General features: G+C 36.7%; 4 protein-coding genes and 1 long non-coding RNA gene across 6 annotated transcripts in view; 1 reads left to right on the plus strand and 4 right to left on the minus strand.

Annotated features, from left to right (window-relative positions):
* Positions 1 to 26,515, minus strand: part of tgfb2 (transforming growth factor, beta 2) — a 63,814-nt gene extending 37,299 nt beyond the window's left edge. The window contains exon 1 of the mRNA XM_056474740.1: positions 25,554 to 26,515. Within this exon, the coding sequence (XP_056330715.1) occupies positions 25,554 to 25,899 (346 nt within the window). The 5' untranslated portion in view covers positions 25,900 to 26,515. The remainder of the gene's footprint in view (positions 1 to 25,553) is intronic.
* Positions 26,516 to 34,695: 8,180 nt separating this feature from the next.
* LOC130243952 (acyl-coenzyme A thioesterase 5-like) lies at positions 34,696 to 42,804 on the minus strand. 2 transcript variants are annotated; one of them, XM_056476267.1, is made up of 5 exons: positions 42,621 to 42,804; positions 40,573 to 40,913; positions 39,163 to 39,250; positions 36,193 to 36,395; positions 34,696 to 36,087 (listed from the first exon to the last, which is right to left on the minus strand). In XM_056476267.1, exons 2-5 carry the CDS (start codon positions 40,768 to 40,770, stop codon positions 35,509 to 35,511), a joined length of 1,068 nt encoding a protein of 355 aa, XP_056332242.1. In that variant the 5' UTR covers positions 40,771 to 40,913; positions 42,621 to 42,804; the 3' UTR covers positions 34,696 to 35,508. The 2 variants fall into 2 exon arrangements, with proteins under 2 accessions (XP_056332242.1, XP_056332241.1); XM_056476266.1 differs by lacking the exons at positions 39,163 to 39,250; positions 40,573 to 40,913; positions 42,621 to 42,804 and adding an exon at positions 37,948 to 39,145.
* Positions 42,805 to 44,876: 2,072 nt separating this feature from the next.
* LOC130243897 (uncharacterized) lies at positions 44,877 to 45,859 on the minus strand. The gene is made up of 3 exons (XR_008839174.1): positions 45,815 to 45,859; positions 45,639 to 45,740; positions 44,877 to 45,552 (listed from the first exon to the last, which is right to left on the minus strand). It is a non-coding gene; the product is annotated as an uncharacterized LOC130243897 (long non-coding RNA).
* A 4,083-nt stretch (positions 45,860 to 49,942) lies between these two features.
* LOC130243308 (acyl-coenzyme A thioesterase 5-like) lies at positions 49,943 to 53,460 on the minus strand. Its single transcript, XM_056475434.1, has 3 exons — positions 52,789 to 53,460; positions 51,109 to 51,311; positions 49,943 to 51,003 (listed from the first exon to the last, which is right to left on the minus strand). Exons 1-3 carry the CDS (start codon positions 53,297 to 53,299, stop codon positions 50,425 to 50,427), a joined length of 1,293 nt encoding a protein of 430 aa, XP_056331409.1. The 5' UTR covers positions 53,300 to 53,460; the 3' UTR covers positions 49,943 to 50,424.
* Positions 53,461 to 58,594: 5,134 nt separating this feature from the next.
* hace1 (HECT domain and ankyrin repeat containing E3 ubiquitin protein ligase 1) lies at positions 58,595 to 100,232 on the plus strand. The gene is made up of 24 exons (XM_056475983.1): positions 58,595 to 58,860; positions 61,496 to 61,550; positions 61,728 to 61,817; positions 63,411 to 63,515; positions 63,712 to 63,787; positions 64,344 to 64,475; positions 64,556 to 64,638; positions 69,520 to 69,616; positions 69,691 to 69,792; positions 69,983 to 70,089; positions 70,168 to 70,318; positions 71,785 to 72,092; positions 74,531 to 74,599; positions 75,401 to 75,488; positions 76,818 to 76,929; positions 79,282 to 79,379; positions 81,653 to 81,740; positions 88,014 to 88,163; positions 88,992 to 89,188; positions 90,818 to 90,949; positions 92,648 to 92,746; positions 92,959 to 93,029; positions 95,194 to 95,307; positions 99,664 to 100,232. The coding sequence occupies exons 1-24, from the start codon at positions 58,770 to 58,772 to the stop codon at positions 99,764 to 99,766; spliced, it is 2,718 nt and encodes a 905-aa protein (XP_056331958.1). The 5' UTR covers positions 58,595 to 58,769; the 3' UTR covers positions 99,767 to 100,232.
* The last annotated feature ends 22,803 nt before the right edge of the window (positions 100,233 to 123,035 follow it).

A 123,035-nucleotide genomic window follows, 5' to 3' on the forward strand; every position in this document is an offset into this window, starting at 1 on the left:
ATGTTGGAAGAAATATAATATTGCGATACTTTGCTATTCTGAGATTATACAAGTTTGTAATAACAACTTTTTTGATGATGGCAACTTAAAAACTCCTCTTTCTTTTCATTTTATTTAGTAAATTTTATTACACATAACTTCATTTGTAAACTGTTTTCGTTGTATATATGGATTCTATGGTGGTTATCAACGTTCGGTGAAAATTTCAAGTCAAGGGCACCTTTAGAAATATAGTTCTTTGATAAAAATGGTGACATGTTCAATACTTAATTCCCTCATAGTATATTGCAATATGAATACAACTTCCCCAATTGACTTGAATAGCTCTATTTAGAAATAATTATTCATAATAATAATAATAATTATATTTATATATATATATATATATATATATATATATATATATATATATATATATATATATATATATATATATATACACACACACACACACACACACAGTTTCTGTTTACCGGAGAGCAGATTTTTTCAACACATTTCTAATCATAATAGTTTTAATAACTCATCTCTAATAACTGATTTATTTTATCTTTGCCATGATGACAGTAAATAATATTCCTCAAGACACTTCTATACAGTTTAAAGTGACATTTAAAGGCTTAACTAGGTTAAATAGGTTAACTAGGCAGGTTAGGGTAATTAAGTTATTGTATAACAGTGTTCTGTAGATAACCCAAAACAAACATTGCTTAAAGGGGGCTAATATTATTGACCTTAAAATGGTTTTTAAAAATGTAAAACTGCTTTTAACAACTTTTTTGATGATGGCAACTTAAAAACTCCTCTTTCTTTTCATTTTATTTAGTTTAATTTTATTACACAGAACTTCATTTGTAAACTAATATTGTTTTTGTTGTATATATGGATTCTATGGTGGTTATCAACACCTGGTGAAATTTTCAAGTCGACGGCACCTTTAGAAATATAGTTTTCTGAGAAAAATGGTGACGTGTTCAATACTTAATTTCCACACTGTATAGTTCAGTATGAATACAATTTCGCCAAATGACTTGAATATCTCTATTTGGAAAAATTAATAATTAATAATTATTAATAATAATAATAATAATAATAATAATAATAATAATATATATATATATATATATATATATATATATATATATATATATATATATATATATATATATATATATATATATATATATATATATATATACATATACACAGTTGACGTCAGAATTATTAGCCCCCGTTTATTTGTTTCCCAATTTCTGTTTACCGGAGAGAAGATATTTTCTACACATATCTAATCATAATAGTTTTAATAACTCATCTCTAATAACTGATTTATTTGATCTTTGTCATGATGACAGTAAATAATATTAGACTAGATATTTTTAAAGACACTTCTATACAGCTTAAAGTGACATTCAAAGCCTTAACTTGGTTAATTAGGCTAACTAGGCAGGTTAGGGTAATTAAGTTATTGTATAACGATGGTTTGTTCTGTAGATAACCCAAAATAAACATTGCTTAAGGGGGCTAATAATATTGACCTTAAAATTGTTTTAAAAAATTAAAAACTGCTTTTATTCTAGCTGAAATAAAAACAAACAAGACTTTCTCCAGAAGAAAAAATATTACAGGAAATACTGTGAAAATTTGAAAAATCTTTGGTAAATATTTGATATATATAAATATATATATATATATATATATATAAAGATTTGTCTTGGGGAGATCAGTATGGAGATGTAACTGTTTCTAACCTCCCCAAGCATCTTGATCTTTCTTTTCTGGCTCGTACGGAGGCTCTGGACACATCGATGGGCTCCAGATTTCATTCCCACACTACGCTGTGCTCGTGTTAGAGTATTGTATTACATGAGACCTGCACTCTGCCTGTAAACAGTATAAAAGTGCTGGAAGAGCAGTTGTTATTCTTTCACAATCTCGCTCTCTCTCATCCTTTACTCAAACTCTTTCTGCCTCTCTCCCTTACACTCTTTCCCTGTTACGCAATGCAGTTTGGCTGTCGCTAACTCCCTAGCAGAAGCAGAAGAACGTCCAGGTCTTGCGTAAGTACAGAGTCCCCTTCTTTTTTTTTTTTTTTGACAATAACCCCACTAGAGAATCTCACCGAGAGTTGTTTGGTGGACCAAAACCAAATCTCTCAGGGCGGCTGTGAGGAGCGTTTTGTGATCAGGATGTTGTTCTATATAAACACACAAGCGGTAAATCTGCACTCAGTTCCACTCCTAATGCTCGGTTCCAACTCTTTCATTATATCAACAGCTCACACTCACGGACCTGTAGAAATGTGCAAAAAGAGTCAACCTTAGAAATAAACAGCCAGCGGATAATCTCACGCAGCCAGGACTCTGACTAAACTGCAAATGTTTGGTCCATCTAGCAGCTCATTCTGCTAAAGAATCGCCTGCTAAGGAATATGACCATCATGTTTTTAGAGATATGGAGTGATTGTAAGAAAATACAAGATTTGGTTAAAGTGTCAGCGAGATGAAAGAGTGTGTTTTCTACAGGTGGTTTGTCAAGCCCACTCACCTATGTGAGGCACACTTCAGAAATGCACAATGTTTTTGTTTGTTTGCTTTTTTGCAGTACAGTGGTCCCTCGCTTTAATGCAGTTAATCTTTTACAGGCTCACAGTTTTGTGGACTTTTTTTGTGCATTTTGACTTTAGCGCCATTACGGAATACACTCTCTGGCCACTATTACACCTGTCTAACTGCTCATTAATGCAAATTTCTAATCAGCCAATCACATGGCAGCAACTCAATGCATTTAGGCATGTAGACATGGTCAAGACGATCTGCTGCAGTTCAAACTGAGCATCAGAATGGGGAAGAAAGGGGATTCAAGTGACTTTGAAAGTGGCATGGTTGTTGGTGCCAGACAGGCTGGTCTGAGTATTTCAGAAACTGCTGATCTACTGGGATTTTCACGCACAACCATCTCTAGGGTTTACAGAGAATGGTCTGAAGAAGAGGAAATATCCAGTGAGCGGCAGTTCTGTGGGCGCAAATGCCTTGTATCAATAGTTCAGGCTGGTGGTGGTGGTGTAATGGTGTGGGGGATATTTTCTTGGCACACTTTGAGCCCATTAGTACCAATTTAGCATCGTGTCAACGCCACAAACTACCTGAGTATTGTTGCTGACCATGTCCATCCCTTTATGAGCACAGTGTCTCCATCTACTGATGGCTACTTCCAGCAGGATAACGCAGCATGTCATAAAGCACGAATCTCAGGTTTCTTGAACATGACAATGAGTTCACTGTACTCAAATGGCCTCCACAGTCACAAGATCTCAATCCAATAGAGCACCTTTGGGATGTGGTGGAATGGGAGATTCACATCATGTATGTGTAGCCGACAAATCTGCAGCAACTGCGTGATGCTATCATGTCAATATGGAGCAAAATCTCTGAGGAATATTTCCAGTATCTCATTGAATCCACGCCACGAAGGATTAAGGTAAAGAGTTCCAACCAAGGTGTACCTAATAAAGTGGCCGGTGAGTGTAAATGAACATTCGGTTCGTTACAAAAAGAAAATAATATAAAGACGACAGCAGTAATAAGGTTCAACAAGGATGCAAAAAGGGTTGAAACTGCAATAAGACTGCAATATGTCTGCAATAAAACTATCATAAGGATTCAAGGATTTTTTCCAGGCCATCGACGAGTGCTTTTCACGCAGAACCAAACCCATTTAATGCCAGCAAGGTCTGGTTAGGCACATTTTTCAGTCTTTAACACTGGACTTATTTCTTTACAAACGTTTAAACTTTGAGAGAGTTTAAACAAGAGAGAAAAGTGAGTAAATGTTAATGCATGTCTGAGAAAAGTGTATAAAGTGTGTAGTAAGGGGGTTTTACAGCCTTAAATCTGTAATAATGGTAAAAAAATAATGCTAAACTTAACGGATTTCACCTATTGTGGGTTATTTTTAGAGCGTAACTCCCGCGATTAACGAGTGACCACTGTATAGCATGACTGTTAGAAAGTGTCTGGTGCAAAACTGGTCAGATTGATACAAGAGAGGTTTCTACAGGTGGTTTGTCAAGCCCACTAACCTGTGTGAGGCACATTTCATAAATGTGACATGGAGGAATTGTTGAAAGTGTCTGGTGTAAATGTACAAAACTGGTGCATCAGAGAGATCAAAGAGTGTGTTATCTACAGGTGGTTTATCAAGCCCACTCACCTAGGTGAGGCACACTCAGAATTATATAATGAGGTTGTCATGTAATGTGGTGGGGGGAGAGGAAGAGCGTGTCCTGGTTTTGTATCCCCAATATCACCCAAATGGGCTAGAAAAACAACCTTATACACAGCACAGGAGAGGGGATGGTGGTGGAGGTTGAAGCGCCGCCCTTGACCCACACGCTCTGGGTTGTTTTTCGGGATGGCCTGTGTTTATTTACAGAGGGAGAGGCGCTGGGAGATCTCTCAGAGCCACCAAACATAATTCGTCATGCACACACCGGCCTCTTCTGGAACACACACAAATGCTGACACACTTCTTACACCCCAAACACACTCAAGAACAGCTTCAGCTTTCTAAACACACACACACAAACACTTAAAGAGCCACAGTTATGCTAAGTCAGTAGTGTGAGATATATAAGCACACTGCTAATGTGAACACATACAGTTCAAGTCAGAATTATTAGCTCTCCTGAATTATTAATAATTAGCTGATTTATTTTATCTCTGCCATGATGACGGCACATAATATTTGACTAGATATTTTTCAAGACACTAGTAAGTGACATTTAAAGGTTTAACTAGGTTAATTAGGTTAACTAGGCCTTTCCAAGTGATGGGTTGCAGCTGAAAGGGCATCCGCTGCGTAAAATATATGCTGGATAAGTTGGCGGTTCATTCCGCTGTGCCGACTTCAGATTAACAAAAGGACTGAGCCAAAAAGAAAATGAATGAATGAATGATAGGTTAACTAGGCCAGGGGTTACCAAACTTTTCAGCCCATGACCCCTAAAATAACAATGCCAGTGACTTACGACTCCCAAATTCCTCAGAGCTGGTTATCAATATCAAAACATTGCACACAACAATAGGACTACATAAACACAAGCATATAGACAACACAAAAACCAGTCTAACCACCATATAATCTTTATAGTCATTTATTAATTTGTTTAATTTAATATTAATCTCACCTAAAAAGACTGTTGGACACAATGTTTTGAGCACAAGTCTGTTTTTGGTTTAATTTTGGAGACGACCAAGCAGAGGTCACCCTCAATGTTCAGTTGTGGCCTGTATTATAATTTGTAATGTATTTGATTGCTATAAAAGTGTCAGAAAGTTTAACCTGGTGCTATAAAATCAATCTGCAGCTCACACTATTGCTGTGTTGTTAATCTAACGTAAACACACCAATCCTATGAACAAGAATTATTTAAAGGCTGATGGCATTTCATTTGCATATCGTTGTTTTTACTATTATCTTTCTATTATCTTGTGTGGGTTGTGGTCAAAATATGGTAATTATAATAGTTTAATAAAATTTATTTAACTTTTGAAAATCACAGAGCAGCCCCCTGTCATTGTTCCATGACCCACAGGGGGGTCTCGACCCCCACTTTGGGAACCACTGAATTAGACAAGTTATGGCCCGTTTCTACTGAGTCGTACGGTACAGATCGGTACGGGACATCTTTATCAAGCTAGCGTTTTCACTGACAAAAGGGTACCAAGGGCTCCCTTTTGATGTGCGTGGTGTACGATAGAAAGTTTAAGTCGACGTCATTCTCGCTCGAGGAAATGTCTACAGTAAAGCTGTACGTGTCGTTCACATTTCATATGAGAAGGACTTCTCACAAAACAAATGCTTTATACACATAAACACTTGTGTATAAATGTTCATTACTAACCTTTCTTCAAACATGAGTTGATTATAACTGCAGATCAATGATAATGTGAAATAGCCTACTGTAACGCCTGCAGTTATATATAAATATATAAAATAAATAAATATATGAACATATATGAACACATACAGACCCTTACAGTCTCCGATATGTTACCAATTACAGATAAACTACACACAGCAGACATTTAGTCCTTATTTGGGTTAAAAAACAACACGAAATATAGCCCACAGTCAGTGAAAACCTCTCATCTGAGTCTGTAATCTTCACCAGCACATGTAACCTCTGTTAGAGACAGTGGTGTAGTCCTAAAAAAAAAGGTGGTGTACTATTACACCCGACCCAAATTTTTAATGAAAGTAGGCAAAGAAATGATGAAAGTCAATGTTTCTTTGATTAATTACATATATATATATATATACATAGTTGTATATGTGTATATGTATATATATATATTATATTTATTTACATAAATTTATTTATTTTTTTCCTTTTTTTTTACATCAGTTACCTGTAACTATTAACTTCCATGAAAGGAAAGGAAAAGCAAATACTTTGTCAATGTAAGTCAATGGTTACAGGTTTTCAGCTTTCTTCAAAATATCTTCTTTTGTGTTCAACAGAAGGAAAAAGAGACAAACCGGTTTGGAACAAGTAAAGGTTGAGTAAATGATGACAATTTAAATTTTTTGGCAAAACTATCCGCTTAAAAATAAAAGAATAAAAAATTTGTTCATTTTAAAAGGAGATGCTAATAGTCTGATCCAATTTAATGATTTTTGTTTAGCTAATAGTGCCCTCACAGCTGCTGTGGTGGTCAGGGGGTGGGGAATGGCTCAAGTTAAACAAAACTAAAATTACCAGTTGCAACAAATTAATATGCGAATTAAAAAAAAACAGGAACATTTGGTATACAGTCAAAGGGGACGTGAATAAACGTAAATTAGGGAAGTTTAATCAGAAAAACAAGGTATACGCAATTATTGACCCTCAGAAGTGGTAATACCCAAACAGCTCTTGGAAAAAAGTATGCATACTGAGTATACGTGCGTATAGCAAGGACTACACCACGTCCACAACTTCATGCATTGTGTTAAATTAGGCTGTTTAGTCTTCGTGTTCAGTCCTTTACTTCCACTTTATCTGTTCAGTTGAGGGAACAGAACCAATCCTGTGATGTCAGACACAGCGATATTCCAAGATGGCGGCATTCTAGGTCTAAAATCGATAGTAAAACATGCTGCTTTCTAAATGGTTACATTAATCCAGTTTGTTTAATATATTTTCATTAAAGTGGAATCCAATGTTCAACATAATGTAAACTTGACTGCTTCACTCCCCCTTTAAAAATAACATGAAACAAGGAGAAAACAACGAAGCGCTCGCGACAAACAAAACATTTTTGGGAGGTCAAATTCGTTCCTCACACACACACACACACACATTCACTGCGAAAACGACCTTGATTTCATGACATGAACAGCTACTAGCCACTTACGAAGGCCGATATTTACATGTGTTTGTAACCTAGCAGGCCGTTTAGCATGCTGGAAGTCTATGGGTCACGGGATTTTAATGCGTCTTCGTAAATATCCGTCTCCAGAAGAAAGAATAACAATCGATCAAATCTTTGCCAGTACCAACTTAGAGAGTAGTTCTGTTATTTTGAGAAAAGGTGATGATAATGTTTTTTCCAGCTTCTCTTTTGTTTTTTCGAGCGTCACCCTCGCGCTTGTCAGTTTCTGAAAGGATCGGATGTCAGAAGCACTTCAATAATCATGTGCACGTTATTATCATCAGCTCAAGAAGTTCGTTATTTCAAATATAGACGCGCGACGAGTGTGAGCGAGAAAGCGAAACCACTTGTGCGTTAGACGGCCTTGTAAACAACTACGGGGCACACGGCAGATTCTGCTCTTCTTCTTGGATGTTCATCAAGATAACAACAAGGTTTGAGCTCGGGTCGACCATGGCTCGCTATTATATGTATATATTATTACGATGTAACGTCCCGGCTGTGTATTTAAAAACGCCGCTTCCTTTGTTTTTATTCTCCTGGTTTGTTGCACGAGCGAGTGACGCATCTCTGTAAACCAATAGCGTTCAGTTGCGCGTCGAGCTCCGCCTTTTGGTACCCTTTTGTTTGCAAAGGATACGCAAAAAGTGGTACGGTACGGTTTGCTTTTAGGTATCTTTTGACAGTGGAAACAGCCATAAAAGCGTACCAAACCGTATCGTACCGTACCACTCAGTGGAAACAGGCCATTAGGGTAATAAGGCAAGTCATTATATAACAGTGGTTTGCTCTGTAGACAATCAGGAAAAATATTGGTTAAGGGGGCTAATAATATTGACCTTAAACCATTAAAAACTGCTTTTATTCTAGCCGAAATAAACCAAATCAGACTTTCTCCAGAAGAAAAAATAGTATTGGAAATACTGCGAATCCTGTTTTGAATCTGCCACTATGCTGACACACAGGCATTTGTAGCTCCGCCCTCTTCTGAAAATCTCATTTGAATTTAAAGCGACAGTCACCAAATGGCCACAGTTAGGATCAAAGCCGAAAAGAAGCAGTTTCAAGGGGTTTTAAACACTACTTGTGTGGTATTTGGAGCTGAAACTTCACACACACACACACACACATTAGAGACATCAGAGACTTATTGTACATCTTGTAAAAAGGGCTATAACAGGTCCCCTTTAAAACAAAACAATTATCAGTGCATTACATCAAAAAATAAGGTGATTTCAATGAACGTTTTAGGTCTACGTGTGATCCATTGAGCATAAACTCACGCATGTGTTTATACAGCAGGACAGATGCTCTCTGGGATATTTAGCTATTTGGGTAAAATTAGCTCAGCTCCATTTGACACATGTAACAAATTAGTCCGTACACCCTGTAATTTTCTCAGAGATAAAAGAGCGACTTCTGTCTACAAGTGTGTTAAAAGGCACAAATTATTTGGCTCTTAAACTAACAAAACGGCTGACCTCAGACGAGCCGAAATAGCAACCAAAGCAATACTGCAGAAATTGAGGGTGCTTTGCGAAGCGTTTCATGACGGCCCGTTTGCTTCTAGACAAAACCTCAGTGTCACGGAGCTCTGGGTAACACTTCATAATAACTTCATCAAAGCGCATTACGCCACCATATAACTCTTCCCAAATCACCGCTTAATCTATATCCTGATGAAAACGCGATTCATAGATTTTCAAGAACATTCTTTCATTCGGTTGTTTAAGAGAGACTGATATGTTCAGCATAAAGCTTGGTAATGATATATTAGAGTTACTGAGTTTATATGAGCTGGATACTTTGGTATTTTAAGCAATTTTTATCCCCGCAGGGCATCTGAGATTACTATGTTGAACATACAGAAGGCTAAGAAGCAAAGCATTAGTAATGTAAGTTTTTTTTTTGAGAGAGAGAGAGAGAGAGAGAGAGAGTACAGTTAGTGGTATAGCCAGAGAGGCAGTTGCAGATTAGGAAGGAAAGTGGAGACTAAATAGTTGAGTTTTTAGTTGTTTCTTGAAGACAGCAAGTGACTCTGCTGTTCTGATGTAGTTAGGGAGTTCATTCCACCAACTGGGCAGATTGAATGCGAGAGTTCGGGAAAGTGATTTCTTCACTCTTAGGGATGGAACAACGAGGCGACGTTCATTCACAGAACGCAAGTTTCTGGAGGGCACATAAATCTGCAGAAGCGAGAGCAGATAAGAAGGAGCAAAGCCAGAGGTCGCTTTGTAAGCAAACATCAGAGCTTTGAATTTGATGCGAGCAGCAACTGGCAGCCAGTGCAAACGGGTGAGTAGCGGAGCGACATGTGCTCTTTTGGGTTCATCAAACTAACAGGAACAAACATTTATGACTGTATTTATTCATCTTCGTTAATGTTAGGTAATGTAATTTAAGTTAAATAGCGTTCATGTTAACTCATGGTGCATTAGCTAAGGTTAACTAACAGTAGCGCTGCACAATATATATCGTTTCTGCATCGATATCGCAATGTGATCGTTCGCAATAGTCTAATCACAGGATATGCAATGCTGAGTTTGTATCTAGGCCTGTCACGATATCTATTTTTTGTGGTACGATATATAGCACCAAAATTTATTGTGATAAATGATATTATTGTCATTTTAAGACCATTTTAACACTATAATATCATCATAATATAAGTACCCTCCTTCCAAAGAACACATAATATTTCATACGTAAGAATATTTCATTTAATTGTAGTCATTTTAACAATTTAATAATTAGACATTGGAATCAGAATGTGAAAATGCAAATCCTAAACAAATAAATAATAATAATGAATGTTAACAAAAGGGTGCAAGGTCAAAAGAACTAACAGATCTATTTTCAGTAAAGTCTGGGTATACCAAGGCATTAGAGGTGTGAACATATGCTGGTCTCATGGTTCGGTTCGGTTAGGATTATAATTATCATGCCATCGATTCGGTTCAATTCGATATTTCGGAGCATCACGGTGCATTGACGATGCTTTCCATAAACAGTGTTGTATTTTGGGGGGGTGGCTATAACAAGCTGTCTCTATAAACACACACACGCACACACATGGACACACAGCACCACTCCTGTTAAAATTACACCAGAGTTACTGACTGCTGCCGCGCTTTTATTCGGAAATTTATTCCCACGTCGCATGAAATCTGGTCGGGTCCCACGACAATGCACAGGTACAGCCGCGGGAATGCATACAGCCGAGAGCAAAAGAGAGCGGAGGAAGAGTCACGCCAGCAGCCGAGAGGAAAAGTCACGCCAGCAGGTGAAATGGGCCACAGTGAGAGAGAGAGAGAGAAATGGAGTACTTTCATTCCCTCAATAGGGGCTTCTGCTGTAAGTGTATTCATGTATTCTTTCTTTCTTTCGTTCATATATTCTTTCTTTCATTCTTCATTTGTTCATTCATTCGTTCATTCAGGTATTCTTTCTTTCTTTCTTTCTTTCTTTCTTTCTTTCTTTCTTTCTTTCTTTCTGTCTGTCTTTCTTTCTTTCCCAGACCCAGGATTGTATGGAGTAGGTGCATTTTTTCTTTCTTTCTTTTGTTCATTCGTTTTCTTTCTTTCTTTCTTTCTTTCTTTCTTTCTTTCTTTCTTTCTTTCTTCTTTCTTTCTTTCTTTCTTTCTTTCTTTCTTTCTTTCTTTCTTTCTTTCTTTCTTTCTTTCTTTCTTTCTTTCTTTCTTTCTTTCTTTCTTTCTTTCTTTCTTTCTTTCTTTCTTTCTTTCTTTCTTTCTTTCCCAGACCCAGGATTGTATGGAGTAGGTGCAATTTCTCTATCATTCTTTTGTTCATTCATTTGTTCGTTCGTTCTCTTTCTTTCTTTCTTTCTTTCTTTCTTTCTTTCTTTCTTTCTTTCTTTCTTTCTTTCTTTCTTTCTTTCTTTCTTTCTTTCTTTCTTTCTTTCTTTCTTTCATTCCTAGACCCAGGATTGTATGGAGTATGTGCAGTTTTCTTTTTTTCTTTTGTTCATTCGTTCTCTTTCTTTCTTTCCTTCTATCTTTCTTTCTTTCTTTTTGTTAAATGATCTAATTATCACTATTTTGTATTAGTGTCACAAAAGGTTTATAAAACAATATATATTCCCCTTTTCCTCATTTTGCACACATTATGTGCACCATGAAACATTATGACAGTGTATGAAAGTTAAATATTTTAACATATTATTTTACTAGGCATTTTTTAATAATACTATTCAGCTTAAAGTGACATTTAAAGGCTTAAATAGGTTAATTAGGCAAGTCATTGTATTACAGTGGTTTGTTCTGTAGACAATCCAAAACAAATATTGCTTAGGGGGCTAATAATATTGATGTTAAACATATAAGACTTTCTCCAGAAGAAAAAATATTATAGGAAATACTTTGATAAAAATGCCCTTATTCCATTAAATATCACTTGAGAAATATTTGATAAAGAACAAATATGGCATTGAAGGGTGAATAAGTTTGCCCTTAACTGTATATTAAGAAAGACTTACTGTTTAACATGTTTTACCGCAGCATTTTTACAGTGTTTTACCATTAAAGTGCAGTGAACAGTCTGAATGGCCCTTCACAGCAAACACACGAGTGTTATTTTAGGAGATAACGATAAGAAGTTTAACAGCCACGTCCAGCTGTTTCTGCTCAATGACTCACTGTTATTTCTCTAACAGGTTAGGTGTGTTAGCGGCACAAAAAACACAGCGTTGATATCCAGCGCAAACAGAGAGCATACTTCAGCGAGCACTCAAAGCGCATATATACTCAAGTCATATACTCTTGAACAGCATAAACCACACAAAGTCATAAAACGGCTGCAACATAAACCATTTCCTACAGCCACAGAGACGGCCTTGTGTTGCTGCGTTTTTCGGTCACAAGAGAGCTCTGTGCTGGACTCCAAAAGAGCTGCATTCACAAACACACCGCTGGGGTTAACATTTATGCATGCACGGACATTTAATACCACAGTGACTTGCTGTATGGGACATTAGATTTAATGGAGGATTTTCCTGTAGGAGGGATGATATTTAAACTGGGCTGGTTTGTTTCCTAAATAAGAGGGAAGAGCGATCCATATATCACCAGAGCTGCTGTAAATAATGGGTGCCGTATATGTGTGTGTGTTTACTGTTGGGAATGATGTACGAGCAAGATTCCTGCTAATAATAAAGCTGTAAAGGAGAAAATGGATGTTGTTTGGTGTTTGTTAGGTTTGTAGTTTTAAACTCTTAAAAATAAAGACTCCAATTAGGAGCTTTTATACGTTATGCCCAAATTGAATCCAAGAAGTACTCTGTAAAATGTTAGGGTGTAAAAATATTTACTATAAAGTCAAAGTGTCCAAATCCTCTTTTGCTATTTTAAGGATGGAAAAATATGCTCTGCGTCCCGGCGAATGGTCTAACAGGGTTGTGCGTATTCTTTTAATGAGTTCTGGGTGTGTTTTGAGCATAACGTGCATTAAACCAATTAGAGTCTCATCTCCCATTCTCTTTAAGAGTCAATTGCGTCACACCATGGCACATTTGCTATTTACAGGTTGGACTTTGTAAGTGTAAAAACTGAACGCGAGAAAACAGTTAAACAGAGCATCTGCAGCGCGAGGATAAAGAACGAGCCTCCTCCATTCACCCTCTTTACTTTCTCTTTACTTTACTCTTAATCTTTACTTTACTCCTTTACTTTGGTGGAGTAATGCTGTGTTCACACCAGACGCGGAAGACATGTAAAGCACGAGTTATTTACATGTTACGTCAATGCAAAGAAGCGAATAGGCATCGTGCGGTGCGAAAGACGCAAATTGCGCGAATGGCATGGCGTGAATGGCGCGAATTGAGCGTTTTGCGTGTGAAACGCTCGAGTTTGAAAATCTGGACTTCAACAGACATTCGCGCCGCGTTAAAAAATTAGGATCTTGCTCTTGTGGGGGCGTGATTATGACGTAGCACCTGTTGTTGGTGTCCCGGGGGAAAATCCTCCAGCTGACACCGACAACAGTTCATCAAACTGGGCTCGGCTCAGTCTGAAGCACTGCTGAAAGCATCCATCATCCAGATTGGATGGAGGAGTTTATGAGCTCCTTTGAAAGGATCTAGTGGACTCAGACACGGCCTCAAACGAATTGACGCTGTTTTTTAGCCTTCATAAAGCACGCAAACACAGTTACTTTCTCAATAAAATCCATCTTAGCCATTTAGCAACGAAGCTACAGTCACCGGGCAGACAGAAGCCCTGCGCATGACGTGTCTATTCTGAAGTGAATTTGACGCGCGAATGGAGCGGATTTACATGCGCAAATGAAGCATATTTTGATGCACGAATGAAGCAGATTTTGACGTACAAACATCTGAGTTAACTCGCTTCATTTGCGCGTCAAAAACACACGTCCTGTTCTTATGCCCCATATGGTGATGCAGACGTCTCCAAAATCCCACAGGTGGACAAATCTAAACTTGTTTTTATTAAAACAAATATAAATCTGCATTTAATAAATAATATTGCTAATAATAATAATAACAACATTATACTAATGCAGATTGTCATGAATGAACTGAAAAAAAAGGCATGGAGGCAGTGGTTTGTGCCTCAGTGGTCTCTCAGGGATCAATCCTAGGACCTTTACTTTTTAGTTTGTAAACAAATGACTTTCCAGATGCTTTGTCTTGAACTATAACAATCAGACGACGTCTCGAATGATCTGGCGAGAGCGAATCTCCAGTAACTGACTCACTGATTCAGATGAAACAATCAGAGTACGTCTCAAATGATCTGGCGAGAGTGATTCTCCAGTAACTGACTCACTGATTCAGATTATACAATCAGACGACGTCTCGAATGATCTGGCGAGAGTGATTCTCCAGTAACTGACTCACTGATTCAGATTATACAATCAGAGTATGTCTCAAATGATCTGGCGAGAGCGATTCTCCAGTAACTGACTCACTGATTCAGATTATACAATCAGAGTATGTGTCAAATGATCTGGTGAGAGTGATTCTCCAGTAACTAACTCACTGATTCAGATTATACAGTCAGAGTATGTCTCAAATGATCTGGCGAGAGCGATTCTCCAGTAACTGACTCAATGATTCAGATGAAACAATCAGAGTATGTCTAAAATGATCTGGCAAGAGCGATTCTCCAGTAACTGACTCACTGATTCAGATTATACAATCAGAGTACGTCTCAAATGATCTGGCGAAAGCGATTCTCCAGTAACTGACTCACTGATTCAGACGATACAATCAGAGTACGTCTCAAATGATCTAGCTAAAGCGATTCTCCAGTAACTGACTCACTGATTCAGATGAAACAATCAGAGTACGTCTCAAATGATCTGGCAAGAGCGATTCTCCAGTAACTGACTCACTGATTCAGATTATATAATCAGAGTATGTCTCAAATGATCTGGCGAAAGCGATTCTCCAGTAACTGACTCACTGATTCAGACGATACAATTAGAGTACGTCTCAAATGATCTGGCGAGAGCGATTCTCCAGTAACTGACTCACTGATTCAGATGAAACAATCAGAGTACGTCTCAAATGATCTGGCGAGAGCGATTCTCCAGTAACTGACTCACTGATTCAGATTACACAATCAGAGTACGTCTCTATTTAACCGCTTACTGTTTCAAATGATCTGGTCAGTGTGAGTCTCATTTAACAACATTAAGCTACCATTATTTGTTCGCAGTGTAGTAATGAGTAGAATAATCACTCATCACTAAGTTATTTTGACTTATTTAAAGAACATTCTTTTTTGAAAAGCATTACCCTGACTCCAGTAAAACTGAACATTAATATTCAGGAATACTGCTTTATTAGTGTGTCTGTATGATTTGCGCACTTGGTTCAGTGTTGATCATGCTGAACTGAAGAAGCTTTCTTTTTAAGAGTGTATGAGCTGGAGGTGGGGGTGACTGCAGCTCCACACCCCAGCAACAGCGGGTCTCGGGCTGGAATTTTCCATGGAGCATGTGGCACGGTGCGCAGTATCCTCTCTAGTTTAAATAGTGCTGTGTGGGCTCTGCCAGCGCTCTATCTCTCTCTCTCTCTCTCTCTTTTTCTCTCTCACATATTTGTGTGGCTTCCAGTGCCGCTGTGCCCTGCAGTGCCGCCTGGCGCACAACCAAATAAGGCTGCGTATTATTATTCTGACACATTGCACTGTATTCCGAGCCCAGGAAGATCTTAAAGGGAAAGGCTACCCCAAAAATAATCGACTTTACTTCTGTTGCACAGACCCATTGACCTCTATTGTAATTGCTCTGCTTTTCTTACTTAAAGGGCACCTATGATGAAAATCCTCTTTTGTAAGCTGTTTGGACAGAACTGTGTGTAAGTATAGTGGAGACTGGGGGCCCTTTTCAGATTCGTCACTTTTTCACAGCAACAAAACATGCCCATACCAAATAAAAATCTAATAAATAAATAAATACCTATCATAAGACAAAATTACATAGGAAAAACCATTTTACCAAGGACGAAACAAATTTACATTTATAAAAAGATTAACAAGACGCAAAACACTTTTACAAGTCGCGAAACAAATTTACAATGACAGATTCCTACCGGAAAGGGAATGTACCACACACCGGAAGTGACGTGGAATGTACCACACATCGGAAGTGACGTGGAATGTACCACACACCGGAAGTGATGTGGAATGTACCACACACCGGAAGTGACGTGGAATGTACCACACATCGGAAGTTACGTGGAATGTACCACACACCGGAAGTGACGTGGAATGTACCACACACCGGAAGTGACATGGAATGTACCACACACTGGAAGTGACATGGAATGTACCAAACACCGGAAGTGACATGAAATGTACCAAACACTGGAAGTGACGTGGCATGTACCACACACCGAGAGTGACGCGGAATGTACCACACACCTGAAGTGAAGTGGAATGTACCACACACCTGAAGTGACGTGGAATGTACCACACCTGAAGTGACGTGGAATGTACCACACACTGGAAGTGACGTGGCATGTACCACACACCGAGAGTGACGTGGAATGTACCACACACCTGAAGTGATGTGGAATGTACCACACACCAGAAGTGACGTGTAATGTACCACACATCGGAAGTGACGTGGAATGTACCACACACCTGAAGTGACGTGGAATGTACCACACCTGAAGTGACGTGGAATGTACCACACACCGGAAGTGACCAGAAGTAAAAAAAATTGCGATTCTCATTTTAGCCAGAATCGTGCAGCTCTACTGTAAGGGGCTGTATGTGTTCATATATGTTGCATTTATTTATTTATTTTATATAACTGCAGACGTTACAGTAGGCTATTTCACCCTATCATTGATCTGCAGTTATAATCAAATCCTGTTCATAAAAAGGTTAGTAATGAACATTTATACACATGTATTTACTGTGGAGACACAAGCCTGATAAAGATGACCCGTACTGAACCCTTCTTGCTGTGAGGTGACAGTGCTAACCACTAAGCCACCGTGCCACCATTTACTGACTTTTTAAAAGTAAAATCAACTTGTGGCTTTTAAGGTAACAGGTTTACTCAATATTTTAAAGTAACTAATTGCATTTTACAGTGCAGCATTCTTCAAACTATCCTCTTTTGTGAAGAAAATAACTCATAAACCACATGAGGGAGAGTAAATGATTTGTATTGTCAGGTGAAATATCTTGTCTTACAGTTATTAATCTGTTCTTCTTTGCTGTTTCTGTTTGCTGTTCTCTTGCCACGCGTTTGGCTCTGTTCCAAAATCTGCACGGTCTACACAGGCAGCTGCCTTCTAAGGATTCTAACTGAAATGGAATCTCATAAGTGACCGATTTGGAACGCTCTACTTAGGCGACGACTACAAATAGCACTGCTCACAGGAAGCGCACAAGATATTTGAGTCACCATTGATTATAATAGTGTTTGATGTTAGTTAAAATCATGTAGCAAGACCTTCAGACTCAAGGCTGGGCATGGGATGGTAACCGGTTTCAAGGTTTACTATGGTTTGGAAAACTCCACATCAAAAGCTAGTAAGCTACTATGACTCAGGAGACATTTGAGAAACAAATCTCTTATACACCAACATCCAAGCATGCTGTAGAGCTGAACAGTGCAGTGGCTTTACTTTATATCCAGAAGTAAAAGATAGATGCCTTTTCATGAGGTAAAGAAATCTGTGTGTTTGAAATTAATGAAGTATTAGTATTAGTTAAAATATTTTAAATGTTTCTTAAAATCTAATTTATAGCGTTCAATGGGAAAATAGTTGCTGTTTTTTACCCAGACATTAAAAAAATCCTTGTCAGAAATTAACAACAGTTTTGCAAGCACCGCCCACAGGCTGTCTGACTGACATGTAAATCTATACATATATATATACATATACATATACACACACACATATATATATATATATATATATATATATATATATATATATATATATATATATATATATACACATATGCACATATATATATATATATATATGCACATATATATATATATATATATATATATATACACATATATATATATATATATATATATACACATATATATATATATATATATATATATATATATATATATATATATATATATATATATATATATATATATATATATATATATATATTATCAACGTTAATTTGAAAGGTGAAATTTGATGACCTATTCTGAGCTGGATTTTACCTCAAGCTATATATTTTTTATTTTATATTATAATAGTTGTTTGTTTATTTTTAAACAAAATGGTTTTCTGATTTATTATCTCCATAATAATATCATATTTCTTCAGCAGTCAACAATATGGCAGTCATAGAGAGCCCATTTTCCTTAAGGTGTGCCTTTAGCCTTTTGTCCCCTAATCAACATTTCTGCTTCACTTCGCTGGAGCTCATCACAGTGCATTCTGGGATTTCAGTATCCGATAGGGCCACATGTGATACTGCTTTAAACCTGTCACACAGCGAACCGCAGACAACTCGCAGGTATCACAAACCGCACGGATCATTCTCGACTCGCATACTCAAGTCCAGGGCAGGCGTCCAATACAGTGAATCTAATCACCATACAGGCAAAAAGTTCACAGAACAATGAACAAAGTAACTTTAATGAGAAAAAAAGAGAGAGCGGATGAATGATTTATACTGTATGCAGGCCTATATGCAGGTTTTTCAAAGATAATGTGCCTTTGATGAACTTGAATGAACACTTTTAGTTTGGAAATAGGCTCAATTTAAAGTTAGAGTTGAATTTTAACATGTTTTCAACCCATTCAGCCAATCTCTGGGTCTGTCGGAAGCACTTTTAGCTTAGCTTAGCATAGATCATTGAATCAGATTAGACCATTAGCATCTCAAATAATTAAAATAAAAAAAAAGTTTGGATGGTTTTCCTACTTAAAGCTTGGCTATTATGTAGATACACAGTGTGTACTATGATTGGGGTAAACTGAAAAGGTTCTATCTTCTGACAGAAAATGAAAAGTCGATATTTTCTACGTCGATATGTCTAGGAGCTATACTATACTAGCTATACTGCTAGCCATAGTGGTATAGAAAATACCAACTTTTCATTTTCTGTCAGTCTTAGTACACAATGTAACCGAGTTAAGCTTTAAATAGGAAAATCATCAAATCTTTTCATGTTGTCATGTTGGAGTGAGATGCTAATGGTCTAATCCGATTCAATAATGTATGCTAAGCTAAAAGTGATTGACTAAATAGACTCAACTCCATGTGACTTGTAAAATGAGCCTATTTGCAAAAAAAAGTGCTTTAAGATGCTATGTAGGCGACTCAGTAGGATTTAGAGCAGAGTCGTTGTGACCTAATGCCACAATCTGCTTTCATCCCTAAAATAATCTGTGATGTTTCTCTGAATGTCCACAAAGGATTATTTATAACCCATAAATGCCTTGCTGACTGGGTCTGGCACTATGCCATGTCTATTCATATTTGGAGTATTTATACAGCAGGCCGAGCCAAGAATAACATTTAATGCAAAATAACACCTCTGGGTATGAAAAGATCTCCTAAATTATTTTTCTTTCATTCTGTAAACTCACATTTGATCCGGGAACTGAAAGTGATTATATAATTAATAAAGAGCTTTAATGCATTGATTCGCTTACGGTATATAGGCCTGACTTTTAAAGGGGTAGTTCACCCAAAACTGAACATTCTGTCATCGTTTGCTTTACCTTCACTTGTAACGAACCTGTTGAGTTTCTTTTTTTAATCGAACACACTCATTCATTCATTCACTCATTTTCCTTTGGCTTAGTCTCGATTTTACAGTTCACCACAGTAGAATGAATCGCCAACTATTCCAGCATATGTTTTACGCAGCGGATGCCCTTCCAGCCGCAACCCATCACTGGGAAACACCCATACACTCATAATTACACACACACTATTCAATTCCCTAATACATTCCTTAATACATTCAATACACTAATATATTCAATTTCCTTATAGCGCATGTGTTTGGACTGTGGGGGAAACCGGAGCACCCAGAGGAAACCCAAACCAACACAGGCAGAACATGCAAACTCCACACAGAAAAGCCAACTGGGACTCGAACCAGCGATCTTCTTGCTGTGATGCCACAATGCTGACCACTGAGCCACTTTGCCACCCTTTATCGAACACAACCCTGCTAAAAAATCCAGCTTAAACCAGCCTAGGCTGGTTGGCTGGTTTTAACTGGTTGACCAGCCTGGTTTTAGAGGGGTTTTGGCCATTTTCAGGCTGGTTTCCAGCCATTTCCTAGCTGGAAAAGGACCAGCTAAATCCAACTAAAACCAGGTTGACCAGCCTGGTTTAAGCTGGGCATAGCTGGTTTTGGTTGGTCAAGCTGGTTTTAGCTGGTCATTTTGGAAACCAGCCTGGAAATGGTCAAAACCCCTCTAAAACCAGGCTGGTCAACCAGCTAAAACCAGCCAACCTGCCTAGGCTGGTTTAAGCTGTTTTTTTCAGTAGGGAAAAGAAGTTATTTTGAACAATATTGAACACGTGTAACCACTGACATCCATAGCATTTGGATTTTACCCGTTTATATCTTTTCTCATGTATGGAATAATGTTGTCGCGATTGCCGGTTTCACCCCGGCAGATATTCTGATGGTTAGTTTTACCATCTCAAATTGTCATTATCATTGATTATCACGATTTCGATATCTGACCCAGACAGAACATTCTAAATATTGAGCAGACTGCCTTAAAAGATGTCTAAATTAAGTGATAAGCAATGCACACTACTAATCAAAATAGTTTTGATATATTTACAGTAAGAAACTGACTAAATATCCTCATGGAAGATGATCTTGACTTAATATTCTAATAAATATTCATCACAATTCATGCTATTTTTAAATATTGGCTAATTACCTGATGATTATTACAATATTAACAGTTTTTCTAGTATTTATAAAGTATGATTTTATTCTACATCCCTTATCCTACCCAACTTCCACCATACTATTAATTATCATAACTCTTTGATATCCGTAACATTGTGATTAGCTGATCACGAAAGGCTGCAATGCAAATGCATATTTATATAGAAAGAAAATTCTAAATATTGAAAATATTGCCTTAAAAGATGTGATGAAGTGATAAACAATGCACATTACTATAGTTTTGACATATTTACAGTAAGAAATTGACTAAATATCTTCATGGAGGACGATCCTTACTTAATATTCTAATGAATATTCGGTAACACGTTAGTTTTAGTCGCAATTCATGCTATTATTAAATACTAGCTCATCATCACCTACTGATTATTACAATATTTACTGTTTTTTTAATATTTATATAGTATGATTTTTTTCTACATCACTAATCCTACCCAATTTCCACCTTACTAACTATTAATTATCATGACTCTATTATTATCACGATTTTGATAACTGTAACATTGTGATTAGCCAATCATGACAGGATCCTAATGCATATTTATATAGACAGTTATTAAATATCTATTTAACCTTAATATACAGTTGATTTATGCTGTATTTCTTCATTTAAAGTGTATGCTGCTTACTATTGAAAATAACGAACATTATATTGCAAATCACAATTTAATATTAACGTCAAATCACACCCTCTTTTGGCTTTTATAAATGAAGTATATTCATAAGCTAATTTCGAGAGGATCGCATGCTTATGATTGCTTGCAGCCGGTCCCACATTATCTAATTTGTGATTCACCAATCAGACGATTCCTAAGCCACAGTAAACACCTTAAGTTTCATATAACAGCCATCTTAGTTTTGAAGAATCCCCCCTTCCACCCCTACTCCTCTTCCTTTCCTAGATGGGTGGCACGGTGGCCCAGTGGTTAGCACTGTTGCCTCACAGTAAACGTCACTGGATCTAGTCCTTACCAAGTCAGCCGACGTTTCTGTGTGGAGTTTACACGTTCTCACCTGCGGGTTCCCCGGTTTCCTCCCACCGTCCAAAAACATGCAACTTAAGTTAATTGACTAATCCAAATCAGCACCATAGACATGCTCCTAGTAAGTAGTTATCTCTTAAGAGCGATCACTATCTGTTCATTAGCTACTACAGCAGGGGAGTTCTCCAGATCTACCTGAGCTCAAACTCCCCTCTCGCCTTGCAAACAGGAGGGAGCCCCGGGCTCGAGGATCTTATGAGCTCAGGGCTCTCTCTCATCAGCTAAGTGTGAACTCTTGAAAGCATCTTTATGCAATTTTTGTGAAAAACAACTTAATATAGATCCATGTAAGGTAGTTTTCCGAGTGCAAATTTAACAAATATACCTTAAATAAGAAAATAAAATGCACCAGACACATTGTATATGGAATATAAACATAAATAAACCAATAAAACGTATTGATGCACACTTATGTTCTTTTGTTACAAAACTGCATAAAGCTTCACATTTTATCTGTTGTTTCTTCATTCTCAGATTGATTTATTCTTTATTTCTTTGTTTATGAACATTTAATTTAACATTTATAACTTTTTATTCCTTTATTCATGAACATTTTCAGATCATTTGAATAAAACCGTGATACTTTTGACAACCTTGATCATTTTGGTCACTATAATTTCGATATATGGCCATCACAGTGGCTCAGCCGTTAGCACTGTCGCCTCACATCAGTAAGGTCGCTGGTTCGAGCCCCATCTAGGCCAGTTGGCGTTTCTGTGTGGAGTTCGCATGTTCTCCCACAGTCTAAACACATGCGCTATAGGGGAATTGAGTGAGCTAAACTGGCCGTAGTGTATGAGCGTGTGTCTGTGCGAATGAATGTGTATGGGTGTTTCCCAGTACTGGGTTGCAGCTGGAGCATCCGCTGCATAAAACATATGTTGGAATAGTTGGTGGTTCATTCCGCTGTGATGACCCCTGATAAATAAGGGACTAATCCGAAGGAAAATGAATGAATGAATGATAATGGTGATATTAAATCTTTATATCGTCACCGTCTCTACTGTGGAGGTCAATGATTACAGGTATCTAACATTTTTCAAATTATCAGCTTTTGTGTTCAATATAAAAAATAAACTCGTAAACACTTGAGGGTAAGTAAGAAATGGTTATATTTTAATTTTTGGTTGAGCTATCCCTTTAAGTTGCAGTGGGGTAGCCATACTGCAACGCATTATTCAAACATGACGTTTGCATATGTGTGTGTGTGTGTGTGTGTGTGTGTGAGGTAAAAGCAATGAGAATCACATTCTAGAATCATCCGTATCATAATATTGACCTGTTGGGTTGCTAAAAAGCATTTGAAGTATCTTCTCGAATCGCTGCCCGACCAAGCTAATTTGCGTAAATAGTGTAAAGATGGTGCACGCGGCTCGCTGCAGACAGCTGCACAAATATTGATCAGAGGAGACCACACTATAGCCTATGATGTGGCGACTGCGGCTCAGTGGTTAAATCTGCGCTGTAACAGAAAGATTGTGTGCTCAAATCCCTCCAAGCAGCGACAGGCTGCCAGTGCTCCTTTAAAAAGAGACCGATCTTGGGTTTCTGAACATTTAATGCGCATCAAATAAACTAACTAGTCCGTTAGAATGTGCTCGGGAGTCTGGCAATAGCAATGAGAAATAATCCCGGCTCACATCTGACATGAGGTTCATATTAGACAACGACTGGAGATGGCAACTTGTATTTTGTAATATGTGGATCACAACACCAGTCATAAGTGTCAAATTAAACCAAACAAAAGGAATCAGGATCAGTTTGAAAGCTGAATAAATAATGTGAGGACAGAACCATATTTAGCCAAAATATAACTATCTAAAAATGTGGAATATGAAAAAATTCTAAGTATCGCCCTGAAACATAAACGAAGTGATAAGCAACACAGTGAAAAATGCTGAGTTCCACATAATTAAGTTGTCTCAGCATAAATCGATTATTCATTCATTCATTCTTTTTTGTTTCCGGCTTAATCCCTTTATTAATCAGAGATCACCACAGTGGAATGAACCGCCAATTTATGAACCGCCGGCATATGTTTTACGCAGCGGATGCCCTTCCAGCTGCAACCCATCATTGGGAAACACCTATACACTCTCATTCACACTCATACACTACGTGTTCGGACTGTGGGGGAAACCGGAGCACTCGGAGGAAACCCACATCAACATGGGGAGAACATGCAAACTCCACACAGAAATGCCAACTGAAGTAACAACACGCTGCTACATTGAAAACATAGGATTCGACTCACGCCTTCTGATTGGTTCTCGGGATATTCACTGTAGTGAATATTCAACAGTAGTTATCTCTTAAGAGCAATCACTATCTGTTCATTAGCTACTACAGCAGGGGAGTTCTCCAGATCTACCTGAGACCAAACTCCCCTCTCGCCTTGCAAATTAGAGGGAGCCCCAGGCTCGAGGATCTTATGAGCTCAGGCCTCTCTCCGGGACAGCATGCCAAACAAGCTTTATAATCAATCATCAGCTAAGTGTGAACTCTTCAAATTTATTTTAATGATCAGATTTTTGCAAAGCTATTAGAGGCTACATTAAATTGAACCCAAAGCTTCCAATTGGTGGCGCCGAATCTCTATCTTGTCACTGAATCGTTCATTCAGATTAGTTCAAAACGACTCATTTATAAATGAATTGACTCATTAGGAATGACTCCCTTAAAGATTTCTAGTTAACCTCAATTGTTAAGTGCTTCTTCAATGGTAATGATTTAAATAGTAACATAAAATGTGTAAATAAAGTCTATATTGTTATTGATATGTACAGGGAAAGCCACTTTAGTTTTACATTAGGCTACTGTATCTGTAGTATGGCAGCTGTTGTTCTTAACAGCTGTACAGTTCAGTTTTGTGTCCAGGTGATGATACACGGGGGCAACTTTTTGAGCAGTGTTGTTGGAGAATATTGTGGAGTGATGTTGTTTGTAGCTGAAAATTTCCAACAAAATTAGTACCAAAAAATTAGAAATGTAAGTTATTATGTGTAGATGTGTACATGATGTGCAGTGTAGTTACCACGGTGAAACTAAAACAGCTAGTAGAAATGAATCCTTTTTACTTAAGTAAATATTTCAGGCCATACTTCTTTACTTTTACTTGAGTACAAGAGTATAGTCAGTACTTTAACTTTTAATAGAGTCGTTATAAACATGAGTATCTGTACTTCTACTTGAGTAAAGAGTGTGTGTGCTTTTGCCATCTCTGTTTTTTAGCAGTAACAACATGTGCTACGCTACTTTAAATATTGAGTCTGAAATCTCATGCAAGTATGACTCCAAAACAACATTAGCACTACTATTTAACAGACCTATTGAATTAATGTTGTATTTTGACAGTCATTGGCTGCTAATATGATGTCCCTAGGTGCAAAGAATACGTTTCTGAAATGATATTATTAAGGAGAAAGTCTTAATGGGCGAATTTAAAACCTCATTTAAGATCAAGTTGGTTTTATATTCACACATTTGTTTATTTTTGTGCCACGCTACTTTGAATATTAGTTCTGAAATCTCATGCAAGTATGACTTCAAAGCAACATTAGCACTATTTATTGGACTAATTGCCAGTCATTCGCTGCTAATAGGATTTACCCATTTAGAATATGCAAAGAAAACTTTTCATGAATGATATTATTAGGGAAAAACTCACTCTCTGAAGGGTAAAAGGGCTGCATGTCTATCTTGTGCACTTCTTTGGCGTAATACTCCTCCTCGCTGCGCTGCCTCTCGCATGTGGCCGCGCGCTCGTTGGCTTTCTCCTGCAGCAGGTCCCGTGTGCTGTTATAGATGGCGATGATGTCCCGGGACACCTCCTCGGGCTCGGGGTAGATCTCAGGAGGACTGCTCAGCTTCAGTTTACTCAGTATCTGCCCGCGGATGGCCTCGATGCGCTTCTTCTTGAACTGGTCCATGTCCAGAGTGCTGCAAGTGGATAGACTGACGGCCACCGCGGCTAAATCCAAAAGCAGAAGGAGGCTCAAGACGTACAAGTTCATTTTTGTGTTTAGTTTTTTTTTTAAGCAGATGAAATGCTGTTATAATAGCTTTCTTAAAGTATGTTTATTATTATTATTGTTGTACCTCCGAATCTAGTCGATGCGCGCGTCAGATCCGTTATGTGCTGGAGAAAGGCTGAGATCTTCATTCCAGATCGGTTTTCTGTAAACGCACGCAACTCCAGAGAGCTAAAACAGCCATTGGTTTGACTCTCGAACGTGTCTCCTTCTCAAAGCTCTTCTGGTGCGCTTGTTGATGACAGACGCGTCGCCTGCGGGGTTTTTGCGCGCACCTCCACCGCATCAGAGCGCCGCAAACTCTCACCAAAAAAAGCGCCGCGCAATTTCCCCCTAAAATATGTCCTGGAAGAGTCTTGCGTTTACTCCGCAAACCGCATCTCCAATTGATGTCTAAATAAAGCGTGTACCTGTTTTACGCACTGAAAAAGTAAGTAAGTGATGAGTTAAAGTGAGCAGAGCACGCAAACGCAGTGTCCTTTTCAGTTTACGCACTCCTCGGTTCGTTCGGTCCCCTGTGCCAGCACACACACACACACATGCACATCTGATTCTGAATGCAGCCGGCTGGAGAGGGAGATTTATAAAGGACTGACTTCACCACGTGGTTGTGGTCATCACGGTGAGACCGGGAGATTCGTCAGTTTACCGAGCCCTTCAGTGTAAATAACTCCGCGTGGCGCTGCGCTTCAGCCGGCGCACAGGTCCTAACGCCCACTGTCTACTAAAATGGATTTACTAATTTTTTTCTTGTGTAACACTTTATAATAAGGTTGTATGTTAATTAATGCATTTACTAACATGAACAATACAGTATTTATTCATGTTAGTTAATGAAAATACAGTTGTATATTCATAGTTTATGTTAACTCACAGTGCATTGACTTGTTAATAAGCACATATTTAGATGTTAATAATGCATTAGTAAATGATGAACCAGGATTGATAAATTAGCAAGTATTCTTCATAACTAGTTCACGTTAGTAAATAAAAGAACTAATGAAACCTTATTGTAAAGTGTGACCATTTTTATTAAGATAAGTAGTTGCAAACTGCTTATATGAGCTCTATTTAAACAAAGGAATTGGGTTGAACCAGGGGCTTGGGATTTTCATTTTAGGGGGACTCAGCTCCTTATAAGGTAAAAAACAAACAAATAAATAAATAAATAAATAATATATATATATATATATATATATATATATATATATATATATATATATATATATATATATATATATATATATATATATATATGTATTACATAGACAGGCACAGCCATTTGAGTTCTGAGTAAGCCAAATAGGCTAACCCACCTGTTTACTGTAGTAAAAACCACTTTCTGTATTCAAGTGCAGTTTTTATTTCCATGTATTAAATAAATAAACTGCCACTTCTCTAATTAAATGACATACATATTAATATATATATTTTTAAACGTACAGGCTAATGCGCATATTTCACGATCTAAATAATAATAATAATAACAACACTTGATGTTTCTATCTCTTTCAGTGACAGTTAAAATGAGTACATTCTCTAAGTGCTTCTGTCACTGTGTTTAATCCGTTCTGTGCAAGACTGTATTGTATAGTTAATACCACACGAACTGTGAAGTGTTTAATATTTACTATTAAACACTTCACTAGGCAAGTTATTATATAACGATGGTTTGTTCTGTAGACTATCGAAAACAAATATTTCTTAAAGGGGCTAATAATATTGACCTTAAAATGGTGTTTAAAAAATTCAAAACTGCTTTTATTCTAGCCGAAATAAAACAAATAAGACTTTCTCCAGAAGAAAAAATATTATCAGACATACTGTGAAAATTTCCTGAATCTGTTAAACATCATTTGGGAAATATAAAAAAAAAAAAAAGAAAAAAAAATTACAGGGAGGCGAATAATTCTGACTTCAACTGTTTGTATATATATATATAAAAAAACTCAAAACATAAATTCACATAATTTACCATTACCAATAAACATAAGTTAACATTATATTAAAGCATCTGTTTATATTTTCCAAAGCAACTAACTACAGAGTTATGGGAGCAGAAATTATCAATCTGTAAACATTTATTATACTTTAAATGAGGAAAATAAGCATGCGTTATGGATGTGACAAAAAAGTCTGAGAGTTTCAGTTTACAACATACTTTGTAGAAATTCTGTTAATTAAACTTCACAACCCAAAAAAAATTATAATAATGCTAATCAAAAGAATAAGAATTGGCTCTCTATAGAACAACAATTATAGATTTTATTTTATTTGGACCTTTTTGCGTTCATGAGGAAAAAGCTTTGTTATGGATGTGACGTCTCTCTCTGTTATGGATGTGACAGATGTGAAATAGCCACTTGTGTGACTTTAGTAAATCAAATTAATATAATAGGTTGAAAACACTGACAGAGACATTTTTGAGTATTTTTAAAGTACTGTAAAATACTTGCTAACACCAAAAAAAAAAAAAAAAAAAAACTAGAAACGGCGTCTCTATTTTGGTGAAAACCTTTTTTTTATGGCAAGGTTGACATTTGCATGGAATTGCTCATATATACACACAGTTGAAGTCAGAATTATTCACCCCCCTTTGATTTTTTTTTTTTTCTTTCTTGTTTAAATATTTCCCAAATGATGTTTAACAGAGCAAGGAAATTTTCACAGTATGTCTGATAATATTTTTTCTTCTGGAGAAAGTCTTATTTGTTTTATTTCGGCTAGAATAAAAGCAGTTTTTAATTTTTTATAAGCCATTTTCAGGTCAAAATTATTAGCCCCTTTAAGCTATACTATTTTTCGATAGTCTACAGAACAAACCATCATTATACAATGACTTGCCTAATTACCCAAACCTGCCTAGTTATCCTAATTAACCTAGTTAAGCCTTCAATGTCCATTTAAGCTGTATTGAAGTGTCTTGTAGAATATCTAGTCTAATATTATTTAGATAAAATAAATTTAATAAAATCTGCTCTCCGTTAAACAGAAATTAGGGGGAAAAAATAAAGAGGGGGGCTAATAATTGAGGGGGGGGGGTCTAATAATTCTGACTTCAATTGTAAGCAGATATAGACTTTCTTCAGACTTTGCTGTGTGTAAAAAGTCTGTGTCTGTGTGTTTTTATTTCTTCATTTTCACAGTCAATTTTTCTCAGAGGGCCAAAAAGAAACTATTAACAAATATGAAATCAACATTAACATATCTGACATTTTTTACAAGCATCTGCAACAATCATCTGTTCATAAAATAAAAATAAAGGCAATTTTCAGATCTCCATGTACATTCATAATTAAGCAAGCAGAAATCAGACATGGAAATGTTGACTGACTCTTCAGCGTGGCGCCCCCCCCCCCCATATAATCTCAACTTTTATCTCATGCCACTTGACAAACCACATAAAAAATAAAAAAAGATTATTACTGCTGTTTCGACACTGACGAGTAATGATAAAGCATTCCAGCTGATGCATCAGAACATACAAATCTAGATTCTCAGTATTCAACATGTAACCGCAGGCATTTTCCACTTATCTGCATCTCTCTCAAAGCACCTGCTTGATTTACTCCTCCATCCCTTGAGATTCTGCTTTACAAAAAATAATCTTCATTTGCCAAAGCCTTTTGTACCCGGCCCACACTCCTGTAATCTATCATGAGTGACAGGCCTTCAGAAGCCACTGCTGTAAACCAGATGTTACCCCTAAATCAGTACCAACAAACCCTGCATGGGAGGAAAAAAATCTTTAAAGTACGCATGAAATCAAAACTAACCATATTGGTTTTGTTAGCTCTCGTTGCTAGTTTTGTGGTGAACAACACATCTGTTCATTATTTTAATATTTGTTTGTTAAGCAATAAACAATAGTTTGCGCTTGTAATCTTTAAATGCAATCTGAAAATGCACATCGGTTTGTTTTCAGTTCAATTCTCAGATTAGGTCTTTCTGGAGTATTGGGCGGGGCTAACATACTTAACCACACCCCCTCCAGCTGCCAGTTTTGAGATAGAAATGATGAGGAGTCTGTTAGGTTGTAATAGCATCGCAATCCAAAAGCCACGCCCCCTGAACATGCACTAGACAACAGCACAATCCAAAAGCCACGCCCCCTGAATATGCACTAGACAACATCACAATACAAAAGCCACACCCCCTGAGCATGCACTAGACAACATCATAATACAAAAGCCACGCCCCTGAACATGCACTGGACAACATCACAATACAAAAGCCACGCCCCCTAAACATGCAGTAGACAACATCATAATACAAAAGCCACGCCCCCTGAACATGCACTAGACAACATCACAATACAAAAGCCACGCCCCTGAACATGCACTGGACAACATCACAATACAAAAGCCACGCCCCCTGAACATGCACTGGATAACATCACAATACAAGAGCCACGCCCCCTGAACATGCACTAGACAACATTATAATCCAAAGCCACGCCCCCTGAGCATGCACTAGACAACATCACAATACAAAAGCCACGCCCCCTGAGCATGCACTAGACAACATTACAATCCTAAAGCTACGCCCCCTGAACATGCACTAGACAACATCACAATCCACAAGCCACACCCCTGAGCATGCACTGAACATGACAATCCAAAAGCCACACCCACTGAACATGCACTAGACAACATCACAATCCAAGCCACACCCCCTGAGCATGCACTAGACAACATCACAATCCAAAAGACACACCCCCTGAGCATGCACTAGACAACATCACAATACAAAAGCCACGCCCCCTGAACATGCACTAGACAACATCACAATACAAAAGCCACACCCCTGAGCATGCACTAGACAACATCACAATACAAAAGCCACACCCCCGAGCATGCACTAGACAACATCACAATCCAAAAGCCACGCCCCCTGAACATGCACTATCATCACATATCAACATCACAATCCAGTAGCTACGCCCCTGAGCATGCACTAGACAACATCACAATCACTGGGTCACAATGCAATGACCTTCCTTAAAATGTTTTAAAGAAGATTTTTTTTTTGTGCAAAATCAGTGCACTTAATTTTGCTCTGACTCAAGCACATGATAAAATAATGTGCAGATATGACAGGATGACCAGTACGGGAGCACCAATGGCCTCAGACCCATTCTTGTGCACTGTGTCAACATGCCCTCGAGTGGACATTCCAATGGTGGTTTTACAGCCGCCAAAATGAAGACTTGTACCCTCTGAGGATGATAGCGTACCCTCTCAGACACTGGGTAAACATATCTTCGCTGGGTGTGTACACATAGCTCTACTGAGAGTGATAAAGGAAAAGTCTAGAATCAGCACAATTCAACAAATTCTGGCAATTGTCCAATCAGAGAGGGGTCTGTCATATTACCAACTACAATATTAACGAGCACAAGAGAATCACATACACCATATGGGCCATATCATGATGGAAGACCTACGCTTCATTTTTCAATTACAGATCAGGCTTTTCCTCAGTAAGTGAACTCGATTCTCTGTGCACTACTTTGACAGCAGCGCCGCCTTGTGGTCATGACAAATATTACTGAAACCAAGAGCGTCCAGCTCTGCTCCTAAAAGTTTTTCTTCTCCATTACTCTGTTTTATTCTGTTTTTAAACTCTCTCGAAACAGCTCTTCAGTACAGTGGTTATGGTTATTTGGGATAATGACAAACAAAAACAAGGGAATAGTGTGATCAGGATGTTAAAATAAACTCTCCTTTAATCACCTCAGCCGGGTCCGTCACATTTTAGGGTCCCTTTGAAACATTTGGTTCAGGAGAATAACATCAGCAAGTAAAGAAAACATACCCGGTTTGACAGCAAACGTGTTGCAAATCCTCACAACACAAACACATTAAGAAAACATCTGCATTTTCTCACACAAACACATGTAAATAGCAGGGACACGATGGAAACATGATGGGACACTAAAATGTGACGGACCCGGCTATTTAGGTTACACGCGGTTGTTACTAGATAGATCGGATACGTTTGCGGCCGTAAGTTAATGAGAATTATTTATATTACTTATAAAATTTCCCATTTATTGTATTTTATTAACGTCTAGCCCCACCCCAACCCTAAACCCAACCATCACAGTATTGTAAAAACAGCAGTTGTACCGAGTATTATTTATGTTATCTATTAAATGACCCAATAAATTCTATTTTAACGCCTATCCCCACCCCAACCCTAAACCCAACCGTCACAATACTGTAAAAACATTAATTATTGTTATATAGTGTCATAAAAAATGCTGCTTTATTAATGTGCAAATTGCACTTCCGGCCTGCCGCAAATCCGACCTAGACTTCACCTTTATACGCTTATTTCACGCGGCCGCCATTTTAAAGAACCAAAGTGAGGCTGTGGTGGGAAGAAACCCGAAAGTATAGGACCTGTAAACATCACTTTAATATCATTCAGTAAGTTTAAATTAAACAATTAAAAAGCAATTTAGCATCAAACAACATCACAATCTCTGTAAGAGTAATATGCTAAAGTGTCCTCTTACGCTTCAGATCATGGCACCAGTTAAACACTGTGGGGACGCTTTCCTGTTTCAGCCTATGTAACCCGGTGAGTGATAAGACACTACAGTACAGTCATCTGTAGCACACCCTCGTGTTGTCTGTAATAGTGTTGTCCCTGTACTGAAGTTTTAAAACTGGCTAACATTGAAGCGCCGCTGAGCGCGGATGACTCGACTGTTCACGGCTGCTTAGCGCTCCAGTCTCCGTGTATCTGTGTTTGCACTCAAGTTTACCGCTCTTTACCCAGTGCAAACACAGATACACGGAGACTGGAGTGCAAAGCAGCCGTGAAGATCAGTCGAGTCATCAGCGGATCACTCGTCTGTGTTTGTGCTCGGTAAACAGCGGAGGGTGAACTGATGACCTTCTCGGCCAATCACAAGCATTTCTGTTGAGCATGTGAACACAATGGCAAATCAGCGCTGCTTTAAGAAAACCATCAACAGTGTCTTAAATGTTAACGGGAAATTGACGGTTTTTCTTTCAATTCAGTATCGTGACAAGTCTAATATAGTGAAAGAATCAGTATATTAACTCGAGTTTGATAAATGGCATCTAAAACGTGTGTTTGGGAAAGAAAACGTTAGCTAACTAGTGCCGTTTTCCTTAACTTAGCTGAAAATGAGCTCTGATATCCCTTTATATTTTCACCATTCATTCAGAACGGACCTTCAGGTCACTCACTCATACAGCCAAGTACACAACATTCATATGTAACTCCCAACGATACTCCCGGGTTCCTTCCCACCGCAGCCTCAATTTCACTTTTAAAAATGGCGGCCGTGTGAAACCAGTCGATGGGCTGCGTGCGAAACCTCCTTCTACTCAGTATGTGCTGATTTGAGTTTAAGTTTACTACTCGGCTGTTAGTACACTCTACAGTATGAATGTGAGCAGTATAGTGGAATTCAGACGTACTATATCCGCCATTTTGTCATGGTAACGTGACCCACTTGCGTCAGATGTGTTCTTGATCTTGATATCGAGGACGCATCGATGCAGACTTGAGCGCAAAACTTGCTTGAGAAGTCCCAGAAGTCATTGCAACTGAATAAAGTAAGTGTGAAGCGCAGCATTTTCTATAAATTTATTATTAAAATTCGGACTCAGAGATATAACGTATTTGTCTCAGGAGTTTCCCTAAATGAAACAATGTAAGTAAACATCACCATGAAAATCTTAATAAAGGCATAAACACATTAAGAGTGTTTATTGGCTAAAATTCATATAAAAATTAGTTTTAATGCCCCATGGGTCACACCAATCACTCGATGCAGAAGTATAAATCAGCCTTGAGAGGTGCGCGTAAGCGTCAGCCACGGCGAGGGCTATGCGATCACGTGAAAGCTCCCGCAGCATACACATGCGCTTGAAGCAGAAGTATAAATCAGCCTTAAATGCACAGCACAATGACGCATAGCGCAAGCTCTGTGATTGGTCAGCTTGGTAATGCTGATGAGTTTGGGCGGGACCGAGAGCCTCGTGAACCCATTGAAGCTAGTGTTTACAATAGTGGAGTCCCGTAAAGGAGCTCCAGATGGAAACTCTTGTTTTGTGTTTACCTTGTGATTAACGTTTTTGCACGGTCAGCTGGTTACCGTCTCAGAATGAGCGAGTTTTAGCTACTTCTACATTAAGGTAGCAATCAGAAAAAATAAAACACTAGTGAAGAAACTCGACACAGAGGAACATAACATAACCTACTGCCAGCTAGCATTTCAGAAGTGTTATTGCAGAGCAACACAAACAACGCGCAGAAGTATAAATGCACAAGGCATGCGCAGTGGGGCACGCTGATCACTCCACATGGAAGTATAAACCAGTCTTAACTCTTTAACTGTACACTAAAAAAATTATTCATTTTAAATTATTTATTTATTATTCATTAATAAGGACTAGTGTCTAATGAATACGCACTAGTATCTAATAACTAAGCACTAGAACTTAATGGAAAAGATACTGGTATCTATAAAATAAGCACTAGTAACATGAAAATAGATACTAGTATGGGTTATAGATTAATTGTTAAAATGGCTTGCCATACCACAACCCTGTAAAACACTGTATTGATGTCAGTGGCTTACAAATAAAGTATGGGGTTATGTCTCCTGGAGAAAAAAAAGGTGACTATATATTAGTGGTGTAACAGATCACAGATCGGATCACATTATGGTTTTTTTTTTGTCAGAGATCGGACCATTTTTCCGGATCAGCCAAAAAGGAGAGGAGACAAATGTCATTTGCTTTCTGTTTATTACAGAAACAGCACTGCGAGACACTTTTGGTTTTAGCAAACAGAACTGAAGCTGTAATTTAATTAAAAATACAATGAAGAAATAATCAGCTGAATAAAAATAAACTGTAAAATATTCAGTAAAAATTCACTGTTACTACTACTGATGCTGATAACGCTAATCTAGAAATCTGACATTATCATGTGTACAGCCCAGTCTCATTTACAATAAATGATTCAGTTATTCACTCATAAACTTCATGTTTCATTGCTAGATGATCATTTTTGAAGAATAATTCAGTAGGATATTTTATTGCTGGTCGCCTCACAGCAAGAAGGTCGCTGGTTTGAGTCCCGAGTGGGTCAGTGTGCATTTCTGTGTGGAGTTTACATGTTTTCACTGCTCCAGTTTCCCCAACAGTCCAAACACATGCGTTATAGGTGAATTGAATCAGCTAAATTGTCAGTAGTGTATGAGTGTGAATGAGAGTGTATGGGTGTTTTCCAGTGATGGGTTGCAGAAAGAAGGGCATCCCCTGTGTAAAACATATGCTGGATAAGTTGGAGGTTCATTCCGCTGTGGCGACACCAGATTAATAAAGGGACTAAGCTGAAAATAAAATGAATGAATGAATGTTTAAATTCAGCCCATATCAATTTTGCAGAAATCATTTCAATATTTAAGCATCAGTAACCTTGAAAGCATAAGATTACTGGTGTGATGATATATTTAGCACTGCAATCTAAAGGGATGTTCAGGCCAACACTCTGATTGGATGTCATGGCTATGATGTTTGCTGTATATTCCCTTACAGCTCAGCTGCTCAGTGTTTTTTTAAAGAATCTGATAACCCTCTGCCAGGCGTCCACCTGTGCTTCTGAATGAGCTTTGGGTTCCCCGCCAAATAAAACCGCTTGCTCAAGAACAACATGAAAAGTGGCCAGACAAAATGGCATGTAGGGCACCTCAATAAAGTGACCAGCTTTTTCATACTTCACCAGCTCATAGTTATTTTTCCCATGAGCTTTGAGCCTGTCGCATGCTAACTTTGCATGATAGACGCTCCTCCAGTTCATGTCATCTTCTGAAGCGATGAACATGAAACTAGCAGGGGCACGCTCGATGGGAATAACAGTAGGAAGACCTTCTTTAGACATCGGGTCATTCATAACATCTAGCATATCCACGAGGCCTGATGCTGTTGGTTTTTTTTTTTTTAAGTCAAACATCAGAGGTGGAATACACATGTGTTTATAGTACAGCGGGACAACGCTGTTGGCATTGCATCCGTTGATCCAAACAGTAGCTGTTATATCAGGCAGAAATGTTGACATGGACAAAGCGAGATCTCCACTCTTTGATATGGACAGAAGGCCGATTTTTTGACCTTTCACCTAAATAATAAATACAAATAAATAATTAAATCAACTTTGTGATGAGGTCCCGTTAATAATTAATTTATAATTTGATTAGGATTTTAAATGCTCATACATACTAACCTCTGGCTGTCGCCGTAGGAAATCTAGACCTTCTTCAAAGTACTCAAGGTGAAATTTGTCAGCTTTTTTGGGTAAATCCTGGTAATTTTGGTAGGCCAAGGCTAAAACTGCAAAGCCTTTCTTTGCCAGCAGAGCTGCTCTCAACTCAAAAGGACCTCCTTTAAGTATGTATGTATCCAAAATCCCAGGAAATGGTCCTTTACCTGAAAAAGAAAGTGTAATACCTGCATTAAAAACTCAGGCTGTGGTATAGCTTGGCGATGTAAACTACACATCCCCATTTTCAGCAAGGCAATGCCATAAACACTCATATCTGTTACCTGACTAGTATAAGATAGTTATTAAAAAGAGACTGTAATAAGTTTTGGGGCAGCACGGTGGTGCAGTGGGTAGCACAATCGCCTCACAGTAAGATCACTGGTTCGAGCCTCGGCTGGGTCAGTTGGCGTTTCTGTATTTCGAGGAGCTTTTTCAGTTTATTCGTGACAATCTGCATTAGTATAAGGTTATTATTATTATTAGCAATATTATTTATTATATGCAGATTTATTAAATTTAATAAAATCAATTTATTGATTTAATAAAAACAAGTTTGTCCACCTGTGGGGTTTTGGAGACGTCTGCATCACCATATGGGGCATAAGAACAGAACGTGTGTTTGGATATAACTGTTTTATGACCACACTTCATTATTATTGTTCGTTTATTCGTTTGCTGGAGATTAGAACTGAATTTAGAAATAGTTTTAACACAAATCTTTGTGCTTAACAAACTTAATTAAATATGTGGGCTAATGGATGTCTTCAGTTGAGTGAGTTTCCACCGTTTCCTCAGTCCACCAAAGTAAAGGAGTAAAGAGTAAAAGTAAAGTAAAGAGAAAGTAAGATGCTGAATGGAGGAGGCTCGTTCTTTATCTTCGCGCTGCAGATGCTCTGTTCAACTGTTTTCTCGCTAGTGAAGTGTTCAGTTTTACACTTACAAAGTCGCCATGTAAATTGCAAATGTGCCATGGTGCAACGCAACTGACTCTGAATGGGATTGTGAGATGAGACTCTAATTGGTTTAATGCACGTTATGCTCAAAACACACCCAGAACTCATTAAGAGAATAAGCACAACCCTGTTAGGACATGCGCCGGGGCGCAGAGTGTAATTTTCCATCCTTAAAATAGCAAAAGTGGATTCAGACATGCCCTTAATGCTTTTGCGCCATGAGCTTTAGACTATGTGCCTAGATTGTTAAAATAAAGCCCAGAGTGTTTGTTAAGCCCACTCATTTTTTTGGATTGATTGTAAAAGGGACAGCATGGTGGCTCAATGGTTAGCACTATCCCCTCACAGCAACAAGGTTGCCGGATCTAGTCCTGGCTGGGTCAGTTGGCATTTCTATGTGGAGTTTGCATGTTCTCCTCGTGTTGGTGTGGGTTTCTTCCAGGTGCTCCAATTTCCCCCACAATCCAAACACATGCGGTATAAGGGCAATGGATGTCTAAATTGGTTGTTGTGTATGAGTGTGTGTGTGAATGAGTGTATATGGGTGTTTCCCCAATACTGGGTTGTGGCTGGAAGGGCATCCGCTGCGTAAAACATATGCTGAAATAGTTGGTGGTTTATTCCACTGTGGCAACCTCTGAAATAGAGACTAAGCCGAAGGAAAATGAATGAATGAATGATTTTAAAATTGTGTCTGCTGCATATATGTTGTTGAAAGTGTCAGAGAGATGAAAGAGACAGCAAAATAACTCAAATAACTGACCAGCTGGCATGAAAAGAGTCCCTCTGATCCTTCCTTCGGTGACAGGACTTCTCCGGACGCCCTCGCTCAGGCAGTGTCTCTCGTTGGTTACTTTGGCCAGGACTTTATCATCATCACTGATAACCTCAATGTCAACTAGAGCTGGACGCGTCACATCTTTCAGCCTGAACTTGCAGCTTAATAAATCTGCTTTCAGAGCCCAGAATAAACCCATCGGTTCCACTCCAGAAAAGCTCCCGCCAGCAGAAGAGTCGCGCTTGAGGTCAATTTGGCCATTGTCATCTGCTTGATAGATCGCTGAAGCTTTGAAATCACGTCCACCTTCATCCGTGATTTTGGAGCGCAGATCCACACGTTGATGAGGATTTAAGCCGCTCACCGTCACATGCACCGGGTCTTCAAATGAGCACTTATAACTGGGCAGAAGCTTGATGCTGACTCCAGAACTGTAGTGCAGCTTTGCAAGGGTTCTTGCAAAAGGCAAAAAAGCCCATTTCAGTGCTGCATACATGTTATCTCTGTGATCACTGCAGGATACTGAAGTAATGGGGGATTTCAATGAGCTTCTTGAAGCATTACAAATCTTTGGACTCGAATCTGTCACGAGATCAGTCTTATATATATATGCTGACTTTGAACTCTCTGATCTTAAATTACATTTCTGCGAGCCATTAAAAAATAGCATGTGATTGATACAGATGAAGAAACCTGACAACTGAAGCTCGAATTGTTGGCCCTCCTGTATATCCCCCACCCCTCAATTTCTGTTTAACGGAAGATTATTTCAACACATTTCTAAACATGATAGTTTTAATACCTTATTTCTAATAATAACTGATTTCTTTTATCTTTGCCATGATGACAGCACATAATATTTGACTAGATATTCTTCAAGACTCTAGTATTCAGCCTAAAGTAACATTGAAAGGCTTAACTAGGGTAATCAGGGTAATTAGGCAGGTCATTGTATAGCAGTGGCTTGTTCTGTAGACAATCTAAAGCAAATATTGCTCTAAGGGCACCTATTTTAACCCTTTTCCCGGATTTAAGATCAGTCTTTTGTGACTCCAGAATGTGTCTGTAAAGTTTCAGCTCAAAACACCCATCAGATTATTTATTATAGCTTTCAGAATAGCCCTGATAGAATAGCTCTGAACACACTGTTGCTGTTTATGTTGCCTGTGCCTTTAATGCTGGTTCTCCCGCCCACCGTACCCACGTGGCTGTCAGAGTGTGCCCCCCTCTCCAGCTGCGTCAGATAAACAGCACAGTGGCAGACATGAAGGAAGCAGATCTCACGTAACTGTAAAATAACGGACACTAAATTACATACATTTACTGTAAAATAACTGCCACTAAATTACAGAAATTTACTGTAAAATAACGGACAAAATTACAGAAATTTACTGTAAAATAACGGCCGCTAAATTACAGAAATTTACTGTAAAATAACGGACAAAATTACAGAAATTTATTGTAAAATAACGGCTGTTAAATTACAGAAATTTACTGTAAAATAACGGCCACTAAATTACATACATTTACTGTAAAATAACGGCCGCTAAATTACAGAAATTTACTGTAAAATAACGGCCGCTAAATTACATACATTTACTGTAAAATAACGGCCGCTAAATTACAGAAATTTATTGTAAAATAACGGCTGTTAAATTACAGAAATTTACTGTAAAATAACGGCCACTAAATTACATACATTTACTGTAAAATAACGGCCGCTAAATTACAGAAATTTACTGTAAAATAACGGCCGCTAAATTACAGAAATTTACTGTAAAATAACGGCCGCTAAATTACAGAAATTTACTGTAAAATAACGGCCACTAAATTACAGAAATTTACTGTAAAATAACGGCCACTAAATTACATACATTTACTGTAAAATAACGGCCACTAAATTACATACATTTACTGTAAAATAACGGCCACTAAATTACATACATTTACTGTAAAATAACGGCCGCTAAATTACATACATTTACTGTAAAATAACGGCCGCTAAATTACATACATTTACTGTAAAATAACAGCCGCTAAATTACATACATTTACTGTAAAATAACAGCCGCTAAATTACAGAAATTTACTGTAAAATAACGGCCGCTAAATTACAGAAATTTACTGTAAAATAACGGCCGCTAAATTACATACATTTACTGTAAAATAACAGCCGCTAAATTACAGAAATTTACTGTAAAATAACGGCCGCTAAATTACAGAAATTTACTGTAAAATAACGGCCGCTAAATTACATACATTTACTGTAAAATAACGGACAAAATTACAGAAATTTACTGTAAAATAACGGCCGCTAAATTACAGAAATTTACTGTAAAATAACAGCCGCTAAATTACAGAAATTTACTGTAAAATAACGGCCGCTAAATTACAGAAATTTACTGTAAAATAACGGCCACTAAATTACAGAAATTTACTGTAAAATAACAGCCGCTAAATTACAGAAATTTACTGTAAAATAACAGAGGGTGTGAACAAGTCTGTCGTCTTAGCTGTGGCTTATCTGGGGAGCTACCATAAGAAAACGCTGCTCGATGCCCTCGCTTATGTGAAAGAGAGACAGATCAGGCTCACAAGAGACCTACTGACTTGTGGTGCTGGATTTTCACCTCCGACAGCAGCAGGATCCGAGCGTGAAGACAGGGTCCATTTTACAACATCCACTTCCCGAAAGAAATGACTTGCCTGTATAAGCGTTGCCTCAGACAAGAACACTACTCGATGCCAGTCACAGAGGTCTGCCCCCGTGTCTTCATAGGAGACGAGTAACGCATAGCACCAAACCATACAGAGTAAAAGCGCTTGACTGATCTTAGGCCATGTCCACACTAATGCGCTTTTATTTCAAAAGACATATTTTCCTCTCCGTTTCAGCCCTCCGTCCACGCCGAGACGCCTTTTTAGGAAAGGAAAACGCTGTCCAAAGTGCTCTGTAAAATCAATCAGTTTTGAGTTCTTTTGATCGACATTTTTAAATGAAAGTTGATTGAAATGAATAGAAACAAGTTGTGTGAACTCAAAATTTGAACTTAAACTGAACGAGTTCACGTAAGCATGCAGATTTCTAGCATTACTGTAAAAACCCTGCGTTGTACACAATCGATTTGTGTTGGGGCAGCATGAAGGAATGAAGTTATCTGAATTGTTTTTACAAATTGACGTGGATTGAACATAAAGCAAACAGGTTTTCCCAGTGAAACAGCAAGATTTCTGTTGTTTCAGCTCATTTGAAATGAGTAGTTTGAACAAGAAGCAAAAGTGAGGCTTTGTGTCCGACTAGACAATAAATGTAAAAGTGAAGTTGTTGTTTTTAACACGATTAACATAAAGAGACATGATTTAGACTTTAATGTTGTGTTCTGTTGAGATTTACTGTCAAAATAAAATAATTAATCTCCGCTTAACAAAACGTAAATGACACTCAATATAAGTTAGGAGCATTTTGAATATATTTCAAGAGTTCCCACTTAGATATGCTCGGCGTATAAAGCAGGTTTGGCATGCTGTCCCGGGAGAGAACCCTGAGCTCGGAGATATTTGAGCCCAAGGCTCCCGCCCGGTCGATAAGCATATCAGGAGATCCGAGATCAGGTAGGTCCCGAGAGCGCCCCCTTTAGAAAAGGGAGGAAAAGGAGGAGATGGGGTGGAAGGGGGGATTCTTCCAAACGAAGATAGAAACAGTAGGGAGAAAATGATCCATTTATAGTAAACTAGGATCACTCTGATTGGATTATTACTGATTACAGATGAGTGGCCAGACGTGCTCAATCATATCACGTGCTCCTCTCCAAATTAGTTGATGAAACTTCACTAGTCAGAACTAAATACTTCATGCATTAAAGCTGAAATGACTTTGAATTGAATTAAGGCAACAAGTTTGCACAACTTAATGAAGGAAACTGAACATATCCATATTTACAGTGTGAATAAACCGCTGCATAAAACATGCTGGAATAGTTGGTGGTTCACTCCTCTGTGGTGATAAAGAAGGAACTAAGCCGAAAAAAAATGAATGAATGAATGAATGAAATATCTTTTTACAGGTATTTCTATAACACAACTACCTTTTATACACTGCAAAAAATGTTATGACAAAAAATATTTTTAAGTTGGTTGAACTTAATTTGTTAATCAGGTTTACAACTTTTTTTAAGTTATACAAAGTTTAACTACTAATATTTTAGTCAGATTGATGAATGTAAGTTGAGACGACTAGAAAAGTTCATTTGATTCCACTAAAAATGCAAGAATTATTAATATTTTTTTACATTCAACAGTTCCTTCAACAAAGATGCCAATCTTTCTGATCAATGTTCATGCAAGTTGGTCTTTAATCATAAAAATGGTTAGAAAAATTGCAGAATAAATGCAGGGTGTCAGTGGCGTGTGAAAATGTTGATATGTCAATTTTAAGAAGATGAAGGCCCTTAAAAGGTATTAAAAAGTCTTAATGGTGTTTTTACGAGGTCTTAAATTTAGTTCAAGTATTGTCCAAAGTGTTTGTCTTCAAAAAAGTATATATATTAATATGAAAATATATTGATTTTCCTCCTAATATTAACAACGGCGTGCTCGATCCTCGCATGTGTGTGTGTGTGTGTGTTAGAGTGTGTGTATATGTGTGTGTCAGTTCTTACACTTTGGGTTCCTCCGAATCTTGTAGATGAGTGCTGTCACTGGGAGGATATGGCTGCTCAAGTCATGCGGGTCCTCGTCTCTTGTAAACACTCTGTGGTAGGAGATGTCCATCGTTTTGTACAGCTTTGCCTGTTCCTTGTTCAATGCTCTTTGTTTTGGCGTACTGGGTAAAGTGTTCAGGACGTGTGATTCCTGCCATCCCCAGTGCAATTGGAGGGGATAAAATCACTTACAAAACAGGGTTCTTGCACCATTTTAAAAGTAAAATGTAATGCTTTTTAAGACCTCAACAAACATCATTTAAGACCCAAAAATTTCAGAATTTCTTTGGAAAAGGCTACTCAATTTGATGTCCTCGTTACATTTAAATGAATTGTGTCTCATCACAGTATGGATAACCCACAGTACCTGCCTTTTAGGTGTCTGTCGATGAAATGAAACTGTTAAAGCAGACTGTGAGGTGGCGTCTGAACTAGAGCTGTAATCGGGCCATAAAAGTTAGGCCCGATAGGGCCCGAGCCAGACAAGTACATACTGACTGACAGCTTTTAAAAAGCCTGAACCGGTTTACAGCCCGACATTATTCAAATGTGCACATGCACACAGCTCATTTGCCTTTTTTCATGAACGAGTTGTTTATATGTGTGTTAACATTACTTATTCAGAACACAGGCTATAGGCCACTTGGAAGTTGGAACAAAAAAAAAAAAAAAGTCCTCTGTAAAATCGTAACATCTCAGCACTCTAAATAGGCCTGGGTGCATACACTTGGCCTTTAAATTGGCCAACACAGCAATAAAAATAAGCCTTTCTTAAATTAAATTAAAATAAATGATGACAAATATTTATGGAATAAAATCACTGTCATAAATATTTTGTGCGTAAACAAAATTCACGCATCCGTAATTATAAAATTGTAAAGGAAAACGGAACGTACTCCTAATTTTACGAGGCTACAATTCCAAAATCTGCGATTAGAACAGACACAGATACAACATTTTCTTTGTCTGTTTGTATATGACTGATAAATTTACGATGGGGTGTACTTTACAATCACGAAATACAGTTTCACCACGGACACGAAGTCCTGATTACGAGTACGAATCAAACAGCGACACTCAACTGTACAAATTACATCACCGCTGTCACAGGCATTAATAAACAAGCGAGAGTCTCAGGTAAGATGTTTGTTATTTCCTCTTTGAGAAATGTCCGTCATGAGCTGTAATAAAGGTTGAGACTAAATGAGGTCCATTTTTGCTGTGTTTCTTGGACATTTTACAGAATCAAAATTAAGAATGGACCAAGGATAGTGAGAATATTGCAAGTTAACGTTAAGGGCAGCGAGCACAGAGTTTCTCAGTGAATCACTTAACTGTGTTTAACTATATCATGACATCTGTTGATTAAGTTACTCTTTTTTAAAGCCATTCATTTATTATGTAATGAGGATAACAGCAAAAGGAAATGTAGATATTTGAGGGTTTGTGCTCACCAGAAGTGTGTAAGATTAAACATTTTTATGAGACTATGAATCAAAATAAATATTAAATATGTTAAATATGTGACCCCGGACCACAAAACCAGACATGAGGGGCAATCATCTGAAACAGACCTGTATGTCATCTCAAAGCTGAATAATTAAGCACCTCATTGCTGTATGGATAGGATATGATATGTTCACACACACATATATATTATCTTTAAATTTGTAGAAAGTAAGGTATTAGTAACTAATAATATAAATGTTTGTTTTATTATTTGTTTGTTATATTACTTGAATAAACTATTAGTTGCATTATATTGTATCATTATAATGAATAAACTATTACCATAAACATGTATATTACCATTTAGCCTTAAACTATTCTGTGTGTTTTTCTCTTTCCGTGTGTGTTTGTTCTATATTGGTGATTGTTTAATTACCACATTATATTTTGCTTATTCTGGTTTATTTAAAGTTTCAATTAATTAATAAGAGTAAAACTTTTCTTTGTTTTGTCTACCTGTACTGAATAAACCTGTCTCATATTCAGGGCTTTAAGCAAAACGTTGTGTCTGCGCACTGCCACTTCCAACCCCTCCTCATCCAATTTCCCACTAGACTTGCTGGAAGTCTCTCTGGCAGCAGCCCAAATGGATTTTCCACATGTGCCTTTTCCTTGTACCAGTATTAAAGAAAACATTTCAATAGTATTCAGTGAATTATCTATACTTGTTAAATAACCAATGTAATCATAATATTATAGAAGCATACTGAGCTGGTCTTTTGTTGAACGAAATTGACAAAATTGGTCACATTCTCATCCTTGGCAATGAAAACACCATTGAAAAAAGGCTGTTCTTCCACTCTATTAATAACAGAGGAAAAATATATAGTCAGCATAAACTAATATGCATAATCCATTTGCAATTACTACTGTGAGTAGTATGCTCTTCCTCTCTGGCTTTGTTAAACCGATATAGTTTGCGGTTTCCATCTGCAGACAGCATTTGGGATACATGCAGGACACGAGAAGTGATCAATTGCACTGAGCTTTTCTTTCTCATGATGACAATATGTCCACTCCAAAAATGCCTTCTGGAATGTTCTGCCGCATATAGTGTCATTCAAAAAGTTGGGAGGAAAAAAAAAAACATCAGTGGAGCTAAAGAGCTGTTTTTTACTTAACATTTGAGTTATTTGAAGCATTTTTACCCGTCCAAAGTTCTGTGACTTTTGCTCTAACATCTTTATAAATGATTGTCGTGATAGGCCTGGTGCAGCGACTTTAAACAGCTCAAAAGAAGTGAACAGGTCAACCTGACATATTGTTTGAAATGTTACAGAGCCTGGCAAGTAACCACTTCGGGCAAGGTCCAGCGGCTCAGGTGTCCATGATTTGTGGCAAGTGTTGAAGCACCACATGGGCAAAGGGAGGTCATAGCGACCTACAATCAAATCAAATTACAGACACTTCAAATATATAAACATACATCCAAAAAAAGGTTCAAATTTCAATTTAAGCAGTACAAACCATTTATGTTGATGAGCTGCACTTATCGACCAGCGCTAACAGACATGTTTTGGTTCTCGCAATCACAAATACTTTGTGGCTCTTGTATGGGTAACAAACATGCTAAAGAAATATAAAAAACATATTAATATTAATGCATGACTGAAAACATATTCTCAAACAAAAGTGTTGCTTACCTTGCTCACATAATGTTTGCTTCCCATGGATTTCTATCACAACGGAGGAATAGGGTTAAAAAAGTTTTCTAAAAAGCACTCTCTGTTATGCAGAGTATAGAGTTGGCGAGCTGACACATCACAGCTGCTGCAGTAATGTGGCTTTGGCAAACAAGATACTATTTACAGTATGTGTGCACAGATTATATAAAATATTAGTCTTGATATATCCTATTTTTCAGTTCTAAGTCATAAATTATTGAATATACTTTCACAGTGAAAAACTGGCTCATGTTATCACAGACAGACTATAGTGAAATTAGACTCTTTGTCACATCGATATTACACTGGGTTATAACTACACAGACAACAGAATGTTTCGAAAAGCAAACTGTATTTCCTTCAGACACCCTACAGTGGCATAATAAACTTTTTTGTAGAAAAATAACTAACACGTGTAATTATTTTGCATATCTCTACAGTATGTAACTGCAATAAAATCAATACTATGATTTACTGCATATTATATTTGCTTGATATGCATGGATGTCTTGAAAAGTCCTTGGTTGTCTTTGATAGTGCACATCAAATGATTTCTATACATCACTTACAATATAACTACGCTAATAAAACCTAGCTAACACAGAGGCATGCATAATAATATATTCTAAAGCAGTGTAACGTTATACAATACATGATGGTTACCTGTATGATCACGCTGTTTCTGCAATATCCAGCTGTTCGACGCACGATATGTACGTCATCGTCTAAACAGATCACCGCTGTCCTTAAATAAATTCAAAGTGCTAAACAAAATGAAACAAGCGAACAAATATATATATATAAATAAAACATATATATATATATATATAAAACAAACAAGCGTGTTATGGAGTACCTGTCTAGAAAATAGGGTATTTCATATAGGTTACTCTCACAATTTAACTTTTTTTTTTCAAATATAAGACAGAATAGATATAAAGTCAGAATAAAACACTAGTTATTAATTTGTTACTCAAAACGTTATGCTTTTAATCGCTCAAAATAATCTTGAATTGTCATTCCAAATGAAAGAACAAATGAAACGTGGAAAAAAAATGAGCGTGTCAATTTTATGATCGTATAAATCATATCTTGTTCACCATTTGAAGCTAGTATCTGCTAGAAATCCTGTACGTTTCAGGAGTACATTAAAACCACCTGACTTTGCTACGTTTTATCTATATTATTTCTTCGTGCTTTCCTCATATTATTTTAAATACAGTGGACTTACATTTACGTTGTCATTCCCGTTAATGTGAGAAAACAACAAAAGATGCACATACAAAGTAATATTTTATCGCTGTAGCAAGTTAATATAGGCAATAATACATTTTACATGTAATAAATGTATAACATTACATTAATATTTTACTCAAGCGATTTAATAGTGTGTATTTGCTTAATTTTCTAATAACTTTTTAATTAATGATTTCCCACATTAAATACTGTAGTAGGCCTAATTTATAGTAAGCAATATATTGTTTTTAAACCAAAATTTAGCAATAGAAACAAATTAACTATTAATAATTAATCAAATAATAATAATAATAATAAGTAAATATATATATAACTAACAGTTGTGACAGTTTAGTAAAATAAATTGGTTTATAATCAGATAATCAGTTAAGATAATCCGTTTATAACTATATTTTGTTTAAATGATTAACTATAGTAATTCATTTTAATGTGACACATTATTGTTTGCTTTTTATATTTTTCAACAAAGTGATTTTAACCAAGTATGATAATATTAAGGTCCAGAATTAGTTTATTACACTTAATCCTACAATTAGACGGTCTGACGGTTTTCTTTGTGTATGTGGACACGTGAATGAATTCATAAGTGTCTTTAACCAATTATTTTTATTTACATAATTTGGGTTCAGAAACTGCAGAGATGTTAAAATGATCGTTACGATATAATAATAATGACTGAAATGGGAAGCCATATTTGTGAAATTCAATAGGTGGCGATAATGCTAAGGAGTTAAGTTACCATATATGGTTTGCCTAAATCGTGTGTGCTGGATTGTGTGTGCCTGAAACGTGTGTGGTTCTGCGGATCTGCAGCTGGATATATCTCGCTTCACCAGCTGCTGCCTGTCCGTTAGGAAGCTGATGATCCACTGACAGACAGAGGTGGGCACAGAGAGCTGAATTAATTTGGGCAGGAGAAGTTCTGGTATGATAGCATGGAGCTGAAATCAACAAACAAAATCCTCACATAGGTGCCTGGTCTGTCTAGGTGTTGCAGAACATAATGCAGTATTTGTATTGTTTTTATTTTTTATATATATCAAAATCTGCTTCAATTCTGTAAAACAGCTCATTTAGAAATATTATTAGCAAAAAAACATGACATTTTCAATACTTATTTTCCCCTGCTGTGTGTCAGTGATTGTTGCATCGACTCGTACCTTTCTCTTTCCTGATTGGATGACACTTTGGATCAGTTGGTAGTTGTATGGGCTAAAGAAAGAAAGTCTCTTTATTCAAGTCTCTTCATAAAGATGTTTCCAGTAAAAGTATTGTTTCACAAATACACTTCAAAGTTTATTATTTTGTTGGTCTTATTAAATATTGTTTTTCTCCTGTGTAGTTGTGGATCAGTAGAGTGTCTCGTCCTGCTGTTAAAGCGTGGAGCGAATCCGAACTATCGGGACATTTCCGGCTGCACACCTCTGCATCTGGCTGCCAGAAACGGGTAAACTGAAGCTTCATAAACTCTGTGCAGTACTGCCACCTGCTGGAGTCATTCACTAATACATTATATTGTAAATCTATACAAGCTTTTTCATTAGAGTGTATTGCATGCTTAAATAATGTATTTTCTTCAGACTTAGACTTGCAGTAATGCATTTGTGTTTTGATTCTCATGATAATTTTCGTTCTTATGTTGTCGTATGTTTTCACAGGCAGAAGAAATGTATGGGCAGACTGTTAGAGTACAATGCTGATGTTAATATCTGCAATAATGAAGGCCTCACTGCTGCGAGTATCAGTAACCAGCCTAGGGTGGTTGGCTGGTTTTAGCTGGTCGACCAGCCTGGTTTTAGAAGGGTTTTGGCCATTTCCAGGCTGGTTTCCAGCCATTTCCAGCCTGGTCTTAGCTAAATCCAGCTAAAACCAGCTTGAACTCCGCCTGTCTAGGCCCGCCTGTCTAGGCTGGTCAAGCTGGTTTTAGCTGGTCATTTTCCAGCCTGACCAGCTAAGACTGGAAATGGCCAAAACCCCTCTAAAACCAGGCTGGTCGACCAGCTAAAACCAGCCAACCAGCCTAGGCTGGTTTAAGCTGGTTTTTCAGTAGGGTAGAGTTGGAGCTAAACTGTGCAGGACACCGGCCCTACAGGACCGAGTTTGCCTACCCCTGATCTATATGCAGGTGTGTTTGATTAGAGTTGGAGCTAAACTGTGCAGGACACCGGCCCTACAGGACTGAGTTTGCCTACCCCTGATCTATACGCAGGTGTGTTTGATTAGAGTTGGAGCTAAACTGTGCAGGACACCGGCCCTACAGGACTGAGTTTGCCCTCCCCTGATCTATACGCAGGTGTGTTTGATTAGAGTTGGAGCTAAACATTAAACACACATTGGCCCTCCAGGACGGAGTTTGCTCACTCCTGGTGTTAAGAGTTTAGAAAACTTGTTAAATGTATTGAAAAAACTGTCATAGCCATGGTAAAAAACTATTGATGTCAGTGGCTTACAAATAAGGTATGGGGGATTGGACAATTTTCTGGATCAGCCAAAAAGGAGAGGAGACAAATGTCATTTGCTTTCTGTTTATTGCAGAAACAGCACTGCAAGACACTTTTGGTTTTAGCAAACAGAACTGAAGCTGTAATTTAATTAAAAATACAATGAAGAAATAATCAGCTGAATAAAAATAAACTGTAAAATATTCAGTAAAATATTCACTGTTACTACTACTGTTGCTGATAACGCTAATCTAGAAATCTGACATTATCATGTGTACAGCCCAGTCTCATTTACAATAAATGACTCAGTTCTTCACTCATAAACTTCATGTTTCATTGCTAGATGATCATTTTTGAAGAATAATTCAGTAGGATATTTTATGGCTGGTCGCCTCACAGCAAGAAGGTCGCTGGTTCAAGCTCAGGCTGGGTCAGTTGTCATTTCTGTGTGGAGTTTACATGTTTTCACCTCCGGGTGCTCCAATTTCCCCCACAGTCCAAACACATGTGGTATAGGTGAATTGAATCAGCTAAATTGTCCGTAGTGGATGTGTGTGAATGAGTGTGTATGGGTGTTTTCCAGTGATAGGTTGCAGATAGAAGGGCATCCGCTGTGTAAAACATATGCTGGATAAGTTGGAGGTTCATTCCGCTGTGGCGACACCAGATTAATAAAGGGACTAAGCTGAAAATAAAATGAATGAATGAATGTTTAAATTCAGCCCATATGAATTTTGCAGAAATCATTTCAATATTTACGCATCAGTAACCTTGAAAGCATAAGATTACTGGTGTGATGATATATTTAGCACTGCAATCTAAAGGGATGTTCAGGCCAACACTATGATTGGATGTCATGGCTATGATGTTTGCTGTATATTCCCTTACAGCTCAGCTGCTCAGAGTTTTTTTAAAGAATCTGATAACCCTCTGCCAGGCGTCCACCTGTGCTTCTGAATGAGCTTTGGGTTCCCCGCCAAATATAACCGGTTGCTCAAGAACAACATGAAAAGTGGCCAGACAAAATGGCATGTAGGGCACCTCAATAAAGTGACCAGCTTTTTCATACTTCACCAGCTCATAGTTATTTTTCCCATGAGCTTTGAGCCTGTCGCATGCTAACTTCGCATGATAGACGCTCCGCCAGTTCATGTCAGCTTCTGAAGCGATGAACATGAAACTAGCAGAGGCACGCTCGATGGGAATAACAGTAGGAAGACCTTCTTTAGACATCGGGTCATTCACAACATCTAGCATATCCACGAGGCCTGATGCTGTCATTTTTTTTTTCTTAAAGTCAAGCGTCAGAGGTGGAATACACATGTGTTTATAGTAGAGCGGGACCACGCTGTTGGCATTGCACCCGTTGATCCAAACAGTAGCTGTTATATCAGGCAGAAATGTTGACATGGACAAAGCGAGATCTCCACTCTTTGATATGGACAGAAGGCCGATTTTTTGACCTTTCACCTAAATAATAAATAAAAATAAATAATTAAATCAACTTTGTGATGAGGTCCCGTTAATAATTAATTTATAATTTGATTAGGATTTTAAATGCTCATACATACTAACCTCTGGCTGTCGCCGTAGGAAATCTAGACCTTCTTCAAAATACTCAAGGTGAAATTTGTCAGCTTTTTTGGGTAAATCCTGGTAATTTTGGTAGGCCAAGGCTAAAACTGCAAAGCCTCTCTTTGCCAGCAGAGCTGCCCTCAACTCAAAAGGACCTCCTTTAAGTATGTATGTATCCAAAATCCCAGGAAATGGTCCTTTACCTGAAAAAGAAAGTGTAATACCTGCATTAAAAACTCTGCATTTAGATAACCTCAGGCTGTGGCAAAGCTTGGCGATGTAAGGAAACGGTGGAAACTCACTCCGCTGAAGACATCCATTAGCCCACATATTTAATTAAGTTTGTTAAGCACAAAGATTTGTGTCAAAACTATTTCTAAATTCAGTGCTTAAACAAAATTAATTATGTCGGCTAATGGATGTCTTCAGTGGAGTGAGTTTCCACTGTTTCCTTACTCCACCAAAGTAAAGGAGTAAAGTAAAGTGTTAAAGTAAAGAGGCTGAATGGAGGAGGCTCTGTCTTTATCCTCGCGCTGCAGATGCTCTGTTTAACTGTTTTCTCGCTAGTGAAGCGTTCAGTTTTTACACTTACAAAGTCATCATGTTAAATAGAAAATGTGCCAAACGTAGTCCCGCAGACGTTTCTGGAGACTGCGAATAATGTAGCTGTAGGTACGTATGGCTGCGTTGAATTTTTTTTAAGTGAACACTACGGGGCGGTGTGATGCCGTTCCTTTTCGTGCTTACCGGCTAACAGCTTACCCCGTGTGGAGGGCTTTCCCGCCGCAACCAGTTTGTCCAGTTAGCTCATCGTGTATGTCGGCGGACTTGAGATGCAGAGAGGAGATGACCACGACAACAACGGGGTTCGAGTCCAGGGAAGAGCGGGTCCAGAAATCAGGTAAGGCAGAATCCAAAAACAGATTAAAAAAATAAAAGGAACGAGTGAATAACAGGCTGAGAATGTGGCGAAATCTGAAAACGTGGTAAAAGAACAGACGAAGGCTTTTCTTTTTCTGGACGGCTTGTGTAAATCGTTGGTTGGGCTTTAGGGAAGTAAGTGGGTGGGCAGGTCAATTGATAAAATTGGTTTGGTTTAGAGAAGGAGGAGGGTGGGTCTGTCGATCGGTCGGCCGGTCTGTCAGTCATCCAGTCATTCAGTCAGTCAGACATATGTCCGGTTAACAGCGTCCTCTGGTGGGTTTACGCAAGAACAGTGCGGGAGCGAACAGCACTCGCGAGAGAAACTTGAGATACAAAAAAGCGCATGCAGCGGCCTCTCATGGATTTGCGAAAACAAAAATACGTACCTCCCAGGACGTATTTCGCGGTCTCCAGAAACGTCCATGGGACTACGTTTTCAGAATGAGCCTGGGTTGTTCCAAACACATGCGCTATAGGTGAATTGGCTGATTAACTAAGGTGATTAACTAAATTGGCTGTAGTGTGTGTGTGAATGAGTGTTTATGGGTGTTTGCCAATACTGATTTGTGGCTGGAAGGGAATTTGCTGTGTAAAACATGCTGGAATAGTTGGCAGTTCATTACGCTGTGGTGACCATTAAAATTGAGTTCAAGGAAAATGAATGAATTAATTAATTTTTAAAAATGTGTGTGGTGCTAATGTTGTTTAAAGTGTCAGAGAGATGAAAGAGACAGCAAAATAACTCGAATAACTGACCAGCTGGCATGAAAAGAGTCCCTCTGATCCTTCCTTCGCTGACAGGACTTCTCCGGACGCCCTCGCTCAGGCAGTGTCTCTCGTTGGTTACTTTGGCCAGGACTTTATCATCATCACCGACAACCTCAATGTCAACTAGAGCTGGACGCGTCACATCTTTCAGCCTGAACTTGCAGCTTAATAAATCTGCTTTCAGAGCCCAGAATAAACCCATCGGTTCCACTCCAGAAAAGCTCCCGCCAGCAGAAGAGTCGCGCTTGAGGTCAATTTGGCCATTGTCATCTGCTTGATAGATCGCTGAAGCTTTGAAATCACGTCCACCTTCATCTGTGATTTTGGAGCGCAGATCCACACGTTGATAAGGGTTTAAGCCGCTCACCGTCACATGCACAGGGTCTTCAAATGAGCACTTATAACTGGGCAGAAGCTTGATGCTGACTCCAGAACTGTAGTGCAGCTTTGCAAGGGTTCTTGCAAAAGGCAAAAAAGCCCATTTCAGTGCTGCATACATGTTATCTCTGTGATCACTGCAGGATACTGCTTAGAAGTAATGGGGGATTTCAATGAGCTTCTTGAAGCATTACAAATCTTTGGACTCGAATCTGTCACAAGATCAGTCTTATATATATGCTGACTTTGAACTCTCTGATCTTAAATTACATTTCTGCGAGCCATTAAAAAATAGCATGTGATTAATACAGATGAAGAAACCTGACTACAGCTGCAGTCAAAATTGTTAGCCCTCCTGTATATTTACAATTTCTGTTCAATTTTTTTTCAACACATTTCTAATCATAATAGTTTTAATAACTCATCTCTAATAACTGATTTATTTTCTCTTTGCTATGAAGACAGCACATAATATTTGACTTAATATTCTTCAAGACACTAGTATTCAGCCTAAAGTGACATTTAAAGGCTTAACTAGGTTAATTGGGGTAACAGGGTTCTTGCACCATTTTAAAAGTCAAATTTAATGCTTTTTAAGACCTCAACAAATATAATTTAAGACCCAAAAATTTCAGAATTTCTTTGGAATAGGCTACTCAATTTGATGTCCTCGTTACATTTAAATGAATTGTGTCTCATCACAGTATGGATAACCCACAGTACCTGCCTTTTGGGTTTCTGGCGGTGAAATTAAACTGTTATAGCGGACTGTGAGGTGGACAGGTAGACAGCCTGGAAGTCAAGAACCCTAACCACTCCACTATATCCCTTGAGGACTCGATTTTACAAAGTGGGGTTTAATACCTCAATTTTCTCAACTGTTATTTGCTGAAACTGTTCCAGTGCAATACATAAAAAATGACCACTAGGTGTCACTGTAGAGGCGGGTTTCGAAACGTTTCGAAGCTTCGACACATTTGCTTCAACTGTTTCAGTGTTTCACGAAGCCTCGCTTTGCCCACCACTACTAAAAATGTAATACCAAACAGCCACTTTACGGTAAGTTTATGACAGTTTAAGACCTTAATTTCCCGGATTTAAATTCAAGACATTTTAAGACTTTTTAAGGACCCGCGGGAACCCTTGGTAAAGTTAGGGTAATTAGGCAAGTCATTGTATAGCAGTGGTTTGTTCTGTAGACTATCTAAAACAAATATTGCTTAAAGGGCACCTATTTTAACCCTTTTTCAGGATTTAAGATGAGTCTTTTGTGACTCCAGAATGTGTCTGGAAAGTTTTATCCCAAAACACCCATCAGATTATTTATTATAGCTTTCAGAATAGCCCTGATAGAATAGCTCTGAACACAATGGAGCTGTTTATGTTGCCTGTGCCTTTAATGCTGGTTCTCCCGCCCACCGTACCCACGTGGCTGTCAGAGTGTGCAGCCTCTCCGGCTGCATCAGATAAACAGCACAGCGACAGACATGAAGGAATCAGATCTCACATAACGTTTGTGAGAAATACTACAGTAAGAACTTTCACAATGATTATTTGATGTATTTGTTGTGGAGTTAAATCAAGCCTTTCTGCAATGATGTGTCATAAACAATGTTGTTACAAAGTTCACACATACACACACACACACACACACACACACACACACACACACACACACACACACACAGATCACGTTTAACTTTGCACTGTTTTTGCATGGCAAATGTGACAGGATACATATTAAAGGGCACCTATGGTAAAAAATCTACTGTTCAAGCTGTTTGGACAGACATATGTGCATGTATGGTGTATAGACTGTCATATTGGGGTGATATAAACACCCCCAGTGCTTTTTTTCAATTGAACAACATAAAAACGGTGGACCAATTGGAGCTGTTTTCAAATCGACCGCAACTTGACGTAGGAGTGCGGTCCCCCGCCCACCAATATTGATTGACAGGCGCGTCATCATATCCTCAGTTTGTTGATTCGCTTCCGCCATTTTCAGCTCTATTTTTAGATGCAAGACTCATTGGGCTCAACACAAGATCAATATTCTCCACATTATCGCTCTAATCAGAATTATTGGTTGTATCTTTAGGTAGGTTTGCAAACATGTGTACTTCTCATTGAGTCTACCTTATACTTCAGTCGTTTGCATTTCTCGCGATCCCAGAAGCTCCCTGTGATCTTAACTAGCATGCGTTTTAGAATTCTAAACATCGGTTTCTATCAGGGTCCACTCAAGTCGACGGCTGGGCGCCGCGGACCGCTGCAGAAACCTATGTTTACAATTCAAAAATGCGTGGCGCGACGATTCGGGACACTTCATGCTTCTGGTGCGCTACAGAGAGTGTCTGGTGTGCTGTGTCGCGGCTTCGAGCAGCGCATCCGGTGCCTCAGTCAAAGTTAATTCAGTGTGCGTGGTTATTAGTCTCGGTGTACAAGCTCGGCACTTGAAACTAGCACACAGTTGGCTGTAAAACTGTACAAAGACACAAATGATTTTGTACTCTCTGCTTGGTCTGTGTCAGAGTCGTACATGTATGACTGAATGCTGATCCTCTCACTCCTGCTCCTTCTCTCAGTCTGCCTGTCAGACTCTGTTGCAAACACAAAGCGGGTGAGCTCATGGCCCTGCCCCCTTGTTACGTTGGGCGGGAAGCCGAAACTAATCTACATGTGAAGCAACACACCCCTAAATCAGCGAGCTGTGGACACGCCCCCAACATGACACTTGTTAACACATTATAATCAACAAATCTGAATTGTGTTTTAAACTGAACCTAAACTGGCACACTCAGAAGAACCATAATATTATTATTAAATCATAAAAAACAGGTAAACTATGTGCCCTTTAATATCCACTGCTGTGGATATCTGTTATGATAGTGTACAGAATAAACCTCATTCAACGTTGACAAACGTGGAGAGAGATTCATTATTCCGCCAAAACTTCAAAAAGTTTATGTTGCCCAGCTACATCAGGGTCATCCTGGCTTCGCAGCAACAAAGCGTAGGGCTAAGGAAACAATGAACTGGCCATCCATGTAGACTGACATTGACACTGAAATTTCTCGTTGTGCACCATGTAATGCGCTTAAACCTCATGAGCCAAAAGAACTACTACAACTGCATAATGTCCCTGATCTTCCCTGGTCCTTCACTGCTTGAGCTGCATGGAAAAACACATTTAGTCCTTGTGGATTCCTTCTCTGGCTAGTTTGATCTAAACCTACATGACATGAGAAGCAGCACAGTCAGTGAAAAGTTGTAAAGGCACTTTTCTGGTCATGGTGTTCCACACAGTCTGATGACAGATAACGCGACTCGATTTATATGTGCAAGGAATTTGAAGAAGTAGTCCACACTATCCCCAGTCCAATGGACTGGCTGAACGTGCTGTCAGATCTGCCAAGCATCTTCTGTAAAAATGCTACCGTGACCGCACTGATATCCGTGCTGCTCTTCTCCATGTTCGTAATATACCCAGAGATGGACCATCCCCTGCACAACGTCTTCTTTCTAGGCAAACAAGGACTTTCATTCCAGTGACTAAAGCACAGCTTCAGCCTGTTGTTCACACTAATGTGAAGGAAACTATCACTGAGAAGGAGGGGAAAAGACTTTTATGGCAGAAATGCTCATCAGCTTCCTGCACTCAAGCCAGGGCAAGATGACAGGATGCAGACGGCACGTGGTTTTGACAGGTTGGCAATGGTGATTGCACCTACAAAGCAACCAAACAGCTATGTTGTCACATCACATGGTACCAAGTATACCAGGAACAGGCGACATCTTCTCCAGAGGCCTCATGTACAAAGACTTGCGTTGAATTCATACTAAAACAGTGCGTACGGACAAAGCTGTAAATGTGCATACGCAGTAAAATATTCAGTTGAATGAAACACTGCGTACGCTGAATCCCATGCATATTCTCTTTGTACATCTGCAAAACCCCTCTCTGCCTCCTCCCCCTTATAAATATGGTATTGACTCCACTTTGCCAAACTAAACAAAAGCTACGGACAATTTAGCTTACCAAATTCACCTGTACCGCATGTCATTGGACTGTGGGGGAAACCAGAGCACCCGGAGGAAACCCATGCGAACGCAGGGAGAACATGCAAACTCCAGACAGAAACGCTAACTGATCTAGCCGAGGCTCAAACCAGCGACCTTCTTGCTGTGAGGCGACAGCACTACATACTGCGCTACTGCGCCGCCCCTAGATGTTAATCAAATAGTTTAATGGGTAATTTAATACATAATATCAATAATCCTCTGTATAATTACTGTTTTAACATTAGTGTGAGGGTTGGGGTAAACTGTAGATGTTTATAAAATACAGTTTAATAGGTTATTTAATAAATAATAGCTATAATAATCTGTATAATTCATATTTTACATTACTGTGAGGGTGTGGGGTAGTTGTAGGCGTTAATAAAATACAGTTTAATGGGTCATTTAATACATAATATCAATAATACTCTGTATAATTAATATTTCACATTACTGTGAGGGTTGGGGTAGCTGTATATGTTAAACAAATACAGTTTAATGGGTAATTTAATCAATAATATCAATAATACTCGGTTTAAATAATATTTTCACATTACTGTGAGCGTTGGGGTAGCTGTAGATGTTAATAAAATACAGTTTTATGGGTTATTTAATACATAATATCAATAATACTCAGTGTAATTAATATTTTCACATTACAGTGAGGGTGAGGGGTAGCTGTAGACGTTATAAAATACAGCTTTAAGGGGTAATTTAATAAATAATATCAATAATAACTGGTATAATTAATATTTTCACGTTACTGTGAGGGTTGGGATCGCTATAGATGTTAATAAAATACAGTTTAATAGGTCGTTTAATAAATAATATCAATAATACTCAGTGTAATTAATATTTTCACATTACAGTGAGGGTGAGGGATAGCTGTAGATGTTAATAAAATGCAATTAAATGTATAGTTTAATAAGTAATATCAATAGTACCTAATTTCTAAGTATATAATTAATATTTTAACATTACTGTGAGGGTGTGGGGTAGCTGTACATTAATAAAATACAGTTCAATGGGTAATTTAATTATAAATATAAATAATAGATGGTATAATTATATTTTCACATTACTGTGAGGGTTAGTACGGGGAAGTTATAGATGCTAATAAAATACAGTTTAATGTGTCATTTAATGAATAATATCAATAATACTCGGTATAATTAATATTTTTACATTACTCTGAGGGTTAGGTTTAGAGTTGGGGTAGGGGTAGACGTTAATAAAATACAGTTTAATGGGTAACTTGCATCCCTTCACTAGCACCGGATTGGTGTCGCGTCATTGACTGCCCCATTTAACTACATTTCCCATGCTGCATTGCAATAAAAACAGGAAGAAAGACACCATGAGGAAATATTGTACCAAAATGAATCATAGAGCGGCGGAGGGATGTTCTGCGGCGGAATGAGTCGTGAACGCAAGCAGCAGCTGATGGATGAGGTCGAGGGTTTGCCATTTCACAGAGAAAGAGAGCAGATGAGCGTTGAATGAGCTGAATTCACTGCTGGATATCTCGTATGATGGAACGGGCGATGGAGCATCTGAACGTGCAGCTGAATAGATTGACGCGCTCTTTGCGTCGCGCCAGGACTGTGGAGCTCCCCGAAGGTGAGACGTCAAACGTTACATTCAATATACGAACATTTGTTGCTTGTAATGTACATTTCTGAAGTTGACATCGCCACTTCCGGGAAGCATTCTTGACATTCATCAGACTTTGACCTTATATGGTCAGTTTACTACCATATACGTACCGGTGATTCTCATGACAACACACACGTACATGTTTACATGAGAAATACACGCAATAAATAAGCAAGAAAATCTACAACTGAAATTTTAAAAATTACTATAGTAATTTATAGTGAATACTATGGTGTTTGAACTATGCTATAGTAGTGTATGATACTGTAGTATTTACAACACTTGGTTAAAGAATGCTCCAGCATACTGTAGAACTGATAAACTGCTGCACTGTACATTAGTGTGTACTACAGTAAAATGTGGTGTATTTTAGTGTGAGATACCCTATAGTTGTCGAAAACTACAGTATTTTTTAGTTTCTATTAACTTACTATAGTTGTTGAGCTACCATAGCAACTATTATATCAACACAACAGATTCAAGTGTCTCAATAATATAGTTAAAACAGCGCTAGTGTTTACTATGAATGACTACTGAGGTAAAGTTGGTTTTATATTCGCACATTCAGTCTTTCTTATTAATAATATAATCTCAGAAAAGTATTAATTGGAAATTCTAAATTATAAAATCATATTAGCAGCCAACAACCATCAAAGTAAAGCATTGTTTTCAGTCAATTAAATAGTGCTAATGTTGTTTTGAAGTCATACTTACATGTGATTTCAGTCCGAATATTCAAAGTACCATGGTAAACAATGTATGGAGCCATCACTGAACGAATGTGTGAATATAAAACCAGCTTTACCTCAATTAAATACTGTAGTATTTATGTCATGTAGGAAGGTATAGGCAAAAACAATTCTAGTATTTTAAAATATAAATAACGTACGGAACAATAAATACAGCTTACAAATAACATGACACATTCTTAGCTAGTTATATACAGGGTTTCCGAAGGGTCTTAAAATGTCTTAAATCTTTATTTTAGGCCTTAAAAAGTCTTGAATTTATGGAAATATTGTGTTGTTGGTCTTAAATCTTTTTAAACAGGTATTAATTTTCCTTTGTTCATGTATTGCTACCAATTCTGGCCAAACCTATAAAATCGCCAACAATCATCTCAATAAAACTTTAAACCTTTTAATGAAAAAGGTCATTTTTAACTGTTAATCATAATAGTTTCATTATTTTCTTTACATAACATACATTCTTCATGTATTTACTGCTGGACCTGGACAGAATGTTGTGCATAGATTTAGTTTATTATACTTTTTAAAACTTAACATTTGCTCATTTTTTATTTTAAAGAAAGTTTATGGAGGAAAAAAAAGTGTATTGATACAACTAGAGCTCGCTTGTTATTACAGAATATTTATAATATTTAGCTAAGAAATAAAATCTAAAATGTTTAAATTTTTTTATTATTGCGTTATTGTATTGTTAAATGTATTAAATTATAATCATTTTTTTGGAAAGGGCAATTAAAAATCTTTTCCATCTGGGCCCTTTGAAAAATTCCTTAGCCTTTAGTTCTTTAAGGGTCTAAAATGTCATATATATAATGGTTTTAAAAAAAATTAACTCAGAAAACCTTTATATATATATATATATATATATATATATATATATATATATATATATATATATATATATATATATAGAGCAATTACATGCAAATGTCAACCTTGCCATGAAAAACAATAAGTTCTCACCAAAATAGAGAATCTGTTTCTACATTTTTTGTGTAAGCAAGTATTTTACAGTACTTTAAAAATACTCAAATGTCTCTGTCAGTGTTTTCAAACTCTTATATTGTATTCATCAAAGTCACATAAGTGGCAAATTCACATCTGTCACGTCCATAACGGAAAAGTGTCTCATGCATAACGCAGCTTTTCCCTCATAAATGCAAAAATGTCAAATAAAATACAATCAACCATTTCTATTCTATAGTGAGCCGACTCTTCTCCTTTTGATTAGCTTTATGTCTTTTGGGTTGTGCAGTTTAATTCACAGAATCTCTACAAAGCATGTCGTATACTGTAAACTCACAAACTTTTTTTTTGTCACATCCATAACGCATGCTTATGTTCCTCATTTAAAATCTAAAACATGTTTACAGATTGACATTTTTCTGCTCCCATCACTCTGTGGTTGGTTGTTCTGGAAAATATGAACAGATGTTTCAATATAATGCTAACAAATACTTTCTATGTGGATTTTAGTTTTGAGTTTTAACCGCAAATGTCACATCCATAACGCTGGAATTGCTCATATATATATATATACTGATATTTTTTGACTATCACTTGTAAAATAAAGTATTTTCTTAGGTTAAATAATCTATCAGATATATCTATTAATATTATTCTGTAACTGCCATAATGATGACAAATCGCATAAAATAAGATTCTTATGAGATGTTGTGTGTGCGCTCTACTAATCACGTACACCATACATTGTAAACAAACTAGAGTTAATTTGATTGTTTTGTTTTACATTAAGAATTAAACATAACCTTTTTAAAGCTGTTTGCTAGTGCTCAGTCCTGCTTGACATGCAATACATTTATTTTAAAGATCTATTTTTCCTGTTGTAGACAGTGAAACCGCAGTGTACACCCTCATGCCCATGGTCATGGCTGACCAGCACAGGTAAGTAATTCCAATTTTATTAATCTTATTAATATGCAAATTTTCTATTTTATAATACTTAGGTGCAGCAGAAACTCCAACACATTAAATAAACGAGATAATAAAGGATCATTTGTGCTGCAGTCTTCATCAACAGCAGTTTGTAAATAATTATAAATCTTTCATTTTTGCTCGTAGGTCAGTTTCTGAATTGCTTTTAAACTCTAAGTTTGATGTCAACTACGCCTTTGGACGTGTTAAAAGAAGCCTTCTACACATCGCTGCCAAGTAAGTTGTCGCTGTAGACTTTCCTGTTTTCCTAAAGTCAGCACGAAACTTAAATTTGTAGTTTTTTTTTCTCTATAACGTGACATACAGGTGGGCAAAACTGAGAAATGGGGAACTTTTGTGCGTGGGGATTTATTTGGATGTTTGTGGTTTGCTATTGGTGGATCTCATATGATTGACAGGTTGATCCTGCCCTCATAGCAGTGGACACATAATCAGTGAATTGCTGAAGGGGAGGATTATTATTGTGGCTTGAGAAAGCCAACATACTGTAAAAGTACATAAACTTCTTCTTCTTCTAAAGAGAGTCGCACACTAGAAGAGCCGCTTGACGATATGCCAAGCCGTGCCACACAGCGCCATGCATTTTAGAATTCTAAACATAGGTTTCTATAAGGGAACACACACCGGCGCCCCAAGTTGGCGCCCAGCCACGACTCAGGACACTGTTCATATTTCTGCCGTGCTACAGAATGCCATCTGAAGGGTTTCATTTTAAATGCATGCGAATGTGCGCGTCTGGTGTGTGATACTTTCAACTGTTGAGTGTGTGCCATGTCACGGCGCATCCGGTGTGCGACCTGCTTTAGACTATTTTAATAACCCACTTCCTTCTAGATCAGGGATGGGCAAACTCGATCCTGGAGGGCCGGTGTCCTGCATAGTTTTGCACCAACCCTAATCAAACACACCTGCTTGTAGCTTTCTAGTGATCTTGAAGACACTAGGGTGACACTAAGACAATTAGGGTGTTCAGGTGTGTTTGATTAGTGTTGGAGCAAAACTCTGCAGGGACACCGGCCCTCGAGGTTCGAGTTTGCCCATGCCCGTTCTAGACCATCCTAAAACTTACTCCAAACCTCCAAACTATACTCAATTAAGTTGCTATGTCTTTTTCAACTGATCCGGTTTTCCTAAAACTGACCTGGAAAATTCAGAAAAGTCCCATTGACTTAACATTGGACCAAACTTTGTGACCTCATAACTTTCCACCAGACTGTCATACAGACTTAAGGTTGGGAGAGTACAGAATAAAGATCATATTTAATAGACGAGATCCACAGAAGCATCAAGATTTTGACACTCTATGAGAAACTTCTACAGTCTGTTCCTTTACCAGCCTTTTATATAAAGTATTAAACACATATCAGTAGTTGAGCACTTTCTCCTTGTGTCATTCCACTGTTATTACACATAACTCATTTTTCAGATACATTTGGTTTGTTTTATTTTCATGTTTGTATTATTTTTATTTATTTTTTATATCAAAATCTGCTTCAATTCCATGTCAACAGCTCATTTAGAAATATTAGCAAAAAACATGACGTGCTCAACTCTTATTTTCCCCTGCTGTATGTCAGTGACTGTTGCATTGACTCCTATACCTCTCTCTTTCCTGATTGGATGACACTTTGGATCAATTGGTAGTTGTATGGGCTAAAGAAAGAAAAAAGAAACTCCTTTATTCTGTTAAAAAGGCTCAAGTCTTATTCAAGTCTCTGTTTCCAGTAAAAGTATTGTTTCACTAATACACTTCGAAGTTTTTTTATTATTTTGTTGGTCTTATTAAATATTGTTTTTCTCCTGTTTTAGTTGTGGATCAGTAGAGTGTCTTGTCCTGCTGTTAAAGCGTGGAGCGAATCCGAACTATCAGGACATTTCCGGCTGCACACCTCTGCATCTGGCTGCCAGAAACGGGTAAACTGAAGCTTTATAAACTCTGTGCAGTACTGCCACCTGCTGGAGTCATTCACTAATACATTATATAGGACATCTATACAAGTTTTTTCATTAGAGTATTGCATGCTAAGTGTATTTTCTTCAGACTTAGACTTGCAGTAATGCATTTGTATTTTGATTCATTTCGTTCTTATGTTGTCGTATGCTTTCACAGGCAGAAGAAATGTATGGGCAGACTGTTAGAGTACAATGCTGATGTTAATATCTGCAATAATGAAGGCCTCACTGCTGTGAGTATCATTAAAACAGCTACAAAAATCTCATACCATGGCTAAATATTAAGCAGCGCCTGAAAATCATCTATGTATTCTTGTTCAAATAGAATATGTATAGTATAAGGACTCTTTTCAGCCAATTTTCAAGTGCTGCGTAATAATTATTGTGCCTGCTGCAGCCATGGTACAGCAGCAAAGTTTCTTGATCATTACGCCAGAATGAGAGTATAGTTCCTAGCCATGTTGGCCTAGAAAATGTCAACTTTTCATTCTCATTCAGTCATTGTAGACATTGTAACTACAGAAGAGTCGAGATTTAAATAGGAAATTACAAAACTCTTTTTGAGCAAGATGCTAACGGTCTAATCCGATTCAATGATCTATGCTAAGCTAAGCTAAAAGTGGTCCCTCCAGACCAAGAGATCAGCTGAAGGGATTTTAAAATGCTAAAACTCTACTGTTGGAGAGTTGTAAAATATCAGATGAGCAAATATTGCGCAGATCTGTCACTTTTTTCCACTAAGCGTACTTTATTCGCTGATGTAATGTTATTTTTTTTGATTGCGATTAGATTCATTGGCTTGCAGTGAACGGACGGACAGAATTACTTCATGACCTGGTGCAGCACGTGACTAATGTTGACGTGGAGGATGCCATGGGACAGACAGCCTTACATGTGGCCTGCCAAAACGGACACAAGACTGTAGGGAAACTCTTCAGTGCAGTGTTTGAATTCAGGTTTTTAAAATAATAACTCACGTCATTTTGTGATGTTTCTCACAGACAGTGCAGTGTCTTCTGGACAGTGGAGCAGACATCAACAGGCCCAATGTGTCTGGAGCTACACCACTCTATTTCGCCTGCAGGTGAGCTAATGATCAGTAGAAAGCAAAATTACCCATTATGCTTTATGTGCATGTGTAAGGAGGATGCTACGAACTTGCGATCAGCAGCTTGATGCATATAAAGGGTCACCTTGGACAGCTAGACATCTATTTTACTTGATTTTAATGTCTTTTGACTAATACTGCACCTGATCAGCGCCACCTCCTGGACTGATCATTTAGAAAATACAATCAAATTGTAATGAAAAGCAACTGCTGCAAGTGCTTTTACCCTCATCATCAGATGGCTTATTTAATGTTGAAAATGTTCTATTTACAGACTTTATAGGGTAAAATAATTGCAGAGCAGTTTTGGGTGCATGATTGCAGAGATCGGTTGAAGTAAAAAAAAATACAATTATGGCTGGTTGATTGGTGCATCTGTAATGATTTTTTTATATCATCATATGGAATTTGGTGTGATTATATTCCAAAGTGAATTATATAGTGCAATAAAAGCAAGCAAAACATGCATGTTTGAGAAGCTCTGGTAGATTAAGTGACAGTGAACTAGCCTATATATATATATATATATATATATATATATATATATATATATATATATATAAATAAATAAATAAATGTTTTATCCTTTTTATGTTCTGAGTAATGTTAAATGAAGGATTTGTTTTGAAATGTGAAAAAAAATGCTATTTTAATTTTATTTAGGACCACCAGCAGCTTATTTAACATAATTTGTGACCCTGGATCACAAAACCAAATCATAAGTGTCAATCTGAATAGATAAACTTTTCATCAATGTAAAGTTTAAGATATTTGTTAAGAATATGAGGATTTAAAAATCTAAATAATGTTAAATTTGTTTAAAGCAATGCATAATACTAAATCAAAAATGTAAAACGTGCTGGATAAGTTGGCGGTTCATTCTGTTGTGGCGACCCCAGATTAATTAAGAAACTAAGCAGAAAAGAAAATGAATGACTAAAATAACTGTTTTTTGATCAAGGATCCCATTTCTTAATAAATACTTATACACCAAAGCGGTTATGGTATGTTTTTCCTCTCTCAAACAATGGAATTTTACCTTAGCGTGACTTGCATTCATTTAGCGTATTATTTTCCAGAAGATTTGATGCTATGGCTTCCAAAGTACACTGTGAAAATGCTGGGTTCAACACAATTCCTTTATGCTGTCCTAACATTAATTAAGTTGACATAAATGTTGTGGATTGTACATAAACAATTAAGTTGTCCCCCAAAAAACTCAAGAATTGTGTTGGTTCAGCTCATTACAAAAAAAAAGTAGTTTAAACAAATGTTTGTCATGATTGCAGCTTATTTAACTTGTTTCACATCTAGAAAAATGGCACACGTGGTCAACAATTAGCTTTCATTTAGTGGCAGAATCTACACATCATCTGTGACAACACAATAAAGATAACTAGCATATTTAGAGGTTTGTACAGACTGAAGATAACAGCTTTCTTGCGAGTTCGATGAAAGTTAACAAGGGAATTCAGTCTTCTTTTCTGCAGGGTCGGGCTAATAAGAATATGGCCTGATGAGCTTGTGTTCATATTCTGATGGTGCAGCTTTTGGATGCGCTCTGTTGAGTTTGGTTGCTGAGCAACAGCACACCATCAGTCTCTTGTTTTGATTACATTTTGCCACTGATATCAGTCCACTCAAAGCTGATGAGGATGTGATCAACACTAACTTGCCTCAGAACACATAATTAAATCCAGTAATTAAACACAATTGCTAGTAGGACTGCGCAGTATATGGTTTTCAACATCGATATATCGCTATGTGTGCTATATTAATGATAATAGGTCCGACAGATCTCACTATTGTGTATTATTTTTATGATAAAATAGATATCATGACAGGCCTAGTTACATCTGTACTTGATTTTTGTAATTACTTGTATAAGTATACTGTTGACCATTCCTTACACCTGAACCCACCCTTAAACCTACCCATACCACCCATGACCCGTATCCCACCTCAATAGTGTTCTGCAATACCAGTCTGTACCAATACCTATAGTGTTCTGCAGTCTTCAACGTACCAAATGTCCTCACTAAACTACTCTAGTTAATAAGCAAAACATAACCAAAACAGCACACTCTCCTGAATCTAATGGAATAATACAAAAAGGATCCTGAGTGTTTGTATATGTATATCGCGTGACTTGCTCACTTCTACAACCTCTCCGAGGTATCGCTCAAACAGGTATCAGTTAAAGAGCCCCTATTATGCATTAAAAAGGATCGTATTTTGTTTTTGGGGGTCTCCAACAACAGGCTGATCTGCATGCAAGGTCAAAAAACACTTTCATTGTCTTATAATATGCATTTATTTTTGCCTAATTATCCTAAAGACTCGTATGATTAGTTCAGCGATCCATTTGTTCCCAAACCCCTCCTTAGCGTGATGCTAAACTGCGCTGATTGGCCCGATGACAGTCTGTTGCGATTGGTCGACAAAAATGCCCAGCATGACTTATCAACAATATTGAAGTAGTCAGAGTGTTTGTGTGAGCATACCTGCCAACACTCCCATTTTTCCTGGAAGTCTCCCGTATTTCAGACGCGTCTCCCACCACCCTCCCGTTTTGTTATTATCCCGGAAAACCCGCGTAATTTTAAAAAGAGTCAACTCTTTTATAGATGAATCAATAGTTTAAACATGGCACATTTTTAGATTTAAGCCTTAAGGCTCGTACACACCGGGACGCTTTTTGTTTGCGTTTATTGTCGACGTTTTACGAGACATTTTTCCGCATCCAAACCCAAGCGATTTTCACTGGCGTCAAGCAGAAGAGTATGCAAAAACAATACTTGCTGTTAGATGGTGATACACAACTTTAATTTTCTGACACCCGGCTTATAACACAGAAGAAGAGGAAGAGAGGAAGTTCACACGCTTGTTGTTAAAGTTACTGGTGACTCGAACAAGCATGGATGGTTCAAGCAGCAGCTCCAGCTCTAGCGATGAAGAAATGATTATTGTCCACTAGTGCAATAAGCAGCTCCACGTTCATGTCGCCTCTGGCCATCTTCCTCAATGTGCGCTGGCATTGATAGTTTTGCGCTTGAGCGCCTCTAAGTGCTGTTTACGCCTGCCGTTTTGCACGTTGGTGTGCACAATCGCATTGGCGCCCTTCATTTAGTCACGAGGCGTTAAACATCGACGGAAAACGCAAGCAAAAAATGTCTCTGTGTGCACGGGCCTTTAGCTGGATATTTCATTCACTTAGAGCTGTGTTACACACTGCATGAAGATCATTTTCAAAAACCCATAATGGGGGCTCTTTAACTGGACGAGTTCACAAGCAAACACGTTGCAATTTCAAATCTCAAAAGACTTTAGACAAGAGCATTAAACACAAGCAAAAAGGAAACACATTCTCTAGTCCTCGCAAGAGAGACTGTCCTCACAGAGACCTACAGAAAGAGTGAGAGCGAAAGCGTGAGAGAGAAAAGGAATGAGGGAGAGAGAGAGAGAGATCGCCATTGCACTTTGGGCTCGGCTTTTAAATGCTATGCCGACCAGCGATTGGTGATGCAAACCCAGCATCATCAAGCAACGTCATCAGCACGAAATGCGTATCCTCCAATGCCATTCGTACCTGTAACGCGCGTAAAATGAGACACCCACCCACATACAAACAAACGCACACACATATACTCAAAGTACTGTACATTCGGCAAGCGGACATAACAACTATGAACACAGTAAGTACACTACCTGACAAAAGTCTTGTCGCCAAGTTTTAGGAACAGTAAATAATAACGTGACTTCTAGTTGATTATTTGGTATCAGAAGTGGCTTGAAATGAAAGGCAAAAAGGCCTCTAGATGACGCTTATTTGACTAAAATAAAATCTGATCATGCCTTGATTATTAATGATTTCATTAGGACAGTAAGCTCTGACTCTGCTTAGACTAAAGTCTTGTCACTGAACCTTCAATAATGTCCAGTATAGAATATGTGCTCATGCTGCAGTGGAAACAGAATGAATATTGTGTCTGACTCCATCATGAGCTTGGAGGACTGCATCCATACATCTCTGACATGACTCAAATCACTGATTAATAAAGTCATCTGGAATGGCAAAGAAAGGGTTCTTGCAGGACTCCCAGAGTTCATCAAGATCCTTCGGATTCATCTTCAACGCCTCCTCCTTCATCTTACCCCAGACATGCTCAATAATGTTCATGTCTGGTGACTGGGCTGGCCAATCCTGGAGCATCTTGACCTTCTTTGCTTTCAGGAGCTTTGATGTGGAGGCTGAAGTATGAGAAGGAGCGCTATCCTGCTGAAGAATTTGCCCTCTCCTGTGGTTTGTAATGTAATGGGCAGCACAAATGTCTTGATACCTCAGGCTGTTGATGTTGCCATCCACTCTGCAGATCTCTCGCACGGCCCCATACTGAGTGTAACCCCAAACCATGAGGTTTCCTTCACCAAACTTGACTGATTTCTCTGAGAATCTTGGCTCCTTGTGGGTTCCAGTAGGTCTTCTGCAGTATTTGTGATTGGGATGCAGTTCAACAGATGATTCATGACCTTCTGCCACTTGATCAACTAGAAGTCAAGTTATTATTTGTTGCTTTTACAACTGGGATTGATTACAAGACTTTTGTCAGGTAGTGTACACTGCATTTATTTTTTACACAGTAGTTAGAGCCATCCAAATATAAAGCGGGACTTAAAAAAAGTATTAAAAAGTGAAGCGTTCCTTTACATCACACTTTTCTTCTTGTCGTTTGAACTCCAGCAGGTGATCCTGACCATGTCTTCATGCATAAATGCAAAGGGAGATCCAAACTTGTTCACATTGAAGGAAATGTTAATAATCGTTTAATTATTGACCTTTTTTCAATTGATTTGCAGTCACGGTCAGAGGGACACGGCACAGATTCTCCTCCTCAGGGGAGCCAAGTATCTTCCGGACAGGAATGGGGTTACACCACTCGACTTGTGTGTTCAGGTGAATATTCATAACATTCACTCGCTCTCAAGGACTCACATGCATGTTAAACCTCATGTATAACTACATTCTAGGGCGGCTATGGCGAGACGTGTGAAATTCTCATTCAGCATCATGGCCGACTGTTTCAGACGTTGATACAGATGACCCAGAATGATGACATTAAAGAGAACATGGTACCCCTCTTTCATTACATCTGACTTTCTGGGTTATTTTAAACACAGTTGAAGCTAAAAAAGATAAACGAAATCAGTTATTAAAACTATTATAATTAGAAATGTGTTCCCGTTTAACAGAATTACTAATAATTCAGGAGGGATAATAATTTAACTCTATCTAAATGTCATTTTTACACCTTTTTATAAGCTGAGGCAGGTTCTAGAACATGTTTCGCAGCAGAATGACTCCAACTACCAAAGGATCTTGACCAGCTTGGCGGAAGTGGCCACCACAAATGGACACAAACTGCTGAGGTGCGTCTGAAATCCACAATTCTTGATGACCGATGGCTTCTCTTACATCAGATTAATTCTGGTTTTGCTTGCTTTCAGTTTGTCCAGTAACTTTGATGTCCAAACTAAGAGTTTACTGCGGATCATTCGGATCTTCTGCCACGTGTTCTGTCTTGGACCGTCTTCCCCAAACAATGGGAATGACATGGGCTACAATGGAAATAAGACGCCCCGTAGCCAAGTGTTTAAGGTGAGTGTTTGATTCTTTTCGTATATAGTGATAGGCGGATTTTCCTTTATTAGTGGCGCAGTAGGTAGTGCTGTCGCCTCACAGCAAGAAGGTCGCTGGTTCGAGCCTCGGCTGGGTCAGTTGGTGTTTCTGTGTGGAGTTTCTCCCTGCGTTCGCGTGGGTTTCCTCCGGGTGCTCCGGTTTCCCCACAGTCCAAAGATACAGGTGCAGGTGAATTGGGTAAGCTAAGTTGTTCGTAGTGTATGTGTGTGTGAATGTGTTTCCCAGTGATGGGTTGCAGCTGGAAGGGCATCCGCTGCATAAAACAAATGTTGGATAAGTTGGCGGTTCATTCCGCTGTGGCGACCCCAGATCAATAAAGGGATTAAGCCGAAAAGAAAATGAATGAATGAATGAATGAATGAATGAAATAAACAAGTAAATAAGTAAATGAATAAATAAACAAATGAATAAAAGGATGGATGGATGGATGGATGGATGGATAAAGGGACTAAGCCGAAAAGAAAATGAATGAATGAAGTAAATAAACAAGTAAATAAATAAACTAATAAGTAAATGAATAAATAAACAAATGAATAAAAGGATGGATGGATGAATGTATGAATGAATACAGTAATAAGTAAATTAATAAATAAAGTAAATAAATGAATAAATAAATGAGTAAATGATTGAATGAATAAATAAGTGAATGAATGAATGAATGAATGAATGAATAAGTAAATAAATAAAGGAATAAATGAATAAATAAATAAATGACAAAATAAATAAGTAAATAAATGAATAAAAAACGAGTAAATGATTGAATGAATGAATAAGTGAATAAATGAATGATTGGATAAATAAATAAATAAAAGAATAAATAAATAAATGAGCAAATAAGTAAATAAATAAATAAATGAATAAATAAATAAGTAAACAAATGAATAAATAAATTAAGAAAATAAGTAAATGAATAAATGAATATGTAAATAAGTAAATAAATAATTGAATGAATAAATAAATAAATGAATAAATAAATAATTAAGTAAATAAATGAGTAAATGAACAAATAAATGAATAAATTAATTAATATGTAAATGAATAAATAAATAAAGGAATATATGAATAAATAAGTAAATGAATAAATAAATAAACAAGTAAATAATTGATTGAATAAATAAATAAATGAATAAATACTTAAAGTAAACTAACAAATAAAGGAAAAATAAAAGAATACATAAAAGGATAATTTAAATAATAAATAAATTTATGTATAAATGAATAAATAAATTAAAAATAATAATAAATAAAAGAATAAATAAAAATAAAAAGGTAAAGTAAATAAAACAACAACAGCATCATATTGTAAAATAAGAAAGGTTTAGGGCAATAAAAAGGCAAAGTAAACAAATGACCCAACAACATCAACCCTGATATCTTGTGTGGCACAGCTGTGTTGCAGTAATGTTGTCTTGTGATTATTTCAGCCTCTGGAGCTGTTATGGCACTCTCTGGATGAATGGTTGGTGCTCATCTCCACCGAGCTGGAGAAGGAGATCACAGACGCCACACGCTCGTCCTCAGGAAATGACATCGCCTCTCTCTTCCTGAAAAAGCAGGAAGTTGACCCCTCAGTTTCCAGTGAAAACCCTCCGCTTCTGCTGGATGCCAGTTCTGTGATGAAGACGCCCGAGGTTTACGCTGACGGTCAGGATGTCATCTCAATGATCGCCAATCGCCTGAGCGCTGTCATCCAGGCCTTCTACATGTGCTGCTCCTGTCAGATGCCACACGGGTGAGTCTGAGCTCTGAGTAACTATCATTTCTATAGTTCAGCAGTAAACAGGTGCGTCCCAAATCACATCCTTATGCAAATACTATACTGCGCCATTTTATAGTACAAGTGTAAGTCTAAAGAGTGCTCTTTAAATACCCGAATGATGCACTTATTCAACCGTTAAAAACAAGTGTGTAATGTTGGACACTTCACACACTCAACTATTCATTTATTCATTAATTTATTTATTAATTAATTAATTTATTTATTTATTCATTCATTTATTTATCCATCTATTCAATTATTCATTCATTCACTTATTCATTCATTTATTAGATAATTTATTCATTTATCCATCCATCCATCTATCTGTGTCCATCCGTCCGTCCATCCTTCCGTCCGTCCATCCATCTATCCGTCCATCCGTCGTTCCGTCTATCCATCTTTTTATTGTTAATATCCATCCATCCATCTTTTTATTGTTAATATCCATCCATCCATCCATCCATCTTTTTGTTGATTACATCAATCTCTCCATCAATCTTTTTGTTGTATCCATCCATCCATCCATCCATCCATCCATCCATCCATCCATCAATCCATCCATCCATCCATCTATCTTTTTGTTGATTACATCCATCTCTCCATCAATCTTTTTGTTGTATCCATCCATCCATCCATCCATCTTTTTGTTGTCTGGGCTTCCATCCATTCGTTTTGCTCATGTAGCAGAAGGGGCGGAGCTAATGAGCATGAATAAATATGACTGAATGAATCAATAAATGACAATGAAAGAATGAATGAATTAATTAATAAAAATGAATAAATGAATAAATAATTAAATAAGTAAATTCATTTACTGAATGAATGGGTTAATTAATTTATGGATGGATGGATGAATGAATGATTGAATACATAAATAAATTAACTAATAAATAAATGAATGACTAAAAGAATAAATGAATGAATAAGTACATTAATTTAATGAATAAATAAACGAATTGATGAATAAATTATGAATAAATTAATAAAAACATCAATTTAATTAGATTTTTCTTAATGATTAATTAATTAAATTAATACATGAATGTATGGATAGTTGAATTAATGGATAAAGAAGTGAATAAATAGTAAATAAATAAATAAACAAATAAAATGATCAAGAAATAAAATGATAAATAAATAAAAAGGTAAATAAATAAATAAAATGATAGATAAATAAATAAAATGACAAACAAACAAATCAATAAATAAATAAAATGATAAATAAACTAATAAAATGATCAAGAAATAAAATGATAATACATAAATAAATAAATAAATAAATAAATAAATAAATAAATAAAATGATAGATAAATAAATAAAAGGACAAACAAACCAACAAATAAATAAAAAAATGATAAATTAATAAAATGATAAATAAATAAAATGATAAGTAAATAAATGAATAAATAAATAAAGTGACAAACAATAAAATAAATAAATACATAAAATTACAAACAAATAAATAAATAAAAAAAAAGATAAATAAATAAATAAATAAATAAAATGACAAACAAACAAATAAATAAATAAAATGACAAACAAACAAATAAATAAATAAAATTACAAACAAACAAACAAATATATAAATAAATAAATGATAGAATAAAATCCATCCCTCCATTCGTCCATCCATCCGTCTGTTCATGCGTCCACCCATTTGTTTTGCTCACGTAGTGGAAGAGGCGGAGCTATCAGGCGCTGACTTTGAATTACTTAATTTATTTTGGATTGTGAAAGCAAAATTCTCCAAATACAGTGAGGGAAATAAGTGTTGAACACTTCAGGTTCTTCCCTGGGAATAATATTTTTTAAAGGAGCTGTTGACATGGAATTGAACCAGATTTTGGTAAAAACCCAAAGAAAGCAAACATAAAACAAAAGAAAATGAGTTGTTTGTAATAACACTGGAATGACACAAGGAGAAAGCGCTGAACTACTGAAACATATTTAATACTTTATAGTCTTTATTGCTGCTGGCAGCTTAAAGACGTCTCTCATATGGAGAACGAAGTCACATGCATTGCTCAGGTGTGAGTTTCTCACAGACTTCAACAGAGTGTCCAAATCTTAATGCTTCTGTGGGTCTCGTCTATCAAATCTAAGCTTTATTTTGTATTCTATATTGGATTCAAGTCAGGTGATTGGCTGGGCCATTCTACAGCTTTGTGCAGAACTGTGCAATTTGACCTTAATAAAGTTCATTAGGAGTACAAGAGAATCAAGATGAGTGTATTTAATCATGTTCATAATGTCTCCTCACCACCTGACCCTGCAAGCTGCCTCTCTGATGTTAATGTTACTACATCATTAAATTGTTCTTATTAAACTGCATCATTTATACACTCTCAATGTGAAGTCTGAGAGCCCGCATACTCATCCTTCATTTGCTTTTTCTGTCCCTGATATCTAGCATGACCTCCCCACGATTCATCGAGTTTGTCTGCAAACATGATGAAGTGCTGAAATGTTTTGTGACGAGGTAAGTCGAGAGCATTTGTTCATTTTGACTGATACATTTAGCGTACATCTGCTAAGCTGAAGAAAAAACATGATTACAACCATTATAAAACCATTATAAAAGTAGTCTATGTGAGTTACATTTAGTAGTAAGATTTTTGTGTTTATTCATTCATTTTCTTTTCGGCTTAGTCCCTTTATCAATCAGGGGTCGCCACAGCGGAATGAACCGCCAATTTATCCAGCATATGTTTATATTTATATATATATTTATCCAGACTGTTAATTTGAAACTAGATTGTATAAATGTATATTTCCACAACCCCTAAGCAATACTTTGTTTCAACTGTCTACAGAACAAACCACTGTTAAACAATGCATGATTACCCTAATTAAGCTAGTTAAGCCTTTAAATCAAAGGTCACCAAACTTGTTCCTGGAGGGCCGGTGTCCTGCAGATTTTAGCTCCAACCCTAATCAAGCACACCTGAACAAACTAATCAAGGTCTTACTAGGTATACTTGAAACATCCAGGCAGGTGTGTTGAGGGAAGTTAGAGCTAAAACCCGCAGGGACACCGGCCCTCCAGGACCGAGATTGGTGACCCCTGCTTTAAATGTTACTTTAAGCTGAATACTAGTATCTTGAAGAATATCTAGTCTAATATTATTTACTGTCATCATGGCAAAGATAAAATAAATCAGTTATTAGAGATGAGTTATTAAAACTATTATGTTTAGAAATGTGTTCAGGTTTAACAGGAGGGCTAATAATTCTGACTGTATGTTCACGGCTAGATGTGTGTATGTCTACTTGTGTTTAGGAATCCCAAAATCATCTTCAACCACTTTCACTTTCTGCTGGAGTGTCCTGAGCTCATGTCTCGCTTTATGCACATTATCAAGGGCCAGGTAAGCATGACGAGAGACTTAAAATCAACTTAACTTGGTTTTAAAAGCCTTCTGAAATTGCATCTTCGTCCTTAAGCATTTGAGCCTTTTGAATGTTGAGGGGTTTGTTTTATGTTCTCATTGTTATTTATGTGCTGTTTGATTTGTTACTTAAATCAGTATTCATTGTGATTAGCACTTTGGGCATCTCTGTGTTGTAAAAATGTGCTATATAAATAAACTACTATGACTACTAGTACACTACAAGTCTTGGCGTCGATCCCAGTTGTAAGAGCAACAAAATAACTTGACTTCTAGATGATCATTTGGAAAAGTGGCAGAAGGTTGAAGGCCCAATCATCACAAATACTGCAGAAGACCTACTGGAACCCGCATGGACCCAAGAATTAGAAATCAGTCAAGTTTGGTGAAGGAAAAATCATGGTTTGGGGTTACATTCAGTATGGGCGTGTGTGAGAGATCTGGACATTATCAAGACATTTGTGCTGCCCATTACATTACAAACCACAGGAGAGGGCGAATTCTCCAGCAGGATAGCGCTCCTTCTCATACTTCAGCCTCCACATCAAAGCTCCTGAAAGCAAAGAAGGTGCTCCAGGATTGGCCAGCCCAGTCACCAGAGATGAACATTATTGAGCATGTCTGGGGTAAGATGGAGGAGGCGTTAAAGATGAACACAAAGAATCTTGATGAACTCTGGGAGTCCTGCAAGAAGGCTTTCTTTGCCATTCCAGATGACTTTATTAATCAGTGATTTGAGTCATTGCAGAGATGTATAGATGCAGTCCTCCAAGCTCATGATGGAGTCAGACACAATATTCATTCTGTTTCCACTGCAGCATGACCACATATTCTATACTGGACATTATTGAAGGTTCAGTGAGCAGACTTTTGTCTAAGCAAAGTCAGAGCTTACTGTCCTAATGAAATCAGTCAAAATCCCCCCCAAAAATCTGGAGGCCTTTGGCTTTCATATAAGACACTTCTGATACCAAATAACTAACTAGAAGTCAAGTTATTATTTGTTGTTCCTACAATAATAAATATTTTGATGCAAAGATGATACAATACATACAAAAATACAAATGTGTTCATACCTTTTTTAAAAATAAAAGTAATTAAAGGATCTAAGATGCGATGAAAAGATGAAAAGGGTCCATATTGGATTCATTTAAAGATATTTGCAATAATATGTGTGCCTCACACAGGTGAGTGGGCTTAATAAACCATCTGTAGGAACACACTCTTTTATCTCTCTGACACTTTAACAGACATTTGCACCAGTTTGCATCTGCATCAGTCACTTCCTTCTTTTCTTCTCCTTGTTAGCCGTTTAAAGACCGGTGTGAGTGGTTTTATGAACATCTTCTTGCTGGACAGCCAGACTCCGATATGGTGCATCGGCCGGTTAATGAAAACGACATCCTTCTCGTGCACAGAGGTAAATGAATACACCAGCAAATTAATTGGTTTGACCACACACGCGTTGCAAATCCTCACAAACGCAGATAAAGAAAACACGCTGCATTTTCTCACAACACATGCAAATAGCAGGGAACACAACGCAAATGTTTCAAGGGGACCCAAAAACGTGAACGAATTACGCACCCATTAAGGTTATAACAGTTTTGGATTTTTGATTAGTTTTATTTTGTTTTGACTTTTTGTTTCCAAATTCAGATTTACTAGTTTTTATTAGTTTTTATATTTTGAAATTGCTTAGTTTTAGTTTAGTTTTTATTAGTTTCAGTGTTAGTTTGATGTTTTTTTTGTTGTTTTTTTTTGTAAACTAGGATATTTGATGTTCAAAATCATCAAAATAAATATTTTATAATAAAAACTCAACCAAAGATAGACTCATTTTTTTTGATACCAGAACACTATCATCTACCACTACCATCTAGCCATTCTCACATTTAAATACAACAGCCCACAAGATGGCAGCCTTAAGTAAAATATGTGTGCAAGGCTGCTTCTGAGGTTAGATACACAGTAGTGATGGGAAGTTCGGATCTTAAATATGAACCTGATCTTTTGTGACCTTCCCAAGTTTAAACTCAAAATATAAAAATTTGTAGTCCGCCATCATAATTTCAGTCAGTTAAAACATCACCATGATCTGAAAAGGTTCTTACAGTGACGTTTTGCAACCCAACTGAAGCATGATTCACTTATTTAAACTCCATTATGACTTTCTGTTGTGAAATAAACGTATATTTCACCAGATCTTCTCGTTAAGGCTCTGTGTACCCGCGATGCAGTTTAGTTCAATCACAGCATGCGCAGTATTATCGGCTCATCGCTTCTCAAATCTGATCCCAGTTTGCTGTTCTAATAACTGAATAACTCCGTATATATTGGTTTATTTCGAGTCAGAGGCGAGTATCAGGCATGATAAAAAGTAAGTAGTTTGTGGATAAGTGCTCACTGGAGATGCGAATCATGTCAAATGATTCAGTTCGGTTTGGTGAATTAGTTCAACCGGTTCACTTAGAAGTTCTGGTTAAAAAGAAAGATGCATTCACGATCGATAATAGAGAAAATCAACCCATTATTGGGCACAAATGTGGTAAATTAACACTTTTAACTCTCTGCTCGGCTTGTATTTAATGCTGTCATCATGTTGCTGTTGTTTTTTGTTGCGGGAGCAACAGCAAGGACTGACTGGAGGAGAACCGGCTTGATCTGGCCAATGGCAGCAGGATTACAGACTCTGAGGTGCTGTACGGTCAAACACCTGGCAGCGCCGGGATGTAAATAGATTTACTTCTAAAAGGCATACAGTAGGCTTATGTATTAAATACATTTACAAAGACGAAAACGAAGGATGTTTTTGCTATAATTTTAGCTAGTTTCAGTTAGTTCTATTTTTTTAACTTTTATTTTTATTTCAGTTAACGAAAATTAATTTTTCAATTCTAGTTTTCGTTTTTTTCGTTCATTTTTGTTTACTATAATAACCTTGGCACCCATTGGCTAAATTCTCCATCCGTCAAACTAAAAAGTAAGTTACTTGCTAAAAGTGGCTCACAGATATGCATATGCAGAACGCCAAAACACTCGACTACTTTGTTTAGATTTTAACTATAACTTTGACTTTTTATTCAGTTCGTAGTCTAATTTTATTTGTAACACTGCAAGCTATGACATCGTCTTGCTTTTTGCTACAAAAACGATGTTTTCACATAGTAAACAATGTAAACAACAGATCTCCGGAAGAAACAGTGGTGTAAACAAATGAATAACCGTTCATAATTCAACACTATTGTGTCAGTGGACCAAATGCGTTTGTTGTTCTGAAGACTCTTACCTTTCAAAATAAACCGTGATGTACAGCTATGAATGCGTCTGTGTCTTGTTATTACAATGACATGTACTCCATATCTAATAAGCGTTTTCTGAACCACTTACACAAATTTAGCACACACATTCTTTATTAGCTTCCTGTTGAAAAACAACTAGCTGCATTGTTTGTTTGAGGGTTGTAGATTTAGATTATAGTTTGTCGAGGTGTTCTTTTTGATGTAATCTAATCGCAAACACTGACATGTGCAAAAACAGTGCCCCAGTGCGTCCACGTCCTGACGCTGGCTAATTTGTTTGCGTTGTGAGGATTTGCAACACGTATGCTGTCAAACCAATGAGGATCTTTTCCTAATTTGCTGGCGTTTTTTGTAATTGCATGTGTTTTCTTAAATTGCAGTGCATTAAGCTCTCCCGACCACCCTGCATTTCTTTCTGAAGGTTTCTCTTGTACCTTCTCCATCTTGTTTTTGCTATCATCTCGTTTCAGATTCATTATTCAGAAGCAGCTGTGAAGTCGTATCCAAGTCCTCCAATGAGAAACTCAAGCAAGGCATCGCCGTGCGGTTTCACGGTGAAGAGGGAATGGTAAAATTGAACAGTCACACTTTATTTTAAGGTAACACTTTAGTTTAGGTCACAATTCATGCTATTAACTAATGCGTATCATTATCTGCCTATTATTAAGATATTAAGTGTTCATTAGTAGTTATAAAGTTTGGTCTTATTCTACATCCCTTATCCTACCAATACCTAAACCCAACTACTATTTCATTAACTATTAATAAACAGCTAAATAGCAGGTTATTAAGCTAGTAGTGTTTGTTAATGGTTTGTTTGGTTCATTCATTTTTCTTCAGCTTAGCCCCTTATTTATCAGAGATTGCCACAGCAGAATGAACCGCCAACTATTCCAGCCTATGTTTTACACACCAATAAGTACGATCTTATTTTGCATCCCAAAACCTAAAGTAAACCCATCTACTACCAAGCTACCTCTTAATAAACAGCTAATTAGTAGATTATTAAGCTAATTGTGTAAGTCAGTGGTATGTTAATACTGTTAATTGTGACAAACTAAAGTGTTACCTATTTTAATGTACAGTTCAGGCTATTAACAAACCATTAACTAAGACTTTTAGCTCAATACACTTCTTATTAGCTGCTTATTAATAGTTAATAAGGTAGTAGTCAAGTTTAGGTATTGTAGAATTGGAGAATATGACTTTATAACTACTAATAAACAATTAATACCTTAATAATAGGCAGGTAATAAGCCAGTTGTAAATGTGAATTGTTACTTACACTAAAGTGTTACCTATTTAACATGTCATTAGCCCTTAGTACTTACTAATGCCATTAAACAACAAGTCAGACTGGGCTACTCATTACATTAGCCGCGTTTCCACTATCGCGCCTAAAGCGAGCGAGCCAGGGCGAGCCAAGGCCAGTCGCGTTTCCACTATCACTTCCGGGGCGTAATCGGGCCAAAGCGGGGCTTCCTTGGGGCCAGCGTCCGGCCTTTTTCGGCCCGCCGAATACCTTGGGCCAAGGAGGGCCAACTGGGGCTTCGGGGCAGGGTTACGTACAAAGGCGGAGTTTTCCTGTCAGGTAAAGAGGAGACAAGATGCTTTCTTCCCTTACATTTGTTTTGCTATCGTCGTTCTCGTCGCTCGGCTGCTCTTTTGCGCCTTACAGCCAAAATCTGTGTTCGACGTAAATCCCGCCGAACTCGATTGTCCTTATCCAGGGATCGCTGTCTGGCCTTACACCAACAGACCACAAACAGTAAAAAAGCAATCGCTTCGGTGTTCTCCATCTTCCAGCTCTCGTAGTGATGCCAGGTTGTGTTTGTGGTTATAATTTGAGTTTTTTGTTCCCGCTGAAGTGGGCGGGTTGTGTGACGGGTTGTGTGACGTTTGATTCGGGGGACGTTCTGGGGGTGGTGTTTGCGTGACGCGCTGCGAGCAACTAGCCCGACAGTGGAAACGCTACATGATTTCGGCCTCATTTCTCAACCTCCCGGGCTATTGGCCCGGCCTGGCCCGATTAAAGCCCTGGCTCGCACTGGCCCGATAGTGGAAATGCGGCTATTGAAACTACTATTACTAAAGCAATATGATGTAAAATAGTGTTTTTTTTTTACTTTATTAATAATCCATGGACAATCCAAAGGCTTTGTGATGATAGTATAGAGATAAACCAGTGCAACATTTGAATGCTGCTAAGCTAATAACCAAAGCTAGGATGATCAACTCTTTTTATTGGGTTTAAAAGGTATTTCACCCAAAAATGAAAATTGTGATCATTTACTATGCCTCCATCCAGTATCTTTCTTCTGCTAAACACTTAGATATTTGGAAGAATGTCAGTAATCAAGCAGATCTCCACACAAATTCATTGCTGTGGTAGAAAAAGTAAACACTATTGGAGTAAGTGGGTGAAGAGATTTTTTTTGGTAGCTGACATTCTCCCAGATAGATTGGTTTTTGTATGTTTTATGGGATTAAAACAAGCTGATAATGAGTTAAGGATGGCAGACTTTTATTTTTTGGGCAAATTGGTAATCTACCTACTGCATCTCTTCCAAAAAAGAAACACCCTTTTCTTTTAAAACCCATAACCAAAGCTAATTTGCTGTCTATAGACTGTAGTAATAAATAAAAGAAAATAAAAACGTCTTAATGTGACCAAAACTAGGCATCTTAGTCACTAACCTGCTTTACATCAAGGGTTTATTAAAGATTCTTAAAATACCTTCATGTGTATTTTTTTGTGTGTGTGCCTATATAGGCTGTTTTACCACAGTATCAAGACCATAGATGTGGGATTGAAGCATTTATTGTGTGTTTCCTCCACAGGGTCAGGGAGTGGTCAGAGAGTGGTTTGACATTCTTTCCAATGAGATCATCAACCCTGATTATGCACTCTTCACGCAATCTGCCGATGGTAAATTACATCATCGTTTAAATACAGTGCAGTTAAAATGTTTGTGTCACACTAACAGCAGTTCATAAAGTGCCGATTGACTAGATTGAATGTTTTTTATTTATATATATATATACACACATTGTTTTGTTCAAACTACTTATTTAAATGAGATACACAATTCCTGCACTGCAAAAAAATGCTTTTCTTACCTAGATTTTCTGTCTTGTTTCTAATCTAAATATCTAAAAAATTTATTAAATCAAGAAACATTTTCTTAAAGGGCACCTATGGTAAAAAATCTACTTTTCAAGTTGTTTGGACAGACATATGTGCATGTATGGTGTATAGACCGTCATATTGGGGTGATATAAGCACACCCAGTGCTTTTTTTTCAATTTAACAACATAAAAAACGGTGGACCAATTGGAGCGGTTTTCAGACCGACCGCAACTTTACATAGGAGTGCGGTCCCCCCGCCCACCAATATTGATTGACAGGCGCGTCATCATATCCTCAGTTTGTTGATTCACGTCCGCCATTTTCAGCGTGAGTCGAAGCAATATTACTAAAGGAACACGCTTGCTTGTTTAGATGCAAGGCTCATTGGGCTCAACACAAGTTCAATATTCTCCACATTATCACTCTAATCGGAATTATTGGTTGTATCTTTAGGTAGGTTTGCAAACATGTGTTCTTCTCATCGAGTCTACCTTATACTTCAGCCGTTTGCATTTCTCGCGATCCCAGAAGCTCCCTGTGATCTTAACTAGCATGCGTTTAGAATTCTAAACATCGGTTTCTATCAGGGTACACTCAAGTCGACGGCTGGGCGCCGCGGACCGCAGCAGAAACCTATGTTTACAATTCAAAAATGCGTGGCGCGACGATTGATTTTGTACTCTCTGCTTGGTCTGTGTCCGAGTCGTACATGTACGACTGAATGCTGATCCTCTCCTCCTCCTTTCAATCTGCCTGTCAGACTCTGTTGCAAACACAGAGCGGGTCATGGCCCCGCCCCCTTGTTACGTTGGGCGGGAAGCCGAAACTAGTCTACATGTGAAGCAACACACCCCTAAATCAGCGAGCTGTGGACACGCCCCCAACATGACACTTTTTAACATATTATAATAAAACAATCTGAATTGTGTTTTAAACTGAAGCTAAACTGACACACTCAGAAGAACCATAATATTAATATTAAATCATAAAAAAAGAGGTAAACTATGTGCCCTTTAAATCAAGAAGCATTTTATAGACAAGCAAAACATATTGTCTTGTTTTCAGAAATAATAAGCCAAAATAATAAAATTTTTCACTTAAAACAAGCTAAATAATCTGTCAATGTGGTAAACAGAATAATTTAGTTTTTCCTTTTGACATACGATTACTTCTCTTACCCCATTGGCAGATTATCTAGCTTGTTTTAAGTGAAAAAATGTATTATTTTGGCATATTATTTCTGAAGACAAGACCATGTGTTTGGCTTCTTGATATAAGAATTCTAAGATGCTTTTAGACTTTTAGCACCATTGTGCAAGTTGAATGTTGAATTTACTAATAATATAAGTTCAGCTTTACTTCATGTGTCACAATCATGTTTGACTTTCTTTACTTTGTTGAACACAGAAGATGTTTTGAAGAATGCTGGAAATCTGTAACTATTTAATGCAATAGCTTTTGGAAATTAATAATTAAGTTTTTCTCCTCCAGAATACTTTCTTTTGTGTTCAGTAAAAAAAAAAAAGAAATTAGAGGTTTGAAACCATATTGAGTAAAATGAAATTATTGGGTGAGCTATCGTTGCGCTGATATCGTTGCGCTAATATTTCAAAGAATTTACATGCAATGCAGCGAACAATGAAAGGAATTAGGTGATATGACCCATGATATTGGAAAAATCTGACATTGCGATATCTTAATTGTCTGCGTTATTGTGATATGAGTACAGTTTCAAAAGATGGTTTAAATGGCTCTATTTGATGGAGAGCTGAACAGTATTCAGGTACAGAAATTGAATAATCACAATGCAAAACTGCTTTTTTTACTTTACTTTGTCTTGTTTCAAGTCCAAATAGCTAAAAAGTGTTGGGTCAAGTAAAAATATTGTTTTGTTTCATCATCGGAAGAAATAAGTCATATTAATAGTTCTTAAAACAAGCTAAATGATCTGCCAAAGGCTATGAGACGCTTTTACCTGCGTCATATCCGCTTGCTGCTTGTTTACGCTGTCTCTTTGAAACTTTGTGGCAACATATCGCAACCATGATCTGCTTCTGAACAGCTCCCAGTAAGTCTTTAACAAGTCTGCCCAATTGGACAGGATCAAAACATCTGTTTTACAATGTCATCCACCATGTTAGCTGAATTGGTCACATGACTACGTCACATGACTAAAATGGTTGCTAGACAACCATAAACCGAATATGACAAGCTGACAAAACATTGCTGCAACGCTGATACAGTTTTTTTTTATGGAGACAAATAAAAAGCACTGCAGTGTTTGGGTCTTCTGTGTTTGTCGGATGTACTTAGTCTACCGAAATGTATGAACAGTATGAATCTGATTGGTCCGTTCTTGTCATGTGACTCGGAGTGCGTTCGCAACATTCTGAAAAGCTGAGAAAGTTTGTCCTTAAAACAAGCAAAATGATCTGCCAAAGGCTATAAGACGCTTTTACCTGCGTCATATTTGCTTGCTGCTTGTTTACTCTGTCTCTTTGAAACGTTGTGGCAACATGTCGCAACCATGATCTGCTTCTGAACAGCTCCCAGTAAATCTTTAATAAATCTGCCCAATTGGACAGGATCAAAACATCTGTCATCCACCATGTTAGCTGAATTGGTCACATGACTACGTCACATGACTAAAATGGTTGCTAGACAACCATAAACCGAATATGACAAGCTGATAAAACATTGCTGCGACGCTGATACAGGTTTTATTTATGGAGACAAATAAAAAGCACTGCAGTGTTTGGGTCTTCTGTGTTTGTCGGATGTACTTAGTCTACCCAAATGTATGAAAAGTATGAATCTGATTGGTCCGTTCTTGTCATGTGACTCTGGGTGCGTTCGCGGCATTCTGAAAAGCTGAGAAAGTTTGTCCTTAAAACAAACTAAATGATCTGCCAGTGGGGTTAGTAAAATAATCTCGTTTTTGCGTTGAAATCTAGATATTTGGACTAGAAACAAGATAAAAGTTCTAAGTAGTTTTTTTTTGCATAAATAGTATAAATAATCTCTAAACATCATACATTTTTGTGCTCAAATGTTCTAAACTCTTGAAATGCTCAGTCACAGGCCTTAAAAACACATGCAAGTGATAAACTTTCACTCTATTTTAAATGTAGCAGTGACTCTACAAATCATGAGTTCTCTGGCAACTAAATCAGTGTGCTATAATCCAGACTCGACATTGCATATCTTGTGATGTGACTATTGTGGACGTGCACATTGCGATATATATCAATGCTAAAACAATATATTGTGGAGTAACTGCTGAATTTTGCTTACAAGACTGTGCAGAATTGCGACTGCACTTCTACAATGCAAATGACATGTGCAGATTTAATGAAAAAAATACTAACAATCTATAAAACAGACGTCCAGGAGAGCCCTAGAAAAGCAGCCGCTTGCACAATCACCATATAACAGTCTGCTTTTACCATTCGAGGCCAAAAGATTGGATGAGATCTGTGCCAGACAATGGCTTGTCAGTTTTTTTCAGAGTGTGAGGAAGCTCATTGGTCACTGCCAAGGGTCTGAACGCAGCAGGGAGTCACTGAGGCCATTACAGTCCCACCCGCTGAGAGATGTGGCCGCACGCAGTGACTGGCTCTGACTCTTGGCTCTACAAATGAAGCTTATGACTGAAAATCAGCAGAGAAATTGGCTAGTGGGCCTAGCCTTCAGATGAACCGTCTCCTCTGTGATTTATGCTGAAGTAGATAACCCTCTTCTATAAGAACCAGCCCGCTACAGACTAGGTTTCAAGGTTTACCACGGTTTGGAAAAGTCACGGTTTTAAACCTGCTAAAATTTTCTGTAATGGTTCCTATGGTTTATCTTAATTTTTTGTGTATATATATATACACTACCTGACAAAAGTCTTTTCTTGGATCCCAGTTGTAAGAGCAAGAAATAATAACTTCTAGTTGATCATTTAGTAAAGTGGAAGAAGGTCGATTTTTCCGATCATCAGTTGAACTGCATCCCAATCATCACAAATACTGCAGAAGACCTACTGGAACCCACATGGAGCCAAGATTTACACAAGAAATCAGTCAAGTTTGGTGAAGGAAACCTCATGGTTTGGTGTTCCATTCAGAATGGGGGCGTAGGAGAGATCTGCAGAGTGGATGGCAACATCAACAGCCTGAGGTATCAAAACATTTGTGCTGCCTATTACATTACAAACCACAGGAGAGGGGGAATTCTTCAGCAGGATAGCGCTCCTTCTCATACTTCAGCCTCCACATCAAAGATCCCGAAAGCAAAGAAGGTGCTCCAGGATTGGCCAGCCCAGTCACCAGACATGAACATTATTGAGCATGTCAAGGGTAAGATGGAGGAGGCATTGAAGAATCTTGATGAACTCTGGGAGTCCTGCAAGAAGGTTAATCAGATTAATCAGTGATTTGAGTCATTGCAGAGATGTATGGATGCAGTCCTCCAAGCTCATGATGGAGTCACACACAATATTCATTCTGTTTCCACTGCAGCATGATCACATATTCTATACTGGACATTATTGAAGGTTCAGTGATGAGACTTTAGTCAAAGCAAAGTCAGACCTTACTGTCCTAATTAAATAATTAAAATTCAAGGCATGATCATATTTTATTTTGGTCAAATAAGCGTAATCTAGAGGCCTTTGCCTTTTATATAAGCCACTCTTGATACCAAATGATCAACTAGAAGTCAAGTTATTATTTGCTGTTCCTAAAACTTGGCGACAAGACTTTCGTCAGGTAGTGTATATACATTCAGTTTTTTAGTGCAATAGTATCTCCAGCAGAATAAGACCCTCCACATTAAAAGCTGCTGTGATTCAGGAAACATTTAAGAAACAAACCGCTTTTGAAACTATTGAAGACAGCAGAATTATATAGCCTGACATGTTTACTGTTCTAAAATATTTGAAATGTTTCTTAAAATAACCTAATTTGTGTTTAATGGGGGGAAAAGTTGTTGTTTTTTTACTTTACTCTTACTTTTAGAGCAGTAATCACAATACCGTGATACCATGATATCTTTATCCTAGGATATCATACCATCAGAATCCTACACAGACAACTTCTGAATCGCCGAATGTTTTAGATTACTGGCCAGGAATATTATTTAGTCATTGCTTTATTATATTACAGGGGTGTCCTGCTCATCACATAAAGACAGCTCTATAAATTTCAGTAGTTTCAAAAACATGAATTATGTTGCTTTGTATACATTTCAATGCACATTTCAGATGAAAAATCCACTAGATGGCGCTGTTTACATTTTAGCAGATCTAAAATACGTTATTTAGGGTTTGCCAAGTGGAGGGCTGTTCTCTAAGCATTCTGCGCATGTGCACAGACATTAGATGCTTTTACCTGCGTCATATCCGCCTATTTACTTTCCGTCTTTTCGAAAAGTCGTGGCAACATGTAGCAACTGCGGTCTACTTCTAAACAACAGCTCCCAGTAAACATTCTGCATACAAACTGCATGTGTAATCTGACATTGCTTTTTTAATAAAGCTGTCAAAATGGACGTGGTCAAAACATCTGCTTTACAATGTTGTCCACCATAGTAGCTGAATTGGTCACATGGCTAAAATGGCATCGTTTTCGAAAGCTAAAATTGCGAAATTATTTTAATATTTTTTTATTTTAATGATTTTTATTTTTTATTTTAATTAAATTAATATTTTTTATCTTAAGTTCGTTTTATTTTAATAATTTTATTTAAATTAATTAGTTATTTTATTATTATTTTTATTATTATTATTATTTTATTTGTTTTTATTTCATTTTATTTAATTAAAATTTTATATTATATATTTTCTTTTATGTTTACATTTTTTTTGTTATTTTCCTTCATTTTTAATGCAAATTTTTATTTTATTAACATATTTAAACTAAAACGTCTTATTGTGGGCATGGTCTAACTCACCACACCATAACAAAATTGCACCCTGATCCAGATCATCTGCTTGTATTGCAGTTATACATTGTAAACACTCTTTGGTTTGTTCAATTTTATTTGAATTCCTGCATTGCATGTGTACATGTGTACTGCCTTATTTTACAGGTACCACATTTCAACCCAACAGTAACTCCTCTGTAAACCCGGATCATCTGAACTACTTCCGATTTGCTGGTCAAATCCTGGGTCTGGCACTCTATCATCGACAGCTGGTGAACATCTACTTCACACGCTCCTTTTACAAGCATATTCTGGGTAACACATTCCACTCACATAGTGTTTGCTATCATACTGTCACAGTACTGAGAATTAACCTCGAATCTGCACGTTGTGTATTGCACGTTTGCATGTACCGATTAGAACTTGCATACAGCGGATGCTTTAATTGAATGAAGACCACATATTGGCACTGCCGTTAATGATATCAGGGTGTTCGTGGGGTCTTAAGTCTTTAAAATTCCTTCAGTTTCCTTCAGCTTAGTTTCTGATTTATCAGGGGTCACCACAGCGGAATGAACCGCCAATTATTCCAGCATATGTTTTACGCAGTGGATGCCCTTCCAGTTGCAACCCAGTACTGGGAAACACCCATACACACTCATTCACACACACACACTCATACACTACAACCAATTTAGTTCATCCAATTCCCCTATAGCGCATGTGTTTGGACTGTCGGGGAAGCCGAAGCACCCTGAGGAAACCCACACCAACATGGGGAGAACATGCAAACTCCACACACAAATGCTAACTGGCCCAGCTGGGACTCAAACCAGCGATCTTTTTGCTGTGAGACGTCAGTGCTGACCACTGAGCCACCGTGTTGCCTATAAGTCTATAATTTCATTTATAGTGGTCTTAAAAGGGTCTTAAATTTGACTTGGTGAAACCGGCAGAAACTCTGCTCTGTTTACAAACACAATTGACCCAGTGGTCACAATTGAATTAAAGCAGTATTCTAGATAGCCGGAGGCATGTTTATTAACTACATTGAAGTCAGTTAATGCTGTTCATTTGAACACAAGAATGTATCGTGTGTAAAAGTGTGTGTTTTGTGTGTGTGTGTGTGTGTGTTCTTTGCAGGAATCCCAGTGAGCTATCAGGATGTGTCTTCCATTGACCCAGAGTATGCAAAAAATCTTCAGTGGATTCTGGACAACGACATCAGTGACCTCGGCCTGGAGCTCACCTTCTCTGTCGAGACTGATGTGTTTGGCACAATGGAAGAGGTTCCTCTCAAACCAGGAGGAACTACCATTCAGGTCACCCAAGACAACAAGGTAAATGTGGAGTTAAAGCTGATAGTCAGATTTACAGGTTACACTTTATTTTAAGGAGTTCTTGTTATAGTGGAACTATTACCTCAACTGCTGAGTGATATTAATACATGCACTCAGGGGCGTCGCTAGACCCAATTTACTGGGCCACGTGCCCCAGTAAAAATCTCCAGTGCCCCAGTAAATGCATTGAGATATGATTTACTTCATATGCTAGTGTATTTATTAAGAGTGGTAATTCTGAAATAAAGATGTTATTCTCTATGTGCAACCTGCTCTTCTTTCGGTGCGAGTCCGGTAGTTAACATGCGCACCAAAAAAGCAGGCTACTTGCTGCTCATGCATTGTAAAACCGGCGCCACAGCCATTTTTGTTTTGCAAGTTGGTAAAGTTTAAACAATATATGACGGTGATCTTACTAAGCATGCCTCCTGATAGATTTTTTTGCATGAAGCCAAAAGGAGGGATGAGGAGTCTTTTTGGGCTGAAACTCACACATAAACACTCTAGGCACTGATAAATTGTACTTGGACACTTTGGTCTTATTTATTTGTATTTATTTTTTGTTTTGTTGCATTCTAGTAATTTTTTATTTAATATTTTTATTCTATTTAATAAAGTTTAATTTAATTTTAATTATTTTTATTTCATTTTTTTCATAATTAAAAAAAAATAATTATTTTATTTTAATTATTATTTTTTTATTTCATTTTATTTTATATATTGTTTTATTCTTAATTTTTATGTAATGTAGATTTATTATTATTATTAAATTTAAATTAAATATAAATTTGTTATTCTATTTATATTTTAAATTTTTTATTTTAATGATTTTGTTTCTATTTATTTTATTTTAATTATTATTATGGTTATTTAATTTTTTTAATTTAATTTTTATTTTATTATATTTTCTTAATTATTTTTCTGTAATTTTGATTTATTATTATTATTATTTTTATTTTATTACAGTTTTTTCATATTTTTTATTTTAACAATTTTGTTTTAATTATTTGTCATTTTAATTATTATTATTATTATTATTTTGTTATTATTAGATTTCATTTTTATTTTATATTATATTTTATTGTATGTAATTTAAATGTATTATTGTTATTATTATTATTATTATTATTATTATTATTATACTACCCAGTATAGAGCAGTGTCTCCGGGATTGAAGATATGAATGATGGACGTTTTTAAAAAAATATTTTTTAATAATAGAAGATATTTAAGCAGCAAATTTGCATATTTAAATGATTTTTGTAGCATCGTGAGTCACTAAAGAGTAGAGAAATTGTGCTGAATATTCAGGCGTAGTTGTTTGTAGCTCCGCCCTCTACTGAAAACAGCACAATCTCATTTGAATTTAAAGCGACAGTCACCAAAACACCATAAAAGCATAAAAGGGTCAGTTTCGGGGAGTTATAATACATTATTAATGTAATATTTTGGGATGAATCTTCTCATACACACTCTAGGCACAGATAAATTGTACTTGGACACATTTGGCCCTATTTCAGTCGCCCATTCTACAGAGTACAAAGCAGTCTCTCCGGGATTGACGATATGAATGATGGACGTTTTTTTTTTCTGTGTGTGTCTGATTTCTCTTGTTTCTGTGTCTGTCAGGAGGAGTATGTGCAGCTGGTGACGGAGCTCAGGATGACCCGAGCGATTCAGCCGCAGATCAATGCTTTCCTGCAGGGCTTTCACACTTTCATCCCCCCCTCGCTCATCCAGCTCTTTGATGAATATGAGCTGGTCAGTGGATTCCCGCTCTCATCTCTGCATGAGTTTTCTTGCTGCTACCTCTTTATATTCTCCTGTTGCATTTTTCATTTGGAGCTCTTCTCACCACTGCTTTTCTCTCATGTGCTGAATGGAAAAAAAAGAAGAAATCTCGAATGTTAAAACAAATGTAGTCTGTTGTGTTATATAAATTAGGATGAAACAGGTAGGTTAATTAACTCTGTCTCAGACAGGAGGTGGCAGGTGTTATTGTCTGATAATATCATAATTGTTGTTTTAACAATACCAACAAACAACACTTGTTGTTTATTAAACTGTTGCACACAAACATTGTTAAGTCTGCAATCATTCAGAAGTTTTTTGGGAAAACGCCTCTTATACGTTAGAGACTTATTTTGTTTTGTTTTATTTTAATCTTTTTTTTTTATGTTTTATTAAATACAATTTTTATTTAGTTTTTTTATTTTCATAATTTTTAATTTAATAATTTTATTTTAATTATTATTAATATTATTATTAATTTTATTATTTACATTTTTATTTTAAATAATTGCTTTATTTTAATTTATTTCTGTGTAAGTTTCATATTATTATTATTATTATTATTATTATTATTATTATTATTATTATTATTATTATTATTATATTAAATTTTATTACTATTTTGTTTTATTTTTGTTTTTTTAAATTTTATATTATATTATTTTTATTTTTTACTTGAATTTTGTTTTATTTGTTTATTTTATTTTTTTATTTTAAAATTTTTTTATTTAATAATTTTATTTTAATTATTATTACTACTACTACTATTACTATTATTATATTGTAAATTTTATTATTTTAATTTAATTAAATTTTTATTTGATATTTTTTATATTAATTAATTGTTTTATTTAAATTTATTTCTGTGTAATTTTGATTGTATTTTTGTTATTAAATTATATTATTAAATTATATTACTATTTCGTTTAGTTTATTTTTTATTTCATTTCTTTTTTATATTATATTATTTTATTATTATTAAATTTAATTTAATTTTTTTATTTTGTTTTATTTTTTATTTTATTTATTTTTTATGTTCATAATTTTTAATTTAAGAATTTTATTTTAATTTACTATTTTAATTATTTATTATTATTATTCATTTTATTATTTTATTTTAATTTAATTTTATATTTTTTATTTTAATTAATTGTTTAATTTTAATTCATTTCGGTGTAATTTTGATTTTATTATCATTATTATATTAAATTATATTACTATTTTGTTTTGTTTATTTTTGTTTTTCATTTCATTCCATTTTTTTATTTTATATTACATTATTTTATAATTTTTTTCAAAATAAATGTTTGATTATTTTTTTATTTTATCTTATGATATTTTTAAAATATATTTTTATTTTATTATTATTATTATATTTTATTTTGTTAATTTTTGTATTTTATCATTTCATTTTTTATATTATATTATTTTATTATTTTTCATTTATTTGTATTTTTTAATGTAATTTTGATTATTATTTTATTTATTTTATCTTATTTTTGATTGTATTATTATTATATTATTATTTTATTTTCATTATATTTGTTTTTTATTTAATTACAATTTTTATTTATATAATTTAATTTTTAATTTTTTAATGTAATTCAGATTATTTTATTTTATATCTTTATTTTTTGTGTGCTTAATGGCCCTGTGTGCTTTGTGCAGGAGCTGCTGTTATCAGGCATGCCTGAAATCGATGTGATGGACTGGAAGAGGAACACCGAGTACACCAGTGGCTATGACCTGCAGGAGCCTGTTATACAGGTATCCCATCAGCAACAACAATTATGCTGCTTCGTTGAGCAGGATGATCAGAATCAGAAAAAAATGTTACAGCATCTCAGTTTTCACACAGTACACAGATTTATTTAATATGAGCCTCCATGGATATGAATACTTACACATTTCCACATTGCTTCAATTGGGATATAAATATTAAAAGATTAAAGACTCATGCTTGTGTTTTTCTCCTGCAGTGGTTTTGGGAAGTGGTTGAAAATCTCACTCAAGAAGAAAGAGTGCTTCTCTTACAGTTCGTGACAGGAAGGTGTGTATAGTAAATTTGTGTCCATGCAGTTTACATGCATGAAAATGGTCAGCTATAAAGTAACTTGAAGGGTTAAAATCTGAATTTCTAAACACGTTATTGCATTCATTTATTTAAACACTTTTCCTCCTTTAATTGATGTACATAGCAGAACACACTAGACCTGAACTGCGATGAATGGAAGTTTGCTTTGACCACTTAACAATCAATTAATGAGTAAAAAAGGTCATTGTGAATTTGATCTCACACTTCTGACGTCTCCAAATTGTATGAACTCAGAAGTGCTACACTGTAAACTTTTAGATTTAACATGGGCTAAAGCATGCTGTTGAGATTTGATTGAAAATGCTCAAATTGATCATTCAAGTTTGTGATTTGTTTATTATTATTGTTCTTCAGAAATATTTTACATCAAGGTTACGTTAGTTACAACTGTTTATACATTAGTAAGAGTGTCTAGTAATTAGTAACTAATGGAACACTGTTGTACTGTCTTACTTTTTTGTTTTTTTATTTCATTTCATTTTTATTTTACATTAAATTTTATTATTTTTATTTTTATTTATTTTATTTTAATACATTTTTTAAGTAATTTAGATTAATTTTTATTATTATTTTTTTTAAATGTATTTTTTACATGTAATTTAGATTCATTATTTTATTTATTTATTTATTTTTTTGTATTTTTATTTATTTTTATGTAATTTCAATTTATTTAATTTTATTTTCCTGTACTCTGTAACTCGTTGTTCTTGCTAATGGATTACCACCGTTAAGCTGTTCAAAATATGCTGATTTTTGTTATTATATTATTATAAATGTTTTATATATGCTTATGAGGACATTAATTTTGTGACTAAATCAGTACCATGACAAAACAGAATGCAATACAGCATTAACAAACACACACACACATTATATATATATATACATAGTGCTCAGCATATATGAGAGCACCCCATTTTGAACCCCAATTTTCAGTGAATATGGGTAATATATATTGGTGCATTTAAACTAAACAGAATTATTAAACAGATGTATTTATTAATATTTATTTTAGTCACAAAACATCTAGAAATGGAAAGAAGATACAATTAAATTCATGCAAAATACTGGAAGAAAAGATTACAAACTACAACGTTTCAACAACATTTGATATATTTTTGCTTCTCTTGATTTCTTTTTCTTTTTTTTTTGATCTTTTAAAATAGTATTTCATATTTTTCTCAAGTATATAAATGTGAGCTACTAACGTTTGAACCATTATTGTAAGTTATTTTGTTAGATAAGCTCCAGATTTGGCTTCAGAACTGGCTAAACTAATGTATATGCACAAATATAATATTGTATAGCTTCCTATAGAAAATATTCATTTAAATGAGAGATTTGTCAGGGATGTACTCGAATATGCTGAGCTCTGTATGTATATTTTATTTATATATATATATATATATATATATATATATATATATATATATATATATATATATATATATATATATATATATATATATATATATATATATATATATATATATATATATATATATATATATAAAATAATAATACATTTATTTAAATGTATTATATTTATTAACTATTATTCAGTATAAATTAAAACTGTTTTGATTGATCACATGGTTATAATATGTTAGAGGTTAAGAAAGACCTCTGTTGTGTGTGGGTTTAAACCCAAATCATTATCTTAATTATTAATTATTATATTATGTGTTAATTATTAATCATTATCTAAATCATTTATTGTTATTATTTATTAATGTTTTTCTGTAAACTTTAGTTTAGGTCACAATACACAGGATTAACAAACTATTCATTAACACTACTAGCTTAATAACGAACTAGTAGCTTATTAAACTGCTAATTAGCAGTTTATTAATTGTTAGTAAGGTAGTAGTTGGGTTTAGGTTTTGGATTAGGCATCTAGAATAAGATCATACTTCATAACTCCTAATGAACAGTTAATATCTTATTAATATGCATGTAATAAGCCAGTGGTTAATAGCTTGAGTTATGACCCAAACTAAAGTGTTACCCACTTTTCTTATTTATGAATAAAATAAAAATAAACCTTTTAACTTTTTCATTTATTATTATTATTTTTACAAGAATTAAGTTTAATTTTGCAATATTTTTCTTCTAACAGTTCGAGGGTCCCTCATGGAGGCTTTGCTTTTCTCATGGGTGGCAGTGGTCTGCAGAAGTTCACTGTCGCCGCTGTGCCCTACACATCAAACCTACTGCCTACCTCTAGTACATGGTGAGACGCACACACGCACACACACACACACACACTGCATTGCTCAGATTGAGCCACTAGAGGGCACTGTGGCTCTTCTCATATTTCTGAGCTGTAAACACAGAGCTGCTCTATAGCAAACCTAGAAGGGTTGCTGGGTCCTAATTCACACACTTATACTACATCCTAAAAGTACGTACATTTTTAGTGAAGAAAAGTATGTACTTTCGAGTGTGGAAGCTTTGAGACGCACTACATCCTCATTAATAAACTGTTATATTGCTTAGTTACGACAGCTGTCAATCATCTTGACACATCATCCATATTTCATTCATATTTAATTGCTCACCTTAATGGAGATTCAGCTGTGTTAATCTGCCATTCAAGTCTTTCATGCAGGGAAATCTCCTCGGGGGTTTGGATAGTTATGCATTCATGTCCAAAAATGTCTTTAAATAAGTTTACATTGTTGTTGCAGATGAAATATAACACGGGGAACGTGACTGAAATATTTTCCAGTGGGCTAGATATTAATTAATAGTCATTTAAACAACTTTACCGAAGCCTTTCTATTTGATGGTTGCTCTCGCACGTCCGCCATGTTTGTAGTTTATTTACACAAGTTTGTAGTTCTAATGTATTGTGGGCAATGTTAGCAGTTAGAGTACGGACTTTTCAACATACTACAGTTTATGATGCGCTAACTATATTTTTGAATATTTAGTAGGGATGCTCCGATCAGGATTTTGGCAGCCGATACCAAGTACCGATTCCTTGTCATGGTAATCGGCCGATACCGAGTACAGATTCGGATGCTTCAAGCTTCATAAGCACATTTTCTCTCTAAGTATGATACTTAAGTGGAGAGCTCTCCTTACCTTAGACCAGTGTTTCCCAACCCTGTTCCTGAAGGCACACCAACAGTACACATCTTCAAGCTCTCCCTAATCAAACACACCTGAATCAACTCACCAGAACGTTAGAAGAGACTCCAAAACCTGAAGTGAATGGGTGAGATAAGGGAGTCATCCAAAATATGTTCTGTTGGTGTGCCTCCAGGAACAGGCTTGGGAAACACTGCCTTAGAGAATACAGTAAATTAAGGATGTTGCATATAATCCCTTAAAAACATCTCTTAAGACCCGTGCACACAGAGACATTTTTTGCTTGCGTTTACCGTCGACGTTTAACGCCTTGTGACTAAATAAAGGGCGTCAATGTGATCGTGCACACCAACGCGCAAAACGGCAGGCGTAAAAGCGTTTTTTTTTTTAAGAAACACCTCATGCTCATTTTTTTGTTTTGACGCGCCGCTTCAAAACCTTCTCCACCAATCAGATTGGCACTTTTGTTCACGTACATGGAGTCAGAAACTTAAAGTTGTGTAGCGCCATCTAGGGTCAAGGAGTGATTTTGCACACTCTTCTGCTCGACGCCTGTGAAAATCACTTGGGTTTGAATACGGAAAAACGTCTTTAAAAAACGCTGACGATAAACGCAAACGAAATGCGTCCCGGTGTGTATGGTCCTTTATGTCTCATTTCGACTGAGTGGTACGGTACGGTACGGGTCGGGTCGGTACGATTTGCGTTGTAACCTCTGTTAGAGAGTAATTCTGTCATTCCCAGTTCATAATAGTCCAAAAGGCGATGATAAACATGGCAGTTTGTTTATAATTCAGGTTGCTAAAACAATTTGCTCCTGTGTTTTGTCGGGCTTCTCCATTTTTTCGTGCTTTACTCGCATTTGTCCCTTTCTTTTCTGAAAGGGTCATACGTCGAAGACACTTCAATAATCACACACACGTTATTATCATCAGCTCAAGATGTTCGTTATATCAAATATAGATGTAACGAAGATGATCGCACTTTTAGACGGCCTCGTAAAACAACAACAGGACTCGGCAGATTTTGTTCGACTTGGCTTTGTGGCTGTTCATCAAGACAACGACTAGGTTTGCTTGAGCTCGGGCCATCCATGACTCGTTATTATATGCATATAGTATTTTCATGTAATGTCTCGGCTGTGTTTTTAAACAAACATGGCGGATTCTTTGCTTTCATTCTGGCTAGCTCCACGAGATCGTGACGTATCTCTGTAACCAATCAGCGTTCAGCTGCACGTGTAGCTCCACCCTGTTGGTATTATTCTGTTGGTGTTTGGTACCCTTTCGAATTCATTAAATGTTTTGGTTAACTCTTTAAATGCATCTCTCTTGACCTCTAAAAGGGAAAAAAACGCAAAACAAATCTGCCGTTTAAGCAAAAACGCAACTGCCAGTCATTTTCACATTAGTTTAGGGGAAAATCAGTAAAAGCAAAACTGTGCATATTATTATTATTACTATAAAAAAGTATATTATTGTCAGTAAGTCAGTAACTTGGGTAGCAATGCAAAGTAATAATACATGTGAATAAATAACCTAAATGAAAGGAACAAGAGATGCCAAAATCAGTCAGCAGGTCTAGTGCCCCCCTATGGGAATAAAATGCCCCCACAGTTATGACATCCTGGCGCCGGGCCTGGTCATAATATATAATTGGAAATGAAAGGGTCCGTTTTTATTTCTGTACACTCACGATAACGACAAAAACCATTTGTAAAATATTTATAAATTAAAGAAAGGCTAGGTTACATTTCAGGGTGGAGTTATCTTATAAATTTCCAGCAATGAAATGCATTTTTATCACTCGTCATGGTGGCAGCTCTCAGACTGGTTGTAGTAGCCTAATGCTTTCAGCAGGAAAGAGGGTAAACGTAACTGGTAGACATGGTGCGCCCCAATTCAAACCAAGCGGCAACCTCCCGCTCTCCCTCGGGAAGCCAAAACGGAAGTAACTGAAACTGCAATTCATCAAAATTCCGCTAGTCCTGCTCCATAATAGAGCAAATTGCAATTGAGACCACTGTTAGAATGGCCAACTTTACAGCAGAAAAAAAGGTGTTTACAGCCTGGTACAAAGAACCATTTTGGTTCATATAGCTATTATTACCCTCCATGACAACTGTGAGGGGGGTGAATTTGTTTATAACTCATCCGTTTCCTTTATATTAGGTTATATTAAGTTTGCATAATTAAGGGCGTGGCCACTTGAGTGACAGCTAGGTCTCGCTGGTCGCCGTCACTTCACCTCAGCTGAATCCGGCAGATTAGCCACTGATCTCGGCATGTTCATCGTATTTTTGTTTTGTTTTATGTGGCTTTACACAGTCAGCTGCCTTTTGGACTTATTTCCTACAATTATCAGATGATATGGGATGCTGTGTGCACTTAATTGTGCTCACAAACCATTCATGTGGCCTCCGTTTCCCATGTGAGTAAAGTTATATACTTGTATACCATCTCTATAAATGTATTTGTGTTATTTAAGATCATTTATCATTAATATTTTTCTTTAGACCCGTAAAGCACTCCAGATTGTGACAGATTGATTAGCTGTAGGCTCTAGAACAGTCATCTGAAGCGTTATCATACACTGTTATGCTGGAGTTCATCAATAGTCCTGCATTTACTAACACAGACTATATCTGAAGTGTTTGGAAGTAATTTGCGTTTTCCTCCTGTAGAAAAACGTCATAAGAACAATGTTTAGTGGCTCAATGTATTACTACAGTGTTTTTAAAAGTCTAAACACTTTATTGATATAGTGTACAGCCAAGCACATGTGGTCAGAACACAAACGAGTCGCAGGTAATAAAGTATCAAGCGTTTCTCCCAAAGTAAAGTCTGTCTGCCAGGTCTGTCTGCCACCTGTCTACAGCAGGTGTCTGTAGCTCCACTCACTCTCCGCCTCTTTGCCCTTGTTTGGTATCCCGCCGTAGGTGCGATGACGCGCGAACAAAATGGCGACGGTTGGCCGCGCCTACTAGTAGCTTCTTTTGCGCTCTTTAGAAACCTATGGGTGATGTCACGAGTACTACGTCCATATATTTTACAGTCTATGATTCAAACCTGTAAATCAATCAAAAGCATCAGAATAGCACCACTTTACTAAAGGGTCTTAGCAGAAGGCATCGTGCTTATCAAAAACAGGCAAAGCAACAGATTAATATTATTCCACATGTTTAGATGTAACCCCATTTGTAATCTTTAACACTTTCGTAAGTTACTAATTTAGCTACACATTTATTCTCAGTAACTGTGACGGATCACTGTTACATTTATATTGTAATTACGTAACACCATTATTGTAACACCATTACATGCAACTAGTTACTCCTTGACACTGACTATAACTGATAACCTTTTTAAAGGACCGTGCCCAACACTGACTATTTAGGATGGATAGTGTGTGAATTGAGACGCAGCATGTGACGTCATGAAATTGATTTGAGCCTGTAATGTAGCATGACTTAACTTTATGTCTGTTTTTCCAGCATTAACATGTTGAAGCTCCCAGAATACCCCAGCAAGGACGTCCTGCGGGATCGCTTGCTCGTCGCACTGCATTGTGGGAGTTACGGATACACCATGGCGTGACACAGGTTTTCTGTATTAGCTGTGATTTTTCTGCTTTAGAGACACGACGCGCGCACACACACACGCACACACACACACACACGACTCAGTTCAGGGATTCCTCAACACTATAATTCAAAACATTTCTTTTTTTGGCTAAATGAAGTCACTGACAAGGTCATCAGTGAATAATGACAAGGTTTATTGATTCTTCAGACACTGAGGCTGCTTTGATGTTTGTCATATTTCATCATAAATTCAAGACAACACAATATTTTGCATAAAGGAAACATTTTAATAGTCTTTTTTTGTTCAACTTTTTTTCCATTGCTGAAACTGTCAATTTACTGTATTATATCAGATACACTATTATTATTGCAACTATTATTATTATTATTATTATTATTATTATTATTATTATTATTATTATTATTATTATTATTACTATTACTATTATTATTATTATTATTATTATTATTATTAATGTTTGTATTACTACTAACAACAATTATAAAAACAATATTGTTATTATTATTATTATTATTGTTATTATTGTTATTATTATTATTATTAATACTGACAACAATAATTCAATTCAATTCACCTTTATTTGTATAGCGTTGTATTCAATAATAATACAACTATTATTGTAGTTATTATTATTATTATTTTTTTTATTGTTTTTTATTATGACTACTAATAATAATATAAATAAGAACAATATTATTGTTATTTTTATTATTGTTACTACTACTACTGCTATTATTTTATTATTACTAACAACTACAATAGTAAAAACAATATTGTTGTTGCTATTATTATTATTGTTGTTGTTGTTGTTAATATTGATGATGATGATGATGATGATGATGATATTAATAATAATAATATTATAATAGTATTAGTTGTATTATTATTATTGACAATAATAATAAAAATAATACAACAATTGTTGTTATTATTAATATATTATTATTATTATTATAACTGTTTGTTTTACTACTAATTTTTAACAAATTATTATTATCCAATTATTACAAATAATATTAATAGGAACCATATATATATATATATATATATATATATATATATATATATATATATATATATATATATATATATATATATATATATATTATTTTTTTATTGTAACTACTGCTATTATTTTATTATTATTATTATTTTGTTCTTTTTTATTAATGAACACTAATAAGAACACTATTTTTATTTTTGTTACTACCACTGCTATTATTTTATTGTCATTTATCACCACTAACAACAAAAATATGAACAATATTGTTGTTGCTATTATTAATATTATTATTATTATTATTATTATTCATAATAATAATACTGATGATAATAATAATAATAATAGTGTTATTTGTATAATAATAATAATAATAATAATAATAATAATATAATATAATAATATTAATAATAATAATATAATGCAATTATTAATAATATTATTATTTATGTTTGTATTATTACTACTAATAATAATGTAAATAAGAACAATATTATTGTAATTTTTATTGTTACTACTACTACTACTGCTATTATTTTATTATTATTATTTATCAACAACAATAAAAACAATGTTGTTGTTGTTGTTAATAATAATAATACTGATAATAATAATAATAATAATAATGATAATAATAATAATATTAATAATAATAGTATTAGTTGTATTGTTGTTACTGACATTAGTAATAATAATAATCTTAAATAATAATAATAGTAATGCAACCAATATTATTATTATTATTATTATTATTATTACTAATAATAATGTTTGTATTATTACTACTAATAATAATATAAATAAGAACAATATTATTGTTATTTTTATTGTTACTACTACTACTGCTATTATTTATTACTACTAACAACAACAAAAATAAAAACTATTGTTGTTGCTATTATAATTATTATTGTTATTATTAATATTATTATTATTGTTATTAATAGTGATGATAATAATAATTATAATATTAGTTATATTATTACTGATAATAATAATAATAACAATAATAATAACATACATACATACATACATACATACATACATACATACATACATACATACATACATACATACATACATACATACATACATACATACATACATACATACATACATACATACTTGACAATTAAAGATTTGACTATTTGTTTCTCTACGAAATTCCTCCTTAAACTAGGCCGTGCAATTAAATCTATCTTTCATTTACTCCTATTATGGTGACCCAAACATGTTCTTGTCCGGCTTCTTCAGCCGCACTCTCACGAAATACACCACCGACTGAATCCGAATGCCCCGTGGCATCAATCTTTCACATTAATAACCATAATCCATGCTGTATAATTTCAGTTTATGATGCCGTTCAGCTCACTGCATGCGTGTGGATGCATGAGAGACAGTGGGATATATTGATAGATTCATCACAGCTGATAAAAGATGTCAACACGTTATTGAAATATTGTGATTTTATATATTTTTTTTCATTTGCATTATCGTGTTCGTCTCTCCTGGCACACTTTCAATACATTTTCCTACTCTTTCATGATTATCGTGCCATATATATGTGTTTATCTAGTCAGATTTAGTTATATATGAGGTTGTCAGCATAGTCCAAATACTCCTGATTTTATATTTATGTCTTAATTGTGCAGTTAAGTTATTTCAGTAACGTTTAAGGTGTGCCAAATATCATCATATACTTCATACAAATCATTTACTCTTGTAATACGAGGACCATGCTTTTTGGAAAGGGACGTCATATCATTTTATTAGGATTGTAAAAATGTCTTTACTGTTGGTTGTGCTTCAAATTGTAGATATATGGATCTATTTATTCTGATTTATCGTTACGATTTGGGATTCAGATTTGTTTTTGTACTTGTAATAACAGAGTATATACCGCACAATCTTTTGGATATTACAAGAGGGCATCAACGATATTAAAATATGCTTTTATTACAAATGATGATGCTGATGTTTGTGTTTTTAATATAGTTTATGCAATCCGGCAAGTCTCTTGTCTTTTTATACACTTCTAAACTGAGCTTTGTAATAGAAAGAGACATAATTTCATGACAGTTTATCTATTTTTGGCCACTAAATTGTGTTTGTTACAAAACACCACTATGTATTTGAACATTTCTTTCTTTGGTGACCTGGAAATGTTCGTAAAGTAGGGTTAGTTCACCCGAAAATGAAAATTAGCTCATAATTTACTTACCCTTAAGCCATCCTCAATGACTTTTATATGACTTTTTATGCAGCAGATTGATTTTACGGAACAATATTAGGTTTTCTGACACATTCACAGCACTCGCATACATTATTAATAAATAAATACAGGCCATGACTGAACATTGATGATAAAAATGTATTTACTTATATTAAAAAACCTAATTTATTTACTTATAAAGCACAATAAAACCAGCAGTAATTGACCACTGTGTTGAACAAAATGCCTGCCGAAAAAATGAATGAATGAAAAAATATATATGACCACAGTGCACTTAAAGACCAAGGGCGCTATTTTAATGATCTAAGCGCAAAGTCTAAAGCGCATGACGCAAAAGCATAAAGGGCATGTCTGAATCGACTTTTGCTATTTTAAGGATGGGAAACATTCACTCTGCACCCTGGCGCATGTCCTAACAGGGTTGTGCTTATTCTCTTAATGAGTTCTGGGTGTGTTTTGAGCATAACGTGCATTAAACCAATCAGAGTCAACCAATTAAGAGTCAGTTGCGTTGCGCCATGGCGCATTTGCTATTTGCATGGCGGACTTTGTAAGTGTAAAAACTGAACGCTTCACTAGCGAGAAAACAGTTAAACAGAGCATCTGCAGTGCAAGGATGAAGAACGAGCCTCCTCCATTCAGCCTCTTTACTTTCTCTTTACTTTACTTTCACTCTTTACTTTACTCCTTTACTTTCGTGGAGTAAGAAAACGGTTTATTTTGCAGTCAAACACACAAAATGCCCAATTTGTGCCACAGGATCTTTGCATTGACTTCACATGTAAATCACCCGCACTTGATCCGTGTCTGCTTACTGCACAGGCTGCAAAACAACCCACCCCATTCGCGCTCAAGAAAACACACTAAGCAAGGGCTTATTATGTGGTCCTGGCGCCATCTTGTGGATAGACAACGTCAACCGTCTTTAACTGCCGACGAGGCACTATTCTTACAAATAAACTGCATAGTTGCAATCTAAACAACTATATTCTCCACAAAAAAGCCTCAAAAGTACATTTTGTTGTCTAACTACAGTAATATTTGTCAAACTGTAGCGTCTCTGCTTGTTGCTGGCTGTATGTGGGCGAAGTAATACACAGAGGTAAAGGGTGAAGAGGCCTTGTGATGTTACTGGCAAAATATCGCACGGCTATCAGCCAATCAGATTCAATAACCATACAGAACTGTTGTGTGCATATATATATATATATATATATATATATATATATATATATATATATATATATATATATATATATATATGTGTATATGTGTATATGTATGTATATCTATATATATATATGTATGTATGTATGTATGTATGTATGTATGTATGTATATGTATATGTATGTATATATATGTATATATATATATGTATATGTGTTTTATAAAGTTATCTGTTGTCTTAGACCCGATTCATGGCCTAGAATTGAAGTTATGAACTGGCAAAAGTTCATATATGTATATATATATATATGCATGTGTGTGTGTGTCTATATATATATATATATATATATATATATATATATATATATATATATATATATATATATATATATATATATATATATATATATATATATATGTATATATATATATATATATATATGTGTGTGTGTGTGTGTGTTTTATAGAGTTATCTTTTGACTCATGGCCTAGAATTGATGTTATGAAGTCTTCGTTACCTCCCTGACTGATTATTCCTCCTTTCTGCTTTATAGCCATGCTTAGTCAAAGTATCATCATTATTATATTATATAAACTTTATTTTTAATAACTTGCATGTCGACACTTATCGGCGTGCATGTAAACAATCAGGATAAGCGCGTGTGAGGCGCGGGAATGGCTTTCTGCGCACATGTGTTAATTTGTTGTCTCCAGCGTTGTTTCAGTTGCACATAAAGAAAACCAAACTTGAGTTGTGAATAGAATTGTTAATGGCCCCTTACGTCTTCATTCTTGGATAACCACTCAATACACTTGCATAAAGTAAATCTTATCTCAAAGCTTTTACTTTTTTTTTTTTTGTTTTCCCACGTCACCCCCAGCAAGATGCTGCCCTGGGCGATCGCCTATATTGCCCATGCCTAAATCTGCCACCGACTGAGGGTCACGCTGATCACTCTATGTAGAAGTATAAACCAGCCTTAAGAGCAAGGAATTTTTCAGAGTATTTCCTATAATATTTTTTCTTATTTTAAGCAGTTTTTTTAAACCCATTTTAAGGTCAATATTATTAACCCCCTTAAGCAATATTTGTTTTGGATTGCCTACAGAACAAACCACTGTTATAAAACGGCCTGCCTAATTACCTGAACTCAACCTTGTTAAGCTAGTTAAGCCTTTAAATGTCACTTTAAGCTGTATAGAAGTGTCTTGAAGAATATCTAGTCTAATATTATGTGCTGTCATCATGGCAAAGATAAAATAGTTATTAAAAGTGAGTTATTAAAACTATCATGTTTAGAAATGTGTACTTCTTTCCATTAAACAGAAATTGGGGGGAAATATTCACAGGAGGACTCATAACTCTGACTTAAACCGTATATACTGTATTTTTTCATCTTGCATATTCCACTCTCCCTGCCTCTTTTTTTTTTTGAGTCTTTCAATCTTGTTTTTGCTTGGCTGTCATGGTGACATATGTTTAGTTCGCATCTGTCCCAGCTTCAGGCGAGCCCACATGCTGAGTCGCTCTTGCTCTGGATGCTGCGTTGCCATGGCGAGCAGCTTGCAATTACAATAGCACTGCTGTAGTGAGCAGGTGATATCAAAACAGCACTTTCACCAACTGCCAAGGGCCCCTTGCACACTATTGTAATAGTGGGCGGAAATCAATGTGTAACACAACATACGGCGACTATATGGATTCATCTGGTGATCAGATTAAAGGGATAGTTCACCCAAAAAAAGGGTATTTACTTTATTTACTCATCCTCAAGTGGCTTTATTCATTTATTCATTCATTTTCCTTCAGCTTAGTGCCTTATTTATCAGAGGTCGCAACAGCGGAACGAACCGCCAACTATTCGAGCATATTCGATAACTATTCCAGCTGCAACCCAGTACTGGCAAACACCCATACACTCTCACATTCACATACGCTCATACACTACGGCCCATTTAGTTAATTAATTCCCTTATAGCGCATGTGTTTGGACTTGTGGGGGAAACCGGAGCACACGGAGGAAACCCACACCAACATGGGGAGAATATGCAAACTCCACACAGAAATGCTAAATGACCCAGCTGGAACCAGTGACCTTCTTGCTGTGAGGCCATGGTGCTAACTACTGAGCCACCTTGTCACCTTGGGAAATATCTGAGGGCGAATCATTCTGACTTCATTTGTATATACTGCATGCCAACAATTTGTTGCATCCCCATTGGCCGGACAGAGAGGAGTCAAGATTGTCCTCTTCAGGCTTTTGTGCTTCTCCAGGAAGTTCAGTCTTGAGTGTGACATGTATGACTCTTGCATCCCATTCCATTACAATCTGTTCCAGTTCAACTGAAGTTCCAGTCCATGAAATTGGAAACAAGGGGGAAGGTTTCGCTCAGCACTGAGACGCCTTCGTCTGTCCAACTCTTTCTCTGTCAGGTTGTGATTCTCGCCGGATTGTGCAGTAATAAAGCGCTCAATCCTCCCGCCAGATAGACCCGGGATTTTGTAATACATCATTATTAATATATTTTATTGGGGTTTGACAATATTTACATAAACCAATTAGATATGGGACGATAATCGTTTTTAAGGTATACCACGGTTTGGAAAAGTCAAGGTTTTAAACCCGCCATATTGTTCTGCTATACCATTCCCAAGGTATGTGTACGATTTTTTATTTACGTTTTTTGTTGTTTCTTAGGACAACAGTATCGCCAGCAGAAAAGATCTCCAAAGATTTCATTTTAAATTGTACAGAAATCTGTGTTTTTGAAGACAAATGAAGACAGAATGATTGATTCAATGGTTTATTTGAATTATAAAGCCTGACATCCAAACAGGCACACGTCAAAAGATGTTAATATTAGGTTAGATCGTGATTTCAGGTGACCAAAAGTCTAGCCAGCGTCTAAGGATAACATTAATTTGACGTCGAGCCAACATCTTAAACCGTCAATTTGACGTCAGATACTGACATTTATTTATCAGGTATGGCAACCAAAATCCAACGTCTGATAGACGTCATAGTGGAAACATCTACCCAACGTCAAGCTGTAACCTCATTAGATGTTGATGTTTGGTTGATTTTAGGTTGTGTTGGAAAGTGATCAAAATCGAATGTTGAGCCAACATCTTTAACCAACGTCTCATTGACGTCAAACACTGACATTTGTTCGTCAGGTATGGCAACCAAAATCCAATGTCTGATAGACGTCATAGTGATAATGACCACACAACGTCAAGCTGTAACCTCATTAGATGTTGATATTTGGTTGATTTTAGGTTGTGTTGGAAAGTGACCAAAATCAAACGTCGAGTCAACATCTTAAACCAACGTCATATTGATGTCAAATACTGACATTTATTCATCAGGTATGGCAACCAAAATACAATGTCTAATAGACGTCATAGTGGTAACGTCCACACAACGCCAAGCTGTAACATCATTAGATGTTGATATTTGGTTGATTTTTTTTAGGTTGAACCTTGGGTTCTGCTATCAACCCGATTTTCAATTCCATTCAAAATGCAACGTATAAAATACCCTGTTGGGGCACAACGTCAATCTGACGTCATGTTGATGTCCTGTGCCTGCTGGGATGTTTACTGTTCCAAAACATTTTAAATGTTTCAAAAAATAAAATCATGTTTAAAGAGGAAAAAGTTTGTTTTTTACCCCGATGTTTCAAAAGAGCATATTTTAGAGCAGTAATCACAACACCTTGATATTTTTACCAAATGTTATCAAAACATCAGAATCTTAAACCGGCCCATGCCTAAAACCAATATGCATACAACCAAACATAACATAAAGTAACTGACGAAATGTAACGTGTGTGTCTATCAGTTTGTGTGTGCCAAAATGTAACGTTTACAAATATTGTGTTTGCTATTGTGTGTGTGTGTGTGTGTGTGTGTGTGTGTGTGTGTGTGTGTGTGTGTGTGTGTGTGTGTGTGTGTGTGTGTGTGCGCTAAAATGTAACATAGAAATATTTCTATTAAACTATTAATAACACCAGAGCACACCATAGGGCGGAAGGACATGAATCCCACCCCATCTCTCATCCCTGGTCATTATTCACCCCGTTTCCATATATATATATATATATATATATATATATATATATATATATATATATATATATATATATATATATATAGCAATTTTTTATGAAATATACACTCACGGCCACTTTATTAGGTACACCTTACTAGTAAGTTTGGACTCCCTTTTGCCCTCTTTTGTAATATCCAAATATCCGCTCACTGGATATTTTCTGTTTCTCTATTTGTTTCGGACCATTCTCTGTAAACCCTAGAGATGGTTGTGCGTGAAAATCCCAGTAGATCAACAGTTTCTGAAATACTCAGACCAGCCCGTCTGGCACCAAAAACCATGCCACTTTAAAGTCACCTTAAATCAATTTCTTCCCCATTCTGATGCTCAGTTTGAACTGCAGCAGATCGTCTTGACCATCTATCTCTACATGCCTAAATGCAGTAAGTTGCTGCCATGTGATTGGCTGATTACAAATGTGCATTAACGAGCAGTTGGACAGGTGTACCTAATAAAGTGGCCGGTGAGTGTTTGTTTGTATTTCTCATGTATACACAGTTTATCAGACGTATTTGCTTGTTTACACGCACTTTGCACTTCTAGTTTTCCTCGAACATGCTGGAAATGAGTTTTATTTTAGTGCTTTAATCAAATTTAACAGAAAACGAAGAACTGTAGTACGAGGTTGGAGATGTTGGTGTGTTCTGTAGACTTTCATCATTATCTGAGGATCAGGGCATGCTTAGGATTTGACACAATTTATAATCTCTTCTGCTCTAATAGGATCTGATTAACCTGCAGGTGGTTCCGCTGGATTTGCATTTCTCTGAGGCATCACACACACACACACACACACACACACACACACACACACACACACACACACACACACGCACACACCCACAAAGAGTTTAACCTGCAAAAAGGTGACAGATACAAGGCCAAATACAATACTAATGATCAACTAATGCTGGGTTCAGAACTCACTGTCTTGTTTTATTACCATTTTTATGTTACCTAGACTTTTTTTTAAAGAGCCCCTGTTATGTGTGTTTGTAAATGACCTTCCATGCGGTGTGTAACGCAGCAGCTCTAAGTGAATGAAAACATCCAGCTGAGGTTACAATCTGAAAAGTGCACCATGTTTCAAACTATTGGCTGTGTCTGAAATCGCCTACTTCCATACTATAACCTTATTTATTTACTTACTCCCTAGGTTGTTTATATCAAAGGTGTTCACTAGGTGTTCTGTACGACAAGCACCATCTTCAAGCATGTGTATCTGAAACGTATAACAAAACGCACCCTAACTAATAAATTTTAGATTTGCAAAAATGTAAACAGCGCCCTCTGGTGGATCTGTCATCTGAAACGTGCGACAAAACATACTAGGAGCAATTTTATGTTTAGCAAAAATGTACAACCCAGGCTCATTCGTAAAACGTAGTCCCGAGGACGTTTCTGGAGACCGCGAATTATGTAGCCGGAGGTACGTATGGCTGCATTTAGTTTCAGTGAACGCTGCGGGGCGGTATGACGCCGTTCTTTTTAGCGCTCGCCGGCTGACCACTTATCTTCGTGTGGAGGGCTTTCCAACCGCAACCAGTTTGTCCGGTTAGCTCGTCCTGTGCGTCGGCGGACTCGAGACGCAGAGAGGAGCTGACCACGATGACTAAAACAGAATCCAAGAAATAAAGCGAAGAGGTTCATAACAAGGTGAGAATGTGGTAAAATCCGAAAACGTGGTAAATTTTTTTTTTTTTTTAATCAGACGAAGGCTTTTTTTTCCGGACGGCTTCTGCAAATCGTTGGTTGGGTTTAGGGCAGGCGGGTCGATCGGTAAAATCGGTTGGGTTAGGGGAAGGAGGATCATTCAGCCAGTCAGACAGACAGATGTTCGTTCGACAGCGGCCTCTGGTGGGTTCGTGCGAGAACAGCGCAGGCGCGAACGGCACTTGCGGGAGACGTCCGAGAAGCCAAAAAGGCGCACACAGCGGCCTCTTGCGGATTCGCGAAAACCAAAAACTGCAAAAATGCGTACCTCCCGGGATGTATTTCGCGGTCTCCAGAAACGTCCTCGGGACTACGTTCTCAGAATGAGCCTGGGTTGAAAATATACATATTTCAAATAAGCCTGGGCTGAAAAAACGCCCACATGTGGTTGAAAATAACATCATTTACTGTATGTCTGTCACCATTACATGTCCTCTCGCCTTTTAATTATTGCTGTGGCCAGCACAATTCCCTGTGGGAATAAATTGCTATTAAGTCTCACCTTGTCCTTGTGGTCTTTTATCAAATTCTAGGTGAAAGTCAGGGTTCCTCAACGTATTGTTCTCATGTGAGATTATTGTGTAGACTAAAAATTGTTAAAAATAATAATAATAATAAAAAAAAAAGCCTTCCATCAGTCATTTGCCAATTGTGCATTCATGGGGCTTATTTGTTTCAACAGGTCCTTGATATAGATGCTGCACAGATAATGACTGAGCTCTGGAGGAGATCTTTAATTCTAAGAGTGAAGAACGATGCAAACATTAGCACACGATCCTTAGCAACCATGATAGATCTTGATGTTCTGAATCAAGATCCTGTATGCGTAGTAGACCTCATTGTGGACTTGTCCTTGTTGAAGTCCACTGAATACTAATTTAGAGATTGTAGCTACAGCCAGGATCATCCTAGGACCAAGAGTAACAGCCAAACTACTCGTTGCATTGAGTTGGTTCCTATACTCAAAAAAATTATTGTTGTTTGTTTAAACTACTTATTTAAAATGAGCTGAATCAACACAATTATTGAGTTTTTTGGGGGGGACACCTTAATTATTTTTATAAATTTGAGGGAATTGAACATAAAACACTTAAGTAAACTACAAGACAACATGTAGGAATTTTGCTAACCTTCATTTTTACAAATGTAAGTGGATTAAACATAAAACAATTAAGTTGACACAATAAGTACTCAAGAATTGTTGTTGTTTCAGCTCATTTTGAATAAGTAATTTGAACAAACTAGTGTCGTCACAATACTGGAATTCATTACCAATCGATACTGAAATTTTTAAAACGTCCATTTCCCGCTAACATTTGAGCGCCGTTCAGTGTGTTCTTAAATGGTGCTGATTGGCCATTGTGGTCACATTAGAGATGCGCGGATCAGCTGAAATGACACCCGAATCCGCAGCTTCATACTTATCCACCCGCCAGCACATATCATTTTATCTAATATATGTATCCGCACCCGATCGTCACTTTAATAATTTAATTCTTTGTTTTAGGCATGATGATAGCTCAGCGCGTTGGGTTGCATAGGACCGGAAAGGTTACATTGGTGCCGTGACCCGGATGAGAGTGAGGTTTAGGGGGGTGAGTGTAACGGAGGCCAGCTAGTAAGTGCTGTGCAGGTTAACCTCACTCCTCTGACCTCTAAATGTGCCATGGTCTTTAGGCTCCTTGTTAGAGCACTCGACTCCCATGCGGAAGGTCGCCCGTTCGATACCAGCTTGGAGCGCGTTGGGTGGCGTAGGACCGGAAAGGTTACATTGGTGTCGTGACCCGGATGAGAGTGAGGTTTAGGGGGGTAAGTGTAACGGAGGCCAACTAGTAAGTGCTGTGCAGGTAAACCTCACTCCTCTGTCCTCTAGCAATAGATGTTAGAGGCCATGGTCTTTAGCCTCCTGGTTAGAGCAACCGACTCCCATGCGGAAGATCACCGGTTCGAAACCAGCTTGGAGTGGGTTGGGAGGCGTAGGACCAGCGGGGTTACACGTATGTATTGCGGATGCAACTGTAGAGTTGAATTTTCAACATCAATGTCAAGATAGCAGAGATCAACATCCCACAATGCAATTCATAAGCGTAAATACACGGACGACACTTGTGAATCACATTTGACAGATATTTTTACAGTGCATTTAGATTCATTGCGGAAGTGATGGCTAGACTTCTGCGGACACACCGCAACTGGAGCGCATTGGCGGAACATAACTGCATGCAGTGTGAAAGATAACCTGCTAACATGGGTATGGAAAAAAAATACGGACTGCAATTCATACTGGAGCTGATCAACCATGGCCTTTTCTCTGGGTTTGTTGGCATGGATTCATGGTTCAACACTCATGCCTGGAGGTAGGATGCAGGATAATGATATCTTTCTAATAGGGACAAACCAGAGAAGCCATCAGATGCAGAGCAAAGGATCCTCTTTTATGCTTTGGCCGGGCTCCCAATGAAGAGCCAGTAGTGGTCATGCCAGTTTCTTTGATATGAGGGTCAGATCATATTGCTGAGAGTCAAGCGCTGTGTGTGAAATCGCAACACTGCCTGCTGATATGGGGACAGACATTCTCCAGCCAGAATATCTCATTTAACAGCTTAAGCGAGACTGTCAAAGTAGACGGAAGTCAGTCATTTTCAATGGGAGCCGTCGGCGAGGAGCGGAGCGGCGAGTCTTCGCTGGTGTGAGCAGCGAGGAGAGTTGAAATCAAGTCAACTATATGCTATTGAGTAAATTGATATTTATTTTTAAAGTAATCTCAGTACTATTATTGACTAATATGAAAATATGTTCATTTGATTTAGTGAGAATACAGTTAATAAAGTAATATTTTCAGTCTTTTAGTAGATATATTATATGAGAGAGTTGCTTTGTTTACCAAATAAGTGAATCTAATTGGATTTGCATTGTAAACAATAAATAAAAGTTAAAAAGGTGTTATTTTTTATTTTATAAATTAAGTTTTTAGTTATGATACTCCAGGCCTGGATTGGCTAATCGGGAGTACCGGGATAATTCCCGGCGGGCTGGTTTGTTTTTGGGCGCAAGGGCCGGTGTTCCTAGCTTCCTGCACTTTTTATTTATTTATTTTATTATTATTATTATTTTACCATAGCCTCACTGTTTTTATGCATCATTTTACCACAACTCCACTCTTTTTATTTATTTTATTATTAGAGTAGTTGACGGCGGCCTCTGGTGGATTTACGTGAGAACAGCAGGCACGAATGGCTCTCGCGAGAGAAATTTGAGATCTCAAAAACACAGAGGCCTCTGGTGGATTCACAAAAACAAAAAACACAAAAAAATGCAGCTCTTGGGACATATTTGGCGCTCTCCATTAATGTATATAGGGGTACATTTTCAGAATGAGCCTGGGTTGGTTTCAGAGGTATCCTGCAAGAGGTTTACCTGCATCATAATACACATGGCACTATTTAACTTCTTATTCTTTAATGATTCACGTTTTCATTCAATTTTCCCTATTTATTTTTGCTTTTGAATTGCATTATGGGATCTTGATCTTTCTCTCAACAATTTTCAACCTTGAAAAGTTTGAAAAAGTGACTTTTATGAGCATTTTTGATCGTTTAAAGTGATTTATTGTCAGGGTTGGTGTTGTATATTACGCTACAAACACCTTAATAAACTGCACCACATTTTCTGTTATTTCACAGACTTATTTCTCTCTATATTATTTCTTATAGATTATAGTATTTCAGACTCCTAAAATGTCAATAAAAGTCACTTTGTTAAACTGTAGAGTTGAATTTTCAACATTAAAATTAGACAAAGCAGAGATCAACATGCCATAATGCAATTCACAAACAGCGAAGATAGCCTCATTTCAAATCACCACGCCACTGTTACTGAATATTTGCAAATTATTAATAGATTTCTCTCTCCAACGCTCTCCAGTGACAGTCTGTCAGCGGTAGGGGAAGCCTGCTCAAATATTCCAAATGAATAATATTTCAAGCAATTAAAGCTGTTGTTTTATTCAGCTCGTTACCACTCAGACGCGTATGTTCCATAAACAGCTATTTTAATTGTATTTTTCTGTGTGCTCAGCCTAGGGAGTGAAATCACTTTGCAAATGCCAGCGATTCTGACAGCCTAAATGCTCCTCTGATGTGTTAATTGACCAATGAGGATGCAAATGTCATATTTTCATATTTATTTTTCAGATAAAATGCATTTTAAAAAGGGAAAGGAAAGCATAAGTAGTCAATCTTTTCAACCCAGTTAGCTTTTTAGCCAGTTTTACTCTCGTGTCGTCGAGCCTGCTTGTGGCTAACGTGGAGAAAATAAAAGTAAATAAATTAAGAGCTGGAGAAAAGCTTTCAAATTGAGTTAAACATTGATGGAGTTTTAACTATTAAAGCAGCACAAGACAAGCAAAAGCCTGGGTCAGGTATAAACTCATCATAATGAAGGAGCGAATGAGAAAGGCCAACAGGAGTTCATTCATTCTTTTTCCTTTGGCTTAAGCCTAATTTATACTTCTGCATCCAGGGATCGACGTGACCTACGTGCGCATGCAGTGCATTTATACTTCTTCTGCTGTTTGTGTTGCACTGCAATAAAACTTCTGAAATGCTAGCTGGCAGTAGGTTTTAGGTGTCGAGTTTCTGGTGTTTTGTTTTTTCTGAATGTTACCAGCCTCAGACGGTGAAGCATGAGAGCTGGTAACTGTAAGAAAGATGCAATACACACAGATTAGGATCTGCTGCGTTCTGGCGCTTTCTTTAATAGCTTTGACTAGAACAAACTTCCTCATTGCGCTAGTGTAATGCGCCCTCTACAGGCCTCTTACCGAACACACTTCAGTTCATATAACAGAACACATTTATTATTGGGGTCTTTTCAAATATAAACCTAAAAGAAAGATTAAAAAAAATAATAATTTGGGGTGCACTGTTTTTGCTTAAACTTTTATATTTTACTGTTACATTTACAGTCACATGAACGCTATCTTAATGTATGCGTAGCTCAAACTCGCTCATTCAGAGGCGGGAACCAGCGGATGTGCAACAACTTTAATCATAAGGTAAACACAGAACAAGAGTTTCCACCTGGAGCTCCATTTGAGGTTGGGTTGGTGTAGGGGGATAAAATATATAGTTTGTACAGTATTAAAATCATTACGTCTATGGGAGTCCCCATAAAGATAGCTTTGCAAGTGTGTGTGTGACTAGCAATTTGTTTCTTTACAAAATGTTACTTTTACATTATACTTATTTTATTATATCATACTTAATATTATACTATTTGCTTTTTTTAGTGAAATAAAAATCAATACAATAAATTTTTTTAAATATATATGTATATTAGGGGTGTAACCAACACAATCTCACGGCAATTCGTAATTTTTTGATTTAGTGGCTAATTCGTATGAATTCGTACGATCTAATTCGTACGATTTAGTACGATTTGCTCATCCCCCCAATGACGGTTGGGTTTAGGGGTGGGGTTAGGTGCCACGCCTCCTTTTTAAAATCATACAATTTCGTACGAATGAACTCGTACGAATTCGTACGAATTAGCTGCTAAACTGACAAAACGTAAAATATTTACGTTTTCTCGTGAGATCAGGCTGGTGTAACAGATCACACCGCACAGTTTGGAACACACGTGACCCGTGGATTAATACATTTTTTTACTGGTAGATTAATCCTAAATTTGTAATGATGGCAGAGAGATCACCTCTCACACGTCATTCCAATCACATGTATGAAAGCATTTAGGCTTTCCTGTAAAATATAATGATGATGGAAGAAGTTGCGGTGGGTTATTCAACTTTAATCATAAGGTAAACACAAAACAAGAGTTTCCACTTGGAGCTCCGTCACATGATTCCACACTTGTAAACACTCGCTTCAACAGGTTCGCGCGGCTCTCAGTGCCGCCCACTCTGGTCAGTGCTACCAAACCAACTGATTGGATGTAGTAAACAGACTCCTCCTCCTCACCATTTCTGTTTGTTATCAAAACTGACAGCTGGAGAGGGCGTGGTAAAATGTGTTAGCCCCGCCCATTTTTTTCCTCATAATGACCTGCACAGATGAATGACCTCCACAACACTAGCAACATGAGCTAACCAAATCAATATGGTTAGTTTTGATTTCATGTGTACTTTAACATATATATATATATATATATATATATATATATATATATATATATATATATATATATATATATATATATATATATATATATCTACAAACAGCAATCCAGCAGGTATGCAAGCTGAGCTCACAGCTCTGCCCCAGCGGACACACACACACACACCGCAGAGCTCACAGATGTTTACTACAAGCCTACGGACAACACTCTTAACATGTTCTGGCATTCTTGTTACAGGAGCTGCTCGCACTTATTAATTCTCCCGCATGCAGCTGGGAGGACGAATAAGCATTCCCTGATTGTATAGTTTTAAAGAGCATTGAATATGCAGCGCGCACTCCTTTATATGAATTGCTTTTGACGTGCTGCTGGAATGTGTGTGTCCATACCATCATCTCCAGCCATACGATCATTTAACGGAAGGCAATGGCGGTGGTTTTGTTTAGCGCGGACTTTCCGCTTGTTCCTGTGTTTCATTTTTATCAGGCGCGTTGAGAGATCCGTCCGTGACCTTGCCTCACCGTAGGAGACTAAGCCTGTATGATTTATTCTGTCTAAAATTACCATTTTAATATTCAGTTATGGTTCAGCTTCAACTCTCATTTTCGTGACATTCTTCAAATATATATTTTTGCAAAATCCCCAAAGGTGCCAGTGTGCTTTTATTATTCAGCGGCCCTAATCTTAAAAACTATTGCTCTCTATTGTGAATGTTTAAGTGTCTTATCAGTGCTAAAGGAGGAGTTACTATAGATATATCACACCGTATAAGGATTTTGAATATGAAGATAAATATTAACCTTTAAAATATGACCATTTGTGCTATGTGGACACACATGATACTGTAATTCATGTCCTTTTTCAGGAGATTAATGCCATTATTTACTTTATATATTTCATATTTATTAAGTGGCGTCACGGTGGCGCAGTGGGTAGCACATTCGCCTTACAGCAAGAAGGTCGCTGATTTGAGCCTCATCTGGGTCAGTTTGTATTTCTGTGTGGAGTTTGCATGTTCTCCCTGTGTTGGCGTTGGTTTCCCTTTCGGGTGCTCCGATTCCCCCCACAGTCCAAACACATGCGCTATAGGGGAATTGATTAAATAAATTAGCCGTAGTGTATGACTGTGTGTGAATGAGTGTGTATGGATGTTTCCCAGTACTGGGTTGCGGCTGGAAGGGCATCCGCTGTGTAAAACGTATGCTAGATAAGTTGGCGGTTCATTCCGCTGTGGGAACCCCTGATGAATAAAGGGACTAAGCTGGAGATGAATGAATGAATATTTATTAAGCTTGTGTGTACCTTGTATTTCTCACATTCCTAGCTGTGTAGCAATCTTATAGGGACGTTTGTTTGGTCGCCACGACTTAAACGGTTAATTAATTATACAGATTGAAGTATTTTGAAAACATAAAGATGCATTTTTTTCTCCATTTGAGGTTGGGTTGGTGTAGGGGGATAAAATATATAGTTTGTACAGTATTAAAATCATTACGTGTATGGGAGTCCTCATAAAGATAGCTTTGCAAGTGTGTGTGTGACTAGCAATCTGTTTCTTTACAAAATGTTACTTTTATATTATACTTATTTTTTATATATCATACTTAATATTATACTATTTGCTGTTTTTTAGTGAAACAAAAATCAATATAATACATAAAACCACTGATGTTTATGGTAAAGATTCAAATCACCGTCATTTGCATTTAATTTGATGCTCAAAAATGTAAGTTGTAGGCAGCAATTACGTTATTTAACCAATAGGTGGCGACAACCAGCCATCAATAATATGCCACTGAATAATTCTTCAAAAATGATCATCTAGCAATGAAACCTGAAGAAATGTGAATAACTGAATCATTTATTGAAAATGAGACTGAAAATAAATATGGGTTGTACAAATGATAATGTTAGATTTTTTTAAGTAGTCAACTAGTCGCTTTTTAGACATGAATAAAGCCCAGAGCCTTTTTTTCTTATCACTCACCCACCCAAAAATACTATAAATTCTGAGTGTGTCCCTCACAGTTGAGTGGGCTTAACAAACCACTTGTAGAAATACTCTCTTTTCAAAAAAAAAAAACAAACAAAACTCACAGCTTCTTACTTTAGCTCTTAATTCTCTGAGCACTAATGACCCGTTTCCACTGAGTGGTACGGTACGGTACGGTTCGGTTTGGTACGCTTTTATGGCCGTTTCCACTGTCAAAAAGCGTACCGAACCGAACCGTACTGTACCACTTTTTCGGCACCCTTTCGAAAGGGTACCAATCACGAGAAAGGGTACCAAAAGGCGGAGCTAGACGCGCAGCTGAACGCTATTGGCTTACAGAGAGGCGTCATTCGCTTATGCAACAAGCCAGAATGAAAACAAAAAACCCGCCATGTTTGAAAAACACAGCGAGAGATTACAGCGGAATTATAAATACGTATAATAACGAGCCATGGTCGATCTGGGCTCAAACAAACCTTGTCGTCGTCTTGATGAACAGCCACAAATCCAAGAAGAAGAGCAGATTTACCCTGTGCTGCGTAGTTTTTTACGAGCCAGTCTGAGGCGTGAACGGTTTTGATTTCGTGCTAGCGCTCGCGCGTCTAACATTATATCTGAAATAACAAACTTCTTGAGCTGATGATAATAACCTGCGCTTGATTATTGACGTGCTTTTGAAACCCGATCCTGTCAGACACTGACAAACGTGAGAGTGAAGCGTGAAGAAACAAAGGAGAAGCCGGAAAAAAAGGAGCACGTTATTATTCAGCAAACATGAACAAAATGCCATGTATAACTAACTTATTATCTTCACCTTTTGGACTAATATGAACTGGGAATGACGGAATTACTGTCTAACAGAGGCTTCATGTGCTGCTAAAGATTATAGACACAGATGAGAGGTTTACACTGACTGTAGGCTATATTTTGGGTTGTTTTTGAACCTAAATACTGGTGAAATGTCTGCTGTGTGTAGTTCTTCTGTAGTTGGTAACATATCGGAGACTGTAAGGGTCTGTATGTGTTTATATATGTTCATTTATTTAGTTATTCAATATAATTACAGACGTTACAGTAGGCTGTTTCGCACTGATCATTGATCTGCAGTTATAATCAACTCATGTTCATTGAAAAGTCAGTAATAAACATTTCTACACAAGTATTTAAGTGTATGAAGCGTCTGTTTTGTGAGAAGTGTTTCTCATATGATATGTGAGCGACCTGTACAGCTTTACTGTAGACATTTCTTCGAGCGAGAATGACGTCGACTGAAACTTTCAGAACACCACGCCCACCAAAAGGGTACCCTTGGTAGTGGAAACGCAAGCCTGATAAAGGTGACCCGTACCAAACTGAACCGTACCATACCAATCAGTGGAAACGAGCCATTATAGTTACTTTGATAATCAGCACTTGTTGTGTGTATTGCCTCTTCTTGTTGAATCACTGAATGCCTCCTCAATTGTAAGTCACTTTGGACAAAAGCGTCTGCTAAATGACTAAATGTAAAATACAGGGCAAATTATATTATTGCGTTCATCAGAAACTCCTTTTGTTTGGAGGCAAAACGAGGCCAAAAAGATTCAAGATTTTTTCATTTACGGTTCAAACCCTTTTCAAAGTTTAAAGCAACTGGACCCAGAGCATTCATTCCACACAAAAGAGCCGAGAAACAGCGGTAACACTGAGAACTCAAAGAGAAGCGAGATCCTGTGACATTGAGTTGGAGGTATAGACTGACCTGATCAATATGTGAAGCAAACAGCAAAGCCTTTCAGAGGAATTCGCGGCGCAGTATAAAGAGGGAAGTGGAGAGCGCAGTGCATCTGAGCCAATGTCAAACAGAGGTGAAAGGAATCCAGAACTCACAAACACATTTAACGCTTTTGACACGCTGACCTGCAGACTCTGTGAAGCATTGATGTGTATTCATGAGTGATGGCAAGCGAGAGTGCGCAGACGGAAAAAAAAAGTGTGATGATACATACATTTATAATCAACCACACAAGCTAAAACAACCCATTACCATCATTTTACTTATGCCAAAAAAAATATATATATATGTAAATGTCTACGCACATACAATAAAGCATAGAGGATGTATGTTGATGCTGACTTACTATGCGTGGGTCGACCTTGAGTCTTTGCCCTGGGCTGCTGCCATTGACTTTGATCTTAAACCCACGGGTCAACATGAATGCAGTTTCCACCCACAGAAACTCTCACCTCTGCTGCCCGGCGGCACCGACCAAATCACTGCTTCTCCAATGCTTTATGTTGAATATCAAGTGGTCAAACGCATTCCCAAATTGTTTATATTGAAAATAATTCACTGCTTTCTTCCTCATGGATGTTTATGGATCTATTACAAGTGCAGGAATGAGGGCGGAAGAAGGTGATGGGTTACAAAAGAAACACCACAAGGATATTTCAATGCTCTCTCAAGGCGATTTTTGATTTAGTGGGTAATTGTACGATCTCATCTGTTCAATTTAGTAAGATTTGCTTATCGCCAATGACGGTTGGGTTTAGGGGTGGGGTTTGGTGGTGCCACGCCTCCTTTTAAAAATCATACATATTCATCATACCTGTCAACCCTCCTGTTTTTTTTCCGGGATTCTCCCATATTTTATAATTCTATCCTGATATCATTACGTAAAGGTATTTTCCTGTATTTCTCCTGCATCTTTCCATGAAGGGTGGCAATAAACAGTATTCCCTCCCTATGCGCAACCCATGCAGCCGATCCACCAGGGGACGCCTTGGTCTTAAATGTGAATCTGTTCTGTGCTTTAAAGAGCTACTATTATGCATCATAAAAGGTCATATTTTGGTTTGGGGTTGCCAATAACAGGCTGATCTGCATGCAAGATCAAAATCGCTTTCATTGTCTCATAATATCCATTTATTTTTATCTAATTATTCCAATGTCTCCTATATGATTCGTTCAGCGATTCATTTGTTCCCAAACCCCTCCTTAGCGTGATGCTAATCTGCGCTGATTGGTCCAATAACCCAGTCTATAGTGATCGGTCGACTGCATTCAGCGAGGGACAGAGAGAATCGCCCAACATGGCTTATCAACATTGTTGAAGTAGTCAGAGTGCAGAGGGTATGTGTGAACCCATTGCAGGAGTGCATTAAAGCAATGCAGTTAAACAGCAGCATATTCCTCTATTCTTAACCATGACACAGATTCAGTATTAATCCCCACAGCGGCAAAAGCTGAACAATTTTGAAACTTGACCACCGCACGTGTGTAGGAACAGCTGATGGTGGCCATAACAATGACAAACGACAGAGGATTGCGAGCTCACAAGTGCATTTAAATCTGTAAACAAAACAGCAAGCGTTGCATTTTCAATGTGGTTTTAGACACAATATGAGAATATAAAGAGTTAACCTGATACAGTTTGAGCCGCGTGGAGCAGTAACAAGTACACAACACAATTAAATACATAATTTGCAAGCTAGAGAAAACAAGGAGGCAGCCATTTTACTCACACTTAAGTTACTTACACTTTTAAAATGGAGGAAGGAACTGATCCATGAACTGTGTACTGTAAAGTTCCTGTCAAGCTCTGACAAAGTCCCATACATCAGTAGTCTTTTCTGATCCTTCCTTTAACAAATGGCCGACGAATCCCCCATTGTAAGCATGTAGATTGCTGAAGCAATCAGAAAAATGTCAGAAAAATGACAGGAACACAGCACAAGGCTCGGTCGATAATGCTAAGGTATTTTAGCAGAAATAAACTTCAACCACTGACTCTTCACAGCCTCATCTTTGGGTCTGGGATATAATACTAACTTTCCCTCACACTTAAGAGCACAGTGTATATGCGGCTTGATTAAATTTACTTGATTAATTATAACTGGATTAAATTTCTTTGTAATAGCTATTAATTTGAATAGGCTAAACTGTTTGCTGTTCTACCCTTTCTAATGTATGCTATGTATTCTATCCTTTGTAAATAATAATAATAATAATAATAATAATAATAATAATAATAATAATAATAATAATAATAATAATAATAAATCATACTGGTTTGAACTGTTAATTTACAATGAGATCAAGATAAACATATTTTATAATTTGGGGAAATTTGGGTGGGTGAGGGTGGGTGGGGTATCCCTTATGCACATACCAATGTTGACAGGTGTGATTTCCATACGACTGAACTTGTATGAATATAATGCAAAAATCACTTTCGTATGGCAGCAGTCTGTGAATATAACTATTTTCTAATGCTAAAGATGATTTAATTCTACTCTTTATAATCAGACTTGATCAAAACAGTCTGCAGAACCACTTTGATTGACACTCTCCCTTTGTATGTATCATCAGAAGTGAAAGCCTCGCCCCCCAGTGACCATCTCTCCCTCATTAGCATATGATGTCAGTCTTGCTTTTGAATCTGCCATTATGTTGACACACAGGCATTTGTAGCTCCGCCCTCCCCTGAAAAGAGCACAATCTCATTTGCATTTAAAGCGACAGTCACCAAAACGCCACAATTAGGATCACAGCCTAAAAACTGCTGCCTGTAAGGTACTGTAGATTGTACAACAAGAATTGTTGACAGAACGTTGAAAGAACTTGTTTAAGATTTAATAATAATAATAATAATAATAATTATATATATATATATATATATATATATATATATATAGATATAGATATAGATATAGATAAGATATTTAGCACGCTTTTACTTTAAAAACATCACAATTAAATATATATCACAAATTTTGGTTGTTAATGTGCATTGCTCAGAACTTAATTTAGTAATTTTTCAAGTAGATTTATGACTTATGTTTATGGTTTATGGTCCAGGGTCTCATGTGTTATACAGAGAGAAATCTGGAGTCCCTGGGATTGTAAATGTTGCAAATACTG

Source organism: Danio aesculapii, chromosome 16 (genome assembly GCF_903798145.1).
Source record: "Danio aesculapii chromosome 16, fDanAes4.1, whole genome shotgun sequence".
Taxonomy (NCBI): domain Eukaryota; kingdom Metazoa; phylum Chordata; class Actinopteri; order Cypriniformes; family Danionidae; genus Danio; species Danio aesculapii.

Coding starts and splice junctions, on each gene's coding strand:
- LOC130243952 (XM_056476266.1), bottom strand. CDS start 38,632: ATGCTATTTTTTAATGGCTCGCAGAAATGTAATTTAAGATCAGAGAGT. Junction 36,396..37,947: donor GACTCTTTTCATGCCAGCTG/GTCAGTTATTTG, acceptor TTTCTTTTTCAG/GTAAAGGACCATTTCCTGGG. Junction 36,088..36,192: donor TCCTACGGCGACAGCCAGAG/GTTAGTATGTAT, acceptor TTTATTATTTAG/GTGAAAGGTCAAAAAATCGG.
- LOC130243308 (XM_056475434.1), bottom strand. CDS start 53,299: ATGTATGCAGCACTGAAATGGGCTTTTTTGCCTTTTGCAAGAACCCTT. Junction 51,312..52,788: donor GACTCTTTTCATGCCAGCTG/GTCAGTTATTCG, acceptor TTTCTTTTTCAG/GTAAAGGACCATTTCCTGGG. Junction 51,004..51,108: donor TCCTACGGCGACAGCCAGAG/GTTAGTATGTAT, acceptor TTTATTATTTAG/GTGAAAGGTCAAAAAATCGG.
- hace1 (XM_056475983.1), top strand. CDS start 58,770: ATGATGGAACGGGCGATGGAGCATCTGAACGTGCAGCTGAATAGATTG. Junction 58,861..61,495: donor GACTGTGGAGCTCCCCGAAG/GTGAGACGTCAA, acceptor TTCCTGTTGTAG/ACAGTGAAACCGCAGTGTAC. Junction 74,600..75,400: donor CTGAAATGTTTTGTGACGAG/GTAAGTCGAGAG, acceptor ACTTGTGTTTAG/GAATCCCAAAATCATCTTCA.